The following is a 121896-nucleotide window of genomic DNA, read 5'->3' on the forward strand; positions in this document are numbered from 1 at the left end:
TGGAAGCCGGGAGAGAGGAGCCCACCTGGAGCAGGTTCGTGCAGGATTAATCATCCCGTGGCTTCCCACCAGGGTCCTGTTGCTTCCAAAAGGCCCCACAGTGTCACTGTGGCCCCTCGGTTCCACCAGGTTCCATAGCGTCACTGTGGTGCCCAGGGTTTCGTCAGCTTCGCCAGCATCCCCACAGTCTCCAGGGCTCCCCGAGCTTCTGTGGTGTCACAGTGGAGGCAGGGTTGCATCAGGTTCCATAGCATCAGCACGGTCTCCAGGGCTCCCTGAGCTTCTGTGGTGTCACAGTGGAGGCAGGGTTGCATCAGGTTCCATAGCGTCACCACGGTCTGCAGGGCTCCCTGAGCTTCTGTGGTGGTGTCACAGAGGAGGCAGGGTTGCATCAGGTTCCATAGCATCACCACGGTCTCCAGGGGTCCCTGAGCTTCTGTGGTGTCACAGAGGGGGCAGGGTTGCATCAGGTTCCATAGCATCAGCATGGTCTCCAGGGCTCCCTGAGCTTCTGTGGTGTCACAGTGGAGGCAGGGTTGCATCAGGTTCCATAGCATCAGCACGGTCTCCAGGGCTCCGCTGAGCTTCCCTGGTGGTGTCACAGAGGAACCAGGCTTCCTTGTAGTTCCCCAGCATCACAAAGGCTCTCCTGGGAGCCACGGGTCACAAAGCACCGTGGGCTCTGTGCAGCCCCGCTGTGTCACAATGGCCGCTGGCTTCCACGAGCCCCCGCAGTGTCCCAGTGGGCCCGTGGCTTTAGGAGTGGGTGGCTGGGAGTTGGTGCCAGCGGCTGGGGGAGCAGCAGCAGGGACTGTGTGCGGACAGTCATGGCCACTTGTGTGGCCACTGGTGTCTCTGTGCCAGGCACAGCCGTGGTGTGTAACACCGGCTCCGGGTCCTTTGGCTGTGCAGGTGGCAGTCACGGCCTGGAGCAGGGCTGCTCCCGGGGGACAGCCTGGGGCAGGAGGCTGCTGGAGATTCATTCCTCACACGCTGCAGCTCCTTGTCATGAGGTGCTCGGAGTGATTGGAAAGGCTGTTGGCAGCAGGCAGTTCTCTGGGTTCAAGCTGTGGAGCTGTCAGCGGGAATGCAAAGGCCAAGCTGCTGAGCCTTTTGTCCTGGTGCCTTTAGTGTGTGAGCAGTCCCTGGTGCCGTTGTCTTTGGATCCTGAGTGTGGGAGAGGCAAGGCTTAGGATGGTGCGTAGAGCTGAGAAGGAAAGTGCCGAGAGCAGCGTGTGTGCTGCTGCTTTGAGGGGTGCAGTTGAAGTTGTAGGCAGCAAGAGCTTTCTCAGCTGGCCCTTTTGTGAGCTCTGCTTTGGCCAGATGGCTTCCATCTTACCCTCTTACCATCTTAGCCTCTCATTTTTGCATATCCCAAACCCCCTTCCAAACATCCAGCAGCTGCTTGTAAAGAAGAAGTCCTAGAACAAAAAGCCAGTGCTGCCTTTCATAGCCCCTTTGCTGTCTATGAAGTAGAGGAAAGAAGCTAGTGAGACGCACTTTCTTTCTCAACTCCATAGAGCGCATCCTTCTCTCAAGGTGGCAGAGTCCTTGGCGGAAGTGAAGCATCTGCAGCTGCAGTTCAGACTGAGAGATGTGCCAGGACAGGAAACATTTGCTGACCTTCCCTGTTCCCTGTGCAACATGATTCTCGCATCACAGTCACTTTCACACACCTTCGGTATCCCTGAGTCCAAGCAGCTAAAGCTCACAGAGACAGAAGTGTCAGGAAGGAAAACGTTGCAAAAGCACCCCCTTCTCTTATCAGCATATAAATTGTGCACAACAGGCTGCGGCACCGAACCTTCCTTCTCAGATAGACATGCCATCACACTTTTCACTCTTGCAGCTCGGTTGAAAAGCTCCAGCAGCTGCTCCCGCAATAGCAAAAGGTTCTAGAAGTGAAAGCCAGTTCGGGGCTGCACCTTCTCCTTGCCGCATGTAAGCCACACCAAACTCCCTGATGCACTCTGTCCTCCCCTTCTCAAAGGAGTAGACGGTGGCATCAGGACACACCTGTGTCCCAGCAGCTGGGTGCCCAGCCGGGAGCAGGAGCAGGGCTGGGGCTACTCCCAAAGTTGCCCCGCCCCAATGCCAGAGCCGGACATATGCTGAGGGGGGGCTGGATCAGGCTTTATTGTCCAGCTGCATGCCAGGAGTGAGCACAAAATCTACCTGCATTCTCTGCAGCATGCCATCCTGGAGCAGAGCCATTGCCAAAGGAAGCCGTGAGCCCGTGCCAAGCCAGTGCCGGAGTGGGATCCTAGCAGCACCTGTGGAAGCCGGGAGAGAGGAGCCCACCTGGAGCAGGTTCGTGCAGGATTAATCATCCCGTGGCTTCCCACCAGGGTCCTGTTGCTTCCAAAAGGCCCCACAGTGTCACTGTGGCCCCTCGGTTCCACCAGGTTCCATAGCGTCACTGTGGTGCCCAGGGTTCCGTCAGCTTTGCAGCATCCCCACAGTCTCCAGGGCTCCCTGAGCTTCTGTGGTGTCACAGTGGAAGCAGGGTTGCATCAGGTTCCATAGCGTCACCACGGTCTGCAGGGCTCCCTGAGCTTCTGTGGTGTCACAGTGGAGGCAGGGTTGCATCAGGTTCCATAGCATCAGCACGGTCTCCAGGGCTCCAAGAGCTTCTGTGGTGGTGTCACAGTGGAGGCAGGGTTGCATCAGGTTCCATAGCATCAGCACGGTCTCCAGGGCTCCCCTGAGCTTCTGTGGTGGTGTCACAGAGGAGCCAGGCTTCCTTGTAGTTCCCCAGCATCACAAAGGCTCTCCTGGGAGCCACGGGTCACAAAGCACCGTGGGCTCTGTGCAGCCCCGCTGTGTCACAATGGCCGCTGGCTTCCACGAGCCCCCGCAGTGTCCCAGTGGGCCCCGTGGCTTTAGGAGTGGGTGGCTGGGAGTTGGTGCCAGCGGCTGGGGGAGCAGCAGCAGGGACTGTGTGTGGACAGTGCCATGGCCACTTGTGTGGCCACTGGTGTCTCTGTGCCAGGCACAGCCGTGGTGTGTAACACCGGCTCCGGGTCCTTTGGCTGTGCAGGTGGCAGTCACGGCCTGGAGCAGGGCTGCTCCCGGGGGACAGCCTGGGGCAGGAGGCTGCTGGAGATTCATTCCCCACACACTGCAGCTCCTTGTCATGAGGTGCTCGGAGTGATTGGAAAGGCTGTTGCCAGCAGGCAGTTCTCTGGGTTCAAGCTGTGGAGCTGTCAGCGGGAATGCAAAGGCCAAGCTGCTGAGCCTTTTGTCCTGGTGCCTTTAGTGTGTGAGCAGTCCCTGGTGCTGTTGTCTTTGGATCCTGAGTGTGGGAGAGGCAAGGCTTAGGATGGTGCGTAGAGCTGAGAAGGAAAGTGCCGAGAGCAGCGTGTGTGCTGCTGCTTTGAGGGGTGCAGTTGAAGTTGTAGGCAGCAAGAGCTTTCTCAGCTGGCCCTTTTGTGAGCTCTGCTTTGGCCAGATGGCTTCCATCTTACCCTCTTACCATCTTAGCCTCTCATTTTTGCATCTCCCAAACCCCCTTCCAAACATCCAGCAGCTGCTTGTAAAGAAGAAGTCCTAGAACAAAAAGCCAGTGCTGCCTTTCATAGCCCCTTTGCTGTCTATGAAGTAGAGGAAAGAAGCTAGTGAGACGCACTTTCTTTCTCAACTCCATAGAGCGCATCCTTCTCTCAAGGTGGCAGAGTCCTTGGCGGAAGTGAAGCATCTGCAGCTGCAGTTCAGACTGAGAGATGTGCCAGGACAGGAAACATTTGCTGACCTTCCCTGTTCCCTGTGCAACATGATTCTCGCATCACAGTCACTTTCACACACCTTCGGTATCCCTGAGTCCAAGCAGCTAAAGCTCACAGAGACAGAAGTGTCAGGAAGGAAAACGTTGCAAAAGCACCCCCTTCTCTTATCAGCATATAAATTGTGCACAACAGGCTGCGGCACCGAACCATCCTTCTCAGATAGACATGCCATCACACTTTTCACTCTTGCAGCTCGGTTGAAAAGCTCCAGCAGCTGCTCCCGCAATAGCAAAAGGTTCTAGAAGTGAAAGCCAGTTTGGGGCTGCACCTTCTCCTTGCCGCATGTAAGCCACACCAAACTCCCTGATGCACTCTGTCCTCCCCTTCTCAAAGGAGTAGACGGTGGCATCAGGAAACACCTGTGTCCCAGCAGCTGGGTGCCCAGCCGGGAGCAGGAGCAGGGCTGGGGCTGCTCCCAAAGTTGCCTCGCCCCAATGCCAGAGCCGGACATATGCTGAGGGGGGGCTGGATCAGGCTTTATTGTCCAGCTGCATGCCAGGAGTGAGCACAAAATCTACCTGCATTCTCTGCAGCATGCCATCCTGGAGCAGAGCCATTGCCAAAGGAAGCCGTGAGCCCGTGCCAAGCCAGTGCCGGAGTGGGATCCTAGCAGCACCTGTGGAAGCCGGGAGAGAGGAGCCCACCTGGAGCAGGTTCGTGCAGGATTAATCATCCCGTGGCTTCCCACCAGGGTCCTGTTGCTTCCAAAAGGCCCCACAGTGTCACTGTGGCCCCTCGGTTCCACCAGGTTCCATAGCGTCACTGTGGTGCCCAGGGTTCCGTCAGCTTTGCAGCATCCCCACAGTCTCCAGGGCTCCCCGAGCTTCTGTGGTGTCACAGTGGAGGCAGGGTTGCATCAGGTTCCATAGCATCAGCACGGTCTCCAGGGCTCCCTGAGCGTCTGTGGTGTCACAGTGGAGGCAGGGTTGCATCAGGTTCCATAGCGTCACCACGGTCTGCAGGGCTCCCTGAGCTTCTGTGGTGGTGTCACAGTGGAGGCAGGGTTGCATCAGGTTCCATAGCATCACCACGGTCTCCAGGGCTCCCCTGAGCTTCTGTGGTGGTGTCACAGAGGAACCAGGCTTCCTTGTAGTTCCCTAGCATCACAAAGGCTCTCCTGGGAGCCACGGGTCACAAAGCACCGTGGTCTCTGTGCAGCCCCTCTGTGTCACCATGGCCGCTGGCTTCCACGAGCCCCCGCAGTGTTCCAGTGGGCCCCGTGGCTTTAGGAGTGGGTGGCTGGGAGTTGGTGCCAGCAGCTGGGGGAGCAGCAGCAGGGACTTTGTGCGGACAGTCATGGCCACTTGTGTGGCCACTGGTGTCTCTGTGCCAGGCACAGCCGTGGTGTGTAACACCGGCTCCGGGTCCTTTGGCTGTGCAGGTGACAGTCACGGCCTGGAGCAGGGCTGCTCCCGGGGGACAGCCTGGGGCAGGAGGCTGCTGGAGATTCATTCCCCACACGCTGCAGCTCCTTGTCATGAGGTGCTCAGAGTGATTGGAAAGGCTGTTGGCAGCAGGCAGTTCTCTGGGTTCAAGCTGTGGAGCTGTCAGCGGGAATGCAAAGGCCAAGCTGGTGAGCCTTTTGTCCTGGTGCCTTTAGTGTGTGAGCAGTCCCTGGTGCCGTTGTCTTTGGATCCTGAGTGTGGGAGAGGCAAGGCTTAGGATGGTGCGTAGAGCTGAGAAGGAAAGTGCCGAGAGCAGCGTGTGTGCTTCTGCTTTGAGGGGTGCAGTTGAAGTTGTAGGTAGCAAGAGCTTTCTCATCTGGGCCTTTTGTGAGCTCTGCTTTTGCCAGATGACTTCCATCTTACCCTCTTACCATCTTAGCCTCTCATTTTTGCATATCCCAAACCCCCTTCCAAACATCCAGCAGCTGCTTGTAAAGAAGAAGTCCTAGAACAAAAAGCCAGTGCTGCCTTTCATAGCCCCTTTGCTGTCTATGAAGTAGAGGAAAGAAGCTAGTGAGACGCACTTTCTTTCTCAACTCCATAGAGCGCATCCTTCTCTCAAGGTGGCAGAGTCCTTGGCGGAAGTGAAGCATCTGCAGCTGCAGTTCAGACTGAGAGATGTGCCAGGACAGGAAACATTTGCTGACCTTCCCTGTTCCCTGTGCAACATGATTCTCGCATCACAGTCACTTTCACACACCTTCGGTATCCCTGAGTCCAAGCAGCTAAAGCTCACAGAGACAGAAGTGTCAGGAAGGAAAGCGTTGCAAAAGCACCCCCTTCTCTTATCAGCATATAAATTGTGCACAACAGGCTGCGGCACCGAACCTTCCTTCTCAGATAGACATGCCATCACACTTTTCACTCTTGCAGCTCGGTTGAAAAGCTCCAGCAGCTGCTCCCGCAATAGCAAAAGGTTCTAGAAGTGAAAGCCAGTTCGGGGCTGCACCTTCTCCTTGCCGCATGTAAGCCACACCAAACTCCCTGATGCACTCTGTCCTCCCCTTCTCAAAGGAGTAGACGGTGGCATCAGGACACACCTGTGTCCCAGCAGCTGGGTGCCCAGCCGGGAGCAGGAGCAGGGCTGGGGCTACTCCCAAAGTTGCCCCGCCCCAATGCCAGAGCCGGACATATGCTGAGGGGGGGCTGGATCAGGCTTTATTGTCCAGCTGCATGCCAGGAGTGAGCACAAAATCTACCTGCATTCTCTGCAGCATGCCATCCTGGAGCAGAGCCATTGCCAAAGGAAGCCGTGAGCCCGTGCCAAGCCAGTGCCGGAGTGGGATCCTAGCAGCACCTGTGGAAGCCGGGAGAGAGGAGCCCACCTGGAGCAGGTTCGTGCAGGATTAATCATCCCGTGGCTTCCCACCAGGGTCCTGTTGCTTCCAAAAGGCCCCACAGTGTCACTGTGGCCCCTCGGTTCCACCAGGTTCCATAGCGTCACTGTGGTGCCCAGGGTTCCGTCAGCTTTGCAGCATCCCCACAGTCTCCAGGGCTCCCTGAGCTTCTGTGGTGTCACAGTGGAAGCAGGGTTGCATCAGGTTCCATAGCGTCACCACGGTCTGCAGGGCTCCCTGAGCTTCTGTGGTGTCACAGTGGAGGCAGGGTTGCATCAGGTTCCATAGCATCAGCACGGTCTCCAGGGCTCCAAGAGCTTCTGTGGTGGTGTCACAGTGGAGGCAGGGTTGCATCAGGTTCCATAGCATCAGCACGGTCTCCAGGGCTCCCCTGAGCTTCTGTGGTGGTGTCACAGAGGAGCCAGGCTTCCTTGTAGTTCCCCAGCATCACAAAGGCTCTCCTGGGAGCCACGGGTCACAAAGCACCGTGGGCTCTGTGCAGCCCCGCTGTGTCACAATGGCCGCTGGCTTCCACGAGCCCCCGCAGTGTCCCAGTGGGCCCCGTGGCTTTAGGAGTGGGTGGCTGGGAGTTGGTGCCAGCGGCTGGGGGAGCAGCAGCAGGGACTGTGTGTGGACAGTGCCATGGCCACTTGTGTGGCCACTGGTGTCTCTGTGCCAGGCACAGCCGTGGTGTGTAACACCGGCTCCGGGTCCTTTGGCTGTGCAGGTGGCAGTCACGGCCTGGAGCAGGGCTGCTCCCGGGGGACAGCCTGGGGCAGGAGGCTGCTGGAGATTCATTCCCCACACACTGCAGCTCCTTGTCATGAGGTGCTCGGAGTGATTGGAAAGGCTGTTGCCAGCAGGCAGTTCTCTGGGTTCGAGCTGTGGAGCTGTCAGCGGGAATGCAAAGGCCAAGCTGCTGAGCCTTTTGTCCTGGTGCCTTTAGTGTGTGAGCAGTCCCTGGTGCCGTTGTCTTTGGATCCTGAGTGTGGGAGAGGCAAGGCTTAGGATGGTGCGTAGAGCTGAGAAGGAAAGTGCCGAGAGCAGCGTGTGTGCTGCTGCTTTGAGGGGTGCAGTTGAAGTTGTAGGCAGCAAGAGCTTTCTCAGCTGGCCCTTTTGTGAGCTCTGCTTTGGCCAGATGGCTTCCATCTTACCCTCTTACCATCTTAGCCTCTCATTTTTGCATCTCCCAAACCCCCTTCCAAACATCCAGCAGCTGCTTGTAAAGAAGAAGTCCTAGAACAAAAAGCCAGTGCTGCCTTTCATAGCCCCTTTGCTGTCTATGAAGTAGAGGAAAGAAGCTAGTGAGACGCACTTTCTTTCTCAACTCCATAGAGCGCATCCTTCTCTCAAGGTGGCAGAGTCCTTGGCGGAAGTGAAGCATCTGCAGCTGCAGTTCAGACTGAGAGATGTGCCAGGACAGGAAACATTTGCTGACCTTCCCTGTTCCCTGTGCAACATGATTCTCGCATCACAGTCACTTTCACACACCTTCGGTATCCCTGAGTCCAAGCAGCTAAAGCTCACAGAGACAGAAGTGTCAGGAAGGAAAGCGTTGCAAAAGCACCCCCTTCTCTTATCAGCATATAAATTGTGCACAACAGGCTGCGGCACCGAACCATCCTTCTCAGATAGACATGCCATCACACTTTTCACTCTTGCAGCTCGGTTGAAAAGCTCCAGCAGCTGCTCCCGCAATAGCAAAAGGTTCTAGAAGTGAAAGCCAGTTTGGGGCTGCACCTTCTCCTTGCCGCATGTAAGCCACACCAAACTCCCTGATGCACTCTGTCCTCCCCTTCTCAAAGGAGTAGACGGTGGCATCAGGAAACACCTGTGTCCCAGCAGCTGGGTGCCCAGCCGGGAGCAGGAGCAGGGCTGGGGCTGCTCCCAAAGTTGCCTCGCCCCAATGCCAGAGCCGGACATATGCTGAGGGGGGGCTGGATCAGGCTTTATTGTCCAGCTGCATGCCAGGAGTGAGCACAAAATCTACCTGCATTCTCTGCAGCATGCCATCCTGGAGCAGAGCCATTGCCAAAGGAAGCCGTGAGCCCGTGCCAAGCCAGTGCCGGAGTGGGATCCTAGCAGCACCTGTGGAAGCCGGGAGAGAGGAGCCCACCTGGAGCAGGTTCGTGCAGGATTAATCATCCCGTGGCTTCCCACCAGGGTCCTGTTGCTTCCAAAAGGCCCCACAGTGTCACTGTGGCCCCTCGGTTCCACCAGGTTCCATAGCGTCACTGTGGTGCCCAGGGTTCCGTCAGCTTCGCCAGCATCCCCACAGTCTCCAGGGCTCCCCGAGCTTCTGTGGTGTCACAGTGGAGGCAGGGTTGCATCAGGTTCCATAGCATCAGCACGGTCTCCAGGGCTCCCAGAGGTTCTGTGGTGTCACAGTGGAGGCAGGGTTGCATCAGGTTCCATAGCGTCACCACGGTCTGCAGGGCTCCCTGAGCTTCTGTGGTGGTGTCACAGAGGAGGCAGGGTTGCATCAGGTTCCATAGCATCACCACGGTCTCCAGGGGTCCCTGAGCTTCTGTGGTGTCACAGAGGGGGCAGGGTTGCATCAGGTTCCATAGCATCAGCACGGTCTCCAGGGCTCCCTGAGCTTCTGTGGTGTCACAGTGGAGGCAGGGTTGCATCAGGTTCCATAGCATCAGCACGGTCTCCAGGGCTCCCCTGAGCTTCTGTGGTGGTGTCACAGAGGAACCAGGCTTCCTTGTAGTTCCCTAGCATCACAAAGGCTCTCCTGGGAGCCACGGGTCACAAAGCACCGTGGGCTCTGTGCAGCCCCGCTGTGTCACAATGGCCGCTGGCTTCCACGAGCCCCCGCAGTGTCCCAGTGGGCCTGTGGCTTTAGGAGTGGGTGGCTGGGAGTTGGTGCCAGCGGCTGGGGGAGCAGCAGCAGGGACTTTTTGCGGACAGTGCCATGGCCACTTGTGTGGCCACTGGTGTCTCTGTGCCAGGCACAGCCGTGGTGTGTAACACCGGCTCCGGGTCCTTTGGCTGTGCAGGTGGCAGTCACGGCCTGGAGCAGGGCTGCTCCCGGGGGACAGCCTGGGGCAGGAGGCTGCTGGAGATTCATTCCCCACACACTGCAGCTCCTTGTCATGAGGTGCTCGGAGTGATTGGAAAGGCTGTTGCCAGCAGGCAGTTCTCTGGGTTCGAGCTGTGGAGCTGTCAGCGGGAATGCAAAGGCCAAGCTGCTGAGCCTTTTGTCCTGGTGCCTTTAGTGTGTGAGCAGTCCCTGGTGCCGTTGTCTTTGGATCCTGAGTGTGGGAGAGGCAAGGCTTAGGATGGTGCGTAGAGCTGAGAAGGAAAGTGCCGAGAGCAGCGTGTGTGCTGCTGCTTTGAGGGGTGCAGTTGAAGTTGTAGGCAGCAAGAGCTTTCTCAGCTGGCCCTTTTGTGAGCTCTGCTTTGGCCAGATGGCTTCCATCTTACCCTCTTACCATCTTAGCCTCTCATTTTTGCATCTCCCAAACCCCCTTCCAAACATCCAGCAGCTGCTTGTAAAGAAGAAGTCCTAGAACAAAAAGCCAGTGCTGCCTTTCATAGCCCCTTTGCTGTCTATGAAGTAGAGGAAAGAAGCTAGTGAGACGCACTTTCTTTCTCAACTCCATAGAGCGCATCCTTCTCTCAAGGTGGCAGAGTCCTTGGCGGAAGTGAAGCATCTGCAGCTGCAGTTCAGACTGAGAGATGTGCCAGGACAGGAAACATTTGCTGACCTTCCCTGTTCCCTGTGCAACATGATTCTCGCATCCCAGTCACTTTCACACACCTTCGGTATCCCTGAGTCCAAGCAGCTAAAGCTCACAGAGACAGAAGTGTCAGGAAGGAAAGCGTTGCAAAAGCACCCCCTTCTCTTATCAGCATATAAATTGTGCACAACAGGCTGCGGCACCGAACCTTCCTTCTCAGATAGACATGCCATCACACTTTTCACTCTTGCAGCTCGGTTGAAAAGCTCCAGCAGCTGCTCCCGCAATAGCAAAAGGTTCTAGAAGTGAAAGCCAGTTTGGGGCTGCACCTTCTCCTTGCCGCATGTAAGCCACACCAAACTCCCTGATGCACTCTGTCCTCCCCTTCTCAAAGGAGTAGACGGTGGCATCAGGACACACCTGTGTCCCAGCAGCTGGGTGCCCAGCCGGGAGCAGGAGCATGGCTGGGGCTGCTCCCAAAGTTGCCCCGCCCCAATGCCAGAGCCGGACATATGCTGAGGGGGGGCTGGATCAGGCTTTATTGTCCAGCTGCATGCCAGGAGTGAGCACAAAATCTACCTGCATTCTCTGCAGCATGCCATCCTGGAGCAGAGCCATTGCCAAAGGAAGCCGTGAGCCCGTGCCAAGCCAGTGCCGGAGTGGGATCCTAGCAGCACCTGTGGAAGCCGGGAGAGAGGAGCCCACCTGGAGCAGGTTCGTGCAGGATTAATCATCCCGTGGCTTCCCACCAGGGTCCTGTTGCTTCCAAAAGGCCCCACAGTGTCACTGTGGCCCCTCGGTTCCACCAGGTTCCATAGCGTCACTGTGGTGCCCAGGGTTCCATCAGCTTTGCCAGCATCCCCACAGTCTCCAGGGCTCCCTGAGCTTCTGTGGTGTCACAGTGGAGGCAGGGTTGCATCAGGTTCCATAGCGTCACCACGGTCTGCAGGGCTCCCTGAGCTTCTGTGGTGGTGTCAAAGTGGAGGCAGGGTTGCATCAGGTTCCATAGCATCACCACGGTCTCCAGGGGTCCCTGAGCTTCTGTGGTGTCACAGAGGGGGCAGGGTTGCATCAGGTTCCATAGCATCAGCACGGTCTCCAGGGCTCCCTGAGCTTCTGTGGTGTCACAGTGGAGGCAGGGTTGCATCAGGTTCCATAGCATCAGCACGGTCTCCAGGGCTCCCCTGAGCTTCTGTGGTGGTGTCACAGAGGAGCCAGGCTTCCTTGTAGTTCCCCAGCATCACAAAGGCTCTCCTGGGAGCCACGGGTCACAAAGCACCGTGGGCTCTGTGCAGCCCCGCTGTGTCACAATGGCCGCTGGCTTCCACGAGCCCCCGCAGTGTCCCAGTGGGCCCGTGGCTTTAGGAGTGGGTGGCTGGGAGTTGGTGCCAGCGGCTGGGGGAGCAGCAGCAGGGACTGTGTGCGGACAGTCATGGCCACTTGTGTGGCCACTGGTGTCTCTGTGCCAGGCACAGCCGTGGTGTGTAACACCGGCTCCGGGTCCTTTGGCTGTGCAGGTGGCAGTCACGGCCTGGAGCAGGGCTGCTCCCGGGGGACAGCCTGGGGCAGGAGGCTGCTGGAGATTCATTCCTCACACGCTGCAGCTCCTTGTCATGAGGTGCTCGGAGTGATTGGAAAGGCTGTTGCCAGCAGGCAGTTCTCTGGGTTCAAGCTGTGGAGCTGTCAGCGGGAATGCAAAGGCCAAGCTGCTGAGCCTTTTGTCCTGGTGCCTTTAGTGTGTGAGCAGTCCCTGGTGCCGTTGTCTTTGGATCCTGAGTGTGGGAGAGGCAAGGCTTAGGATGGTGCGTAGAGCTGAGAAGGAAAGTGCCGAGAGCAGCGTGTGTGCTGCTGCTTTGAGGGGTGCAGTTGAAGTTGTAGGCAGCAAGAGCTTTCTCAGCTGGCCCTTTTGTGAGCTCTGCTTTTGCCAGATGACTTCCATCTTACCCTCTTACCATCTTAGCCTCTCATTTTTGCATATCCCAAACCCCCTTCCAAACATCCAGCAGCTGCTTGTAAAGAAGAAGTCCTAGAACAAAAAGCCAGTGCTGCCTTTCATAGCCCCTTTGCTGTCTATGAAGTAGAAGAAAGAAGCTAGTGAGACGCACTTTCTTTCTCAACTCCATAGAGCGCATCCTTCTCTCAAGGTGGCAGCGTCCTTGGCGGAAGTGAAGCATCTGCAGCTGCAGTTCAGACTGAGAGATGTGCCAGGACAGGAAACATTTGCTGACCTTCCCTGTTCCCTGTGCAACATGATTCTCGCATCACAGTCACTTTCACACACCTTCGGTATCCCTGAGTCCAAGCAGCTAAAGCTCACAGAGACAGAAGTGTCAGGAAGGAAAGCGTTGCAAAAGCACCCCCTTCTCTTATCAGCATATAAATTGTGCACAACAGGCTGCGGCACCGAACCATCCTTCTCAGATAGACATGCCATCACACTTTTCACTCTTGCAGCTCGGTTGAAAAGCTCCAGCAGCTGCTCCCGCAATAGCAAAAGGTTCTAGAAGTGAAAGCCAGTTTGGGGCTGCACCTTCTCCTTGCCGCATGTAAGCCACACCAAACTCCCTGATGCACTCTGTCCTCCCCTTCTCAAAGGAGTAGACGGTGGCATCAGGAAACACCTGTGTCCCAGCAGCTGGGTGCCCAGCCGGGAGCAGGAGCAGGGCTGGGGCTGCTCCCAAAGTTGCCTCGCCCCAATGCCAGAGCCGGACATATGCTGAGGGGGGGCTGGATCAGGCTTTATTGTCCAGCTGCATGCCAGGAGTGAGCACAAAATCTACCTGCATTCTCTGCAGCATGCCATCCTGGAGCAGAGCCATTGCCAAAGGAAGCCGTGAGCCCGTGCCAAGCCAGTGCTGGAGTGGGATCCTAGCAGCACCTGTGGAAGCCGGGAGAGAGGAGCCCACCTGGAGCAGGTTCATGCAGGATTAATCATCCCGTGGCTTCCCACCAGGGTCCTGTTGCTTCCAAAAGGCCCCACAGTGTCACTGTGGCCCCTCGGTTCCACCAGGTTCCATAGCGTCACTGTGGTGCCCAGGGTTCCGTCAGCTTCGCCAGCATCCCCACAGTCTCCAGGGCTCCCCGAGCTTCTGTGGTGTCACAGTGGAGGCAGGGTTGCATCAGGTTCCATAGCATCAGCACGGTCTCCAGGGCTCCCTGAGCTTCTGTGGTGTCACAGTGGAGGCAGGGTTGCATCAGGTTCCATAGCGTCACCACGGTCTGCAGGGCTCCCTGAGCTTCTGTGGTGGTGTCACAGTGGAGGCAGGGTTGCATCAGGTTCCATAGCATCACCACGGTCTCCAGGGCTCCCCTGAGCTTCTGTGGTGGTGTCACAGAGGAACCAGGCTTCCTTGTAGTTCCCTAGCATCACAAAGGCTCTCCTGGGAGCCACGGGTCACAAAGCACCGTGGGCTCTGTGCAGCCCCTCTGTGTCACTATGGCCGCTGGCTTCCACGAGCCCCCGCAGTGTTCCAGTGGGCCCCGTGGCTTTAGGAGTGGGTGGCTGGGAGTTGGTGCCAGCAGCTGGGGGAGCAGCAGCAGGGACTTTGTGCGGACAGTCATGGCCACTTGTGTGGCCACTGGTGTCTCTGTGCCAGGCACAGCCGTGGTGTGTAACACCGGCTCCGGGTCCTTTGGCTGTGCAGGTGACAGTCACGGCCTGGAGCAGGGCTGCTCCCGGGGGACAGCCTGGGGCAGGAGGCTGCTGGAGATTCATTCCCCACACGCTGCAGCTCCTTGTCATGAGGTGCTCAGAGTGATTGGAAAGGCTGTTGGCAGCAGGCAGTTCTCTGGGTTCAAGCTGTGGAGCTGTCAGCGGGAATGCAAAGGCCAAGCTGGTGAGCCTTTTGTCCTGGTGCCTTTAGTGTGTGAGCAGTCCCTGGTGCCGTTGTCTTTGGATCCTGAGTGTGGGAGAGGCAAGGCTTAGGATGGTGCGTAGAGCTGAGAAGGAAAGTGCCGAGAGCAGCGTGTGTGCTTCTGCTTTGAGGGGTGCAGTTGAAGTTGTAGGTAGCAAGAGCTTTCTCATCTGGGCCTTTTGTGAGCTCTGCTTTTGCCAGATGACTTCCATCTTACCCTCTTACCATCTTAGCCTCTCATTTTTGCATATCCCAAACCCCCTTCCAAACATCCAGCAGCTGCTTGTAAAGAAGAAGTCCTAGAACAAAAAGCCAGTGCTGCCTTTCATAGCCCCTTTGCTGTCTATGAAGTAGAGGAAAGAAGCTAGTGAGACGCACTTTCTTTCTCAACTCCATAGAGCGCATCCTTCTCTCAAGGTGGCAGAGTCCTTGGCGGAAGTGAAGCATCTGCAGCTGCAGTTCAGACTGAGAGATGTGCCAGGACAGGAAACATTTGCTGACCTTCCCTGTTCCCTGTGCAACATGATTCTCGCATCACAGTCACTTTCACACACCTTCGGTATCCCTGAGTCCAAGCAGCTAAAGCTCACAGAGACAGAAGTGTCAGGAAGGAAAACGTTGCAAAAGCACCCCCTTCTCTTATCAGCATATAAATTGTGCACAACAGGCTGCGGCACCGAACCATCCTTCTCAGATAGACATGCCATCACACTTTTCACTCTTGCAGCTCGGTTGAAAAGCTCCAGCAGCTGCTCCCGCAATAGCAAAAGGTTCTAGAAGTGAAAGCCAGTTTGGGGCTGCACCTTCTCCTTGCCGCATGTAAGCCACACCAAACTCCCTGATGCACTCTGTCCTCCCCTTCTCAAAGGAGTAGACGGTGGCATCAGGAAACACCTGTGTCCCAGCAGCTGGGTGCCCAGCCGGGAGCAGGAGCAGGGCTGGGGCTGCTCCCAAAGTTGCCTCGCCCCAATGCCAGAGCCGGACATATGCTGAGGGGGGGCTGGATCAGGCTTTATTGTCCAGCTGCATGCCAGGAGTGAGCACAAAATCTACCTGCATTCTCTGCAGCATGCCATCCTGGAGCAGAGCCATTGCCAAAGGAAGCCGTGAGCCCGTGCCAAGCCAGTGCCGGAGTGGGATCCTAGCAGCACCTGTGGAAGCCGGGAGAGAGGAGCCCACCTGGAGCAGGTTCGTGCAGGATTAATCATCCCGTGGCTTCCCACCAGGGTCCTGTTGCTTCCAAAAGGCCCCACAGTGTCACTGTGGCCCCTCGGTTCCACCAGGTTCCATAGCGTCACTGTGGTGCCCAGGGTTCCGTCAGCTTCGCCAGCATCCCCACAGTCTCCAGGGCTCCCCGAGCTTCTGTGGTGTCACAGTGGAGGCAGGGTTGCATCAGGTTCCATAGCATCAGCACGGTCTCCAGGGCTCCCAGAGGTTCTGTGGTGTCACAGTGGAGGCAGGGTTGCATCAGGTTCCATAGCGTCACCACGGTCTGCAGGGCTCCCTGAGCTTCTGTGGTGGTGTCACAGAGGAGGCAGGGTTGCATCAGGTTCCATAGCATCACCACGGTCTCCAGGGGTCCCTGAGCTTCTGTGGTGTCACAGAGGGGGCAGGGTTGCATCAGGTTCCATAGCATCAGCACGGTCTCCAGGGCTCCCTGAGCTTCTGTGGTGTCACAGTGGAGGCAGGGTTGCATCAGGTTCCATAGCATCAGCACGGTCTCCAGGGCTCCGCTGAGCTTCCCTGGTGGTGTCACAGAGGAACCAGGCTTCCTTGTAGTTCCCCAGCATCACAAAGGCTCTCCTGGGAGCCACGGGTCACAAAGCACCGTGGGCTCTGTGCAGCCCCGCTGTGTCACAATGGCCGCTGGCTTCCACGAGCCCCCGCAGTGTCCCAGTGGGCCCGTGGCTTTAGGAGTGGGTGGCTGGGAGTTGGTGCCAGCGGCTGGGGGAGCAGCAGCAGGGACTGTGTGCGGACAGTCATGGCCACTTGTGTGGCCACTGGTGTCTCTGTGCCAGGCACAGCCGTGGTGTGTAACACCGGCTCCGGGTCCTTTGGCTGTGCAGGTGGCAGTCACGGCCTGGAGCAGGGCTGCTCCCGGGGGACAGCCTGGGGCAGGAGGCTGCTGGAGATTCATTCCTCACACGCTGCAGCTCCTTGTCATGAGGTGCTTGGAGTGATTGGAAAGGCTGTTGGCAGCAGGCAGTTCTCTGGGTTCAAGCTGTGGAGCTGTCAGCGGGAATGCAAAGGCCAAGCTGCTGAGCCTTTTGTCCTGGTGCCTTTAGTGTGTGAGCAGTCCCTGGTGCCGTTGTCTTTGGATCCTGAGTGTGGGAGAGGCAAGGCTTAGGATGGTGCGTAGAGCTGAGAAGGAAAGTGCCGAGAGCAGCGTGTGTGCTGCTGCTTTGAGGGGTGCAGTTGAAGTTGTAGGCAGCAAGAGCTTTCTCAGCTGGCCCTTTTGTGAGCTCTGCTTTGGCCAGATGGCTTCCATCTTACCCTCTTACCATCTTAGCCTCTCATTTTTGCATATCCCAAACCCCCTTCCAAACATCCAGCAGCTGCTTGTAAAGAAGAAGTCCTAGAACAAAAAGCCAGTGCTGCCTTTCATAGCCCCTTTGCTGTCTATGAAGTAGAGGAAAGAAGCTAGTGAGACGCACTTTCTTTCTCAACTCCATAGAGCGCATCCTTCTCTCAAGGTGGCAGAGTCCTTGGCGGAAGTGAAGCATCTGCAGCTGCAGTTCAGACTGAGAGATGTGCCAGGAAAGGAAACATTTGCTGACCTTCCCTGTTCCCTGTGCAACATGATTCTCGCATCACAGTCGCTTTCACACACCTTCGGTATCCCTGAGTCCAAGCAGCTAAAGCTCACAGAGACAGAAGTGTCAGGAAGGAAAACGTTGCAAAAGCACCCCCTTCTCTTATCAGCATATAAATTGTGCACAACAGGCTGCGGCACCGAACCATCCTTCTCAGATAGACATGCCATCACACTTTTCACTCTTGCAGCTCGGTTGAAAAGCTCCAGCAGCTGCTCCCGCAATAGCAAAAGGTTCTAGAAGTGAAAGCCAGTTTGGGGCTGCACCTTCTCCTTGCCGCATGTAAGCCACACCAAACTCCCTGATGCACTCTGTCCTCCCCTTCTCAAAGGAGTAGACGGTGGCATCAGGAAACACCTGTGTCCCAGCAGCTGGGTGCCCAGCCGGGAGCAGGAGCAGGGCTGGGGCTGCTCCCAAAGTTGCCTCGCCCCAATGCCAGAGCCGGACATATGCTGAGGGGGGGCTGGATCAGGCTTTATTGTCCAGCTGCATGCCAGGAGTGAGCACAAAATCTACCTGCATTCTCTGCAGCATGCCATCCTGGAGCAGAGCCATTGCCAAAGGGAGCCGTGAGCCCGTGCCAAGCCAGTGCCGGAGTGGGATCCTAGCAGCACCTGTGGAAGCCGGGAGAGAGGAGCCCACCTGGAGCAGGTTCGTGCAGGATTAATCATCCCGTGGCTTCCCACCAGGGTCCTGTTGCTTCCAAAAGGCCCCACAGTGTCACTGTGGCCCCTCGGTTCCACCAGGTTCCATAGCGTCACTGTGGTGCCCAGGGTTCCGTCAGCTTCGCCAGCATCCCCACAGTCTCCAGGGCTCCCCGAGCTTCTGTGGTGTCACAGTGGAGGCAGGGTTGCATCAGGTTCCATAGCATCAGCACGGTCTCCAGGGCTCTCAGAGGTTCTGTGGTGTCACAGTGGAGGCAGGGTTGCATCAGGTTCCATAGCATCAGCACGGTCTCCAGGGCTCCCCTGAGCTTCTGTGGTGGTGTCACAGAGGAACCAGGCTTCCTTGTAGTTCCCTAGCATCACAAAGGCTCTCCTGGGAGCCACGGGTCACAAAGCACCGTGGGCTCTGTGCAGCCCCGCTGTGTCACAATGGCCGCTGGCTTCCACGAGCCCCCGCAGTGTCCCAGTGGGCCTGTGGCTTTAGGAGTGGGTGGCTGGGAGTTGGTGCCAGCGGCTGGGGGAGCAGCAGCAGGGACTTTTTGCGGACAGTGCCATGGCCACTTGTGTGGCCACTGGTGTCTCTGTGCCAGGCACAGCCGTGGTGTGTAACACCGGCTCCGGGTCCTTTGGCTGTGCAGGTGGCAGTCACGGCCTGGAGCAGGGCTGCTCCCGGGGGACAGCCTGGGGCAGGAGGCTGCTGGAGATTCATTCCCCACACACTGCAGCTCCTTGTCATGAGGTGCTCGGAGTGATTGGAAAGGCTGTTGCCAGCAGGCAGTTCTCTGGGTTCGAGCTGTGGAGCTGTCAGCGGGAATGCAAAGGCCAAGCTGGTGAGCCTTTTGTCCTGGTGCCTTTAGTGTGTGAGCAGTCCCTGGTGCCGTTGTCTTTGGATCCTGAGTGTGGGAGAGGCAAGGCTTAGGATGGTGCGTAGAGCTGAGAAGGAAAGTGCCGAGAGCAGCGTGTGTGCTGCTGCTTTGAGGGGTGCAGTTGAAGTTGTAGGCAGCAAGAGCTTTCTCAGCTGGCCCTTTTGTGAGCTCTGCTTTGGCCAGATGGCTTCCATCTTACCCTCTTACCATCTTAGCCTCTCATTTTTGCATCTCCCAAACCCCCTTCCAAACATCCAGCAGCTGCTTGTAAAGAAGAAGTCCTAGAACAAAAAGCCAGTGCTGCCTTTCATAGCCCCTTTGCTGTCTATGAAGTAGAGGAAAGAAGCTAGTGAGACGCACTTTCTTTCTCAACTCCATAGAGCGCATCCTTCTCTCAAGGTGGCAGAGTCCTTGGCGGAAGTGAAGCATCTGCAGCTGCAGTTCAGACTGAGAGATGTGCCAGGACAGGAAACATTTGCTGACCTTCCCTGTTCCCTGTGCAACATGATTCTCGCATCCCAGTCACTTTCACACACCTTCGGTATCCCTGAGTCCAAGCAGCTAAAGCTCACAGAGACAGAAGTGTCAGGAAGGAAAGCGTTGCAAAAGCACCCCCTTCTCTTATCAGCATATAAATTGTGCACAACAGGCTGCGGCACCGAACCTTCCTTCTCAGATAGACATGCCATCACACTTTTCACTCTTGCAGCTCGGTTGAAAAGCTCCAGCAGCTGCTCCCGCAATAGCAAAAGGTTCTAGAAGTGAAAGCCAGTTTGGGGCTGCACCTTCTCCTTGCCGCATGTAAGCCACACCAAACTCCCTGATGCACTCTGTCCTCCCCTTCTCAAAGGAGTAGACGGTGGCATCAGGACACACCTGTGTCCCAGCAGCTGGGTGCCCAGCCGGGAGCAGGAGCATGGCTGGGGCTGCTCCCAAAGTTGCCCCGCCCCAATGCCAGAGCCGGACATATGCTGAGGGGGGGCTGGATCAGGCTTTATTGTCCAGCTGCATGCCAGGAGTGAGCACAAAATCTACCTGCATTCTCTGCAGCATGCCATCCTGGAGCAGAGCCATTGCCAAAGGAAGCCGTGAGCCCGTGCCAAGCCAGTGCCGGAGTGGGATCCTAGCAGCACCTGTGGAAGCCGGGAGAGAGGAGCCCACCTGGAGCAGGTTCGTGCAGGATTAATCATCCCGTGGCTTCCCACCAGGGTCCTGTTGCTTCCAAAAGGCCCCACAGTGTCACTGTGGCCCCTCGGTTCCACCAGGTTCCATAGCGTCACTGTGGTGCCCAGGGTTCCATCAGCTTTGCCAGCATCCCCACAGTCTCCAGGGCTCCCTGAGCTTCTGTGGTGTCACAGTGGAGGCAGGGTTGCATCAGGTTCCATAGCGTCACCACGGTCTGCAGGGCTCCCTGAGCTTCTGTGGTGGTGTCAAAGTGGAGGCAGGGTTGCATCAGGTTCCATAGCATCACCACGGTCTCCAGGGGTCCCTGAGCTTCTGTGGTGTCACAGAGGGGGCAGGGTTGCATCAGGTTCCATAGCATCACCACGGTCTCCAGGGCTCCAAGAGCTTCTGTGGTGTCACAGTGGAGGCAGGGTTGCATCAGGTTCCATAGCATCAGCACGGTCTCCAGGGCTCCCCTGAGCTTCTGTGGTGGTGTCACAGAGGAGCCAGGCTTCCTTGTAGTTCCCCAGCATCACAAAGGCTCTCCTGGGAGCCACGGGTCACAAAGCACCGTGGGCTCTGTGCAGCCCCGCTGTGTCACAATGGCCGCTGGCTTCCACGAGCCCCCGCAGTGTCCCAGTGGGCCCGTGGCTTTAGGAGTGGGTGGCTGGGAGTTGGTGCCAGCGGCTGGGGGAGCAGCAGCAGGGACTGTGTGCGGACAGTCATGGCCACTTGTGTGGCCACTGGTGTCTCTGTGCCAGGCACAGCCGTGGTGTGTAACACCGGCTCCGGGTCCTTTGGCTGTGCAGGTGGCAGTCACGGCCTGGAGCAGGGCTGCTCCCGGGGGACAGCCTGGGGCAGGAGGCTGCTGGAGATTCATTCCTCACACGCTGCAGCTCCTTGTCATGAGGTGCTTGGAGTGATTGGAAAGGCTGTTGGCAGCAGGCAGTTCTCTGGGTTCAAGCTGTGGAGCTGTCAGCGGGAATGCAAAGGCCAAGCTGCTGAGCCTTTTGTCCTGGTGCCTTTAGTGTGTGAGCAGTCCCTGGTGCCGTTGTCTTTGGATCCTGAGTGTGGGAGAGGCAAGGCTTAGGATGGTGCGTAGAGCTGAGAAGGAAAGTGCCGAGAGCAGCGTGTGTGCTGCTGCTTTGAGGGGTGCAGTTGAAGTTGTAGGCAGCAAGAGCTTTCTCAGCTGGCCCTTTTGTGAGCTCTGCTTTTGCCAGATGACTTCCATCTTACCCTCTTACCATCTTAGCCTCTCATTTTTGCATATCCCAAACCCCCTTCCAAACATCCAGCAGCTGCTTGTAAAGAAGAAGTCCTAGAACAAAAAGCCAGTGCTGCCTTTCATAGCCCCTTTGCTGTCTATGAAGTAGAGGAAAGAAGCTAGTGAGACGCACTTTCTTTCTCAACTCCATAGAGCGCATCCTTCTCTCAAGGTGGCAGCGTCCTTGGCGGAAGTGAAGCATCTGCAGCTGCAGTTCAGACTGAGAGATGTGCCAGGACAGGAAACATTTGCTGACCTTCCCTGTTCCCTGTGCAACATGATTCTCGCATCACAGTCACTTTCACACACCTTCGGTATCCCTGAGTCCAAGCAGCTAAAGCTCACAGAGACAGAAGTGTCAGGAAGGAAAGCGTTGCAAAAGCACCCCCTTCTCTTATCAGCATATAAATTGTGCACAACAGGCTGCGGCACCGAACCATCCTTCTCAGATAGACATGCCATCACACTTTTCACTCTTGCAGCTCGGTTGAAAAGCTCCAGCAGCTGCTCCCGCAATAGCAAAAGGTTCTAGAAGTGAAAGCCAGTTTGGGGCTGCACCTTCTCCTTGCCGCATGTAAGCCACACCAAACTCCCTGATGCACTCTGTCCTCCCCTTCTCAAAGGAGTAGACGGTGGCATCAGGAAACACCTGTGTCCCAGCAGCTGGGTGCCCAGCCGGGAGCAGGAGCAGGGCTGGGGCTGCTCCCAAAGTTGCCTCGCCCCAATGCCAGAGCCGGACATATGCTGAGGGGGGGCTGGATCAGGCTTTATTGTCCAGCTGCATGCCAGGAGTGAGCACAAAATCTACCTGCATTCTCTGCAGCATGCCATCCTGGAGCAGAGCCATTGCCAAAGGGAGCCGTGAGCCCGTGCCAAGCCAGTGCCGGAGTGGGATCCTAGCAGCACCTGTGGAAGCCGGGAGAGAGGAGCCCACCTGGAGCAGGTTCGTGCAGGATTAATCATCCCGTGGCTTCCCACCAGGGTCCTGTTGCTTCCAAAAGGCCCCACAGTGTCACTGTGGCCCCTCGGTTCCACCAGGTTCCATAGCGTCACTGTGGTGCCCAGGGTTCCGTCAGCTTCGCCAGCATCCCCACAGTCTCCAGGGCTCCCCGAGCTTCTGTGGTGTCACAGTGGAGGCAGGGTTGCATCAGGTTCCATAGCATCAGCACGGTCTCCAGGGCTCTCAGAGGTTCTGTGGTGTCACAGTGGAGGCAGGGTTGCATCAGGTTCCATAGCATCAGCACGGTCTCCAGGGCTCCCCTGAGCTTCTGTGGTGGTGTCACAGAGGAACCAGGCTTCCTTGTAGTTCCCTAGCATCACAAAGGCTCTCCTGGGAGCCACGGGTCACAAAGCACCGTGGGCTCTGTGCAGCCCCGCTGTGTCACAATGGCCGCTGGCTTCCACGAGCCCCCGCAGTGTCCCAGTGGGCCTGTGGCTTTAGGAGTGGGTGGCTGGGAGTTGGTGCCAGCGGCTGGGGGAGCAGCAGCAGGGACTTTTTGCGGACAGTGCCATGGCCACTTGTGTGGCCACTGGTGTCTCTGTGCCAGGCACAGCCGTGGTGTGTAACACCGGCTCCGGGTCCTTTGGCTGTGCAGGTGGCAGTCACGGCCTGGAGCAGGGCTGCTCCCGGGGGACAGCCTGGGGCAGGAGGCTGCTGGAGATTCATTCCCCACACACTGCAGCTCCTTGTCATGAGGTGCTCGGAGTGATTGGAAAGGCTGTTGCCAGCAGGCAGTTCTCTGGGTTCGAGCTGTGGAGCTGTCAGCGGGAATGCAAAGGCCAAGCTGGTGAGCCTTTTGTCCTGGTGCCTTTAGTGTGTGAGCAGTCCCTGGTGCCGTTGTCTTTGGATCCTGAGTGTGGGAGAGGCAAGGCTTAGGATGGTGCGTAGAGCTGAGAAGGAAAGTGCCGAGAGCAGCGTGTGTGCTGCTGCTTTGAGGGGTGCAGTTGAAGTTGTAGGCAGCAAGAGCTTTCTCAGCTGGCCCTTTTGTGAGCTCTGCTTTGGCCAGATGGCTTCCATCTTACCCTCTTACCATCTTAGCCTCTCATTTTTGCATCTCCCAAACCCCCTTCCAAACATCCAGCAGCTGCTTGTAAAGAAGAAGTCCTAGAACAAAAAGCCAGTGCTGCCTTTCATAGCCCCTTTGCTGTCTATGAAGTAGAGGAAAGAAGCTAGTGAGACGCACTTTCTTTCTCAACTCCATAGAGCGCATCCTTCTCTCAAGGTGGCAGAGTCCTTGGCGGAAGTGAAGCATCTGCAGCTGCAGTTCAGACTGAGAGATGTGCCAGGACAGGAAACATTTGCTGACCTTCCCTGTTCCCTGTGCAACATGATTCTCGCATCCCAGTCACTTTCACACACCTTCGGTATCCCTGAGTCCAAGCAGCTAAAGCTCACAGAGACAGAAGTGTCAGGAAGGAAAGCGTTGCAAAAGCACCCCCTTCTCTTATCAGCATATAAATTGTGCACAACAGGCTGCGGCACCGAACCTTCCTTCTCAGATAGACATGCCATCACACTTTTCACTCTTGCAGCTCGGTTGAAAAGCTCCAGCAGCTGCTCCCGCAATAGCAAAAGGTTCTAGAAGTGAAAGCCAGTTTGGGGCTGCACCTTCTCCTTGCCGCATGTAAGCCACACCAAACTCCCTGATGCACTCTGTCCTCCCCTTCTCAAAGGAGTAGACGGTGGCATCAGGACACACCTGTGTCCCAGCAGCTGGGTGCCCAGCCGGGAGCAGGAGCATGGCTGGGGCTGCTCCCAAAGTTGCCCCGCCCCAATGCCAGAGCCGGACATATGCTGAGGGGGGGCTGGATCAGGCTTTATTGTCCAGCTGCATGCCAGGAGTGAGCACAAAATCTACCTGCATTCTCTGCAGCATGCCATCCTGGAGCAGAGCCATTGCCAAAGGAAGCCGTGAGCCCGTGCCAAGCCAGTGCCGGAGTGGGATCCTAGCAGCACCTGTGGAAGCCGGGAGAGAGGAGCCCACCTGGAGCAGGTTCGTGCAGGATTAATCATCCCGTGGCTTCCCACCAGGGTCCTGTTGCTTCCAAAAGGCCCCACAGTGTCACTGTGGCCCCTCGGTTCCACCAGGTTCCATAGCGTCACTGTGGTGCCCAGGGTTCCATCAGCTTTGCCAGCATCCCCACAGTCTCCAGGGCTCCCTGAGCTTCTGTGGTGTCACAGTGGAGGCAGGGTTGCATCAGGTTCCATAGCGTCACCACGGTCTGCAGGGCTCCCTGAGCTTCTGTGGTGGTGTCAAAGTGGAGGCAGGGTTGCATCAGGTTCCATAGCATCACCACGGTCTCCAGGGGTCCCTGAGCTTCTGTGGTGTCACAGAGGGGGCAGGGTTGCATCAGGTTCCATAGCATCACCACGGTCTCCAGGGCTCCAAGAGCTTCTGTGGTGTCACAGTGGAGGCAGGGTTGCATCAGGTTCCATAGCATCAGCACGGTCTCCAGGGCTCCCCTGAGCTTCTGTGGTGGTGTCACAGAGGAGCCAGGCTTCCTTGTAGTTCCCCAGCATCACAAAGGCTCTCCTGGGAGCCACGGGTCACAAAGCACCGTGGGCTCTGTGCAGCCCCGCTGTGTCACAATGGCCGCTGGCTTCCACGAGCCCCCGCAGTGTCCCAGTGGGCCCGTGGCTTTAGGAGTGGGTGGCTGGGAGTTGGTGCCAGCGGCTGGGGGAGCAGCAGCAGGGACTGTGTGCGGACAGTCATGGCCACTTGTGTGGCCACTGGTGTCTCTGTGCCAGGCACAGCCGTGGTGTGTAACACCGGCTCCGGGTCCTTTGGCTGTGCAGGTGGCAGTCACGGCCTGGAGCAGGGCTGCTCCCGGGGGACAGCCTGGGGCAGGAGGCTGCTGGAGATTCATTCCTCACACGCTGCAGCTCCTTGTCATGAGGTGCTTGGAGTGATTGGAAAGGCTGTTGGCAGCAGGCAGTTCTCTGGGTTCAAGCTGTGGAGCTGTCAGCGGGAATGCAAAGGCCAAGCTGCTGAGCCTTTTGTCCTGGTGCCTTTAGTGTGTGAGCAGTCCCTGGTGCCGTTGTCTTTGGATCCTGAGTGTGGGAGAGGCAAGGCTTAGGATGGTGCGTAGAGCTGAGAAGGAAAGTGCCGAGAGCAGCGTGTGTGCTGCTGCTTTGAGGGGTGCAGTTGAAGTTGTAGGCAGCAAGAGCTTTCTCAGCTGGCCCTTTTGTGAGCTCTGCTTTTGCCAGATGACTTCCATCTTACCCTCTTACCATCTTAGCCTCTCATTTTTGCATATCCCAAACCCCCTTCCAAACATCCAGCAGCTGCTTGTAAAGAAGAAGTCCTAGAACAAAAAGCCAGTGCTGCCTTTCATAGCCCCTTTGCTGTCTATGAAGTAGAGGAAAGAAGCTAGTGAGACGCACTTTCTTTCTCAACTCCATAGAGCGCATCCTTCTCTCAAGGTGGCAGCGTCCTTGGCGGAAGTGAAGCATCTGCAGCTGCAGTTCAGACTGAGAGATGTGCCAGGACAGGAAACATTTGCTGACCTTCCCTGTTCCCTGTGCAACATGATTCTCGCATCACAGTCACTTTCACACACCTTCGGTATCCCTGAGTCCAAGCAGCTAAAGCTCACAGAGACAGAAGTGTCAGGAAGGAAAGCGTTGCAAAAGCACCCCCTTCTCTTATCAGCATATAAATTGTGCACAACAGGCTGCGGCACCGAACCATCCTTCTCAGATAGACATGCCATCACACTTTTCACTCTTGCAGCTCGGTTGAAAAGCTCCAGCAGCTGCTCCCGCAATAGCAAAAGGTTCTAGAAGTGAAAGCCAGTTTGGGGCTGCACCTTCTCCTTGCCGCATGTAAGCCACACCAAACTCCCTGATGCACTCTGTCCTCCCCTTCTCAAAGGAGTAGACGGTGGCATCAGGAAACACCTGTGTCCCAGCAGCTGGGTGCCCAGCCGGGAGCAGGAGCAGGGCTGGGGCTGCTCCCAAAGTTGCCTCGCCCCAATGCCAGAGCCGGACATATGCTGAGGGGGGGCTGGATCAGGCTTTATTGTCCAGCTGCATGCCAGGAGTGAGCACAAAATCTACCTGCATTCTCTGCAGCATGCCATCCTGGAGCAGAGCCATTGCCAAAGGAAGCCGTGAGCCCGTGCCAAGCCAGTGCCGGAGTGGGATCCTAGCAGCACCTGTGGAAGCCGGGAGAGAGGAGCCCACCTGGAGCAGGTTCATGCAGGATTAATCATCCCGTGGCTTCCCACCAGGGTCCTGTTGCTTCCAAAAGGCCCCACAGTGTCACTGTGGCCCCTCGGTTCCACCAGGTTCCATAGCGTCACTGTGGTGCCCAGGGTTCCGTCAGCTTCGCCAGCATCCCCACAGTCTCCAGGGCTCCCCGAGCTTCTGTGGTGTCACAGTGGAGGCAGGGTTGCATCAGGTTCCATAGCATCAGCACGGTCTCCAGGGCTCCCAGAGGTTCTGTGGTGTCACAGTGGAGGCAGGGTTGCATCAGGTTCCATAGCGTCACCACGGTCTGCAGGGCTCCCTGATCTTCTGTGGTGGTGTCACAGTGGAGGCAGGGTTGCATCAGGTTCCATAGCATCACCACGGTCTCCAGGGCTCCCCTGAGCTTCTGTGGTGGTGTCACAGAGGAACCAGGCTTCCTTGTAGTTCCCTAGCATCACAAAGGCTCTCCTGGGAGCCACGGGTCACAAAGCACCGTGGGCTCTGTGCAGCCCCTCTGTGTCACCATGGCCGCTGGCTTCCACGAGCCCCCGCAGTGTTCCAGTGGGCCCCGTGGCTTTAGGAGTGGGTGGCTGGGAGTTGGTGCCAGCAGCTGGGGGAGCAGCAGCAGGGACTTTGTGCGGACAGTCATGGCCACTTGTGTGGCCACTGGTGTCTCTGTGCCAGGCACAGCCGTGGTGTGTAACACCGGCTCCGGGTCCTTTGGCTGTGCAGGTGACAGTCACGGCCTGGAGCAGGGCTGCTCCCGGGGGACAGCCTGGGGCAGGAGGCTGCTGGAGATTCATTCCCCACACGCTGCAGCTCCTTGTCATGAGGTGCTCAGAGTGATTGGAAAGGCTGTTGGCAGCAGGCAGTTCTCTGGGTTCAAGCTGTGGAGCTGTCAGCGGGAATGCAAAGGCCAAGCTGGTGAGCCTTTTGTCCTGGTGCCTTTAGTGTGTGAGCAGTCCCTGGTGCCGTTGTCTTTGGATCCTGAGTGTGGGAGAGACAAGGCTTAGGATGGTGCGTAGAGCTGAGAAGGAAAGTGCCGAGAGCAGCGTGTGTGCTTCTGCTTTGAGGGGTGCAGTTGAAGTTGTAGGTAGCAAGAGCTTTCTCATCTGGGCCTTTTGTGAGCTCTGCTTTTGCCAGATGACTTCCATCTTACCCTCTTACCATCTTAGCCTCTCATTTTTGCATATCCCAAACCCCCTTCCAAACATCCAGCAGCTGCTTGTAAAGAAGAAGTCCTAGAACAAAAAGCCAGTGCTGCCTTTCATAGCCCCTTTGCTGTCTATGAAGTAGAGGAAAGAAGCTAGTGAGACGCACTTTCTTTCTCAACTCCATAGAGCGCATCCTTCTCTCAAGGTGGCAGAGTCCTTGGCGGAAGTGAAGCATCTGCAGCTGCAGTTCAGACTGAGAGATGTGCCAGGACAGGAAACATTTGCTGACCTTCCCTGTTCCCTGTGCAACATGATTCTCGCATCACAGTCACTTTCACACACCTTCGGTATCCCTGAGTCCAAGCAGCTAAAGCTCACAGAGACAGAAGTGTCAGGAAGGAAAGCGTTGCAAAAGCACCCCCTTCTCTTATCAGCATATAAATTGTGCACAACAGGCTGCGGCACCGAACCTTCCTTCTCAGATAGACATGCCATCACACTTTTCACTCTTGCAGCTCGGTTGAAAAGCTCCAGCAGCTGCTCCCGCAATAGCAAAAGGTTCTAGAAGTGAAAGCCAGTTCGGGGCTGCACCTTCTCCTTGCCGCATGTAAGCCACACCAAACTCCCTGATGCACTCTGTCCTCCCCTTCTCAAAGGAGTAGACGGTGGCATCAGGACACACCTGTGTCCCAGCAGCTGGGTGCCCAGCCGGGAGCAGGAGCAGGGCTGGGGCTACTCCCAAAGTTGCCCCGCCCCAATGCCAGAGCCGGACATATGCTGAGGGGGGGCTGGATCAGGCTTTATTGTCCAGCTGCATGCCAGGAGTGAGCACAAAATCTACCTGCATTCTCTGCAGCATGCCATCCTGGAGCAGAGCCATTGCCAAAGGAAGCCGTGAGCCCGTGCCAAGCCAGTGCCGGAGTGGGATCCTAGCAGCACCTGTGGAAGCCGGGAGAGAGGAGCCCACCTGGAGCAGGTTCGTGCAGGATTAATCATCCCGTGGCTTCCCACCAGGGTCCTGTTGCTTCCAAAAGGCCCCACAGTGTCACTGTGGCCCCTCGGTTCCACCAGGTTCCATAGCGTCACTGTGGTGCCCAGGGTTCCGTCAGCTTTGCAGCATCCCCACAGTCTCCAGGGCTCCCTGAGCTTCTGTGGTGTCACAGTGGAAGCAGGGTTGCATCAGGTTCCATAGCGTCACCACGGTCTGCAGGGCTCCCTGAGCTTCTGTGGTGTCACAGTGGAGGCAGGGTTGCATCAGGTTCCATAGCATCAGCACGGTCTCCAGGGCTCCAAGAGCTTCTGTGGTGGTGTCACAGTGGAGGCAGGGTTGCATCAGGTTCCATAGCATCAGCACGGTCTCCAGGGCTCCCCTGAGCTTCTGTGGTGGTGTCACAGAGGAGCCAGGCTTCCTTGTAGTTCCCCAGCATCACAAAGGCTCTCCTGGGAGCCACGGGTCACAAAGCACCGTGGGCTCTGTGCAGCCCCGCTGTGTCACAATGGCCGCTGGCTTCCACGAGCCCCCGCAGTGTCCCAGTGGGCCCCGTGGCTTTAGGAGTGGGTGGCTGGGAGTTGGTGCCAGCGGCTGGGGGAGCAGCAGCAGGGACTGTGTGTGGACAGTGCCATGGCCACTTGTGTGGCCACTGGTGTCTCTGTGCCAGGCACAGCCGTGGTGTGTAACACCGGCTCCGGGTCCTTTGGCTGTGCAGGTGGCAGTCACGGCCTGGAGCAGGGCTGCTCCCGGGGGACAGCCTGGGGCAGGAGGCTGCTGGAGATTCATTCCCCACACACTGCAGCTCCTTGTCATGAGGTGCTCGGAGTGATTGGAAAGGCTGTTGCCAGCAGGCAGTTCTCTGGGTTCGAGCTGTGGAGCTGTCAGCGGGAATGCAAAGGCCAAGCTGCTGAGCCTTTTGTCCTGGTGCCTTTAGTGTGTGAGCAGTCCCTGGTGCCGTTGTCTTTGGATCCTGAGTGTGGGAGAGGCAAGGCTTAGGATGGTGCGTAGAGCTGAGAAGGAAAGTGCCGAGAGCAGCGTGTGTGCTGCTGCTTTGAGGGGTGCAGTTGAAGTTGTAGGCAGCAAGAGCTTTCTCAGCTGGCCCTTTTGTGAGCTCTGCTTTGGCCAGATGGCTTCCATCTTACCCTCTTACCATCTTAGCCTCTCATTTTTGCATATCCCAAACCCCCTTCCAAACATCCAGCAGCTGCTTGTAAAGAAGAAGTCCTAGAACAAAAAGCCAGTGCTGCCTTTCATAGCCCCTTTGCTGTCTATGAAGTAGAGGAAAGAAGCTAGTGAGACGCACTTTCTTTCTCAACTCCATAGAGCGCATCCTTCTCTCAAGGTGGCAGAGTCCTTGGCGGAAGTGAAGCATCTGCAGCTGCAGTTCAGACTGAGAGATGTGCCAGGACAGGAAACATTTGCTGACCTTCCCTGTTCCCTGTGCAACATGATTCTCGCATCCCAGTCACTTTCACACACCTTCGGTATCCCTGAGTCCAAGCAGCTAAAGCTCACAGAGACAGAAGTGTCAGGAAGGAAAGCGTTGCAAAAGCACCCCCTTCTCTTATCAGCATATAAATTGTGCACAACAGGCTGCGGCACCGAACCTTCCTTCTCAGATAGACATGCCATCACACTTTTCACTCTTGCAGCTCGGTTGAAAAGCTCCAGCAGCTGCTCCCGCAATAGCAAAAGGTTCTAGAAGTGAAAGCCAGTTCGGGGCTGCACCTTCTCCTTGCCGCATGTAAGCCACACCAAACTCCCTGATGCACTCTGTCCTCCCCTTCTCAAAGGAGTAGACGGTGGCATCAGGACACACCTGTGTCCCAGCAGCTGGGTGCCCAGCCGGGAGCAGGAGCAGGGCTGGGGCTGCTCCCAAAGTTGCCCCGCCCCAATGCCAGAGCCGGACATATGCTGAGGGGGGGCTGGATCAGGCTTTATTGTCCAGCTGCATGCCAGGAGTGAGCACAAAATCTACCTGCATTCTCTGTAGCATGCCATCCTGGAGCAGAGCCATTGCCAAAGGAAGCCGTGAGCCCGTGCCAAGCCAGTGCCGGAGTGGGATCCTAGCAGCACCTGTGGAAGCCGGGAGAGAGGAGCCCACCTGGAGCAGGTTCGTGCAGGATTAATCATCCCGTGGCTTCCCACCAGGGTCCTGTTGCTTCCAAAAGGCCCCACAGTGTCACTGTGGCCCCTCGGTTCCACCAGGTTCCATAGCGTCACTGTGGTGCCCAGGGTTCCGTCAGCTTCGCCAGCATCCCCACGGTCTGCAGGGCTCCCCGAGCTTCTGTGGTGTCACAGTGGAGGCAGGGTTGCATCAGGTTCCATAGCATCAGCACGGTCTCCAGGGCTCCCCTGAGCTTCTGTGGTGGTGTCACAGAGGAGCCAGGCTTCCTTGTAGTTCCCCAGCATCACAAAGGCTCTCCTGGGAGCCACGGGTCACGGGCTGGATCAGGCTTTATTGTCCAGCTGCATGGCAGGAGTGTGCACAAAATCTACCTGCATTCTCTGCAGCATGCCATCCTGGAGCAGAGCCATTCCCAAAGGAGTCTGCTGGGATGTGCGGGAATGCTGAGGGCAGGACAGGGGGCTGACAGTGCCCAGACTTGCTGGGGCTATTCGCAGGAGGCCCCAGGGCCTGAGGACAAGGTGTGTCCTCTAAGCCCTTGGTGGAAGAGACGCTGCCATGACCCTGGGCACCAAGTCTTGGCTTCTCCTGGACACTGCCAGCCCTGCCAGGGCCCTTGGCCATGTCCAGCCCAGCTTGTCCTGCGCTGTCCCACCGCTGCTGCTGTGTCCCTGCAGGCTGCACACTCCCATCTCGCTGCCCCACCACCAGCTCTGCCCTGCCACCTCCAGCCCTGGCCTGAGCTGTGCCCAGCCTCACCCTCTGTGCCTTGGGCACACACACATGCCCTGAGCTCATCCTCCCTCTGGGTGCTTCTGCCCCCACGCTGCCCTGGGAGGGACATTTCCTCCTCCTCATGCCCAGTGTCCCCCTTCCCAGCTGCTCTGTGGGGCAGTGCGTGTCTCTCCTGCTGTTCCCTGCCTCCCAGGAAAGCTGTACCATGTGGGGCACGGCCCTTCCAGCAGCCTCCCAGCCCCTCAGCCTTGTTGGACCCTTTCCCCTGAGCAGACAGCAGCAGCATCTCCGTGCTCTGCCCAGCGTGCTCCTTTCGTCACCAAACTGCGGGAAAATAGAAACTGTCCTACACCATCTCTGAAGTGTTAGAGAATCAGGCCCTGTGGAACCAACGAGCCCTTGGGACACAGGAGGATCTCGTGTAACCAAGGGTCAGTTCTGACACTGTAGATCCAAGGAGATCCTTGTGACACTCTGGGGCCTTGTGGAACCCTTCTGCCCTGGTCTCTGCACCAAGGAGACCCTTGTGCCACTACGGGACCTTGTGCAGCCAAGGAGAGCATTGTGAGAGTGCGGGGCCATGGAACCAAGGGACCATTGTGACCTTGTGGGACCTCATGGACTCAAGGGACCATTGCCACACTGTGGGGCCTCATGGAATGAAGGGTCCATTGTGACACTGCAGAACCAAGGACACCATGGTTACACTGTGGGGCCCATGGAACCAAGGCACCATTGGGACACCCCGTGGCCTCATCCTCTTGAATTTCAACAGATCTGAGGGATGGCAGGACCTGCAGGCAGCACTGAAGGATTCTGGGGAGAACCTTTGATCCCTGCTCCAAAGGAAATCAGAGAAAGACCCCTGGTAAGATAAAGGCACCTTTTCCTTTCCCGCTGTAAACTGTTGACCTGCCTGTAAGGTGCAGCAAAAGCTTTGCAGGGTTTGGTTCAAGGTACCCAAGGTTGGAACAGGGAAGTGTTCGAGTCCCTTCTAAGAGAAGGGTTGGAGTCTTTGTGCTATGGCTGCCTGGGATCCATGGATCAAGTGTGTTCTGGCAGACTCTGGGACCTCGAGAGCAATCCCATCCAGGAGCCAGCACTGGACCTGCACCCTGGTGGGAGCAGCGTGGTACGGATGGAAAACGGGCAGCTGGGTGTGCAGTGGGAACCTCAACCCAGGTCATAGAAGCCCAGGCTTTAGCTTTGAACACATCAGCACAAAAAGCAGAATGAATGACCTTTCCTAGAAATCACTGAAGGAAAAAAGGTGAACATATGGACTGATTTGAACTATGGGCTTGGAATAATAGACGCCCAGGGAGCCACATGGAAGGAAAGGGCACAGAGGTCTCCAGTGAGTACAAAAAGAAATCAGTCACCTACTGCAGAGTGTGCCAAAACCAAAAGAAGTGGCCCTGATGCCCTTGTAAAGCCCATGGGTTTGGAGACTCCCCAGTTAATCCAGGGACTCCACTGGCTGACCAAACAGCTCAAGAGGGTGCTGAAAAAGCTCTCCTTGCACTAATACCTAGCAAAAACTTGAATGTTCTGCAACAAAAAGCCAGATTCCAGTGATCAGGACAGGCAGTCAGCCCCATCAGCAGCAGCTACGGAAAATCCCAGCAGGTGATTGGTAACCCCGTGTGGGCAGGTAATTGGAGCTCCACAATTAATGTATAATGGAACTAAAACATCAGGAAACACATTAGGAAATGGAGAATATGGTGGCCAGTTTACAAAGGCATCTAGTAAGCACAAAAATGGCAAAAAATAATAGATCAGTTGTTGAGAAAGATGGGATTGGTTTTGAAGGAAGAAGGCTGCCTCCAGGGCTCGTTACATGGGAATCACCAGGTGATTTTGGCCAACTGATTTTGCAGAACTGCCCAGGCAGAAGGGGGACTGGCACATTTTGGTATTGGTGGATACTTTTTCTGGATGGCCAGAAGCTTTCCCATGTGGCACCAACAAGACAAGGGAAGGCTCAGAAGTTTTGCTGCAATGAATATTTAATAGCACTGGGACTAACTCTTGTAAGCCTTAAAAGGTGCATGGTTCTCAACAGATCATTGGGGCTGGACTCGCCTGTACATCCTTTCCAACCAGGAGATGCGGTGTGCATCAGAACCTGGAATTTTGGAACAATCCAGCCAAAGTGGAAGGGACCATCTCAAGTCCTCCTGGTAACCTAGCCTGCACTCAAGGTAGAAGGAATCAAACTCAGGGTTCATCACATGCGGGTAAAACCAGCAAGCACACATTAAACACAGCAGAAACAAGACTGTCTGACACCATGGAGTTTGGGGCTTTACATCAATCCTATTGTTTTAGGTATTGAATAGGATTTTCTAAGGGGATACTCTTTATTGGATCTAGATGATCAATTATTGTGTAACTATAATAAAAATAGAAATGATGCTCCTGACTTCTGGGAAGGGAAATGCGGTTTTCAAAGTCAGTGCAAGATGTTGGCAGATGACAGAATGTGACCCCTGTAACAGCTTGTTTGCCAACACCAACCTGTGCAGAAAATCCAGTTCCGTGGGGAGCTTCAGTCAGCAATTTAACAAAAATCTGGGAACACTTGTGGAAGGAAATAGCACCCAGGGCACCTGGACAGGGATGGAAGGAGAATATTCCTTACCATGGACACATAAGAACAATACTGCTGAGAATTGTAACATTTCCAAACTGGATCTGGAAATTACCTCAGGAAATATTGATCAGCTGACAGATTGCACTGATAGCCCCTGGAGCTGTCAAATTCCAGCAGTATGGAATCACCCTCAGACAGGACAATGGGAATGTTTCCAGCCAGTTCAGGGGTGTCTGGGCTGGGAAGGGAGCCCAGGCCTTCCACGGGATCCCTTACAGGTGGGTATAAAATATCCTGATTTAACAAGGTCAAGGCCAAAGGATCTCAGGACAAAGGAAAAGTGGGATTGCCCTGGGACAGACACTTGAGCTGTTTGGAATCCTGAGGTGCAGCAGCTCCTGGCTGTGGCCCAGGCTCTGAGGCTAGGCTGTGTTTGTAGAAATGATTCTGCCTTTCTCAGTGACACCTGGGCTCAGCCAACAAACAGCGAGCCTTGGAGAGGCACAGAGTGTCAGCAGGATGCGGTCAGATCCTTAGGAGCCCCAGGATGGGTGGGAAGTGATGGAATTTGGAGCACACGTTTGGCCCTGGGAGAATCAGGAGCACCATGGACACTGGGGGTATTAACGTTCCGTCCCTCGTGCAAGGAGTCACCACCGGGAACCCGACTGTGGGGAAAGGTTAAAGGGGATGGAACTTGGAAACATCCCAGTGCGGGAACTACAGCGGGATGGATTTTAGAATTCATCTCTGCTCCGCAAAGATCTGCCTTTAGGAACAGAGCAGCCACACACCATTGGGCTCTGCAGATGGAAACTTGAGTGAATGCAGCTCCTTTGGGGCTTGCTGAAATAAAGGAACAATTGCCAGCCACAGCTAAAATGACTTTACAGAGCAGATTGGCTTTAGCCCTATTGCTGTTACATGGACAGGGAGTATGTGGATTCTTGAACTGAAACAGCAACACTTGTTGTGTGCACATTCCAAATGTGATGCTGGATTGGATGATCGGGTAGAGAGGATAAAATCAGTTGCTGCATCCAGCAGGGAATTAAGGGGAGGATTAGACAGTAACTGGATAAAATATTTCAAGGACTTGGATTTTCTCTGACTGATGGTTGGCCTGACTTTTGCAAAGTCTAACTGGGATCCCAGCAATACTTGTGCTTGTGACACTTGCTTTGAGCTGTGTAAAGAACATGGTTGTGAAAGCAGCTGAGGAACTCGTGGGATGTGAGTAAAGGAGCAGAGTGAGGCTTACGAAGGCTTGAAGGGAAGAGAAGCTTCCCAACCCTCCAAGGGGGGGAAATTTGCCAGATGAAAAACCGTTTGCACCTGGTGGGTTCATACAATGCTTCTTCTCCAAAAGCCACTGGCCATGGAACCGCACAAGGCTGATTCTGTAGGCAGCAACCAGCCCAGGTGTGCCAACTTTCACCAGTTCACTGGGCAGTCAGGGCTGGCTTTGGGGTCACCGACCACCAGGGACCCCCAAAGAGAGCCCCAGGGCAGAAGAACGGATGTGCAAAGGGGTGGGGGAAATATGCAATGATTTTGGGGAAATGATTGTCGTGTGTGTGTTTATTGTGGGACAGTCTGGGAATGAGTCTGTGAAACAGTCTGCAAACAGGAACATTCCTGACCTCGGCACACATGACTTTGGGAGGGGCTCTCCCCTCGTGCATCCGGCCCAATAAAGAATGCTGCTGCTTCGTGCTGCGCTGATGCTGAGGAGGTTTTGTTTCCCTGAAGTTTTGGTAACACCTCTGTGCCTGTGTCACAGAGCCACAGAGCAGCTGTGATGTCAGAAAGGGGCTGTGTGACATCACAGGGTGGCTGTATGACATCATAGAGTCTACGGCGACATCATGGAGCAGCTCTGTGACATCAGAGAGTGGTGCTGTGACATCATAGAGTTGGCTGTGACATCACAGATTGGGCTCTGACATCACAGGGCAGACTATGACATCACAGATACGGCTGTGACATCACAGGGTGCTGGTGTGACATCACAGTGCAGAGTTGTGACATCACAGATAGGACTGTGACATCACAGGGTGCTTGTGTGACATCACAGAGTGGTTGTGTGACATCACAGGGGAGCTGTATGACATCATAGAGTCTGCTGTGACATCACAGAGCTATCACAGTGATATCACAGAGAGGACTGTGACATCACAGATGGGTGGCATGACATCACAGAGTGTCTATGACATCACAGAGTGTCTATGACATCACAGGGTGTCTATGACATCACAGGGTGGCTATGTGACATCACAGAATGAGTTTTGACATCACAGGTTGGCTGTGGGACATCTCAGGGTGGCTGTGTGACATCCCAGGGGGTTGGATGCCATGGCAACCCTCATCAGTTCCAGTTCCCTTGGAAACCCCCCCAGGACCCATTGCTGCACTCAGGGTCCGTGGCCACTTGCCCGCAGACCTGTGGCTGCCCTCGGCTGCCATGGCAGCCCTCAGGACAGAGCGGTGCCGGGGCTGGGGCCAGCTACAATTGCACTGACACTCACAGCGAGTGAGGGGCTCTATCTGCGGTTCCGTACCCCGGCGACGGGCTCGGCCAGAGAAAAGCGAAGCGTTTGGCAAAGAGTGAATGAGGATAAATCATATAAACCGTTGGTTTGGAATTCAACCTTACTGTCCGAAGGGGGGGCAGATTTTAGAGGAGAAAAGATTTTAGCTATTGAATTGAAAACATCCAGACCCCCAACACCTTTCTAATGTAGCTCCATCTGATTTCCCTTTTGAAATCCTGTGTTTAGTGTATGAAAACAGTTGTGAAGCTTGTATTTCTGTGCATGTATTAATTGTGAGAGAAAGTGGTATTGTACTTCTACTAAATGGAGTGGGTGGTGTCCAAGCTGCGAGAGGAGAGAGCTTGGTGTCAGACTAGAAAGAGCAAGAATAAAAAAAAATGGAAGTGCAGATAATTAGAGTAAGGGGAGCGTGGCAGAGAATAGTGAGAAATTTGAGAGAAACTGGTTAGAAAAGTACAGCAAGTGTATGTGTATGTAAGAAGAGATGAGGAAAAGGCAAAAGCGATGGCAAAGGTGATGGCAGAAGTTGTAAGAATTGCGGACGTGATTAACAGGTTTGGGTGTGCAGAGCTGAAAGGCTCCTGTTATGTGGTGCTTGTGCAGAGCTGAAAGGCTCCTGTTTGCAGGGGACCCGTGCCCCTGTGCCTTTTGTGTTTTGTTGTGAAAAGCCAGAATTGGCAGGTTTCAGACCTGAGGCGAATCCGGAGCTCCTATCTTGTGGGGAACCCCGCCACCAGTCTGTGGTTTATTGTGGAAAACTAGAATTGGCAGATTCTAATCCTGCAGCCAATTCTGCAGCTGCTGCCTTGTGGGGATGGTGCTGTCCCTGTGCAGGCCCAGGTATTTGTCATGCAGCCTCATCTGCGGGGGCTGTAGAGAAACCTATGGAGAAACTGTTTTGCTATTCTTCCGTGGTTAATTTGTTAATCACCTCTCTACTCCTGGGGTGGACTTGGTAATTAAAAAGAAAAAAGAAAAAAAAAAAGAAAAAAAAAAGGGGTTTTAGGCAGTAGCATTGCTTGCTGCCGAACTTGATCTTGTCCAAAGGGAAAATCACTAGAACAAAGGGAGCAAACTGATAAGGCAAACTGCTCCAGGGCGAAAAGCAGAAGCCTACTAAAACCCTGAGGAAAAAAAAAAAAAGAAAAAAAAGAAAAAAAAAAAAAAAGAAAAAAAAAAGGCAATCCAAATGCCTGATTCACAGACTGCAACTCTTGCAAAACTTTTAAAAGCAGTCTCACTCCCTCCACTGAAGAATCAGTTGGAAGAAACCCCACCGAAAACCTGTGGGAGACAATAAAAGTGGTGCAACAAGCACTTCATAGAATAAATACTAAAACTCCACTTGAATAAGTTAATGCAATTAAACTCTTGTTTCACTCAGACATATTTTTCATTTTTTTAGGGGGGGGAAGTTTGTTTCTTTTCTCTTCTCTAGGAATGTCAAATGTCCCAACATCAAAGATAAAGAAAGCAGTTTGAGAGCAAGGAAACTGCAAGCAGCAAAATCACACCTAAATGTGATAACCATTGCTTCACTGTCACTTTGTGTTAGCCCCAAAACGTTTTACTTCTTTTTAATAATTGGTCTAGTGGGCCAAATTTTCACTTTTCTTTTATAGGAATCTACCAACACATGAGATGGAGCTGTGTGAAAACCAATGAAATGTAAAGTGTCACCATAATTGCTCGCATTGTCAGTTGGTTAATGTTTGTAATTTGTTTGTGTTTTCATTGCAAGTGACTTGGTGAGAGATCAAATAGAAGTTAAAGCATTCTACATATTCTTGAGTTTAATTTTTGTCTAACTTGTTTTGTCTTTTTACTGAAAAATGGTGTGGTTAAAGTCTTACAGATGTATAATTTGTCTCAACCAATATTATCCTGAGAGTTGGTATAAGAATTTATACATATTTGAAATCCTACAAATGTGAACTAACCTTCCTGGTTCTGCCTCAGAAGGCTTCAAAATTATTATAATCTAGCTAAATTTTTGGATTTTCTAATTAGTGAATTAAAGAATCTTGACAAAACACAAGCAAATGCTACATGAGAAATGATTGAATCCCCCTTCCTAAACCAAGAGGGATACAGAAAAGCCTTCTACCAGCTCTCAAACTAAAGTGCTGTTCAATCTCATGCCATATGTCTTAAGAGGATTTATAGCACATTCTGCAATCTCAGTTGCAGGTGCAGAAGGAGATGAAGGCAAAAAAAAAACAACAACAACAAAAAAAAAAAAAAAAAAAAAAAAAAAAGCCCCTAGGTTTGAAAGAGAATTCATTTCATTTTTAACCCCACCAAAATAAAGCCACAGTTTGTAGTTTGTGTCAAGATTAAATGACAAGAGTGCTATAATCTGTCTCCTGGAAAACAGAGCATAGCCCTAATGTAAAGATATGTTTGCATGAGAACATTTTGTATGAAAATGTTTTGTGTGTTCGTTTTGTATCATAAAAACTAATCCTTCATAATGTATAGAATTATACAGCAGAGTAAGAATATTATTATAACAAAAACTGTATAAAGAAGCTACAACCAAAGAAGCCTCCTGAAGATACCTGACTAAAACTTTAAAGTGTAAGTTAAACCACTAAGATTAGATAAAGGAAAGAGAAATACCCATAGATAGTAAAATAACAAATCAAGTGATCCCATTAGTAGGAGATGTTGAAATTCCAGAGATCAAAACGGGCTCCCCCAGTGATTATTGAACTACTGGAAGGGGCACAACCAGTGTCAATTAAACAATATACACTAAGGCATGAAACATGAGTAAGAATAGAACCAATAATTACTACATTTATTAATCAGAGGTCGTTGAGAGAGTGTAGACCTTCCTGCAATACCCCAATTCTACCAGTACAGAAGCCAAATAAAAGTTATTGATTAGTTCAGGACCTAAGGACACTTTACTCACAAAATTACAAAGTGACTGAGTGTGGTTTTCAGTTTTAGATTTAAAAGATGCTCTCTTTTGTCTGCCATTAGCTGAAAGCAGTCAGGAAATTTTTGCCTTTGAATGGGAAAACCCCAGAACAGGGAGAAAAAGTCAGCTCACATGGACTGTATTGCCACAAGGATTCAAAAATAGCCCCACGATATTTGGAGGTCAATTAGCCAAGGAACTGGAAGCCTAGACACCGCCACTTGGAGAAGGTACACTCCTGCAGTACATCGATGATCTACTGATAGCAACAAGGACCCGTGAAGACTGCAAGAACTGGACTGTAAGTCTTTTAAATTTTCTGGGACTAAGTGGATATAGAGTCTCCCCTGAAAAGGCTCAGCTAGTCCTGCAGAAAGTTACATATCTGGGGTATGAACTGGCAGGAGGGGAAAGAGCCTTGGGAGACAACAGGAAAGAGGCAATTTGTCAAATGCCCAGGCCATCTTTATACCAACTCCTAAAAGAGACTGGGGGACCTCACCTATGCTAGACACCAGAAACTAATAATGCATTTGTAACTCTGAAGCGTGAGTTAATGCAAGCTCCAGCACTGGGCATACTGGATGTCACTAAACCTTTTCTGTTGTTCTCACATGAGAGACAAGGACTGGTGCTGGGACTTTTGGCACAGAAGCTGGGACCCTACAAAAGGCCGGTGGCTTATTTCTCCAAGCAGCTGGACATGGTCAGCCAAGGATGGCCCCCCTGCCTGCGTGCAGTGGCAGCTGTGATCCTGAACATAGAAGAAGCTCGCAAGTTCACACTGGGCCAGCAGATAACTGTTTTTGTCTCTCACACAGTGTCAGCAGTGCTCACACAGAAAGGAAATCACTGGTTAACCCCATCTCGCTTTCTCAAATACCAGGCTGTCCTGGCAGAATCGGAGGATGTGAGTATCCAAGTAACTAACATTTTAAACCCAGCAGCTTACCTCCAGGGCAAGGCTACTGAGGAGCCTGTATGGCATGACTGCATCGAAACCGTGGAGGCAGTTTACTCCGGCCGCCCGGACCTAAAGGACTCTCCGCTAGAAAATGCGGCAAACTGGTTCACTGATGGGAGCAGTTATGTCAGGAATGGTAAGCGGCTCGCTGGGTATGCAGTTATAACCACAGACTCGTCATTGAGGCAAAACCGTTACCTGTGGGGTCATCAGCTCAAAAGGCTGAAATAACAGCCTAACTGGAGCCTTGGTGTTGGCCAAAGGAAAACCTCTCAACATTTGGACTGATTCAAGGTATGCTTTTGGGGTGGTACACGCTCACAGGGCTATCTAGAAAGAAAGAGGTTTATTAACCTCACAGAAGAAAGAAATCAAGCACGCTACTGAAATCATGCAGTTACTGGAAGCAGTGGTAAAACCTTCAAAAGTGGCTATAATGCATTGTAGGGGACACTCCCAGGGTAACACTATCCATGAACTGAGAAATGCTATGGCAGACAAAACAGCAAAGGCAGTGGCCAGTAGAGTTCAGATCCAAGCCCTAACTCTAATTATGATTTAAATTAGGTACAAAAAAATTAGCACAGATAGGTGGGCTAAGATAAAAAGGTCTCATAGTCATATCCAGAAAACTGTTAAAATCATTTATCCAAAGTGAACATTGCATCAAATCACTTTAGATGACACTTCTTGAAGGCTTAAAAAGGTATGAAACAAACTTACATCATGGTTACCCAACTTATCCTGGCTTAAACAATTGTTTGTAATAGCTATTTGTGTGATTGCATTCTTACTTATTGTTTGTATTAGTAGTTACCGTTGTATGATATTATGTACTTGAAACTGCAATGCTTATGCTCAATATAAACAAGTATAAACTTAGAAATAAGATAGAGAAGGGTTCTTACTTTAAAGACATACAAGATTTGTAAAGAATTACAAATAACCAAAGAAAAGGGGGGATTGAAGAAGGGGCAGTCAATAACTAACTCATGTAAGCACAAGTTAACTATTGGGAGACAGCAAATATTAGTTCAGACAGCAGATGTTAATTACAAAGCCTGAGAAGCCGAATTCACCCTAATCTTGTCAAGATAGAGGGGACAAGGATCATCTCAGAGATTGCTGAATCATCCCTCAAAGGACTACGCATGCCCAGGGAGAAAGGTGAAAAAGTTCACTGCGAGGATGACTACTGGCCTTCATCAGAAAGACCCCCAAGGAAGAGGAGAGGCCTTCCTCAGCACGACCACCAGGACACACAGCGCATGTGTGGCCCATATGCTAATGACTTCCGAGAAATAATTTGTGTAACCACACCTGTCCCAAGGAATGTGATGAATATTCATAATTTAACCCTTAATACTGTGTTGTAGAGAGCACCAGGTGTGTGTTTGGAGGAGCGATCCCCACACACCCGGCGCGCTGAATAAAGCAAATACCCGCTTCTCTGACTCTGTCTCTGAAGTGTCTCCTGGCCCGGTTGCGGCACGATTCAAGTGGCACATACAGCTACAGAGCTCTGCCCGGAGCTGGCAGGGAACGTTCATTCAACATAAAAACCACCAAGAAAAAGAGAACTCCCCCCAGCAGAGCTGTTCCCTCCTGCAGTGGTTACACCTGCACACGCACAGCACCTGAGACTGCAAGCAATGAGCATTCCCTGGGCACATGTGCAGCCCAAGCAGCTCGAGGACAGCCTTGCAGCAGGACTGCTCTCAGCTGAGCCAAAAAGGCCCCTCTGGCAGCTGCAGGGCCATTGCAAAGGGCAAGGGCCAGAGCCTCGGCCCACGGGGGAGGAAAGGGCTCTGAATTCCCCTGCCCTGGCACCTAAACCCTGTTCCCAGGCTGCTTCCCACACAGGATTCCTCTGGAGGACTGTGGAAAGCTGAGAAGCAGCTCTGGCTTCTCCACTTTCCATGTCCTAGAGCTGCCTGGCAGAAGAAATGGAGGGACAGCTCTGGTGGCACAATCCCTCCCGGACCAGGGCACAGCGCTGAGAAGGTCTTTCCATGCTGAGGCTTTGCTGCGGCCAAGGAAAGCTCCTGGCTCAGGGTCACCTTTCCTGCTGGGCCAGACCCCCCGAGTGGCCCAGCAGCAGCAGAGAATTCCAGCACAGCCCCGGCACGGGCAGGGCGGCCCTGGGCGGGCTGCGGGAGCCGGCAGCGGCTGAGCTCAGAGCAGCTGAGCCCGGGGGCTCTTGGCCAAGGCTGAGGCCCAGCGAGCATTTCTCAGGTCACAGGGCGGCCTGGAAAGGTGCTGGGGGGGATAATTCACCCCCCAGTGCGGTCCCAGTGGCTCCCAGGATTTCCATGTCCCTGGTCCCAGTGCTGCTCCCAGCCCTGATCCGTGGGGATGGGAATGTCCCGCTCCCTTCCCGGGGCAGGCTCACACCTGAGCCAGGTGTGCAGGGCAGAACCTTGCCCTGAGCCCAAGCCCTGTCTCCCCTGCAGGATCTGCTTCCCATCGGCCTCTTCCTCCTGCGGCCCCAAGCCCAGCTCGGTGCTGAACGAAGGGCGCTGGGCCGGGGTCATCCCCCGGCAGGGGCTGCGCACCCCCTCTGCCCCCTCCCCAAATTCCCTCCCGGGGCAGCAGGGGATGGCTCAGGAGCCCTGTGGACAGGAAAAAGGGGTGACACCGGGATGGGAGGTCACACACGCTCTGGAATCCTTCCTGGAATCTGGGGGGATACACATGGCCCCTGGGGACCCCCCCTCACCTTCTCCTGCAGCGCCAGCAGGATGAACCCCAACATGGAGCCCCCAACCCCTGGTAGCATCTTGGGGGATGGCGTCTGGTGGCAGCTTTGGGGTCTGGGGAAGAGGTCACAACTTCCCTAAAACCCCCTCCCAGCCCCACAGCCACTCCCAGGCCCCTCAAACTACCCCACAGCTCCTGGCCAGGAACCCCCCCAACCACTCCCTGCATCATAAATGACCCCAAGAAACAGCAAAATTCTCTCCAAGACACACGGCCATGCCAAGATCCCCAAAACTCTCTCAGAGATCACCCCAAAAGGCTCCCCCAAGCACCACAAATGCCTTCAAGAGACACAAAAGACCCTCCCAGTCCCCCAAGGAGCCCCCAGACCCCCTCCCACCCCCCATGGCACTGACCAGGACAGGCTGAGGGACAGGAGCATCCCCAGCCGGGAGCAGCTCGGGCACTTCAGCAGCAATTTGGGTACTTTGAGGGGCACACCCCAAACGGGGAGACCTAGGGCAGGGACTGGGACAGACAACCGGAATTCCTGGAGAACAGATGGGCTCAGGTGGACACGTTCTGCCAGCACAACTACGAGATCGTGGCCCCATCTGCTCAACCCATGGCCTCACAACACCCAAATCCTCCCAAATATTCCCCTGAACCAGCCCCAAATTCACCCCCAAATCCCCATAAAATGGTGCAGCTTTAGATACCTTTAATTTCTTTATTTCTACCCCAATTCTGCTTGTTTTGACAGGATGAAGGAGGAAACTATTTAGGTTGAAAAAGACCTCCAGATCATCCAGGATTGCTTGATGGCACCAAAAGAAACAATTGGACAGAGCAGGTGAGATTTTTTGGGCTGTGAAGTCAATAAATCAGCTCTTCCCAATGAATTTCTGATTTCGATCAGAGTCCCGACAGATGTTCCTGCCCCTGCATTCACCCAAGGTGCCTACAGGGATCCAGGAGAACATGGAGAGCACTAACCAGGGGTCTTCCCAACCTGGATCACAGGGAATGTGGGTCACCAGGGCTCTGCCAAACGTGGGTCCTCTGATGGGGGATGAAGCTGGAGCAGAGGACAAAGCTCTTGCCACAGTCAGGGCACTCGCAGGGCTTCCCTTACCGGTGCCTCCGTTGGTGTTGGGTCAAGTGAGAGCTCCTGGAGAAGCTCTTCCCACACTGGGGACACTCGTAGGGCCTCTCCCCGGTGTGGATGCGCCGGTGGGTGACGAGGTTGGAGTTGTACCTGAAGCCCCTCCGGCACTCAGAGCAGCGGAAGGGCCTCTCATCTGTGTGAATTCGCTGGTGCAGGAGGAGACTGGAGCTGGTGTGAAACCTCTTCCCACACTCGGAACACTTGTAGGGCCTCTGTCCTGTGTGGATGCGCTGGTGGACAATCAGGTTGGAGCTGTCTGTGAAGCTCTTCCCACATTCCCCACACTCATAGGGCCGTTCCCCAGTGTGGATAATCTGGTGGCGGATCAGGCTGGAGCTCCGGCTGAAGTTCTTCCCACATTCCCCACACTCGTAGGGCCTCTCCCCGGTGTGGATCCTCTGGTGGTCGATCAGGTGGGAGCTCCGGTTGAAGCTCTTCCCACATTCCCCACACTCGTAGGGCTTCTTCCCATCATGAAGCTGCTCATGGACCACCAGGTCTGACCTCTGGCTGGATCTCCAGCTGCCTTCCTGGCACAGGGTGGGTCTTTCCTCCTCAGAGCACCCTGGGCTGTGTTTGCAGCCCCTCCTCCTGCAGGATCTCCGGGGCTTTTCCTCCCCGTTGGATTCCTGTGCCATGGAGCCGCTCAAAACGGCCTCTTCCACCAGGTTCTGCCATGGGGATTTGTCCTCCCTGGGCTCTGTGCTCAGCTCCTTGTCTGGGGAGGAAGGACAAGGAGAGGATGGGATTTGCCTCCGTGCCACAGGGAAGGGGAAGGAGATCCCCCCAGTCCGTCCCCGGCAGGACGGTGTCGGCAGCGGGGTTGTCCTGCAGCCGGGGGCGATGCTGGGCTGGGAGATGGAGCAGGAGAGAGGGGGAAAGGGGCACTGACTTCCTCCTCACCTGCCTGGGTGTCCCAGGACATCTTCCTCTTCCTCGCAGCCTCCTCCTCCATCCGGCCAAGGGCTGGGAATGGGAAATCCTGGTTTGGAGGGAAAACAAGGTGTGGGCACGTTGGCTTTGAAATTCCCTCTGCCCACGTCCATGTCTAGAAGTCCCTGCGTATCTGGGGTCCATAAAAACCTCCCAAACACCAAGATTCAGCCCTGAAAAAGCCTCCAGGAGTTCCCTGTCTCTGGTCTCTCCCCTTTGTTGTTCGGGGGTTCCCCCTCGTCCCAGGTGCTGGGGGTCACACTTGTATTGGGGGTCGCCCGTCTACTTGGTTCCCGCCCTCCCCAGGCTGCTGGAAGTCCCAGGAATCCAAAAGCTCCCTGCTTTGGTCTCCTCACTTAGGGATGCTGGGGGTTATGGGGTCCCCAGGTCCCTTTTCCCCTTATTCTCTGCTTCGGGGTGCAGGGGGTCCAAGGAGTCTCCCCTCCCGCCCCTCCAGGCTGTTGAGGGTCCCGCGAATGGCGGTGCTCCCCCCTCTCTGGGCTCCCCACTTTGGGGTCCTGGGGGGTCACAGGGGTTCGCTCCTCCAGACTGCCGGGGCTCCCCTGGTCCTGGTACTGCCCCTCTCTGCTCTCCTCACTCTGGGGGTCCCGAGGTTCCCCCCTCCGGCTCTCCCAAGGGGTCCCGCATCCCCCTGGCTCCGGGCTGGAGGTGCCCGTGCCTGACCCGGGCAGGCCCAACCCCCACTGCGGGGGGGACCCCACATCCCCCTGCCTGCTGCCAGGGCTCTGCTGGCACCGCCACCGGGACCCCCAAAAACACCTCCTGGGGACCCCCAATGTCCTCACAAGGGGCATTTTCTGCTCAGCTTTGGAGTTCTTAATTCTCCAAACATCGTCCCCCAAAAACCCAACCCAGGGACCCACCCGGGATATCTGGGCTGAGCTCCCCCTCCCCCGGCACCTGCGGGATGGGGGGGGCGATGATCCCACGGGTGGGGGGCTGCGAATTCAGGGCGCGCTTGACCTCATATGGGGAGTGACTGGGTCTGAACTGGGGGAAACTGGGTTAACTGGAACCACACTGGAAGATAATGGGAGCAGCTGTGCCCATGCTGGGGTCATACTGGGATCCTACTGGAACTGACTGGGATCATACTGGGAGTGACTGGAATTGTACTGGGGGTATCTGAAAATGACCGCGATCATACCGGAGTCAGACTGGGAGGAACTGGAAAGGTGCTGGCTGGGACTGGAACCATACTGGCGGTGACTGGGAGCAACAGAGACCATGCTGGGAGCAAATGGGATCATATCTGGAGTGACTGGGAGTGACTGGATTCATACTGGGAGTGACTGGGCCCACACTGGGAGTGACAGAGAGGCACTCTGGGCATGACTGGAATAAGTATCTGGGAGTGACTGGGATCATATTGGGGGTGACTGTAACCATGATGGAGGTGACTGGGTGCAACTGGAATCATACTGGAAGTGGCGGAAAGTGACTGGGATCATACTGGCATTGAGAGGGAGCAGTTGGGATCATATCTGGGGCAACTGGGACCATACTGGAAGTGACTGGAACCATACTGGCAGTGAGTATGGGTGCTACTGGGATCATCCTGGGAGCCACTGGGATTATAGTGGGTGTGAATGGAACCTGACTGGGGTTACTGGGAGCTGCTAGGCCCATGTTGGGAGGAAAATGTGGACACACTGGGAACAGCTGGGATCAACTGGAAGGTACTGGAACCCTGCTGAGGGGACTGAGACCACAACTGGGGCAACTGGGATCATACTGGCAGCAACTGGGACCACACTTTGGGCAACTGCCATAAACTGGGATCATGCTGGAGGCAACTGGGAGTAACTGGGAAAGACTGGGATCATTCTGAGGTAACTGGAACCTGACTGGGGCAACTAGGAGTGCCTGGGAATGACTACAAGCATGCTGAGGGCAACTGGGACATACTGGGAGTGTCTGTAACCATACTGGGATTGACTGGAACCACACTGGGAACAGCTGGGATCACACTGGGGGGAAATGGGACCATACTGGGGGCACCTGGATCTATGCCGGGGGCAACTGGGCATGACTGGGACTATTGTAGGGGCAACTGGGATCATACTGGGAGGAACCAGGAACAACTGGAACTATGCTGGGGGCAACTGGGATCATACCGGAATCACAGTGGGAGCAGCTGGGTCCATGCTGGGTGAGACTGGAATCATACTGGGATTGACTGGAGTGACTGTGAGCAACTGGAATTGTGCTGAAAGCAACTGGGAAGAAGTGGGAGTGACTGGGAGTATGCTGGGGGTGACTGGGATGTACTGGAGGCTACTGGGCTCATGCTGGCATTGACAGGGAGCAACGGGGAACACCCTGGGGGCCACTGGCATGATACTGGAAGTGACTGGGATCATACTGGGATTATAGTGGGTGTCAATGGACCCTGACTGAGGGTTACTGGGAGCTACCAGGCCCATGCTGAGAGCCTACTGGGGATACACTGGGATCAGACTGGGAGCAACTGGGAATGATAGGATGCATGCTGGTGACAACTGGGATGTACTGGCAGCGACTGGAATAAATCTGGGGGCAACTGAACCATGCTGAGGTAACTGGGAGTGCCTGGGAATGACCACGAGAATGTTCAGGGCAACTGGGATATACTGGGAGTGTCTGAGACCATGCGGGCGGTGACCAGGACCAGACTGGGAGTGACTGGGAATGTGCTGGGGGGAACTGAGACCATGCTGGGGGCAACTGGGGGCAAGTGTGAGTGACTGGGGCCCTGCTGGGAGAGGCTGGCATCACACTGGGAGTGACTGGGGCAACTGGGAGAACTGGGAACACACTGGACAAAAGTGGGAGGAACTGGGAGCAACTGGGACCGTGCTGGGAGCAAATTGCATCATAATGGAGAATGACTGGGAGTAACTGGGCTCATACTGGGAACAACAGGGATTCTGCAGGGAGTGAAGGGAAGTGACCAGGATCATACTGGGACTGACTGGGCACATACTGGGAGTGATGAGGAAACTAGCACCACTCGGGGGGGAGGGCAAACTGGGAGCAGCCATTTCTGGCCCCGGGACCCCCGAGCCCCTTTCCCGGCCGTGCCGCCCTTCCAGCCCCCAGACCCCCCCGCCGGGGTCCCGGCAATCCCAGGGGTCCCTCCTCTCGGGGTCCCCGCTTTGGGGTTCTGGGGCTCTCCTCTCTCTGGCGTCCCGCTTAGGGAAGCCGCGGCTCTCCCGGGGGTCCCCAAAACCGGTGTCCCCCCGCCCCCGCCGGCCCCGCGCCGCCCCCACGGGGCCCCGGCAGAGCTCGGAGGGCCCGGCCCGGGAAGCCCAACCCCCACCGCGGGGGGACCCGCATCCCCCCGCCGGGGCTCTGCCGGCACCGCCACCGGGACCCCCCAAACACACCTCCCGGGACCCCCCAAACACACCTCCCGGGACCCCCGATATCCGCCCGAGGGGCATCTGTGGCTCGGCTTTGCAGTCCCGCAAGCTCCAAACATCGCGCCGCCCGCCCCGACAGAGAGGATGAAACAGCGAGCCCCAAATATATTTCGTGGGAGCTCCAGATATCCCTCCCCCCTCCAAAAGCACCGCCCGGGATGTTTGGGGCGAGCTCCCCCTCCCCGGGCACCTGCGGGATGCGGGGCGCGCGATGCTCCGGGCCCGAGCGGCTGCGGATGCAGAGAGCGCTGCCCGCACGTGGAGCCTCCTCCGCCTGCTCCGGCTCCTCCTTCTTCCCCCTGCCCCTCCTCTTCTTCCTCTTCCTCCTCCTCTGTCCCGCCTCCTCCTCCTCCTGCCCTTCGTCCCCGCGGCCGCGCTCCGGGAGCCCTCGGGGCAGCGGGGCCGGGCCGGGCCACGATGGGAAAGGGCTGGGTCAGCCCAGGGCGAGCTGGGGCAGCGGAGGTTTGGGGCAACAACGGGAAAGGGGTGGGAGAGGGGGGATCCGGGGAGGTGGGGCAGCGGGAAAGGGGTTCCAGTGGGGTCCCCCAGTTAACCCCAGCACCCCCAAACCCCGTCCCAGCCCTCCCCACCCCCGGCTGAGTGGGGGGCTTAGCCCAGGACCCGTCGTCGTTCGGGGCTCCCCCGAGTGCAGCAAACGGGAGAGTGCCCCCCGGGTGAATTTTTGGGGTTCTCTCTACCATCGCCGTTTTAAGACCCCCCGGTAAAGTCGGTCCCCACTATTAACTCCCGTTAAAAGGGCAACACCACTCCCGTTGATTCCGGCAGCGGAGCCCCGGAGGGGGGGGTCGGGGGTCCCGGGAGGGTTTGAGGGTCCCGGCGGGGTTTGGGGGTACCTGGGTGGTGCCGATGATGGCGATGGGGACCCCGTGCTGGGTATGAACATTCGCGAGAGACTCCTGGGGGGGTTTTGTGGGTCCCGGGGGTTTTTGGGGTCACGGTGGTTTTTGGGGATTCCCGAGGGGGGTTTTCAGGGGTCCCAAAGCGGGGGTTTGGGCGATCCCGGGGGGGATATTTGGGGGTCCCAAGGCTGCTTTGAGGTACCTGCCGGTGATGGAGATGGGGACCCCGTGCCAGGTATAAACCTTCTCAAGGGGATCCGGGGGACGTTGGGAGGTCCCGTGGGAATTTTGGTGTCCTGAGAGGGTTTGGGGGGGTCTGTATGGGGCTTTGCGGTCCTGGGGAGTTTTTGGAAGGTCCTGGGGATATTTTTGGGGTCCCAGGAGAGGTTGGGGTTCCCTGGGGGGGGTGTTGGGGATTCCCGGGAGGTTTTGGGGTACCTGGGCGATGCCAATGACAGAGCTGGGGACCCCGTGCCGGGTATGAACCTTCTCGCTGCGCACGGGCAGCGTCAGCGTCTTCAGGGAGATCCTGGGGGGCCCGGGGGGTTCACCCCAAATCCCGGGGGACCCCAAATGCTGAGGGACCCCCCGAACTCCCCTCACCGTTGGATCTGCTGCAGGCAGAGGGGCACCAGCACTCGGCCCCCACCCCCCACTCTCACGGGGGGGCTGCAGAAGAAATCTGGGGGGCACAGACGGGTGGATGGGAACACCTGGGACCATGGTGGGATCATAGTGGGATCACACTGGGAGTGACTGGGATCCTACTGGGATTATACTGAGTGTAACTGAAAGTGACTGGGATCATACTGGGAGTGACTGGGATCCTACTGAATGTAACTGAAAGTGACTGGGATCATACTGGGGGTGACTGGGAGCCCCAGGGCCCATGATGGGAGTGACCTGGGCCCCCCCCGGGTGGAACTGGGGGAACTGGCCCAGCTGAGGCTCAGGGTTGTTCTCCCCCAGGGCTGCCCCGGGTCCTGCTGCCATCCCTGGCCCCAAAGAGCCGAGGGACATGGAACGGTCGAGGGACACGGGACAGCTGAGGGACAGGGGACAGGCAGGGAGCATGGCCTGGCCCAGGGACACTGTGCTCCAGCACTCTGGGCTGTTGTGCCCGGGGCGTTGCCCTTGGGCTCCCAGGACAGGCAGAGGGGGCAGAATCCCCTCCAGGAGCTGTTGTTGGCTTTAAGATTTGGTGTTGGACATTCCCACAGAGCCACCTGCAGTGGCCGGAGCCCGGGCAGTGCCCGGTGCCACCAAAGCCGCTCCGTCAGTGCCCTCCTGCCCCAGGCAGGGCAGAGAACACCGAAGGAAAGGCCCGAGCTCGGCTCGGGGCAGGGAGAGGGCACTCCCCTGGTGCTGCCACGGGCACCACAGACCCGGCCTGGGGAAAGGATTGGGATTTATGTCCCAGCGAGTCGCAGCAGGGATTGCTTCTCATTTCACCGCTGTCATTTGGCCATAAATTCCAATCATTTCCCCATGGAATTCCCATGGCAATGGGCTGGGGGGGAGATCCATCCATGGAATTCTCACCTGACTGGGATGAGAGTGAAATCCGCCCATGGAAATTCCATGGGAATTCCTGCATTCCCAAGTCTCCCATTCCTGAATCCCACATTCCCATAGGAATTCCCCTCCCCCTCCCACACCCACCTTTGTGCTCCAGAGCCTCCCGACCACATCTGATGTATTTTGGGAGCTCTTCCACACAGGTGTGTCCCAGGTAATGCTTCATCTGCTCTGCCAGGATCCCTTTGGATTCCCAGCACCTCTGGGGGATCTGGGTGGCACCGTCAGACACCGCAAAGCTCCTGGATCCCAGCTGGAAGGAGATGAAATCCCACCCATCGTAGCCGTGCTGGTGGGATCCATGGACGCTCCATTGAACAGGAGGTCACAGCTGGAAACCACCTGCACCGTGGGGAGACCTGGGAACAAGGAGAGAATGGACCCATGGAGTCGTGTCCCAGCCCCATGAAGCCACTTGCAGCCCCCTGGATTCCTATGCCAGGCATGCAGATCCCATCCCACTCCCACAGATCCCATTCCCACTGATCCCAGCCCAGCCCCTGGCTCCCCCCACTCCCCCCGCTCTGGTTGTACCGGCCCCGTCTCCAGGTCACTGTCGGCCATGTGCTGGTTCCTCTCCTTGAGCTGGGTCTGGCTATCCCAGTATCCCGGGTCTGGCCATCCCAATGTCCTGGGTCTGGCCATCCCAATGTCCCTGGTCAAGGAAAAGGGTGGGTCTGGGGACTGGGAGGGGGGGTGGCCAGGAAAAGGTTGTGTTGGTGTGCACAGGGGGTGCAGGGGGGTCTCAGTGCTGGGCAAAGGCGTCTCAGTTCTCAGGAATGGAGGTCCAGGGGGGTCTCAGGGCCGAGGAAATGGGGGGGCAGGGGGGTCTCAGGGCTGAAGAAATGGGGGGCAGGGACTTGGAGAGGTAGAAGGGAGTTCCAGGGGCTCCCTGTGCCCAGGGAAGGGGGGTAACAGGGTGGGGGCACCCGGGAAGGGGGAGTTCAGGGGGCTCTGGTTTTGCAGAAAGGTGGGGCTGGGGGCTGGGAAAGGCAAGGAATGGGAGTCCGAGGCGTTCCAGGGCGTCCTAGGGTCAAGCACACGGGAAGTCTGGAGGGTGGGAGACGTGGGATGGCTGGGAAAAGGGGAGCAGGGGGGTCCTGATGTCCAGCAGTAGGGGATTCAGGGGGGTCCCTGTGCAGGATGAGGGAATTCAGGGGGGTCCCTGTGCAGGATGAGGGGTTCAGGGGGGTCCCAGGGGGTGCTGGGGTCCCACTCCCCCCTCACTGCCCCAGGAGCCCCCAGCCCCAGCGCTGGAGCCATCGCGCTGCTCCGGGCAGATCCCAGCGGCACAGGCTGGGAGATGCGGCAGTGCCCGAGGGAGGGCCCGAGGGAACGGGGGGATCACTTCCAGCTGTCCCCAGGGAAGGCTCTGTAAATCCCAGTTTGATGAGCGGGAAAGACTCCACTACTGGAATAAGCAGTAAAGTAGGTGTGTTTATTCCAGCGCTGGGACGCATGGGGGATAATTCCTCCAAAGCCATGCCTGCCGACAGCTGCATTCAGCTTGGTATTTATCGGGTTACAAGCTCCATATTCATTAAGTTTCCCAATACACCTATACATATTCATCTCCTAACCCTGCCTAGCCTCACTTCGTATTAAAATGAGCCCAAAAGTCATTTACATCTTGGTTGCGCTTGCGCAGTGTCGCTTGCGCAGTGTTGTCTGGTGGTCATGGGCAAGATGAAATAAGAGTCTTCCTCAGATGAAGTAAAGGGTCTTCCTGAACTTTTCACCTTTCCTCCCTGCGCATGCTCTTTATGCCCCTGGGCTAAGTCCAAACTTCAAGACTGGTTTGAGTTAGTTTTAGGTTAAAAACAGGATCTTCGGTCAAGATTCCTTCCCCTTAATCAATAATCTCGTATCTTTTCATCCTGCTTTGGTAGGCACAATAGGTGTTGGGCAAGCTGTATGCATTGCTTCTAACAAACCAATTCTTAGTAAATCATTTAATCTCTGCTTCCCCATCCCCCTGATTCAAGTTAGTCCCAGTTGCTCTCCGTGTGTTCCCAGTCACCCCCAGTATGGTTACAGACACTCCCAGTCCATCCCAGTTCCTGTCAGCATGCGCCCCGTCACCCCCAGCATGTTCCCAGTCACTCCCACCTCTTCCCAGTTGCTCTCAGCACGATTCCAGTTGCTCACCGTCAATCCCAGTATGATTCCAGTCACCCTCAGTGTGATCCCAGTCTCACCCAGCATGGTCCTGGTTGTTCCCAGTGTGGTTCCAGTCACCCCCAGTATGGTTACAGACACTCCCAGTATATCCCAGTTACCCTCAGCATGTCCGTAGTCATTCCCAGACACTCCTGGCGGCCCCAGTGAGGTGTTAGTTTTCCCAGTATGACCCCAGTCATGCCCAGAATATCCCAGTTGCCTCCAGCATGCATCCAGTCATTCCCAGTTACTCCCAGTTGCTTGCAGCATCATTCCAGTTTCTCTCAGTTGCTCCCAGTAGCCCAAGGTGTGATCCCAGTTGCTCCCTTTCAACACCAATATGATCCCAGTCACCTCCAGTATGATCCCGGGTCACATGCCAGCACTCCCAGTATAGTCCCATTATCATCCCAGTTGCTTCCAATCACTCCCAGTATGGTCCCAATTGCCTCCAGCATGGTTCCAGTTGCTTTCTAAATCAACCCAGTCAGTCCCAGTATGATGCCATTTGCTCCCAGCATGCTCCTAGTTGCTCCCAGTCACCCCCAGTATGGGGGATGATATGCATGGTGTGTTCCCAGTCACTCTCAGATACTCCCAGTATTATTCCAGTCGCTCTCAGTATGATCCAAATGTGACCCCAGTGTGCTCCCACTCACTGCCAGTATGAACCAGTTGCACCCCACATGGTTCCAGCTGCTTTCACCCTCACTTTTGTCCCAGTCATTCCCAGTCTCTCCCAGCATACCCCAGTTCCCTCCAGCATATTCCCAGTTCCTCCCAGTTGCTTCCAGCATGATCCCATTTGCTCATAACCACTCCCAGTCAGCCTCAGTGTAGTTGCACTTACTGCCAGTATGATCCCAGCCACCTCCAACATGATCCCAGTTATCCCAGTTCATCGCAGTATAAGCCCAGTTGCTTCTAATCACCCCCAGCATGCATCCAGTCACTCCCAGTTGCTCCTAGCATGATCCCAGTTACTCCCAGCTGCTCCTGGTCACCCTCAGCATGATCTAGTCACCCCCAGTGTATCCCATTTGCCCCCAACATGGTCTCAATTGCCCCCTGCAGGCTCCTACTCACTCCCAGTATGATCCCAGTACAAACCAGTCACTGCCAGTGATGCCACTCCTGGGATTCCCCGGCCCTCTCTGCGTTCCCCCCTCCCGGCTCTCCAGGCTCCGAGAGGAGCCCCAAGGGCTGCAAGTCCCCACCCAGGGTCCCCAGCAAGGTCCAGTTTGTATCTGCAGCCCCCAGTTTCCCTCTCCTTTCCCCGGGCCGGGTTCCCCCGCCCCCAGCGGGTGGGAGCAGCCGAGAGCCCCGCGCTGCCCATCCCGACCTGTCCCGGCTCCATCCCCAGTGCTCCCGCGGGCTGCGAGGGGCTCAGGAACGGGGGAGGGGGGCCTGGGGGAGGGGGAGGAGGAGGAGTGAGGAAGAGGCGGAGCGGCAGCGGGAAGCTGGAAGAGGGGAGGAGAGGCGTAACCGCGTGGCTCCAGCGCTCCCTGAACTCGCAGCCCCCCGGGACCATCGCCCCCCATCCCGCAGGTGCCCGGGGAGGGGGAGCTCGCCCCAAATGTCCCGGGGGGTCCCTGGGTTTGGGGTTTTTTGGGTGAGATGTTTGGAGCTTGCGGGACTGCAAAGCCGAGCCGCAGATGCCCCTCGGGCGGATATCGGGGGTCCCGGGAGGTGTGTTTGGGGGGTCCCGGGAGGTGTGTTTGGGGGGTCCCGGTGGCGGTGCCGGCAGAGCCCCGGCGGGGGGATGCGGGTCCCCCCGCGGTGGGGGTTGGGCTTCCCGGGCCGGGCCCTCCGAGCTCTGCCGGGGCCCCGTGGGGGCGGCGCGGGGCCGGCGGGGGCGGGGGGACACCGGTTTTGGGGACCCCCGGGAGAGCCGCGGCTTCCCTAAGCGGGACGCCAGAGAGAGGAGAGCCCCAGAACCCCAAAGCGGGGACCCCGAGAGGAGGGACCCCTGGGATTGCCGGGACCCCGGCGGGGGGGTCTGGGGGCTGGAAGGGCGGCACGGCCGGGAAAGGGGCTCGGGGGTCCCGGGGCCAGAAATGGCTGCTCCCAGTTTGCCCTCCCCCCCGAGTGGTGCTAGTTTCCTCATCACTCCCAGTATGTGCCCAGTCAGTCCCAGTATGATCCTGGTCACTTCCCTTCACTCCCTGCAGAATCCCTGTTGTTCCCAGTATGAGCCCAGTTACTCCCAGTCATTCTCCATTATGATGCAATTTGCTCCCAGCACGGTCCCAGTTGCTCCCAGTTCCTCCCACTTTTGTCCAGTGTGTTCCCAGTTCTCCCAGTTGCCCCAGTCACTCCCAGTGTGATGCCAGCCTCTCCCAGCAGGGCCCCAGTCACTCACACTTGCCCCCAGTTGCCCCCAGCATGGTCTCAGTTCCCCCCAGCACATTCCCAGTCACTCCCAGTCTGGTCCTGGTCACCGCCCGCATGGTCTCAGACACTCCCAGTATATCCCAGTTGCCCTGAACATTCTCGTGGTCATTCCCAGGCACTCCCAGTTACCTCAGCATGGTTCAGTTGCCCCCAGATTTATTCCAGTCGCTGCCAGTACATCCCAGTTGTCACCAGCATGCATCCTATCATTCCCAGTTGCTCCCAGTCTGATCCCAGTGTATCCCCAGTAGGCTCTCAGCATGGGCCTGGTAGCTCCCAGTAACCCTCAGTCAGGGTCCATTGACACCCACTATAATCCCAGTATGATCCCAGTCACTTCCAGTATCATGCCAGTGGCCCCCAGGGTGTTCCCCGTTGCTCCCTGTCAATGCCAGCATGAGCCCAGTAGCCTCCAGTATATCCCAGTCACCCCCAGCATACTCCCAGTCACTCCCACTTCTTCCCAGTTGCTTTCAGCACAATTCCAGTTGCTCACAGTCACTCCAGTCAATCCCAGTATGATTCCAGTCTCACCCAGCATGGACCCAGCTGCTCCCACTGTGATTCCGGTATGATCCCAGTTGCCCCCAGCATAGTTCCAGTTGTTCCTGGTTCCTCCCAGTATGATCCCAGTTGCCCCTACAATAGTCCCAGTCATGCCCAGTTGCCCCCGGCATAGATCCAGGTGCCCCCAGTATGGTCCCATTTCCCCCCAGTGTGATCCCAGCTGTTCCCAGTGTGGTTCCAGTCAATCCCAGTATGGTTACAGACACTCCCAGTATGTCCCAGTTGCCCTCAGCATGCTTGTAGTCATTCCCAGGCACTCCTAGTTGCCCCAGTCAGGTTCCAGTTACCTCAGAATGATCCCAGTCTTTCCCAGTTACTCCCAGTTGCCTCCAGCATGATCCCAGTTTATGGCAGTTGCCCAAAGTGTGGTCCCAGTTGCTGCCAGTATGATCCCAGTTGCCCCAGTTGTGGTCTCAGTCCCCTCAGCAGGGTTCCAGTACCTTCCAGTTGATCCCAGCTGTTCCCAGTGTGTCCACATTTTCCTCCCAACATGGGCCTAGCAGCTCCCAGTAACCCCAGTCAGGTTCCATTCACACCCACTATAATCCCAGTGGCTCCCAGGATGATCCCAGTAGCACCCATACTCACTGCCAGTATGGTTCCAGTCACTTCCAGTATGGTCCCAGTTGCCCCAGATATGATCCCAACTGCTCCCTCTCAATGCCAGTATGATCCCAGTCACTTTCCGCCACTTCCAGTATGATTCCAGTTGCACCCAGTCACCTCCATCATGGTTACAGTCACCCCCAATATGATCCCAGTCACTCCCAGATACTTATTCCAGTCATGCCCAGAGTGCCTCTCTGTCACTCCCAGTGTGGGCCCAGTCACTCCCAGTATGAATCCAGTCACTCCCAGTCACTCCAGATATGATCCCATTTGCTCCCAGCATGGTCTCTGTTGCTCCCAGTCACCGCCAGTATGGTTCCAGTCCCAGCCAGCACCTTTCCAGTTCCTCCCAGTCTGACTCCGGTATGATCGCGGTCATTTTCAGATACCCCCAGTACAATTCCAGTCACTCCCAGTATGATCCCAGTCAGTTCCAGTAGGATCCCAGTATGACCCCAGCATGGGCACAGCTGCTCCCATTATCTTCCAGTGTGGTTCCAGTTAACCCAGTTTCCCCCAGTTCAGACCCAGTCACTCCCCATATGAGGTCAAGCGCGCCCTGAATTCGCAGCCCCCCACCCGTGGGATCATCGCCCCCCCCATCCCGCAGGTGCCGGGGGAGGGGGAGCTCAGCCCAGATATCCCGGGTGGGTCCCTGGGTTGGGTTTTTGGGGGACGATGTTTGGAGAATTAAGAACTCCAAAGCTGAGCAGAAAATGCCCCTTGTGAGGACATTGGGGGTCCCCAGGAGGTGTTTTTGGGGGTCCCGGTGGCGGTGCCAGCAGAGCCCTGGCAGCAGGCAGGGGGATGTGGGGTCCCCCCCGCAGTGGGGGTTGGGCCTGCCCGGGTCAGGCACGGGCACCTCCAGCCCGGAGCCAGGGGGATGCGGGACCCCTTGGGAGAGCCGGAGGGGGGAACCTCGGGACCCCCAGAGTGAGGAGAGCAGAGAGGGGCAGTACCAGGACCAGGGGAGCCCCGGCAGTCTGGAGGAGCGAACCCCTGTGACCCCCCAGGACCCCAAAGTGGGGAGCCCAGAGAGGGGGGAGCACCGCCATTCGCGGGACCCTCAACAGCCTGGAGGGGCGGGAGGGGAGACTCCTTGGACCCCCTGCACCCTGAAGCAGAGAATAAGGGGAAAAGGGACCTGGGGACCCCATAACCCCCAGCATCCCTAAGTGAGGAGACCAAAGCAGGGAGCTTTTGGATTCCTGGGACTTCCAGCAGCCTGGGGAGGGCGGGAACCAAGTAGACGGGCGACCCCCAATACAAGTGTGACCCCCAGCACCTGGGACGAGGGGGAACCCCCGAACAACAAAGGGGAGAGACCAGAGACAGGGAACTCCTGGAGGCTTTTTCAGGGCTGAATCTTGGTGTTTGGGAGGTTTTTATGGACCCCAGATACGCAGGGACTTCTAGACATGGACGTGGGCAGAGGGAATTTCAAAGCCAACGTGCCCACACCTTGTTTTCCCTCCAAACCAGGATTTCCCATTCCCAGCCCTTGGCCGGATGGAGGAGGAGGCTGCGAGGAAGAGGAAGATGTCCTGGGACACCCAGGCAGGTGAGGAGGAAGTCAGTGCCCCTTTCCCCCTCTCTCCTGCTCCATCTCCCAGCCCAGCATCGCCCCCGGCTGCAGGACAACCCCGCTGCCGACGCCGTCCTGCCGGGGACGGACTGGGGGGATCTCCTTCCCCTTCCCTGTGGCACGGAGGCAAATCCCATCCTCTCCTTGTCCTTCCTCCCCAGACAAGGAGCTGAGCACAGAGCCCAGGGAGGACAAATCCCCATGGCAGAACCTGGTGGAAGAGGCCGTTTTGAGCGGCTCCATGGCACAGGAATCCAACGGGGAGGAAAAGCCCCGGAGATCCTGCAGGAGGAGGGGCTGCAAACACAGCCCAGGGTGCTCTGAGGAGGAAAGACCCACCCTGTGCCAGGAAGGCAGCTGGAGATCCAGCCAGAGGTCAGACCTGGTGGTCCATGAGCAGCTTCATGATGGGAAGAAGCCCTACGAGTGTGGGGAATGTGGGAAGAGCTTCAACCGGAGCTCCCACCTGATCGACCACCAGAGGATCCACACCGGGGAGAGGCCCTACAAGTGTGGGGAATGTGGGAAGAACTTCAGCCGGAGCTCCAGCCTGATCCGCCACCAGATTATCCACACTGGGGAACGGCCCTATGAGTGTGGGGAATGTGGGAAGAGCTTCACAGACAGCTCCAACCTGATCGTCCACCAGCGCATCCACACAGGACAGAGGCCCTACAAGTGTTCCGAGTGTGGGAAGAGGTTTCACACCAGCTCCAGTCTCCTCCTGCACCAGCGAATTCACACAGATGAGAGGCCCTTCCGCTGCTCTGAGTGCCGGAGGCGCTTCAGGTACAACTCCAACCTCGTCACCCACCGGCGCATCCACACCGGGGAGAGGCCCTACGAGTGTCCCCAGTGTGGGAAGAGCTTCTCCAGGAGCTCTCACTTGACCCAACACCAACGGAGGCACCGGTAAGGGAAGCCCTGCGAGTGCCCTGACTGTGGCAAGAGCTTTGTCCTCTGCTCCAGCTTCATCCCCCATCAGAGGACCCACGTTTGGCAGAGCCCTGGTGACCCACATTCCCTGTGATCCAGGTTGGGAAGACCCCTGGTTAGTGCTCTCCATGTTCTCCTGGATCCCTGTAGGCACCTTGGGTGAATGCAGGGGCAGGAACATCTGTCGGGACTCTGATCGAAATCAGAAATTCATTGGGAAGAGCTGATTTATTGACTTCACAGCCCAAAAAATCTCACCTGCTCTGTCCAATTGTTTCTTTTGGTGCCATCAAGCAATCCTGGATGATCTGGAGGTCTTTTTCAACCTAAATAGTTTCCTCCTTCATCCTGTCAAAACAAGCAAAATTGGGGTAGAAATAAAGAAATTAAAGGTATCTAAAGCTGCACCATTTTATGGGGATTTGGAGGTGAATTTGGGGCTGGTTCAGGGGAATATTTGGGAGGATTTGGGTGTTGTGAGGCCATGGGTTGAGCAGATGGGGCCACGATCTCGTAGTTGTGCTGGCAGAACGTGTCCACCTGAGCCCATCTGTTCTCCAGGAATTCCGGTTGTCTGTCCCAGTCCCTGCCCTAGGTCTCCCCGTTTGGGGTGTGCCCCTCAAAGTACCCAAATTGCTGCTGAAGTGCCCGGCTGCTCCCGGCTGGGGATGCTCCTGTCCCCCAGCCTGTCCTGGTCAGTGCCATGGGGGGTGGGAGGGGGTCTGGGGGCTCCTTGGGGGACTGGGAGGGTCTTTTGTGTCTCTTGAAGGCATTTGTGGTGCTTGGGGGAGCCTTTTGGGGTGATCTCTGAGAGAGTTTTGGGGATCTTGGCATGGCCGTGTGTCTTGGAGAGAATTTTGCTGTTTCTTGGGGTCATTTATGATGCAGGGAGTGGTTGGGGGGGTTCCTGGCCAGGAGCTGTGGGGTAGTTTGAGGGGCCTGGGAGTGGCTGTGGGGCTGGGAGGGGGTTTTAGGGAAGTTGTGACCTCTTCCCCAGACCCCAAAGCTGCCACCAGACGCCATCCCCCAAGATGCTACCAGGGGTTGGGGGCTCCATGTTGGGGTTCATCCTGCTGGCGCTGCAGGAGAAGGTGAGGGAGGGTCCCCAGGGGCCATGTGTATCCCCCCAGATTCCAGGAAGGATTCCAGAGCGTGTGTGACCTCCCATCCCGGTGTCACCCCTTTTTCCTGTCCACAGGGCTCCTGAGCCATCCCCTGCTGCCCCGGGAGGGAATTTGGGGAGGGGGCAGAGGGGGTGCGCAGCCCCCGCCGGGGGATGACCCCGGCCCAGCGCCCTTCGTTCAGCACCGAGCTGGGCTTGGGGCTGCAGGAGGAAGAGGCCGATGGGAAGCAGATCCTGCAGGGGAGACAGGGCTTGGGCTCAGGGCAAGGTCCTGCCCTGCACACCTGGCTCAGGTGTGACCCTAACCCAGGAAGGGAGCGGGACATTCCCATCCCCACGGATCAGGGCTGGGAGCAGCGCAGGGACCACGGACATGGAAATCCTGGGAGCCACTGGGACCGCACTGGGGGGTGAATTATCCCCCCCAGCACCTTTCCAGGCCGCCCTGTGACCTGAGAAATGCTCGCTGGGCCTCAGCCTTGGCCAAGAGCCCCCGGGCTCAGCTGCTCTGAGCTCAGCCGCTGCCGGCTCCCGCAGCCCGCCCAGGGCCGCCCTGCCCGTGCCGGGGCTGTGCTGGAATTCTCTGCTGCTGCTGGGCCACTCGGGGGGTCTGGCCCAGCAGGAAAGGTGACCCTGAGCCAGGAGCTTTCCTTGGCCGCAGCAAAGCCTCAGCATGGAAAGACCTTCCCAGCGCTGTGCCCTGGGCCAGGAGGGATTGTGCCACCAGAGCTGTCCCTCCATTTCTTCTGCCAGGCAGCTCTAGGACATGGAAAGTGGAGAAGCCAGAGCTGCTTCTCAGCTTTCCACAGTCCTCCAGAGGAATCCTGTGTGGGAAGCAGCCTGGGAACAGGGTTTAGGTGCCAGGGCAGGGGAATTCAGAGCCCTTTCCTCCCCCGTGGGCCGAGGCTCTGGCCCTTGCCCTTTGCAATGGCCCTGCAGCTGCCAGAGGGGCCTTTTTGGCTCAGCTGAGAGCAGTCCTGCTGCAAGGCTGTCCTCGAGCTGCTTGGGCTGCACATGTGCCCAGGGAATGCTCATTGCTTGCAGTCTCAGGTGCTGTGCGTGTGCAGGTGTAACCACTGCAGGAGGGAACAGCTCTGCTGGGGGGAGTTCTCTTTTTCTTGGTGGTTTTTATGTTGATGAACGTTCCCTGCCAGCTCCGGGCAGAGCTCTGTAGCTGTATGTGCCACTTGTCTGTGGCACTGTGGCTCAGGAGGTGGCCAAGGGGAGCTTGGCCGAGGTGTGGGCAGAGGAATGGCCATCAGGCCAGGCTGGGGGGTCAGCGGCCGGTCAGTTGCGTTGCGTGGCCGCGGCTCTGGACGCTTGTGTGGGAGCGTGTGCAGGGCTGGAAGGCTGGGGCTGCCGCCGCTGTGTCGCAGAGCCGGGAAGGCCGGGGCTGGCCCGGCCCTGGCCCGGCCCCGCCAGCTCTGCCAGCTGCCGGCGGGGACACAAAGGGCAGCTCCGAGCTGCGGCCGCTGCGCTGCGGCCGCACAAACGCAGCGCCCGCAGAGCTCCAGGGCAAGGTGCTGGCCCTGGCTCGGGGCTGGGCCGGGGCCAGCGGCAGAAAATCAACTTGCAGCTCGGGCCCCGCAGCAGGGAGGAGCAGCAATTGCTGGGGGAGAGAGACTCTTGCCAAGGGCCTGCGGGGCCGGGCCCCAGGGAACGGCTTCCCGCTGCCCGAGGGCAGGCTGAGATGGGATGTGGGGCAGCAATGGTTCCCTGGCAGGGCGCTCAGGGCCTGGCACAGGCTGTCCCGAGAAGCTGCGGCTGCCCCCGCATCCCTGCAAGTGTCCCAGGCCGGCTCGGCCATTGGGGCTTCCTGCCCAGGAGGGCTGGGCTGGGCTGGGGCTGCTGAGGGCGGGATGGGCTCTGGCTGAGCCAGCTGAAGGCTGCGCATGATGAGGCCAGGGGGACCCCGTTGCTGAGTGGGTTCTGGGGTATCCCACATTCCTGAAGGGATTTTAGGGTATGTCCCATTCCTGAGGCAGTTTTGGGGTCCCCCCAATGCTTAGGGAGGGGTTCTGAGAGGGGGGCTCTGGTGCTTGGAAGGGGGACTTATTGTCAGGGAGCCGGGGAGCCCATTTTGGGAAGGATGCTGCTGTTTCTGGCAATGTTGAGAGGTTCTGAATGGGCTGTGGGGCCCTGGCTCTCATTTTGGGACTTGAGGTGAGCCCATGGGCACAGCAAGGGCTGAGGAGAGGTTCCAAGCTCCCATTTGGGATGGAGGGATTGAGCGGGTGCCTCCAATAAACTCAATCCCAGCCCAAATGTGTCGATGGCAGCCCCAAATGGCTCGATCCGTCAGCCCCAAGGCCTGGCTGTGGGGAGTCAGGAGCCACAGAAGGGGAATTGGTGTCCAGGAGGGATGGGATGGGATGGGATGGGATGGGATGGGATGGGATGGGATGGGATGGGATGGGATGGGATGGGATGGGATGGGATGGGATGGGATGGGATGGGATGGGAGTGGCATCGTGGGGGTGGGATGAAGTTTGGGGAGGGATGGGGTGGTTTGGCCACTTGGAGTGAGGCACTCCAGGGAGGAAAACCAGGAGCCACTTTTGGGGATGCTGCTGCTGCTTTTTGACAATTTTGGGGCCTCTAAGTGGCTTCTGGGAGGTTGCACTGAATTTAGGGAAGGTGCCGTAAACCCCCCGCAATTTGGGCGGCTGAGATGAAGTCCCCACATTTTGGGAGGGTGAAGGGACCCCAACTGGCAGGGGATCCCACTGCTTTGCACCCCTTCAATGGGGTGAGAAGTGGCTTGTGAGGGAAGGAAGGAAGGAAGGAAGGAAGGAAGGAAGGAAGGAAGGAAGGAAGGAAGGAAGGAAGGAAGGAAGGAAGGAAGGAAGGAAGGAAGGAAGGAAGGAAGGAAGGAAGGAAGGAAGGAAGGAAGGAAGGAAGGAAGGAAGGAAGGAAGGAAGGAAGGAAGGAAGGAAGGAAGGAAGGAAGGAAGGAAGGAAGGAAGGAAGGAAGGAAGGAAGGAAGGAAGGAAGGAAGGAAGGAGTGAAAACAATGTAAGTACTGAATGAAACAAAAAAAAGCTAAATAACTGAGTTCTCTTTTGAAAAATATCAATTCCCTCTGAATCCAAAGTTGCAGAAGACTTTTCTTTCCACATTTGGGTTTTGTTTTTATCTCTCATACTTCTTCTGGTTCTTTTTTTTTTTTTCTCTTTTTTTTTTAATAGATAAGACCTGCTAGGAAAGGAATGCAGAGCAAAATGAGACCCATTTCTGGCAGGCAATGAAAGTGTCAGCTCCTGGTGTGGTTCCTTTTGTGTGGATCCCTCATCTCTGCGGCACGGGGGGAATAGCAGTGCTGGGAGCCAGCAGCGGGCTCAGGAGCATCCCGCTCTGTCAGCTCTGAGCAGGTGGCACATGTCCTGCTCTCCTGCTGCCCTCCAAAGCACAGAATCCATGGGCAAGTTTAGGCCCATGCTCTGGGCATGGCCTGGGCACTGCGGGCGGCTGGGACAAGGGGGACAGGAGGCTTCAGCTGACGGGTGGGTTCTGGTTTCTCTCCTTGCAGCCGGGCTCTGTGGATGCTGAGGCTGCTCCGGGCTCTGCCAGGGCTCTGCTGGGGCTCAGCCCTGGACACAGCTGGGCCCGCTCTCCCCTCACAGGGCTCTGACAGCTTTGCATCAGACGAGCCCCTTGCGAGCACAGCGACGGAGCTTTCTGCTTTTGCAGGTGAGGGAGACTGTCATGCAGGCCAAGAGATTGCAGTCAGGGACACACATCCCACTGGCAAGAACCCAAACTCTCCACAGTCCCAGCTGAACACCTGGATCTGCATAGGATGTTCTGTCTGTCCCACTCTTCCTTCGTTTTGGGCTGGAATTGTGCCATTGCACTTTCTTCCTCCTCCAGAAGTGCCACGAGTGGGCCCAACCTGGCGAGTAGGCCGTGTTCCTGAGGCAGTGCAGTCTGGAGCTGATGGATGAAGAATTGCCCTTCTCCACTGCCAAACCAGAGCAAAAAGCCCTAAGTGGGACTTTGTGTCTTTAAGAACCCCCTGACAATTTCCAAGGGAATGTGCAGCTCATTGGCAGGGTGAGAAGGAAGGGCATCTTCTCAGTGAGTTGGGGTGGGACAGAGTTTAGATTGCCAGTCCTGCTCAGAGCTGGCAGGGCACAATCAATTTCTTGTTGCTTCAACCACAGTTTAAAATAACAATGTTGGAAACAAAGCCCCAAATCTTTAAAAAAGGGCTGCTGAGGTCAGTAAGATGGATCAATGCCATCAGCATATTCACGAATACCTGAGTTGTCTTTTTGAAAAGATCAGTTACCTCTTAATCCAGAGTTACAAAAGATTTTTCACTCCACATTTGGGTTTTGGTTTTATGTTTCATAATATTTTCTGGGTTTTTTCTTTTTTGTTTTTCAATTAATTTAAACAGAAAACACATCCTAAATGATGGAGCAGCACTGCTGAACACGGGGACACGCAGAGGGACCAGAAGCAGCTGCCTTTGTCCCCCTGCAGCTCCAAGGCCCAATCTCAGAGCAGACAGGGCTGGCAGAGACTGGCAGGCTCCCTGTTTGCTGTGCTGCCCCACTCGTGAGCGGCCCAGCTTTGCGTGAGGCACAGGGAGAACAAGGGGCAGCTCCCTGCCAGCCCCGCAGCCCAGGGACCCCTCGGGCCCCGGGGCTTGGGGCACTGTCAGCACCCGCTGCTCCAGCACCCACTCCTGCTGGCACTGGCAGCAACCCCCAAACTGTGGCTGATCCCGAGGGAGCAGCAGCAGGGCCTGGATCTGATCCCTGACTCTGGGGCAGGGCTGGACAAATGGCCCACACAGCAGCAGCAGCAGCAGCAGCAGCAAATGGAGCTGACTTTCAGCACAGCCCCTGCCGCTGTTCCCTCCCGTTGGCAGCGGTGTCACAGCAGCCTGGGGCACCTGGGAGCCCTCAGTGCCAGCAGGGACTGGAGATGGCAACCCTGGGCTCCTGGAGGGTGTGCAAGGAGCAGAGGTGGGCACTCCCTGTCCATGTGGAGCTTGCAGATGGAAAAGGCTGCTGTGAGCAGGCAGCTCCAAGGGCAGAGAAAGGAGGGTCTCGAGCACTTGATCTGTGCCAGTTCCAGAGCCCTGGGCAGCAGCCACCGAGCCCCGGGGGCACAGAGGGCACAGCAAGAGGGACAAAAGCAGTCAAGGGCAGAGACTGGGAAGGGCGAGAGCTGGGAGCAGGAACAGCTGCTTCATTGCACTCTTGGAGAAAACTCTTGGCTGTTTCAAAGCACTGAAAGGCGTGAAGGGCACAGAGGAGGCCACAGCAAACAATGCTCCTGTTTTCACAGCCTCCCCTCTCTGTGTGCCAGAAGGAATTGGATGAACTGTATTGTTCTCTCCGAGTTGTCTCGTTCAGCATGAGCAGCTCAGCACCAGGAGCTGAAGGAGCTGAAGCCTTAGGCCACAAGAACTGAGCAAGAGGAGACTTTTGGGCAAAGTAATGCTGCTAACATGGACCTGGCTGAATGCAGCAGACAGAATCCTGGAATTACAGAATCCTTTCTGTTGGAAAAGACCTCTGAGTTCATCGAGTCCAACCATTAACCCAGCACAGTCAAGCCCAGCACTAAACCACATCCCTGAAGTGCCAAGGCCTGAACAAGAGGCCCTGAGCCAAAGGTGACCTCTGGATGAACCTTCCAGCCAAAGGTTATCTTTTATCTGCTCATTACCGAAATTTGCATGATCATTAGCGTTGTGATAGAGGTATCCCCTCATTAGTGAAACGTGTATTGACCTTTCTGTGTTTAGAAGCCAGACAAGGCCATGAAATCCAACATCTGGCCTTGTTTGGGGCTGTATGGTCAAAGTCAGCTCCCTTGGCTCCTCCTTGAGCCCTGGCCAGGCTTAGGAGGAAGCCAAGAGGAGGATGAAAGCAGATGTTCCTGCACTAGAAGTGCTGTCAGTTTGTTTCTCCAGCACTGTCAAAGCTGGGCCCTCTCCCAGCGGGGTTGGAGCCTCAGCTGTGGCTGGAGGCAGCTGCAGGAATTCCCAGTGTCCGGGAGTGGCTCTCCAGTCCTTGGCTGGGACAGCTTCCCCCAGCTGATGGGTGGCTCTGGGTGATGGTAAAGTCTGAGGGTCACTGGGGCTGGATCTTGGTTAATCACTGCAGGCAACCTTTGGCACTGATGATTGGGGGCATTGCTGAGCTGCTCCTGCTGTGATTCTTTGCTAATGATTATGTGCTTTGCTGAGCTTATGCTTTTGTAATTCTTTGCAGATTTGCATTTTATAAATTGCACAATCCCTTCAGTAGGGTCTGTGTCTTTGGTGCTGACCCTGCCCACCAGCAAAACAGGGCCCCATCCTGCCTGAGTGTTACCTGGGAAGACAAAAACCCTCACTCCAAATGTCCCCCCCTTCCTCCTTGTTCCCCCCACTTTATACACTGGCCATGATGTCCTGTGGTCTGGGATATCCCTGGGGTCAGTTGGGGTCACCTGTCCTGGCTATGACCCCTGCCAAGCTCCCCCTCACCCCCAGCCCCTCCCCAGCGTGGCCGGACGAGGGGCAGGAAAGGCCTTGGCTCTGTGCAAGCTCAGCAAGAACAAAACCATCTCCGTGTGAGCAACGCTGTGCTCAGCACAGAGCCAAACACAGCCCCAGAGAAAGGCCTGGCAAGGAAATTCCCTCTGCCCCAGCCCACAGCAGCACCCCATGGCCATCCACCATCACCACGGCTCCACGGGTTCCTTTCCATGGCCCCGGCCCTGGCCACGGGACCTTGGGCTGGTGGCCATGGCAGCCGACTGTGGCCCAGGGCTCAGTGCCCGTGTCCATGGCAGCAGTGCCCGGCCACGGGCCCTGAGTGCAGGTGACCGTGCCAATCCCCATGGCAGCAGGGCCAAGCGTTGGTGTCCATGGCACCAAAGTGAGGAACGGGTCCCTGTGGCCGCTGCCGTGGCATCAGCGAGTGTCAGTGCAATTGTAGCTGGCCCCAGCCCCGGCACCGCTCTGTCCTGAGGGCTGCCATGGCAGCCGAGGGCAGCCACAGGTCTGCGGGCAAGTGGCCACGGACCCTGAGTGCAGCAATGGGTCCTGGGGGGGTTTCCAAGGGAACTGGAACTGATGAGGGTTGCCATGGCATCCAACCCCCTGGGATGTCACACAGCCACCCTGGGATGTCCCACAGCCAACCTGTGATGTCACAACTCATTCTGTGATGTCACACAACCATCAATGATGTCATAGTCCACTCTATTATGTCAGACCTCTGCCCTGTGATATCACAGCCTTATCTGCAATGTCACAGCTCACTCTGTGATGTCACATAGCAACCCTGTGATGTCACACCACCCATCTGTGATGTCACACCACCCATCTGTGATGTCACAGTCCTCTCTGTAATGTCACACAGCTGCTCTGTGATGCCACAGATGAGTCTATGATGTCATATGGCCACCTTCTGATGTCAAAACCCAGTCTGTGATGTCACAGCCTGTTTTGGGATGTCACATGACCACTCTGTAATGTCACACAAGTGTCTTGTGATGTCACAACCCACTCTGTGATGTCACAGCCCTATCTGTGATGTCACAACTCTGCACTGTGCTGTCACACCAGCACCCTGTGATGTCACAGCCTGCTCTATGATGTCACTATTTCTCTGTGATGTCATAGTCTGCTGGATGATGTCTGACCTTTGCCCTGTAATGTCAGAGCCCAAGCTGTGATGTCACAGCCAACTCTATGATGTCACAGCACCACTCTCTGATGTCACAGAGCTGCTCCATGATGTCGCCGTAGACTCTATGATGTCATACAGCCACCCTGTGATGTCACACAGCCCCTTTCTGACATCACAGCTGCTCTGTGGCTCTGTGACACAGGCACAGAGGTGTTACCAAAACTTCAGGGAAACAAAACCTCCTCAGCATCAGCGCAGCACGAAGCAGCAGCATTCTTTATTGGGCCGGATGCACGAGGGGAGAGCCCCTCCCAAAGTCATGTGTGCCGAGGTCAGGAATGTTCCTGTTTGCAGACTGTGTTTCACAGACTCATTCCCAGACTGTCCCACAATAAACACACACACGACAATCATTTCCCCAAAATCATTGCATATTTCCCCCACCCCTTTGCACATCCGTTCTTCTGCCCTGGGGCTCTCTTTGGGGGTCCCTGGTGGTCGGTGACCCCAAAGCCAGCCCTGACTGCCCAGTGAACTGGTGAAAGTTGGCACACCTGGGCTGGTTGCTGCCTACAGAATCAGCCTTGTGCGGTTCCATGGCCAGTGGCTTTTGGAGAAGAAGCATTGTATGAACCCACCAGGTGCAAACGGTTTTTCATCTGGCAAATTTCCCCCCCTTGGAGGGTTGGGAAGCTTCTCTTCCCTTCAAGCCTTCGTAAGCCTCACTCTGCTCCTTTACTCACATCCCACGAGTTCCTCAGCTGCTTTCACAACCATGTTCTTTACACAGCTCAAAGCAAGTGTCACAAGCACAAGTATTGCTGGGATCCCAGTTAGACTTTGCAAAAGTCAGGCCAACCATCAGTCAGAGAAAATCCAAGTCCTTGAAATATTTTATCCAGTTACTGTCTAATCCTCCCCTTAATTCCCTGCTGGATGCAGCAACTGATTTTATCCTCTCTACCCGATCATCCAATCCAGCATCACATTTGGAATGTGCACACAACAAGTGTTGCTGTTTCAGTTCAAGAATCCACATACTCCCTGTCCGTGTAACAGCAATAGGGCTAAAGCCAATCTGCTCTGTAAAGTCATTTTAGCTGTGGCTGGCAATTGTTCCTTTATTTCAGCAAGCCCCAAAGGAGCTGCATTCACTCAAGTTTCCATCTGCAGAGCCCAATGGTGTGTGGCTGCTCTGTTCCTAAAGGCAGATCTTTGCGGAGCAGAGATGAATTCTAAAATCCATCCCGCTGTAGTTCCCGCACTGGGATGTTTCCAAGTTCCATCCCCTTTAACCTTTCCCCACAGTCGGGTTCCCGGTGGTGACTCCTTGCACGAGGGACGGAACGTTAATACCCCCAGTGTCCATGGTGCTCCTGATTCTCCCAGGGCCAAACGTGTGCTCCAAATTCCATCACTTCCCACCCATCCTGGGGCTCCTAAGGATCTGACCGCATCCTGCTGACACTCTGTGCCTCTCCAAGGCTCGCTGTTTGTTGGCTGAGCCCAGGTGTCACTGAGAAAGGCAGAATCATTTCTACAAACACAGCCTAGCCTCAGAGCCTGGGCCACAGCCAGGAGCTGCTGCACCTCAGGATTCCAAACAGCTCAAGTGTCTGTCCCAGGGCAATCCCACTTTTCCTTTGTCCTGGGATCCTTTGGCCTTGACCTTGTTAAATCAGGATATTTTATACACTTGTAAGAGGTCCTGTGGGAGTTCTGGGCTCCCAGCCCAGACACCACTGAACCGGCTGGAAACATTCCCATTGTCCTGTCTGAGGGTGATTCCATACTGCTGGAATTTGACAGCCCCAGGGGCTATCAGTGCAATCTGTCAGCTGATCAATATTTCCTGAGGTAATTTCCAGATCTGGTCTGGAAATGTTACAATTCTCAGCAGTATCGTTCTTATGTGTCCATGATAAGGAATATTCTCCTTCCATCCCTGTCCAGGTGCCCTGGGTGCTATTTCCTTCCCACAAGTGTTCCCAGATTTTTGTTAAATTGCTGACTGAAGCTCCCCACGGAACTGGATTTTTTGCACAGGTTGGTGTTGGCAAACAAGCTGTTACAGGGGTCACATTCTGTCATCTGCCAACATCTTGCACTGACTTTGAAAACCGCATTTCCCTTCCCAGAAGTCAGGAACATCGTTTCTATTTTTATTATAGTTATACAATAATTGATCATCTAGATCCAATAAAGAGTATCCCCTTAGAAAATCCTATTCAATACCTAAAACAATAGGATTGATGTAAAGCCCCAAACTCCATGGTGTCAGACAGTCTTGTTTCTGCTGTGTTTAATGTGTGCTTGCTGGTTTTACCCGCATGTGATGAACCCTGAGTTTGATTCCTTCTACCTTGAGTGCAGGCTAGGTTACCAGGAGGACTTGAGATGGTCCCTTCCACTTTGGCTGGATTGTTCCAAAATTCCAGGTTCTGATGCACACCGCATCTCCTGGTTGGAAAGGATGTACAGGCGAGTCCAGCCCCAATGATCTGTTGAGAACCATGCACCTTTTAAGGCTTACAAGAGTTAGTCCCAGTGCTATTAAATATTCATTGCAGCAAAACTTCTGAGACTTCCCTTGTCTTGTTGGTGCCACATGGGAAAGCTTCTGGCCATCCAGAAAAAGGATCCACCAATACCAAAATGTGCCAGTCCCCCTTCTGTCTGGGCAGTTCTGCAAAATCAGTTGGCCAAAATCACCTGGTGATTCCCATGTAACGAGCCCTGGAGGCAGCCTTCTTCCTTCAAAACCAATCCCATCTTTCTCAACAACTGATCTATTATTTTTTGCCATTTTTGTGCTTACTAGATGCCTTTGTAAACTGGCCACCATATTCTCCATTTCCTAATGTGTTTCCTGATGTTTTAGTTCCATTATACATTAATTGTGGAGCTCCAATTACCTGCCCACACGGGGTTACCAATCACCTGCTGGGATTTTCCGTAGCTGCTGCTGATGGGGCTGACTGCCTGTCCTGATCACTGGAATCTGGCTCTCACTTCTTCTATTTCATCTCCTCCCACAAGGATATCATCAATGCATTGATAAACAGCCATACTGTCAGCTTTGGGTACTTTTTCTGACTCTTGGGCTGAAGCATGATGAGCCAGGGTGGGGGAATGTTTGTACCCTTGGGGAAGCCTAGTGAAAGTGTATTGCTGTCCTTCCCATGTGAAAGCAGAACGGTCCATATCTTCTGGCTGTAAAGGTATCATAAAAAACATGTCTTGGACATCTATAGGTGCCATGATTGAATGAGCCTTTTCTTGAATCAATGTTATGATTTCTGCCAGATTTGGGACGGCTGCTGTAAGAGGGTCTGCGTTGGCATTTAGCCTGCGAAAATCTATTGTCAGCCTCCACTTCCCATTAGGCTTTGGCACTGGCCACACCGGAGAATTGAAAGGAGAATGAGTATGAACTATTCCTCCTTGTTCTCGCAGCTCCTGTATCACTGGCTTGATGCCCTCTTTGGCACCCAGGGGAGGGGGTATTGTTTCACATCAGTTACTTTGCTGAATGGTAGGGAGGGTGCGGCTTGGAACAGTCTGACGTTAAAACGTGGTGTGCCAAAAGACCACAGGAGACCCTCTGAGTCCTCCCACTGCCTCCCAGCAAGGGCATTCATCCCTAATAAATTGGTTGGAATATCTCCAATCGCCATATGAATAGAGAGTTGGTTTTCCTCTCCAGGCAAAGTGAGCTTGACTAAGGCCACATCCATAGATTCTGTCGTTCCCAAGGCATTTAAAACACAATATGGGTTCTTTGTTGGAACAATTCCACACCTCTGGGCATCTTTCTTTGTCAGCACAGAAATTTGTGCTCGAGTGTCAATCAGAAAAGTTACAGGTGCCCGTTTAGGGCCTGTAATAGCTGTGACCATTATATCTCCTGTTTTATTTTCAGTGAGCATTCTCAGGTATACCCATGCTCCGTCTCTTCGCCCACTAACAAGAGACGGAGAGTCTAGTTTCCCTGGTTTTGAGGAAGAAGTTACTTTGGCTCACTTCATGGACTTTGAGGGAGAGGTAGCTTTGACTCACTGCCCAGATTCTGAGGGAGGAGGGGTGCACTGGATTGAATTGACGGATTTGGTAGAATGGGTTTTCGGCAGTGCCAGTTAGACACTACCTTACTCAATTTATCAAGGGGTAAGCCATCCATCACATTTCTGGGGACCCTCTTTTTGATGCCTAATAACCACCAATGCTGACGGTTAGGGATCTGTTTTACATTCTCTGGCTTTTTGCTATGAGGAGCCCTAATGTACCTGACACCTTTTGTTTTTTCTGATTTTTCCTCTGGGATTTTTATAGGTCCATATTTTCTACTGCAATTAATCAGATCCTCTGCAACCTCACTCCATGTCCAAACTTTGCGATCACCAGCAGGTGAACTTGATTGTGAACCTGGCGGCTGAGAGGGGGTTGAGTTTGGAGTAAACCCAGGATTGGCAGATCCAGTTCGGTTGCTCAGGTTTCCAAGGAATCTATCCAACCTCTCTACAGGACCTACAGCAGCTATGGTTTTTTGAAGGACAATTGCTGTAGGTTTGAGTGCTTCTGAAAGGCCTCGAATTAAAGGGGTCATCAGTTCAGGTTTAACAGGTAATTGCATGGGGGATTCATATCCAGGAGTTAATTTCCTTTCATGGATCATTTGCAGACAGGTGGCTTTGTGGACGCTTTCTAGGAATTGATCAGGGGTACCAACTATAGCGAAAGGGTCTCCCGTTTCTAAAGGATTGAGTCCCCTGGCCCAGAAAGCTGCACGCTGAGTCAGGGACCATGTGTTACGTTTGTCTCCTGTTGTTAAGAAAACTCCGTGTCCCCAGTATCCACTGGCCTCCTGTTCAGTTAATTGAATTTGGTCTCCTCCAGTGAGAGACACGCGGAAGACATATTCTGTCTCAGATTCGTGGGGGAGCCGCCTGTGCTCCTTTTTTAACTTAGCCAATTCAGTAGCAGTGTATGGTATTTGTTTAGTGGTGATATGTGGTTCAAAATCTCCATCATTGATATAACTATATTCTGTTTTAATCAGAGGTCTCATACGAGGGCAGCAGTTTTCCCCACAATTTTTCACTAGCACTAGTTCTTTCTGGGGGTATATTTGGTTAATGTGAGGAGTTTCCTTTTCCTCTGTCTCTTTTGGTGAGTCAGCATTCTTTGAATTCTTAAAATATTCCTCTTTTAAAGCAGCCCACAGCAAATGATTTTCATTCCTTTCTTCATCTAATTGTTTCTGTAAAATTTCCACTAGGCTTTGAAGGGAATCTATGATTGCTTTCTCTTCACTACATGGCTTAAAGCGGTGATCTATAGCTGCTGTAAGGCATGCTCCCAAAACAGAGCAGATTATGGTTTTATTTCGGCCAAATTTAAGCTTTGTCTCATGTTGTAATGAACATATTCTATCAGTCACACTCTCCAAATTAAACTAGTTATTTTGAGCCCATTCCTCCCCTCCCAGAGAGGGCCGGGCATTATGTTTTGCTAACAGAGCATAAAACGCAGCTTTAACTTTTGCACTGGGGTTTTCAGTCATTTTATGAAGGGATCAAAACCACCACAGGGAGGTAAAACTTAATTACACACTGCGACACAAACAGCTTCACTGTGTCTCCCTTCGCTTCCCTGGGTGGGTGAAGAGACCAAATCTGCCTGGGAGGTCCTCCTTCAGTTACTTATGGTTGTCTCTTCGCTACATCAAGCAGTCCAAATTCACACACACCCACCAAAACAGTTCCCCCTTTTACACTAAGAGATCTTTTTTAAAAATCTGAAGGCAGAGCCCTCAACTGAGTATGGGGTGCTTTTTACCTAGGCGTGTGCAGTTTGCGGGAAATTCGAGTCACCCCCCTTGCTTTCTAGACACCGCTCACCCTTTTTGGGGTGTCGGGCTAGGTGCGGCTGGAGTGAAACGTCCTTCCCCTATTACAGACTACACACAACCTTGCAACCCCTTCTGTCTGTCAGATCCTGTCCGTGACGCCAGTTTAATGTCACGATCTGCTAATACGAGCAGGGGTTGTGATGGTTCGTTTATAGATCTCAGAGTGCAAAAGGACACAAGAGATTTCAGTTTTAATCAGAACAGTGAACCTTTATTAAGTGCCCACAACACGGTAATGTGATAGAGGAGAGAGAGAGATAAAGAAAACCAAAGTAAAAGAGTAGAGAGGAATAAAGGGGGGTATAGCTACCAACGGATGAGACTAAGTCCTCATGGTCTTCTGCCAATAGATTAGCCTTCTTTCCGTGGGGAGATCTCATCTCAGTTATTTCAGAAAGTCCCTTTATAACCCTTTTTAGAAATGAGGGGCAACTGGCCAAGAGGTGGGGGAAATCTACAGCCATTGTTATGGGGTCCGTTGCTTTGGGAAACAGGTACAGGACAGACGTACAAGACAGGTGTGCAGGACAGGTGTACAGGACAGGTCATTCCGCTTCAGCGCGGTCCTTGCCACCTGGGCAGCAAGAACGGCGCAGTCCATTGTGACCTGCACAAATTTCCTCAGGAATGCGTACCAGTTCCCAGCAGGCACACCTGCAGGCAACACTTGGCAGACATCCCACCTCAGCCAGGCCAGGACTCCTGTGTTCAGCCTGTCCTCGGCAATGATTGTGAGGCAGATGAGGGATCTTTGGACTGTCTCTTACAGATACCTGGTGAAGGATACCTGGTGAAAGCCACCTGGCAAGTGGTAGCTGAGATACTAGGCTGCTTTAACAAGGTGGTGGGGAAGGCACAGAGTATGAAGGACTGAGAGAGCCAAACACCCACATAAAAAATGATGACTGAGGAGGAACAAGGAGAGGACGCTGGGAATGTGCACAGAAAAGCTGCTATGGGTGACAGGGAAGCATAAATCTATTCTGCTGATAGAAAAATTGTGCCAGCCCTCTTTGGCCACAGAATGACAGATGCGGAAGCAAACCCCACCCACCCCCCTAGCATGCACGGCAGGAAAAAGGGGTTAGCATGAGCAAGTTTCCTGCTGCTCCTGCTGCTGTTGTGAGATGGTGGCCTCCCACAACAGAAGGGAGAAAGGCTCTCATATTTCTACATCCAAACATGGCCATAAGGAGCCTGGCGGACAAGTGCCATTAGATGCTACACACGGAGAAATGTAACTAATGGCAATCAGCATGTTCAAACAAAAGGAGCATGAGGTGAAGGTGACCTGCTCCATCTCTGCCACTCTTACTTGGGGAGCTCCTGGTGTCTGGCAAAAATGTGTGTGACCATCACCTCCTGCCTTTTTGTTCAGTGTCCCTTCTTCTCTCAACTGTCCTGCTGTCCTGGTCAACATTTATTAATGAGCGATATCCAGCACTTCCCTTAATGAGGCCATACTGGTTGCTTGATGACACTCAGCGTAAGTAGCCCTTTGCCAGTGCTAACCTGCGTTGGAGTCAGGCCATCAGTCCACTTGTTCCAATATTCACCCCTTCAGGTACATTAGGGAGTTGCTCACTGGGGAATGATTTAAGTAAGTTATGCCTGTGCAATTCAGGATACTAGTGAGGAAGTTTGATTAAAATTCCAGCAAGGATGAATTTACCTAAGAGTGATAGTGACAACTATCAACTAATATGAGTAAAAAATTTGAGTCTTAGCGAAATATCCAGAGGTCCAGAGAGAAATATCAAAGCCAGAGTGAGCAGGCAAGATACTGATGAAGTAGAGCTTCACTACTATACATCCTTTGCAGGAAAGGAAGAAATTTGACTTACAGGACAGTGGAGTGGTTCTCTGGTAGCTCTGGCAGGATTGGATGGTCATCAGTTTCACTTACTTCAGGCTTGGCTGTGGGGGACACAGATTCCCTGACTCCTGTGTAGAAAAGAAGCAGTAATGGGGAACGCCATCCCCCCCACCAGCTCCACTCACCCCAGAAAACAGCTGTTCCAGTGTGACCTGCCATGGCAGGAACAGGCTGTAGCCATGTGTCTTGGTTTTGAAAGACAGGTGTCTGCTAAGGAAGGCAGAAGCCTCCCTTGAAGTGGCAGATATAACCCCTTTTTCCTCCGAGTTATTATAACTTTGAAATCAAGGGCCTTTAGGCAAAGATGTGGGAAATAGGAATAACAGTTCTTTACTATGTATATACATATATATATATATATATATATATAAAACCAGTCAAACAAAACAACAACAACTATGGCAGTAACAGCAAACACAAACCCAGTCCCAGCCTTCTCGGCTGTCAGGCTACTCCCCCTCGGGTGCAGTTCCGCTCGCAGCCAGCAGGGATCGCTGGAGGCTCCCGGTGAGCAGGGCAGGTGCGATGGCTCCCCCGCGGCTGCAGGGGGCGCTCCGGAGCGAGCTCGGGGAACACGGGGCACTGGTGCCCTGGGATCCCGGGGAAGGATGGGACAAAGGCTTCCCAAACCCCTGGGCAGGCGATCCTGGACTCCCGGGACAGCAGGCTGGAATGGCAGGCCGGAGCAGCAGGCACAAGCACAAATCCTGGGTGGCAGATGAGATGTATCCAAAAGGGGAACCCCCGGCGGTCCAGGCAGGCAGGGCCAGCACGGCTACAACGCAGCGAAGGCTCGAAGCAGCAGCGGGGCAGGGCGGCCACAGCCCAGCCTCCAGCAGGGCAGGGAAAGCGGCTTTGGGATCCCGGCGTTGTTTCCAGCAGAAAGAAAAATGGCTGAAAAAAAAAAAGGAACCAGTAGCTCCTTTCTCTGCAACTTCTCTCTCTGGACGCTGAGAGCGAACTGAACTCACACCAAAATGAAAGCAAAAAGCGTAGCCAGGTCTTTTGTCTTCTCTTAAGTATGGCCATTTGTCCCCTAGCAACATGCAGATGGGAAAAAATTCCTTTAACAGGAAAAAAAAACTAGGACTAAACTAAAACCCCAACACCATGTGAGGGACACAAACTGACCACAGGGTTGCCAGATCCAGACTTTGTTCTCATACAGCAGATTATACTTCAGAGGATCCCCCACTGCACCTTGGTAGTAGGGTCTCATGATAGACTCTATGGCAGAGATGTGGGTCAAGCCAATGGCATGGCCAAACTCATGGACAGCTACATCAAATAGGTCCATCCCATGAGCATCTGGAGATAAGGACAAAACTGAAATAAAAGCCACTAAGTGCTGATAGTAATTGGGGGATTTGGGTGGGCTGCAAAGGCTGTAAGTGGAAGTGTAGGTTTATGTTGGATAAACATGAAAGAAGAGCTTTGGAATAGGTAAAGTTTGAAAAAGACATTTTTTTCTAGTTGGAGACTGGAGTGTATCATCTGAAAATGGAAAGCAAGCCAGACTTCAGCCCACACCAGCCTGGGTATCACCCCTCTTATTTCCAGATCACTGTTGGCACCTGAGAAAAAGCTGGACAAAAGGCTGAGACAGCAACCACATCACAACCATCTGCTGACAGGCACTGCAGAAGCTGGGCCAGAGCAGTCACTCTCTGCATCTCATGTCTGCTGCAGCTGCTGACACAGCCTTTGCATTCCCCAGAATACCAGCTTTTTGCAGCCACCAGCCAGGAGCTCGTCACGTTGTGACAATGACCCAAGCCATGTGCCAAGGAGCCAGGGAGTGCCGGCAGTGCCCACCTGCCCACGGCGCTCTGCGGGGCTTTCCCTGCCTGGCCTCGCACGCTGCTGCCCTGGCCAAATTCATCCGTCAGCCTTCCTGTATGCACACAAACGTAGGAATGTTCATCTGCTCATTGACCACCAACCTGCTCATCTCACTGCTGCCCTGACATGGGTAGATGACTGTGTCCAGCTTGTTTTTAGAGGATTTACCATCTTCTCCTGTTACACACCTTGTGCTGGCAGGGCTGCAGCTCTGGTGTCTGCTCCCTTGGACAAACACTTTGATCCTCACACACCACAATGGGCATTAGGGAGACATTGTTGAACGTCAGTACCTCCTTTGATGACTTTTTTCCTTCAGTCTGGGCTCTCTACTATATTCTCTTTCCCCAGATTTCCTTATTTGAAATCCAACTCCCAGTGCCTCACACCACACCCACATGCAGACCCATCCTATCCTCTCCAGAGCCTGAGACACTCATGTAAGGGGTTAATGTTCACTTCCAAACATACACCACTGCTACCAAAGCAAAGGAGGAGCTGCTCCCAGGAGCTGTATGGGACTGAGCCTGCTTGGTGCATTCCCACCACCCAGCTCCAGACAGGCTGGGCCACATGTCTGTGCAATTTCTGCCCCTCTCTGCGCAGCAATGTCCTGCAGAGCAGTACCAGAGGGCAGCAATGATTTTAAGTGTGGTTGTTATGAAGATCATGATGCCAAGTATTGTAATAAAGAGACAGTGAGGTTGCAAAGGTCCCTGTGGAGCTCAGGGGACTGCCACATTCCCTGGGAATGGTTGGAGATGAAGGAGATGGCTTCTCTGCCATCTGAGATGGCTACATTTTTGCACACAAAAAAGTGAGATCCTGCACAGTCCTTAGTGCTTCTCACCAGGCTTGGAGTGTTGAAGCAGGGAGATATCCTTTGCTGAATTTTGCCTTTTCCTTCATGACTATTATTTACAGTGTCTGTAACCAGCCAAGATTTTTATAACCTGTGCTTTTTTCCCCGGCAAGACAGAACAAGGCGCATGCTCTCTGACATTTTAATGCCAGTCTGACAATCTTGGGGATATTTTTATATCACCTACCAAGCTGTTGTTTTTGAATCGGTAGGGAGAACAAAATAAATAAAAGATGAAGCTCAGATAGCTCCAAGATCTTCAAAACAGAGGGCAGCTTTTCACTGTCAGGCTCATCCCCTCATCCTTCAGTGGTGCTTGGAGGGACACTCCCTGTGGGAATGCCAGCCCTGAGCTCACTCCTTCACACGAGCTTGTTTCACAATGAGCATTTCCAACCACCAGCTGCAAAACTGATTCCATCACTAACACATCCGCTGTGGCAAGCTACGGACCACAGCACTTGTCTCTGCCCTGTATGTCTGCAGATCAAAACTGCTGCTTTTTTTTTCCTTCCTGATAAGAGACATCAGTTGGGGCTGCACAGCAGCATGAAACAAGGAGCAGGTATAATCCTGAAGGATCAGCCTGTCCAGACCTTTAACCTTCACCTCAAGACCTCCTTCAGCACCCCTGATGAACACTCCTGCTCACAAACACTCAGGGGGATGGATGGAGGTCAACTGGTGGGCAGGAAGAAGGTATTAGCTTGTTTCAGAGAAGACATTTAGGTTTAAACAAAGTCATTAAGCCGAGGTAGCAGGATCCCCCTAGGAGGCTGGTGGAGGAGATGGCATGACAGGTAAATTAGCAGCTGGTAGCTACAGAGAAGACTTTCTGTTAAAACGCCTGACACAAAGGCTGAAGACCTGATCCCCACTGATGGTTTTGCAGCTGAGGAGCACTCACTTCTGATACTCCCTCTGCTTATTAAAACTCTGCATTAGCTAGATGAGATTAAGATAAAAAAGAACAGAACTGCAACTTACAACAATCTGTCGTGGTTTGACACTGGCCCAATGCCAGGCACCCACGAGAGCCACTTGCTCACCCTCCCCTGCCACAGCTGGGCAGAGGAGAAAAAGAAAAAACCACAAAGGCTTCATGAGTTGAGATAAGCACTAGAAGAAAACACTTCAAGGGAAAAACAGTCTTAATTTAAAAGTTACAAAGTGTATTTATTGCTAACAGAATCAGAGGAGGATAATGAGAAATAAAAAACGCCCTTAAAAACACCTTTTCCCCCCCAGCCCCTCCCTCCTTCCCACCGACAGCGCAGGGAGACTGGGCATGGGGATTTGTGGTCAGTCCATCACCGCAATTTTCTTCTACTGCTCCAGGAGAGGAGTCCTTTCCCTGTGGTATCGTGGGCTCCCTCCCACGGGAGACAGTTCTCCGTGAACCTCTCCGACGTGAGTCCACTCTCACGAGCAGCAGTCCTACCGCACCCACTGCAGCGTGAGTCCCTCCCACGGGCACACAGTCCTCCCAAAACTGCTGCGCCATGGGTCTCTTTCCACGGGGTGCAGCCCTCCAAGGACAGGCTGCTCCAGCCTGGAATCAAGGGCCCTCTCTCTGCACCGGGTCTTCCACTGCATCACAGCCTCCTCCAGGCACCCACCCAGCCCAGTGTGAGCACCTCTCCCATTGGCTGCGGGGGGATCTCTGCATCCCCTGTGGACCCATGGGCTGCAGGGGCACAGCTGCTTCCCCATGGTCTTCACCACGGCCTGCAGAGGAACCTTGCCTTTGGCACCTGGAGCACCTCCTCCCCCTCCTTCTTCACTGACCTTGGTCTCACCATGTTGTTTTCCCTCACATGTTCTCACCTTCTCCTCTTCTCTGATGTTGGGGTTTTAGTTTAGTCCTAAGTTTTTTTCTGTTAAAGGAATTTTTCCCTATGCATGCTGCTACGGGAACAAATAGCTAGGTGCTTAAGAAAGACAAAAGACCTGGCTACTCCTTTTGTTTCACCTGGGGGTGTGGGCAGTTGGGGCATTCAGACAGAAAGGAGTCTGCTTGCTTCGGCTGCTTTTCCTTGTGCTGGAAAGCCCAGGATCCCAAAGCCGCCTTCCCTGCCCCGCTGGAGGCTGGGCTGTGGCCACCCTGCCCTGCTGCTGCTTCAAGCTTTTTGCTACGTTGTAGCCGTGCTCGACCAGCCTGCCCAGACCTCCGGGGGCTTCCCCACTTGGATACATCATGTCTGCCACCCAGGATTTGTGCTTGGCCCTGCCGTTCCAGCCTGCTGTTCCAGCCTGCTGTTCCCGAGGGTCCGGCCGGACACCGGGGCCAGCTGCCCAGGGGTTTGTGAAGCCTTTGTTCCATCCCTTCCCGGGATCCCAGGGCACCGGTGCCGCGTGCTCCCCGAGCTCGCTCCGGAGCGCCCCCTGCAGCCGCGGGGGAACCATCGCACCTGCCCTGCTCACCAGGAGCCGCCAGCGCCACTGCTGGCTGAGAGCGGAACTGCACCCAAGAGGAAACGGCCTGACAGCCAAGAAGGCTGGGACTGGGTTTGTGATTGTTTGCTGTTACTGCCATAGCTATTGCTGTTTGTTTGACTGGTTATATATATAATAGTAAAGAACTGTTATTCCTATTTCCCACATCTTTGCCTAAAGGCCCTTGATTTCAAAGTTATAATAACTGGGAGGGAAAGGGGTTACATCTGTCATTCCAAGGGAGGCTTCTGCCTTCCTTAGCAGACACCTGTCTTTCAAACCAAGACATCTGACTAGAATCCAAAATCTCTTGTGACATTGTTTTGATTTTCTTCTTAAATATGTCATCACAGAGGGGTTGCCAACCTCTCTCATTGGCTCCGTTTTGGCCAGCAGCATGTCCATCTTTCAGAGTGTCCTGGGTTGAGGTGTATTCTATTACCATCCTCATGAGCTGTTGAAATCAGGTGGGGCAGTGTTTCCTTGCCTCCTCCCCCCAGACCATCTTTCTGTTAATGGCCCATCATTGTCCTGCTGCATGACTCAGAGATAACTCCCTCCGGACTATCTTCTGTTAACGAGCCTAATCAACACTTGGCCTCATGACTCATTACCCCATTGTGAGATGCTCCACCCAGAGGGAGGAACCAAGCATCCCATCGTGGATATAATCTGGGACTCTGAGCACCAAAGACACTGGCTCCACTGGATTTCCAGAGGATAGGAGCTACACAGCCACCGCTGGACTTTCTGAGGAAGAGCAGACCCCTTCTACTACAGGATCACCACTTCAGAGGACTGCAGCCACCATTCCACCAGACTGCTACCATGTAGTGGTTTGGGCTAAAATACTCCTTACTGTTTATCTTCTGTGAGATAAGAATTAGGAGAAATGCAAAGCAGGCACCAACTTGAATGAATATAAAGAAGTTTATTAACAGACCTAAAAGAAGAAAAGGAAAAAAAAAATTATAATTATACCACCTTCAGAACTCTCCTCCTCCCCCCCACCTTCCTCCCGTCTCCCACTGACAATGTAAAGACAACCCTTAAGATGTTCAGTCTGTTTACCACTTCCATAATAACCTTGTTCAGTCCATTTAGAAAGAGAAGTCTCTTTTTGCTCATGCTATGAAAACAGTATCACACCGAGACAGCCACCCACTTCCAAATATTGTTCAGTCCATTCAGGAAGAGGAGTCTCTCTGCTTGCGATGTGAGTCCCTTCCCCCGACTTGCAGCTTTTCCCGCAACTGCTTTCGAGGGTCCACTCTTGAAAGTTTTCTGGGGTACAATTTTAAGGTTGAGCTGTTCAGAAACAAAGAAACAGAGGCCCTTCTCCTTCCCTGGGAGCAAAGGGTCTTTCTTATCTTCAAGACTATCTCTGGGAGCATCTCTAGGAATTGAGGTTTTTCTCCTTTCCTCTTTGGAGCAAAAGTCCTCATCTGGTTCATCTGGTTCATCTCTCTCTGTCCAAACTTCTCATGAAATTACAGCTGCGGCAGCATCTGCCTATTGCTTATGAGTTGAACACTCCACCCCCCATACCTTCATGAAATTACAACAGGATACTCTGATATATCATAGCTTCACAACAGACTTTCAGCTTTAAGCATCTCCTCTCTCTCTTCCCTCAGGTTTTCAGCTCTTCACAGCACTAAAAGGGTTAATCTCACCTCGGCCTTGCAGCTGGAATGTGGCTTATCGCTGTTGGTCACCTGACCTCTGCCGGACAGAGGTGCCGCTTTGCTGAATCTCGGCCGCAGTGGAGGGGGGGGTTCCGAGCCTCTCTGGCCGCCCACGGCAAGGCAGTGTGGGGGGGGGGGGTTCCATGGCTGGAACAGGCCCATGGCTCCAGGCTGGCCGTGGCCCGGCCCAGCCTGGCCCAAGCAGGGCCTGGCCGGGCCTGCTGGCCCCCGCACGGGGCCTGCAGCCACCTGTCCCAGTGCCGGAAACGAGAGAGAGCTTGGGGGGGGAATTTGTCTATTCTTAAGTGTGTATCACAGAGGCGGTCACAACTTTAAGTGGCTTAAAGAATTGTCCATATTCAAACTGGCCAGCTGATAGGTTCTATCAGGTCCCAGAGGAAGCTGTAAGCACCCCTTAGCAAGGATATCCCTTCTGGGACTATGCTTGCTAACCTATGACATTCTCCACCCCTAGTGGAGAGGGGGGGTTCCCTAAATTGGTGTTTCCGCCCTGTTACAAACCCAACCCGCGACAAAATGGTGGAGGATGCGGGAATTGATGAGATCTGTGAGATAAAGCTTAATTAGGAGGAATACTGGGCAAAGCAAGTATTAGGTCATAAGTTAAGTAGCATGATAGTGAGAAACTTATATTGTAATTGTACTGAACTATCTAGGGGTGGAATATAGCAGAAGTTGAATGTAATTTTGATAATAATTCTTAAATGTGTCTTCACAGAGGCGAGGGGTGGAGAATGTCATAGGTTAGCAAGCATAGTCCCAGAAGGGATATCCTTGCTAAGGGGTGCTTACAGCTTCCTCTGGGACCTGATAGAACCTATCAGCTGGCCAGTTTGAATATGGACAATTCTTTAAGCCACTTAAAGTTGTGACCGCCTCTGTGATACACACTTAAGAATAGACAAATTCCCCCCCCAAGCTCTCTCTCGTTTCCGGCGCTGGGACAGGTGGCTGCAGGCCCCGTGCGGGGGCCAGCAGGCCCGGCCAGGCCCTGCTTGGGCCAGGCTGGGCCGGGCCACGGCCAGCCTGGAGCCATGGGCCTGTTCCAGCCATGGAACCCCCCCCCCCCACACTGCCTTGCCGTGGGCGGCCAGAGAGGCTCGGAACCCCCCCCTCCACTGCGGCCGAGATTCAGCAAAGCGGCACCTCTGTCCGGCAGAGGTCAGGTGACCAACAGCGATAAGCCACATTCCAGCTGCAAGGCCGAGGTGAGATTAACCCTTTTAGTGCTGTGAAGAGCTGAAAACCTGAGGGAAGAGAGAGAGGAGATGCTTAAAGCTGATAGTCTGTTGTGAAGCTATGATATATCAGAGTATCCTGTTGTAATTTCATGAAGGTATGGGGGGTGGAGTGTTCAACTCATAAGCAATAGGCAGATGCTGCCGCAGCTGTAATTTCATGAGAAGTTTGGACAGAGAGAGATGAACCAGATGAACCAGATGAGGACTTTTGCTCCAAAGAGGAAAGGAGAAAAACCTCAATTCCTAGAGATGCTCCCAGAGATAGTCTTGAAGATAAGAAAGACCCTTTGCTCCCAGGGAAGGAGAAGGGCCTCTGTTTCTTTGTTTCTGAACAGCTCAACCTTAAAATTGTACCCCAGAAAACTTTCAAGAGTGGACCCTCGAAAGCAGTTGCGGGAAAAGCTGCAAGTCGGGGGAAGGGACTCACATCGCAAGCAGAGAGACTCCTCTTCCTGAATGGACTGAACAATATTTGGAAGTGGGTGGCTGTCTCGGTGTGATACTGTTTTCATAGCATGAGCAAAAAGAGACTTCTCTTTCTAAATGGACTGAACAAGGTTATTATGGAAGTGGTAAACAGACTGAACATCTTAAGGGTTGTCTTTACATTGTCAGTGGGAGACGGGAGGAAGGTGGGGGGGAGGAGGAGAGTTCTGAAGGTGGTATAATTATAATTTTTTTTTTCCTTTTCTTCTTTTAGGTCTGTTAATAAACTTCTTTATGTTCATTCAAGTTGGTGCCTGCTTTGCATTTCTCCTAATTCTTATCTCACAGAAGATAAACAGTAAGGAGTATTTTAGCCCAAACCACTACACTAAATTGGTGTTTCCGCCCGGTTACAAACCCAACCCGCGACATACCACTACCCTGCCTAATAGGGACTCAGGTTGTATCTTGACTCTGTCAGTGTTTTCTTTTACTTTCTGTTCCTTTTCTTTAATTTCCATTAAATTGTTATTCTGACTTGGTGCCTCTCACTGGTTTGTTTTCAAACTAGTACACAGAGCCATCAGGGATTGGCGCTGCTGGACATGGTGGAAACTTCCAGGAGCTTCTCACAGGAGCCACCTCTGTGGCCCCCCTGCTACCAAAAACCAGGCCAAGCAAAACCAGTGCACCATCCTGATTTCAGGTAAAAGACAGGAGATGGCAGGAAAAAACTAGGCCGTTTTCCCAGCAGAACACAGAGCCCTTTACAGGTAGGTCAAATAATAATATACTTAAAAAATAGGAAACTGAGACATGTGGCAGTGAAGCCACCCAAAAGCTGCCAAAGTCAGAGAATGCAGTCCCCATCCAAGAGCTCCAGCAGCCACATACCCAACCTGCACCTTCCAGGTCCCAGAAGAAATGGGGACTTGGGTTGGGTGACAGTGAGTTCTGCAGTTGCTGGCAGGATAGAGAGAAACATGGAGATGCCACTGGGGCTTCCAGGAACTGTAAGTGTTGAGTGTCCTCAGCACTGCCTGGATTGATTTTGCTAGCAAGGCTGAGAGGGGAATCAGAAGAAGAAGACGGGGTCCTGAAGCCTAGTCTGAGGGTGTGGCAGAAGCTAAACCACTCCAGCCACCAGCGAAGAAGAGGGAAATTGTGAGCCCTTGTGTTTGGCTGCAGCTCTCCCACCCTGATGTACCCGATAATTGGAGGGTCCAATATTCATCATCATCAAAATGAGTGTCCCCTGCTGTGTGATGGTCTCCAGGGAAGAAAGCAGGTGCCACTGTCCCACCAGGCCTGTCAAAGGGATAGCCATCATTGTGATCTGCCTTGGAGAAGTCTGTCTGCATGTCAGCATTGTTTCTTGCCACTTCATGGAAATTCAGCGGGGTGATGTCACTCCAGACCTTCAGGGCATAGAACATCAGGCCTCGGACAGTGTTGTGGCCCAGGTGGGACTCTTTTGGGAATGTGAAAACTGTGAAATAAAGAGGGCAGAAAAGAGGATGGGTCAGTAGCATGAAAGATCTCCAAGAACCACAAGGACTGGCTCTGTAGGTGCTTGTGCATCAGCATCTCAGTGAGGCCTTCAGACCTTTTGCAGTTTTGGGCTGAGCTGGAATGGAAGAAAAGTCAGTGTTTTCTGTATAACCCAGCTTTGAAAAAGAATTCCTAATATTGTTGATTTAATAGAGGAGATGAAAAGACAAAGATGCAACAAGGCACCTTGGCTTCTAAAGGAGTATATTTAGATAATCTTTTGTTGACAATATTGACAAAAATATACACACTTTCCAGGAAAATGTACTGTTGACTGAATAATTATTTACAAAAGCCAATTCTGATGGATAACTTCTGGGCAGCTCTACCCCAGTAATAACAGATACTTTATTTTTTGTGCACCAGCACACCAGCCACAGTGTTCATGAAATATTCCTGGGTTTTTAAAAGCTGAAGCAACAATTATGATCACCTCATTTGCCCTCCTGCATAATACAGCTGTGGCAGCATTGCTGTCACCAACAGGCAGTGATGACCTGACTAAACTTCAGTTGGTAATTACAGGTGTCAAAAGGAAATGTCACACCACTCAAGCTCTTCCCAAGTAGCGATTTGAGTGCTGGAGACACCTTGGATCAGAAAAGGAGAGGAGGAACGACTTCCTTGCTGAGGTTGGGAGCTTTTGCTTTCACAAATATTCACATACATCCCACGCCCTCAAGAGACAGGCAGCCCAAAGTAGGCACCACCTTCGGGCCAGGACAAAACTAGTCGGGGTTAAATCTAGGATAGTCCAAAAACAGACTAGTGAGAATAAGCAGAAATCTCACTAACAGTTCCTCTGAAGTGCTTGGGAAGCTCATCCTAGAGATGGTGGGAATGAGTGGGTGAATCAGGGAAAACACATCACAGCCAAATAAGCAAAAATCATTCATATCTTTGCCTTTGCTATCCCTTAACTCTTTGGGCAAAGAAAAACCTTATTGACTAACCTAAATGAATTAACTTATATGTAACACCGGATGATTGTAGGACTTCAAAGAAAACACATTTGTAAAGGAGACAGCACAGAGGTACACACAGTATGAGTATGGGATTAGAAAAGACAAATTTCAGGCAATTTTTAATTTAAAGAAGAGACTGTGTCATGTAATCCTCTACAGTACAGAGACAAAGGCTACCTGGATTCCAGATATTCATTAACTAGCTGTCTTCATCTTTCATAACACTCGTTGGGACTTAGGTAAACCCTTTTTTACCTAAAGCAAACCCTTTGCTGCTTTAATTTCTACTGTGTAAGTTATTATACGTGTAAAACACACCATGTTTAGCCCAGGAATTATGTCCTTTCTCCAAGATCATGGTGCCTAAGGTACAGAGTCACATTTGGGGACACTATCTGCTCTTTCCTCCTCAAGCCCCACTCACTACGTGAGCTGTTTTCCTTTCCTTCCCTTTCCAGCTGTAGAATGAGGATAATAAATCAGATCTCCCTTGTACAAGGATGGTGGCTAAAAAACCCTGTCTAAAGAAACAAATATTATCAATATTCATCCCGAGACTTCCCTCCAGAAACAGTAGATTAAGGCAGAAAAAGTAACAATATATATTTTACCTCGTATAAAAAGTCCTGCACCTCGGGGCTGACCCACTTTATTAATATGCTACAGGTGTAAGGTGAAAAGTCCCTTATCCTTTATTCAATATCACTGTCATTTTTCAAGAGAATCCCATCAGAGTTTTTCAATTCAGCATCTGATTTGATTGCTGGAGATCTGCTAATTGTTTTCAATGAGATTAGGAAAAGAATATTATGCTGATAGGATGTTTGTTGGCCTTGCATCACCCAATTCCACTGAAAGGGAGGCACATTTCTAACAGCATGCAGATAAATAAGCTTCCTCCTACCTTGATTTATTATTATTATTTGTAGTAAATGGTGCTTAGGTTCCCAGTGGATAGAAGCACTCCTTCTTGGATGCAAATCCCTTCTGAGAGTCCTCTTACAGAGCTCGGATCTTGGGCAAAAGCCTGATGTGAGTAATTGGAGAGAAGGCTCTCTGCTCCAGACAGCCTCTGCCAAACCAGAGGGAGGCTGATGATGGCTGGGCTGCTCAGTCCCTCCAGCCACTCCACCAACACTGCCCTGAGCTGTAGGGTCAGTCACATCCCTCTGAAAATCACATTCTGGGACATCCTGAGGAGTGTCTATTGCTGTGGTGGATGGGGCTGCAGGGGAAGCACCAGCCACAACATGGAACTGGCAGGTGCCAAGTAGGATGTGGTGCTGAGGGGCACAATTGGATGCCAAGGAGAAAATCTCCCCTCTGTGTTTAGAGCTCAGCCAGGCAGCAGCACTGCTGTGCAGACAAATGAATGCTGACTCACACAGTGCTGCCAGTCCTGCTCGTGTCCCCTGAGTCACTTCCTTTGCTTGACCCCCCCAAACAGACTTTGTGTCTGGGGTAGTTCATAAGGAGAGACCAGAGAGGACTGATCTGCCTCTGCCGTTGAGGGGCACCCACACCTATTTTGATTTCTGGGTTCCTTACTGGTTTTTGTCCTCCCAAAGACCAAAGAGGGAGAGTATCAGTGATGGACGAGAAATCACTAGCTCGTTAATGAAAGCACTCCTTCACTTTCCCAGCCCTGAAACTACAGACAAATAAAATAAATGCAGAGAATTACCAAACACAGCAGGCTTGATAAACCCACACTGAATTTTCTTGGGAGGGGAGGGAAGAGGGGATAGTTGAAAGGGTGGAGGCTTGCCGCCTTGGCAAAGGTGCTTTTCCAGCTTCTCAGAGCCATCCATGGCACAGCAGCCCTGATCCAGTGCTACTCTGGCAGTGCTGCAACACCCCACTGTCACAGGAGGAAAGCAATGGGTGATTGAACCCTCCATCACCTCTCTCCCAGCACTTAGACTATCACCCAAAAATGTTCAGTTTTTTCATTCTCCTGCCCTTTATCACACACAGAATGCCAGTCACCACCAAGCCACTGTGGCTTCACACGCCTGCCTGCTCTCTGCTTCAGCTGCTTGGGGATTTTCCTATGAGGGTCCCAGCTGCCTGTGATGGAGGCATTACAACAACCCTAAGGCAGCTTGACACTGAGATGTGACAGAGGTGACGGTCTGAGCATCTTGTCACACCCCGACATGGGAGACAAGGCAGTCTGGGCTTGGGATGGGAGGTCCCCATGGCAGGATGCCTCTGATTAAAGGAGGAAAGCCGGAGGATCAGGATCGTTGCAGGGATGGGAGCGCAGAACTGGGGGTTGCACACCCTTCCTCTTGACTGCCACCCCTCCGTGCCTGAGTAAACCCACACCTAGGCTCAGGCACCTCCCCTCAGGAGATGGCTGAGGTCACTCACAGCAAGGGTGGGCACGGACTGACAGGTGTCACTGCTCCTCTGCCAGCAGGGTCTGGTCCCGCTCTGGCACCCCATGGCCTGAGCATCACAATGTTCAAGACTGCAGCTCTGATGAGGTGGCACAAGGGAGTAGTCCTTAACTACAGACAGATGAAAGCCAGTTCAGCACTGAAAGAAAAAACCTGGGAAATTTAAAAAGCTGAGCTTCCAGGTTTTTCTTCAACTTTGAAATCCATGTCATAGTAGCATTTAGTTTTGTTTTCCTCTTTTAAAATTTTCAATCAATGTGTAAAAGGTAAGTGAGTAAAACTTTGTCTCTATTGGCCAATTTTCATGGTAGTTTCCAAAAAGCCAGTTTAATCTCGCGTGCTGGATGTAAACACTACATTGGAGTTTCTGTAATGCTATAGCTTTCTGCTGGCTACAACCTGCAGTTGTAAAATACAGCCCTTTCTTGGACAAAAGCCAAGATCTTGGAAAGGATCAAAGAATAAAAAGCAGAAATTACTTTATCAGGAGATGGATTTTTTTTTATGCCTTACATATAAAATTGTCTCACACCTAAACCCCTTTTTGTGGCAATCCTTGCTGCAGCATCACAGTTTCCAAGAGAGTTGGGAGGCAGGGGATATTCCAGGGCTGCATCCACCAGAACCGGACCCCATTTCACCTCCACACTTCTCTTCCGCCTGGAACTGAGGATACTGTGTCAGCACATCCGAAGTCCTGGTGGTACCTGCAGTGCCAGTCCCCTAACTGTGCTGCCCAGCCACCACACCTGCCCTGCCATGGGATGTCACTCAGGTTTGTCAGGAGCTGCTGGGGTCAGGCTGTGCACAAGCCACGCCCCTGCACTGACTCTGACAGCTCCCAGAACAACAGGCCAGGTTTTCTTTTTTTCTCCCTGTACTAGTTTGAAAACAAACCAGTGGGAGATCACGAGTCAGAATTATAATTTAATAGGAAAATTAAAATAATGCAATAGTACAAGAACGCTGACAGAGTCAGGATACAACCTGACACCCTCTTACTCAGGGTGGTGGTAGCAGTCCAGATGAAGTGGAGTCCCATAGGTAAGGGCTGCTCGTGCTCTTCCAAACCCCAGATTATATCCAGGTGGGAATGCTTGGCTCCTCCCCCAGGGCAGAGCATCTCACAATGGGATGATGTAATTCTATGAGTCATGCGGTTGGTCCTTGGTTGCCCATTAAACAGAAACAGTCTCCTGAGGGAGTGATCAGGGATGAGTCATGGTAGGAGATAACAATCATTGCTTTAACAGCTTGTGAAGATGATAATAGAATACATACTATTGGTTACACTTTCTATTGTAACCTAGGACAATGCTGCACCTCCATCTGCATGCCAAGATGATACAGCCCTGAGGGAAAACTTGCAGGATTTTTCATCTCCAGTGGGCCACAGTGTAAGACCAGAAGAAGTATATGCTACTCCTCCTCCCACCACCAGAGCAACTGGAAAAGAACTTAAAAGATTTTCTCCTGTGAGCCTGTTATTGCCAGGTGGAATGCTACTGACACAGAGTGTTTATGACATCCTTATGAACCATCAAAACCATTTTCTTGGACAGCAAATTGCACCTGAAAAAGATGTTTATGTTAGCCCAAGGGGAATTGCATTCCCAGGACAGCAGACAGGACTCAGTAAATCGCAGAAGGTGGTGATGATGTGCCACTACCAGTCCTCCAAGACAATAAAGGCTTACAGGATATGACTGCTGGGATGAATAGGTTGTCTTTCTCCAGCACAGGAAGCACAAGGAGTAACATGTCCACATCTTCAACGACATCAAAAGACTTTCTCTTCTCGTTCAGCATCAACTGCACAGGACAAAAGACTAATCCTTGGTCCAGACACTGCTACAGAGAGGCTTTATCGCCTTGAGCAGATGGTGGGGACAGCTGTCAATCACAGCCTTCATTACACCAGACTGGCAGTCCTGTGGATATATGGAGAAAAACATCAATGAAATTCACACTGCTGTGGATAAGGTAGAGCAGTCACTGTTGGATTACTTCCAGTTTGCCAAAGTATTGGCAGCCAATGCTTCCTCTCTGAGTTCAGCATCCTCAACAAAATGAGGAGGGAGATGCAAAAGCTCTTACCAGATCTTTACCCAAAGAAGTCATGACTTGAACTGCTACAGCTGGTCTTTGAATGTCCTGGCTGTTAACAGAGGGCAGAACAAGTGTGATTGTAGAGGAATTCCTCGTGGGACAGGGGCATATGATACCCCAGGAGAGCTTGGTTGTTGCAGAAGTACCCCTGACGGGGCCTCAGGCTGAAGATAGGCTTGCAAGGCACCTGCTAGCCAGCAGCCTTGAACAGCCTTGGGAAAAGGTATACACACTGGTCAGCTCCCTCACTGCTTAGAAGCTTTCTCGTGGGAAGGGGGTATGAACTTTGCAAAGTATAACTTGGTGTAAGTAAGCAATAAAACGGGAGCATGATGCTCAAATTGTATCGGTGTTCATGTCGTGACTCTGGCTGGTTCCTCTGCACCCAGGATCCACTCCCCCTCACTAAACCTGGCACCCGAATGGCAGGGACCTGAATGAGTTTTGCTACATGCAGGTTCGTTAAATGCGGTAAGACTCCAATTCATCGTATCAGTGCTGGAGCCTGGGGAATCAGAGTGGGTGGCCCCAAAGCCGAGTAAAGCCAGGGTCCCGGTCTCAAAGCCAATTAAAAGGCTGGAGGATAAGCCCCAAAGCCAAGTAAAGCTGGGGGCTAAGCCTCAAAGCCAAGTGGCCACAGACCATAGTTCATATGGCCGAGTGAGCGCCTGCAGGTGGGAAGCTATGGATTATGAGGCAGGGGCTCGACTCCTAGCTAGTATCCTCTCTAAGAGAGGCAAGATTGTGAAAGACCGAGATCTTAATGCCCTCGTTATGTGGGCCCGGGAACATGGATTACTGAGATACACTTCGCTTTTGTTTTCAACCGAAGCATGGTGGGAAGTAGGGAACGAATTGCGGCTGTCCACAATTGAGGGTGGAAAGGAAGCTAAAGAAGCTAAAGCTCTCAGCTTAACATGGAGAGCAGTAACTAACACTCTCGCAGAGATGAAAGCAGAAATGACAATGGCCACAGTGGCCATTGAAGGTTTAGGGCGCAGTGGCTCCGGGAAGGAAACGGACGGGGGTCTTACAAAGCGGCAGCTGGGGACCAGGGTGGAGTCCAGGGTTGTGCGGTTCTTCAGGCTGACCATGGGCAGACCAATTAAGGGCACAGCAGCACCCGTACGTTTGTTGTGGGAGTTGCTGGACGTGGCAGGGAAGGAAGTTACCCCTCCAACGTCTGAGGGAGAAATGGCTGCAAAGGTGGAAGCAGAGCCGCCCGACTCAGGAGGGGGCGCAGGTGGGTGAAGGAGAAACGAGCGGTCCTAGCTTCCGGTCGACAGCGGCGGTGCAAACGAGCCGTCCTAGCGCTCGGCCGAAAGCAGCGGCACGCCACACTCTTCTGCCAGACAGTGGAGCAACGTCTGACGGCGAAGCAGCCTCTGTGGTTTCGTTGCCTGCAGAGCCAGAGCCAGAGCCAGCCAGGGCTGCCGGGGATCAGTCCCAAGAGGAGGAGAACTACCAAGAGATGATGCATGAAGTAATCAAAAGGCTTGCTGACTTATCTACACGGCAGGATGTGCTGGAGTCCAAAGCTTGCGATATTACACCATCAGCACCGTGGCGTCCCGTGGCCCCACCAGTCAAGATAGCCACCAGAACTCCTACATTCCCATCGGGAGAATTGGGCACAGTGCCTACAGCCCCTCCCTTCCTGCGAAGGGAGGTGCAGCTGTCGTTTCCATCAGCCCTGACGGGGAGGACTGACCCATTGCGAAGGAGATGGAATGGAGTTATCCGTGATGCAATCATTGAGGGTCATTGGCATGCAGTGGATGTCCTTGCATGTCCTGTACAGATACAACGGGACACTGCAAAGTGGGAACCCCATGACTGGAAGCTCTTGCAGCAAGCCAAGCAAATGGTCACCACGCATGGCTTGCGATCTGAAGATGCACAAAGCATTCTGCAGTTTATCTTTACAGCAGATGTCCTGTGTCCAAATGATTGCATCGGCATTGCACAATTGTTGTTAGCCCCTTCACAGTTCCTGCTCTGAGAGTGAACATGGAAGCAGCTAGCACAAGAAGAAGCTAGCAAGCACCAAGGTGACACACAAGACCCACTGTATGCGCTCCAAGCTGACATGCTAACTGGGAGCCGGGCTTACGAAGCGCCGGTGACACAACTGACTATGCCCATAGTCATTCATGAGTTGCCACAGACTCTTGCCTACAAAGCCTTGTTGTCAGTACCTGAAAAGAAGAAGTCTCCCCCGTGTGCAGCAATCCGACAGGGGCTGTCGGAGCCATATGGTCAGTTCATCGACCGTTTGTCAGCAGCCTTGAAGGATGCAACTGAGCTCTCTGAAGAGCTCCAAGAGCAAATGTTCCAGACCCTTGCCTTTGAAAATTCTAATAAGCAAACTAAGACAATTCTTGCCACACTGCCCCAGGAAGCAGGAGCAGACAAGATGCTCGTGCATGCTACCCGTGTGGAACAGTCATCTCAAACAGCTGCATTTACCGCAACGCTGCAGAATGTCCTGCAACAACAGGGACAAGTTATCGCCACAGCACTGACCAGAGGGGTGCAAGGACAGAAGGGGATGAAGGCTGCTGGCACAGCTCCTGGTCCCCGAACGGGCAGAATAACCTGTTTCCAATGCAGTGAAGAGGGGCACCTGAGGTGCACTTGCTAGAAACCGGTGTGGTGCCACAACTGCAATTCTGGCAACCATGCCACTATAGCATGCCGCTATGCTGGAAACGGCCAGAGCAGCACGGTAGAGTCTCACGCCAGGACACAGGTGAGCTCCCCAAAGAGCCACAAGTCAAGTGCAACCCCGGTGGTTTCCTTCACCAGAACCAGCCAGCCACCCGAGGGAGCCTCGGAGTGGATGTGGCAACCTCAATAGAAGTCACACTGATGGACCGCCAGATCACCCTGATCCCAACCACAGCCAAGGGCCCCCTGTCATCAGACGGTCCTCGTTTGGGTGGTCTACTCGTGGGGTGGTCATCAACCAGCCGGCAGGCAGTAGTGGTGCTCCCTGGAGTCATCAATGCTGACTACACCGGTGAAATTAAGATCATGGCTTACACGCTGCAGCCACTCGTGACTATCCCGCAGGGCAGTCACATTGCCCAAATCGTTCCTATTCCCCTAATGACCAACGGGGAAACCAGCAACAGCAGTGTCCGCGGAGACCACACCTTTGGGTCCTCTGGTTTCAACATGTTTTGGACATTGAACCTGGCCCAGAGACCTCAGCGGCAAGTGATCCTGTGAAGGGGGGCAGAAGCCATCAAAATACAGCCGCTTTTCGACACAGGTGCGGACGTTACCATAATCAACCAGGCAGTATGGTCATCTGTTTGGGTACTGGAAAAACCAGCGACCACGCTAGTAGGGGTGGGAGGAACACAAATCCCCCAAGTAAGTGCAACCCCAATTACCCTAGAATTTGAGGACAATCAAATCATTGTGTATCGCCCCTATGTTATGAAGCTGCCTCAGACCCTGCAAGGCCTGATTGGATGTGACATCCTTGCACAGTTAGGCCTTGTGCTCACCACAGACCAGCATTTATGCTGATGGCCGCTGCCGATCAGCTGTCTATACGGGCTCTCACCTGGTTAACAGATGATCCTGTCTGGGTCGAGCAGTGGCTGGTAACAGACGAAAGGCTGAAGATAATAGAACAACTTGTTGCAGAACACATAGTGGCAGGACACATCAAGCCGTTGGTCAGCCCATGGAACACCCCCATCTTTGTGATTCCAAAGAAGTCAGGAAAATGGCACCTCCTTCATGACCTTTGCCAAGTGAATGTGCGCATGCAAGCTATGGGGGCACTGCAACCTAGGCTACCGGCTCCTACAATGATTCCAGTGGGATGGCAAATCACTGTAATTGACTTAAAAGACTGCTTTTTCACAATCCCACTGCATCCAAAGGACACAGAACGTTTTGCTTTTACAGTGCCCACAAAGAATCACAGTGAGCCGCTAAGTGCTACGAGTGGGTTGTCCTACCCCAGGGAATGAAAAATTCTCCCATGCTGTGTCAGCTGTATGTTGACTGGGCGCTATGTCTGATTCGACGACGCCACGCTGAAGCACTCATCTACCATTACATGGATGACATCCTGATAGCTACTGCCACAGAGTTCTCAGACCAAGAGATGCAATGGGTCAGAGAACACCTGCATGAGATTGGATTCGAGATTGCCCCCCAGAAAATCCAGCAGACTGCACCATGGAAGTACCTGGGCTGGCTAATATCAGACTCGCAAATTAGGCCCCAAAAGATCGAGCTACATACAGAAATCTCCATGCTCCATGATGCGCAATGTCTGCTAGGAGATCTGCAATGGGTCCGTGGAGTCACGGGAATCACGAATGCCAACCTCGCCCCCTTCCTGCCATGGCTGCACAGGACGAATGCTGCCAAACCTCGAGAATGCTCCCCGGACCAAGCAGCAGCTCTTGCCAAGGTCGCAGATAAGATGTGGCACGCATGGGTATCACACAGAGAAGGAGTCCCACTCCCCATCCTCATGACCCTGATCGGTGCAGCGGGTTCACATGCCATCATCCACCAATGGCAAAAGAAAAGTGGGGAGGACATCCGGATTCCTGAATGGATCTTCCCACTGACTCAGCCACGCTTCAGACTGCAGTCCAGGGTAGAGATGGTAGCGTTTTTAATCCAAAAGAGTCGTGACCAAGTGGTGGAGTTGGACGACAGAGAGGCAGAGGACATCAATATACCAGTCCAAACAGGGGACTTGGAGTGGATGCTATGCCATGCGGAGGCACTGCAAGAAGCTCTGCTCGGATTCACCAGCATGGTCCATAACAAGTGCGCACAGGGAAGGCTGGCGCAGTTGCTGGGGCGCTATGAGTGGCTGGACCACCCACTGAACGTAGAACGGCCAGTACTAGGGCGCACGGTGTTCACGGATGTGGGGAGGAAGATGAAATGGGCCGCCTGTGTGTGGAAAGAGAATGACGACTGGAAGACTCATAGCTGGAGAACCGGCCGACAGCTTGCAAACACTCAAAGGGCATGCCGTGATATGGGCCTTACAACAGTGGTCGAAAGAACCGGTGAATGTAGTCAGCAATTCCCTATATGTCGTTGGAGTAGCCCAACGGATCCACGATGCAGAAATCCGGCGTACCAACAACAAACATCTGGACAGACTGCTCATTACATTGAGGCACACCCTGCAACAACAGACACACCCCTACGGTATCCTGCACATTCGAAGCCACCAGTGGAACATCGGGCTGGGAGAGGGCAATGCCCATGCAGAATGAGGCAGTGACCTGTGCCCCCATAGTGCATCTCCCGCCTGTGAACACTTTTGAGCAAGCCAGATGTAGCCATGATGTGTTCCATCAAAACGCAAAATCCCTGCAGAGACAGTTTAGGATCCCACTGATAGAAGCAAAAGGCATAGTGCAGGCTTGTCCCCGCTGTAGCCATCATGGCCTGGGGTTGGGTGTGGAAGTTAACCCCAAGGGTTTGAAAGCCCTCAAACTCTGGCAAATGGACGTCACTCACATCCCTGAGTTCGGTCAACAGAGCTATGTCCATGTAACAATTGACACCTTTTCACACTTCCTGTGGGCTACCGCTCAGACAGGAGAGAAGGCATTGCATGTGGAACTGCATCTGTTCTCTTGCTTCGCAGTAATGGGGGTACCCAAAAAGATCAAAATGGACAATGGGCCAGCGTACACTAGTGGTCGCCTAGCCAGATTTATGCAGCAGTGGGGGTTAGAACATATCACAGGGATCCCACACTTGCCCACCGGTCAGGCAGTGGTAGAGAGAGCCCATCGTACACTAAAAGAATATCTAGGCTGACAGAAAGGGGAAGAGATGGAACCAAGTAAGCGGCTAAGCAAGGTGCTGTTTACATTGAACTTCGTCTCTCTGGCCGGGGATAGGGAGGAGTCTCCAGTGGCAATCCATCATCAGACAGTTCATAGGGGAATTGAGCGGGCCCTTCCAGAAATAAGTGTGTCGTACCGTAACCCTTGAACGGGTTTGTGGGAGGGTCCCAGCCCAGTGCTATTTAACTGTCAAGGATATATGTGTGTTTCCTCCCCAGAAGGACTGCTGTGGGTGCCCAGCAAGTGGTGCCGTGCTACGCATGCAGGACCCCGAAGCAAGAAGGCACCGTCGGCATTGGCTCCTGAGGAAAGTAACGCCACTACTTCAACAGCTGGAACTCCGGGACCCTCATCCTGAGAAGCCTTGGATGAGGCTGCAGATGTGGCTGAGTGAGGGGGCTGAGAACTTGCCAGATCCACCACTCTCTGTAGTAGGAAAAATAGCAAGACTCTGTGGCGAATGTAACAGCTGCCCTGGGTGGTTGCTAGTGACTTGTGGTGGGCTTCAGGGAACCCTCTCTGAAGGCAGAACCAAGAAGGGGAGTTGCATAGATTCTTGTGTATAGCACCAGACACAGAGGTAGAGTGAGGAATCGTTTTGACTGTCTTGAGACAAGGGCATTGACGGACATCTTCAATCAGCTGTCCACCCATTTAGATCGAGTGAGGACAGTACGGACGGTGGCAGTGTTAGGGTGAGAGAGTAGCACACAGGTTTGTGTCCTTTGGCAGCGTGTGGTGGCCCCTGAGCGCTGGGAAGCAACAAAGTAGAGCTGGACCCGTAAACATTCTGAGAGGTTTGCTACTTGTAAGCATCCTAACCGGGTCCCACGCAATGTTAACAGCAATCCAAAAGAGACAAAACATGTGGGTCACCCTAGCTGAACTAACGGGGCAAGACTCCATGTGTCTGAGCCTGACCATGCCAGGGGACCCATTTCTCACCTGTTTAATCGGGGTCCCATATTTTAACCCGCAAGACTTCTGAGGGATGCTAGACAACAGTTCCCTGATTAGGAACGCCACAAACAATGGCAATTGATCAGGGCTGATTGGACTCAAGCCTGAGCAGCAGTGTGCCTGCTGGCAAGCTGCATTCTTGAAAAGCATCAGTGTCACCATGGGAACACCAGAAGAGTTACATCTACTGGGTTCCACAAACCAAACTGGGGATGGTTACATGACATTCAAGCCTCCCACTACCTGTCAATTAAATGTTAATAGGTGCCTTTGGGCCACTGATGACTCTCTTGCAGACTGGTTTCTGAGAAAGCACTAGTCCGAAGCAATTTACTACCGAATCAACCTCACGGGTCAAGCCCCAAAACGCCTCCCCAGTGGTACGTTCTTAATATGCGGGGACCGCACGTGGAATGGGCTTCCTGCTAACCCACATGGGGGACCGTGCTACTTAGGGAAACTCACCCTGTTTCATCCAAACCTGCATCAACTCTTAAATATCATCCACCGCACTGAAACCAGGGTGCGGCGTTCAATCCATGAGCTCAAATGTAAAAGAAATGAAGAGCCCGTCTTTTGGAGTCGTGGTATAATTTGGCAAGCATCTATGTTTGTACCTGGTGCTTCAGCAGCCAGGGTTCATGCAATTTTGCATAAACTTGCTTGCTGGGCGAGGGATGAGGTAAACATAACTTCACAGTTGTTTGACGAGCTAAGCGCAGATGTTACTAGTGTTAGGCATGCAGTATTACAAAATTGTGCAGCCATTGATCTTCTACCACTAGCTCACTGCCACCGCTGTGAAGAGTTCCAGGGTATGCGCTGTATGAATCTTTCTGACCACTCTGTCTCAATTCACAAGCACCTCTCTGACCTCCACAGGGGCCTACACAGCCTTCGGGAGACAGACGACCCTATTGGAGATTGGCTTAAGGGTCTAGATATCACCAGATGGCTGCGTATCTTGGTAGTAGAAGGCTGCTGATTGCTATTTGTAGTTATATTAGGCTTAATAGTACTTGGGTGTATTTTTTCTTGCCTTTAAAGCAGGGCTGCAAAAGATCATCGACCAGGCCTGGGTTGCCCAGAAAGAAAGCAGAGGATATGTAGAGGAATTCCTTGTGGAACAGGGGCATATGATACCCCAGGAGAGCTTGGGCACCCCGGGGTTGTTGCAGAAGTACCCCTGACGGGGCCTCAGGCTGAAGATAGGCTTGCAAGGAACCTGCTAGCCAGCAGCCTTGAACAGCCTTGGGAAAAGGTATACACTCTCCCCCGCTGCTTAGAAGCTTTCTAGTGGGAAGGGGCGTGAACTTTGCAAAGTATAACTTGGTGCAAATAAACAATAAAACGGGAGCATGATGCTCAAATCGTATTGGTGTTCGTGTCGTGACTCTGGCTGGTTCCCCTGCACCCGGGATCCACCCCCTGCTAAATGCGATGACCTGGATTGGTTTGTTATGGTGGCAAGGACAGTCCCAGATGATACCAAGCAGCTGACCACTACTATCAGTGTCAATGCAGAGCTGCTCTTCAAACAGGCACTGGGCAGCTCCCGTTTCAAAAACATACCACAGAATATAATGAATGCTCCTGACTGTGTCTATGACAATCCTCAGATGCAGCATCATGGAGAAAAAGCAAAGAATCACTGCAGCTCCCTTTCCCTGTTCTTGAGTAAAAGCCAGCACCCTTACAATGCCACCAGTGAAGGCTCGGAAAAGAGCTGGATGGATGACTACGATTGTGTTCACCTGCAGATGGGTAAACCCAACATCTTGTTCTGCACAAGGCCATGTAGGAATTTTCTGTGGCTTTTGCAGAAGCTTCTTGCACAGAAGCAGCAATTGACTGCCACACTAATGCATATTCAAGAGTAATTTCACCAGTGATTACTTCCTCCAATAGGACTGTTGCATGTATTATAGTGATAGCCTTTTGCTCTGCCACACTATCCTTTCATTTTCTGTACTCTTGGTAGTGCACTACCAGTGAAAAAGCCAATACAAAGCAGCCTCTTTCTTGACATGCAAGTTGTCATTTAGCTCAGGAGCAATTTTTATTTAACATAGTCCCTTATGTTATGCAAAACATAAAGGGGAAAGAAGAGTTTAAAAGGCAACAGAAGGAGCTTCTGGAGAAAGAAAATATCTTCAAGCAGAGCAAAATGGAGCTAGAGCACCATCAGGTATGTTCTCCCAGGTGCTATAATCACCCTGAAATGCAGTGTTCCTCACACATAAGGAGCACTGGTCAAATAGAGCAGGAGGCGCCCTTCCCTTAGCAGTGTGATGCCTTTTCCTGGTCTTAAAATCAAGAGTCATACACAGTTAGAAGGGGAAAAGGGATTTTTCCTTGGTATTTATTTTAAGGATCCTTAGGTGCACATGTCCAGGTCATATGCATCGAAATGCACCCTGCAAAAAAAATTCCCTCCCCAAAAGATCTGGTATAACATTATAGGTCTTACTAATTAGCATATCTATCAAAAATTCCCCAATGAGAGGCTTGAATGAGCCCCCCTCCCCAAGGAGCCTTCCCCTGGATGGTTCTATCTTAGTTTACAGAATGTGTTCTGGAAAGGACCTTGGGGTCTGGGGCTTTCTGATCCCTACCTATAAAGCTTCTAAAATGTTTAGTCTCTCAGCTTGACAAAGAAGTCCAAGAATGTAGGCAAAAAGCACTAAGAATACAGAAGTTGTAAAAAGGTATAACAGAGGTATAAAAGAAAAGGCAAAAATCTTCATGGCATCATTTCCCCCCTTTTAGAGACCAACAAAACTCCACCTTGTCTAGTCTCTACTCTGCTCTATTTTTTGCCCGCAGAACCGGTTTACACAACTGGCTGCTCCACAGGCTATTACACAGACAATAACTACAATAACAGCTATTATAAATATTTCTTTTACCCAGGCCCAGTTTGGTAACTATGAGGTGAGGGTATCAAAAATATGATCAAAATTTAAGGTTTTATAAACCACACATCCCAGGGGAAATTCATATGAGAGGTAAAAATGATTTGCAGAAGTATTTAATGGCTCTGAGTTCCACTTCGCAGAAGCTCCAGAGATTCTTAATAAAATTAAGAAATTTTATTTCTAGAAGCTACTTCATGTAGAACTTGAGTTCCCTTCCAATTTTCATCCAAATCTTTCTTAATTCTTCCATTTGGTCCACATAAGAACAACAAGTGGTATTGACAATAGCACATACACCTCCTTCTGCAGCAAGTATGAAATTGAGAGCTATCTTGTTTTGCATAACTGCACGGGACAGACTGTCAGCTTCCTCCTGTAAGGCTGAAATTGCATCTGCAGTATGCTGCTCAATACATTCAGTGACAGCTGAGATGTTTACAATTGCTCTCTCCAGTTCAACCACTCCCTAAGTGGGTACAAGGGCTCTGATTATGCTATGGAAAAGTGTAGGACGTTCAGTGAGGGAGTTAAGAGATCATTTTCTCTTCTCATTTGGTTTTTCAAGATGGTTAAATATTTGGGACCACAGCCCCAGTGGCACAAGCCTGGTCTTTGTTCACGGGCATAACTTTCCAGGCCTTATCACCACATATCCAATACAACCCCGTCCCAACCCTGAGCCAGTCTCCACCCTGTCAATTTCATCTTTGCCGCAATTCTTGGGTCTGTTATTTCCCTGAAATGGGTCTTATGACAGTATGAAGGAAGAACAGCTTTTCCTGTGGCATTTACAATTGCACAAGGAACCTTATAGTTTGCACGCTCTACCAGGCTGCTCAGGGGTATGGGGGGCAGAAGGGTGCTATTAATTGGTTCCCACATTTCAGTGTGGTTCTCTTCCATTAAAATGCCAATCAATGGCCAGTGACCCCTCCCATCTAGGAGTGGTAACTGAGTACAGATCCAACAATCACTCTTATTAAGAATTTTGGACACATTTGGACCACGGTCTTATGCAAATCATGGGGTGAACCCTGAACCATGGTTGCCAGTTGGGCAAACAGCAAACATGTAAAAAACAGTTTAAACTGCATCTTTCTGATTTGTATCAGTCTCTGTCTTCTTGGTGATTTTGGGAGCAGAAGCTTTCTTCACCCTGGAGTAGTGAATCCACAGTCCCTTGCCAGCAACCTTGACCACAGTAAAAGTGGTCAGCAAAACTTGGAATGGTCCCTTCCACTTGGCTTGCAAGGAGTCACTGTCCCATCACTTGATGTAGACCCAGTCTCCAGGCTGGAATGGATGAGCAGGTGTGTCCTGTCACGGCGGAGGGAAAGCCCGGACGCTCAATATGAGTGATCAGCAGGATTCCGTTCCTTGATCATACTAAAGTTTCTTATATACTATCTATAATAGGCTTATGAATATTTGTAAAGGCGCATTCTAAGTGGTTCACATAGTCTTAGCTGACTTCTTAACTCCTCCTAGCTCCTCTTCTGTGGTCAGCAATTCTCTTTTTCTTTGTCTTTTCTAACCAACAGTATTTTATTGTTTTACTGCCAAAGACTAACCTTGCTAACTCTGCAATAAAACACTTAGCTCAGCAATAAGAACTCAATGGTGTCTCAGTTGTTAGGCAGGCTAAGTGCAGCCTTTTGCAACTTCAATTGTTACACAAGATGTGTGCAATGCTGAGCAAGCTGCAGGGGTCTTATGTGCCCTTTTTCACGTAGCCAATCTTCCACAATATTCCCTTTCTCACAATCTTCCTCAATAGTGTCCAATCCTATTGGTTTGGATAACACGACTAATCTCTGGAGCTTCTGCAAAGTGTAACTCAGAGCCATTAAATACTTCTGCAAATCATTTTTACCTCTGTGCCGGTTTGGCCAAATCTAGAAATATATCCTCTGAGAGAAGGCAGACTATAACCACCCCTCCCCCACCAGGTTTGGGAAAAAGAAATTTTCCTCGAAGGAAAGTGAAAGAGATAAAAACTATTTATTTAACAAACACACAGGAAAAGGGATAATGATGCTGAATGATAAAACCTCTCGATCTGCTGAGAGAAACTTGGGGAAAAATTTCAGAGTCCTTCCATAGTCTCTCTCTCCCCTTCCTTGGAGCTGGGAGGGGCTGGTGGGCCCACCTCCAGGGCCAAGGCCTCGGTGGAAATTCCTCCTGATGTATTCTGATGTTGAAACAGTTCAGCAGAGAGAAAAGGAAAAAAAAAATCAAAGTCCCAGGAAAACAAAAGTTCAACTGTCCGAAGGAAAAGGAGCTGAGAAAAAAAACTGCCAAAAGCTAGCTGGAAAGAAAAGCAAGCTGGGTGCCTCCCTTCTCTCTCCCTCCCCTGCTGCAGGTGGAAAAAAATTGCTATCTCTGTGTGACCTTGAACAAGCTGCCAACTGCTTTGAAAAAGTTTTGCTCAGTTTTTTCCTCCCCCCTCTCAGGCTCAGTTTAAAGGCATAGAAAGGCACAAAAATTAATTCCTGGGCATGGGGCAGTGATATGGGATACACATCATAAAGTCACCCCAAGACATATGAATTTCCCCTGGGATATGTGGAACCTGCTATGGCCTGCCATATAATATTTCATAGGGACTGATGTTGTCCCTTCTCCTTGGCTGTATGCGGACTCTCAGCAAGACTACAGGCAGGGCTTGTACCCATGTCACAGATGTCTCTTGACAAATCTTGCACATCAGGGTTTTGAGGGTCCCGTTCATGCGTTCAACTTTGCCACTTGCCTGGGGCCTGTATGGTGTGTGCAGGTCCCGGGTAAGTCTCAAAATCCTGCTAACTTCCCCAACCACTGTTGCAACAAAATGTGGTCCCCTATCTGATGACATTCCCAAAGGAACCCCAAATCTTGGTATTATATGATTGAGCAAAGCCCTCACTACTTCTTTTGCTGTGTTGGTGTGACAGGGGAACGCCTCAGGCCATCCACTGAAGGTGTCAGCCAGTACCAGTATATACGTGCATCCCTCTTTGCGTGGCATCTCAGAAAAATCGATTTGCCAATAATCTCCCGACAGATCTCCTGTCTTTGTCACTCCTAACACAACTCTCTTGCTTGTGTCAGGGTTGTTTTTACAGCAGGTTTAACACTTGCTTGTTCCAGATTGTACAATATCAGTCATTTCTCTCCCTATCACTACTTTCCTCAAATGTTTTAAAAGATTTTCTGTTCCCCAATGGGTACTTTCATGCTCTCGTTGGGCTATTTCCCGAAGGATCAGAGGTAGAACTACAGCTTGTCCTACCAGGGTGACAGCCCACGCACGTTCTTTGATTTCAGCCTTAAGGAACTTAATTAATTTGTGATCCCTCTGATCATATTTTGGGGTAAATGATGACAAATCTACCTCTTTCTGTGGTACCACTGCAAAAATGCCTTTTTCTGTAATCCCCCTGGCTGTTTTGTCAGCAAAACGATTTTCCAGTTCAGGGGCTGTTTTCCCTTTTTGATGACCCTTGCAATGCATGATAGCCACTTTTGTAGGCTTCCAAATGCTCTGTAAAAGTGCAGGGATTTGTTTAGCATGCTTGACCTCATTACCTTGAGCAGTCAGCAGGCTACATTCCTTCCAAATAGCTTCGTGGGCATGAACAACACTGAAGGCATATTTGGAATCAGTCCATATGTTCACCTTCTTCCCCTCGCTCAGTTCTAGTGCAATGAGTTCAGCTTTCTGTGATGATACATCTGGAGGCAAGGCTTTTGCCTCAATGATTTTATCTGAGGTGGTTACAGCGTAATCAGTCATCCTCCTACCATTTTACATGAAGCTGCTCCCATCAGTGTACAATTCCCAGTCTGGATCTTTCAAAGGAACATTATTACAGCTGGTGATGGGGGGGTCAGCGGCTCTGACCCAGGAAGAGGTGACCGGTCCGGGGAGATGGTCCCGAAAGGAATCACCTTCCCGAGGTCCGGTGTCTTCCCTCAGCTGCTGGCAGGAGGGCCCTTGCAGAGGCTGTCAGCTCTTTAGTGATTATCAGCTTGTGATTCCAGCTCAGCTCTGCAGGGCAGCCTCCAGGCCAAGCCAGACCAGAGAGAGAGACGAGAGGCTCGTGTGGCTGGTTCAGCACAGAAGGTAGCTTTATTGTGGGTCCCCTCCAGCGAAGGGGAGAGCCAGGGACAAGAGCCCTCTCTGTGAGCCACAGGGGCCCATAGGGCTTGCTCTTATAGGGATACAGGGGATCAGTAAAGGACCAATGGATTACAGAGGATCTGGGATGGTTACAGGCCAATGGGTTACGAAGAAATCTGCATAGTGTCTCCCAAAGTATTGTGGGTCTGTCTTTTCTTGCCATGACCAAAGAAGTGGTTGCCTTTCCAGGGAGTCCTGCTGGGTGATTGCAAAATCTCTTATCTCAGCAGAGATCCCTCCAAGGCAGGGGCTGGGCATACCCCACAGAACATCTTTCAGGTCTGGTCTGCTGGAATAAGTTTCCTCTATTGTCTGCAAACAATCATGCTCAGGCACACTATCAAGTAATGTGGATGATAAAAACATCCCAGGGCTTACCACAGAAGTTGTCTTTAGAGTAACATCATTGTGTTTTAACAACACAGATTGATATTTAAGCATCCTGCTAGGGGAGAGCCAGTGTCCCCCCTTTTGCTCTAGCACATTTATCATTGCATGAGGTACATACACGACAATGTGCTGCCCAAAGGTGAATTTACGGGCCTCCTGTATCAGAAGGACTGTTGCTGCCACAGCTTTCAAGCATCCTGGCCAACCCTGGGCTACACTGTCTAGTTGTTTTGAAAAATAGGCCACAGCTCTTCGCTGGTCTCCAAGGTGCTGTGCCAGTATCCCCAAGCAACATTCAGTCACTCATGTGTAAAGAGTTCAAAAGGTTTAATCAAGTCTGGCAGCCCCAGAGCTGGGGCTGACATCAGGGAATGTTTCAGCTGTTTAAATGCAGCCCTGGCATTCTCTGTCCACAGGATTGTCCCCTTTTCAGCTGCTTTAAGGACCTCATATAAAGGTCTCACCAGTAGACCGTAGTTTGATATCCACAGGCGACACCAACCTACCATTCCCAGGAAGGCCTGCTTCTCCCTTACAGTATGGGGCTCTGGAAGTTGACAGATGGCTTCCTTCCGCTCTCTGCTGAATTGTTGATGTCCACGGAAAATTTCCAGGACCAGGTATACTACTGTTTCCCTGGCAACCTGTGCCTTCTCTCTCTCGACCTGATACCCACTTTGGCCTTAAAAGTTCAACAGACTTACAGTGAGCTCGATGCAGTCATCTTGTGTCTTGGCCGCTATCAAGATCTCATCAATATACTGGAAAACCGCTCCTCCTGGTTCTTGTTTCCTCCAGTCCTCAAGCTCCTTTGACAGCTGGTTTCCGAATATGGTTGGGCTGTTTTTGAATCCTTGTGGTAAAAGTGTCCAGGTGAGCTGGGTCTTTCTCCCTGTTTCACGGTTCTCCCACTTAAAAGCAAAGAATTCTTGGCTATTCTTATGCACAGGAATGCAGAAAAAGGCATCCTTGAGATCTAAAACAGTGAATCACTCTAATTCATTTGTTAGTGTTGTCAATAGTGTGTAAGGATTCACTACCCCTGGGTGTATGTCCTCTGTTATCTTGTTAATTTTCCTCAAATCCTGTACCAACCTGTAGCTTTTACCATCAGCTTTCTTTACTGGCAAGATTAGTGTGTTGTACCTGGATTCTCATTCCACTAACAACCTAAATTTGAGAAACTTTTCAATCACAGGTACCAATCCCTTACGAGCTTCTAATTTCAGAGGATATTGTCTTTGCCTTACTGGTGTAGCCCCTGCTTTGAGTGTGATACTCACAGGTTCATCTCTTTTGGATCTCCCAGGAGAATCATTGGCCCACACTATTTGAATGACAGCCTCTTCAACTTCTTTGGGAATTTTTCCATGGCATTCCGGCACAAGTATAGCAGCTGCTTTGATAATTTTAGATTCTGGGATTATAACTTTCACTCCCCCCTCCTTGGAAAACTTAATTTCTGCTTCCAATTTTTCCAATAAATCTCTGCCCAATAATGGCATTGGGGAATTTGGCATATACAGGAACTGGTGAGTGACCCAGTGTTTTCTCAATTTAAATTTTTAAGGTTGAAAAAAAGGCTTTGTTTCACTTATCCCTGTAGCTCCGATCACATCCACAGTGTCTTGACTCACTTTACATTTTAAAGTGTTTAACACAGAATATGTTATTAACTCAATAACCACCCATTTCTGGTATAGCTTCAGCTTTTCCATCTGTTCTGGGACATTGGGATCCCAGCCAGGGTTTGCTAGGGGATAGATGTCATTAACTGACCCTTGGAGACTCCCAGTTGCAATTTGAGTTTCTATAGCAGATACAGCAGCTTTGTTGACCATTTCTCTCTCTGTTTTATCCAATAATTCATCTAGCATAACATTTAGATCACCCCAATCTGGGTTTGGGGATTTTATGGCCATTTCTACACACATAGCTACTCTCTCTGGGTTGTCCCTGTACTTCTGTCTTGGTTTGAAAGACAGGTGTCTGCCAAGGAAGGCAGGAGTCTCCCTTAAAATGGAAGAAAAAAAATTGCAACCCCCTTCCCTCAGAATTATTATAATTTTGAAATTAAGGGGCTTTCAGGAAAAGATATGAGGAACAGGAATAACAGTTCTTTACTATTATATATATAACCAGTCAAACAAACAGCAATAGCTAAGGCAGTAACAGCAAACAATCACAAACCCAGTCCCAGCCTTCTTGGCTGTCAGGCCGTTTCCCCTTGGGTGCAGTTCTGCTCTCAGCCAGCAGTGGCGCTGGCGGCTCCTGGTGAGCAGGGCAGGTGCGATGGTTCCCCCACGGCTGCAGGGGGCGCTCCGGAGCGAGCTCGGGGAGCACGCGGCACCGGTGCCCTGGGATCCCGGGAAGGGATGGAACAAAGGCTTCACAAACCCCTGGGCAGCTGGCCCCGGTGTCCGGCCGGACCCTCGGGAACAGCAGGCTGGAATGGCAGGCTGGAACGGCAGGGACAAGCACAAATGCCGGGTGGCAGACGCGATGTATTGAACTCTGGAGCTGCGGTGGGAACCCCCAGAGGTCTGGGCAGGCAGGGTGCGGTGGGGCTACAGAGTAGCAAAGGCTTGAAGCGGGGCTAGGGCGGCTACAGCCCAGCTCCCAGCGGGGCAGGGAAGGCGGGCTTGGGATCCTGGGGTTTCTCTGGTAGAAGGAAGGAAGGCAGCTGAAGAAGCAGAAGTCTCCAGTGCTGACTAACTCCTTCCTGCCTCCCTCTCCATCCAAACACTGGGAACTCACAGCCCACAAGCCCAGGTGAAAGAGAGTAGCCAGCTGGACCCCTCGCTCTATGGCCAGGTCTTTTGTTTTTCATTAACACCCAGTAATTTGTCCCCCTGGCAACATGTAGGGAGAAAATTCTTTAAGAGAAAAAGAATACAGAAGGGGAACTTCTAAAACCACAGAGTTTGCTTTGCTGGTTTTTGGGACATCAGAGACTCCCCCAAGGTGGCTGGCAAAGCTCCTGTTTCCACAACCTCTGCTTCCCAAAGCTCTGCTGGGGCCAGAAAGAGCAAAGGAAACATCATAGTTCCATGCTGGAAATTTCTTCTTGTGCCCAAAACCCCAGAGAAATCATGTCTACCCTATCCTTGGAAGTGTCCAAGGCTGCACAAGGCTTGGAGCATCCTCAGCTAGTGGATGGAATGGCAGGGGATGGAATGAGGTGCTCTAACGCAGTTCTTGTGCTCGAGGCACGAGCTCTGGTGTGCCCCAGGTCATAGAGAGTCCAACTGCATTACTTCTGTGCATCGCTGAAGCGACTTCAACATCAGGAAGAGGTGCTGCTGGCTGAGCTAGCTCACTGGCTTCTTTGCAGAGGGAACACAGCAGGCTCATGTTAGCTTGGAGACAAAGGAAGAGAGAGGCTTCTCTGTAACAATAAAACAGGTTTATTGTTAGAAGTTTCACAACCAGAACAAGCTTGGAAGGGATGGAATGCGATGGGATCCTTCCCCAAGGCTTGTCCTCAGTTTTATAGGGAGTTTGAAAACCACGGGGAAAGGGGAGAACAACCAATGAGTTACAAGCCAGGGGGAGGATACAATTTAACAAGAACCACTGGGGGAAACCGAGAGGCAGGAGTTATAACAGAGAACCAGTGAACAACTGAGTAACCGAGAATTTTCCCGAACCGGGGGAGGCAGCTCGTATCCGGGCGCCGCCCAGGGGGGTGCAGTTTATGCTTCTGAGCCACCCATCGACCCACCCTCTGAGTCTGCCTCTTCAGGAAACTCGGTCCAGGGGATGGGCTGGGATTGATTGGCACCTCGCTGTCCCAGCCCCACAGTGGGCTGGGTCACCGCAACATCTCCTTTTTTATTACCTTGAAATGAGGGGGAAGGCTTAAGGGATTTCAAAACCAAACACCTAAAAATAGGAAGGGCTAATAAAATTAACAACTCCATAAAGAAACCCCATGCAGTGTCCTTGACAATGGAAGGAATCCAGCTGCTGGAGCTCCCAGTGCAGAGGAGGAGCTGCAGCAGCAGGTGGAACAGCAGCAGGTAGGATGTCATCACGCAGTTAAGGGTGGTAACTTTAGAGACAGTGTAACACAAATATGGTTAACACAAATACAATTAACTTACATAACAATGGCTCCCTTGGACTCCCCCTCTTTCAAAACAAAACTGAGGGGTCATTTTGGGAAGGGAGACACATTTTAAGGAGACTGAGAGGTGGAAGGTTTGTTTTTTAGGCCTGGAGGAGGAGTCTTTTCCAGGTGGCTTGGTTTTTCTTCTTTTCCAGGCTGTGGCAGCTTCTTTCCTTTGTTTGGCATCTGCAGGTGGTCTCAAAAAGGGTTTGATCCACTTCTCAGGGATCCATCTTGGACCTTCTGGGGTAGAAACACACCCATAGCCTCTCCCCTGGGTGACTAGGGGGTATGGGCCATGTATTTGTAAAGTATGAGGGTCTTTGATTAGGACCTCAGGTGTCTCAGTCAGTTTATGTTTGGCAGAGTTTGTGAAGTGTCTCATGATGGGAGGATCAGGCTCCTCATAGGAACAGTTTAAAAAGTTCAAAGTAAACAACGCTTTGGACAGTCTTATGATGGGGGCAGAGATCTTGCTGCCACCTTTTTGTTGTTCTAGCAGTCTTTTTAGTGTTTGATGCTTTCTTTCTACGACGGCTTGGCCTGTGGGTGAGTGAGGGACGCCAGTGATGTGATCCACACCCCACTCCCTCGTGAATCTGTTTAACTCTGCAGAGGTGTACGCTGGTCCATTGTCAGTTTTTAATTTATTTGGTGTCCCCAACACAGCAAAGGCCTGTACTAGGTGGTTGATGACATCTTTGGCCCTCTCTCCACAGTGGGCTGAGGCAAAGGTTGCACCAGAAAAGGTATCCACAGATACATGAATATATTTTTGGCAACCAAACTGGGGGAAGTCAGTGACATCTGTTTGCCATACCTCACAACTGCCTAGGCCTTGGGGGTTAACCCCTTGACCTAATGATGTAAGCTGATGTTTTTGGCAGTTGGGGCATATTGCCACAATGGCTTTTGCCTGGTCTCTAGTGAGGTGGAACATTCGAATGAGAGCTGGAGCATTCTGATGGAACATTGCATGGCTCACCTGGGCTTGCTGGAATCTGTTAGGCAGATTCGCTAATTCGATGGGCATAGCTAGGGCATCTGCTCTCCTGTTCCCTTTGGCAATAAATCCTGGCAGGTCAGTGTATGATCTCACATGCATGACATAGAATGGGTGCTTTTGGTGGGACATCAGTTGAATCAATTTCGAAAGCAAGTTATGAATTTTTGGGTTTGCAACCTCTTTTAGTAAGGCTCTCTCTGCCCTGGAAACTACACCTGCTACATAGGCCGAATCAGTTATCAAATTGAATGGTTCACTGAACGGCTCAAATGCTCTGACCATGGCTGCAAGTTCTGCCACTTGTGGGGATCCTTCAACTACCTGCACATCAGACTCCCACGTCTGAGTGCAGGGATCCTTCCATGTGACGACAGATTTACAGGAACGTCCGGAGCCATCTGAAAAGATTGTCAAGGCATTTAATGGTTTTCTGCTTTGAATTTGTTTTTGAATCAGTTTGAAGACTGAAGTAAACAGTCTGTGTTTTGGGTGGTTATAGAAATTTGGCCTGTGTAGCTGTCTAGGTCATATTGGAGGTGCTCATTGTTTTGAAGGAGGTTATCAAGTGAATCGGTTGCCAATGGTAAGTAGATGCATGTAAAGTCAGACCCTGCAAGGGTGCGGAGGTGGGATCTAGCTTTCATCACCAGCTGAGCCATGAGCTCCTGTGGTGTTGTTATACTTTTTGACGGCTGGTGCGAGAGGAAAACCCACTCGATGATTAACGGGATCACTCTGCACCTCGTCCCACTGAAATATCAGCCTATGGAGGTATGGCATTTCCCCTAATACAATAAATTGAAAAGGCAGACCTGGGGTGCAGTGGTGTGCCTGCCGGGACAACAGCACTTCCTGTACCTTACAGATGGACTGTCTTGCCTCCTCTGTTAGATGCCTAGGTGATGTGAGGTCATCTTTCCCTCTCAGGAGGTTGAACAGAGGAGCGAGATCTTCTGTTGTCAGCCCTAGAAGAGGCCTCACCCAATTTATGGACCTGCAGAGTTGGTGGAGTTCCTGCAAGGTCTTAGGGTTATCATTAATTTTGACTTGTTGGGGAGCCACAGTTTGTTCATGGATTTTCAGTCCAAGGTATTTAAATGGAGAGGTTTTCTGGACCCTTTCAGCCTGGATTTCAAATCCATTTGCCTCTAAGGCCTCGATTACCTTCCCCAATGTCCAGTCTAAATAGGATTGGTTAGGAGCACACACCAAAACATCGTCCATATAGTGGAGCACTACTGCCTTTGCTGCTAACTTTCTGATGGGGGACAGAATGAAGGCAACATACCACTGGCAGATGGTGGGTGAGTTTTTCATGCCTTGAGGCAAAACTCGCCACTGGTAGCGCTCCATGGGAGCCTTTCAGTTGATGGAAGGTACCAAGAAGGCAAACTGGGGTGCATCGTCTGGGTGTAGAGGGATCTGGAAGAAACAGTCTTTAATATCAGTGACTGCTACCTTCCACTGCCTGGGGAGCATGGAGGGTGAAGGCATTCCGGGCTGCAGGGGTCCCATGTCCTCAATAACTGCATTTATTTTCTGCAAGTCCTGTAGGAGGTGCCACTTGTCTTTCCCTGGCTTTTTGATTACAAATACTGGGGAATTCCAAGGTCTATTAGAGAGTTCCAGATTACCCTTTCTCAACTGCTCCTCCACAAGTGCAGTGAGTGCCTTTAATTTGTCTTTTTTCAAAGGCCACTGATCGATCCAGACGTGTTCGTCAGAGATCCAATTTAATTACTGGAAGGGGTACTCCTCAGTGGCCTTTACTAAAAATTTTGGGGTTGAGATGGAATTTCAACTCAAGCCCTCCACTGGGACATGAGATCTCTGCCCCACAATGTAAATCCAGAGTCAATTACAAAAGGACAGACTGATGCTATCTGTCCCTCTGGACCCTCGATTTGGACAACTGCCTTGCTTCTCTGGGCAGATATAGATCCCCTCACACCCCTCACAATACCTTCTGCCAGCTGCAGCTCCCAGTGTGACAGCCAATTGTGGGAAGAAATGACTGTCACATCTGCTCCCGTGTCCATCCTTCCTGCCAGGCTGATGTCCAAGCCTTGGCAAGACAGTTTGCAGTTAAGCATGGGCTTGTCATTCCCAGCTGCCTCAGCCCAGAAGACAGAGGGGTTGTAGTCCTGTGGTGGACTACTGGGCATGAGAATAGCTTGGGCCACAACCTGGTTAGCAGCAAGAAAAAGGGGAGGGTTAACACACTGGATATTGACAGTAAAGAACCCTTGTGGCCCCACGAACAATTTCTAGGGTAACACAAATATCAGCTGGTGAATGTACAACATCTTTTAACACAAACAATATACAGTCTCTCAGATTCTCACAACTCAGGACTCTTTGGGGTGTCACCGAGTCCATTTGAGTTGCAGAGGTCGTGGTGACCATTTTCCTGGTGGCAGTTCTTGATTCATTCCCCCGCATGGCCCTGCCAATCCACATGGTCTGGTCAGTTTTTTGGCTGCATCCCATCGGCAGAAGGCGATGTCATTTGCCTTGGTGAGACAGCTCAGGAACCCTGATTAGTTGAAGCCGGAGCTCTGCAGTTTCAGGCCAAGTGCCCTGGTTTGCCACACCTGGGACAGACCCAATTAGCATTTTTATCGCCCTGAGATGCTGTTGCATCAGCAGCGGCTGCAGTTCCTATTAAATTTTCCCCTGTTTTAAAATTTGGCTTATTAATAGGCACTAAAGTCGTGCAAGCATGAATCATTTGACTTAATGTCGGCGGAGGTTCAAATGGAAGACCCAAAATCACTCATTTACAAGCATCATTGGCATTAGCTTTTGCGATTTGCGTTATGATATGCTCTCTTTTTTTCTGATCTTCCACTTGTCTTTCCACTATAAGCCTCAGTTTATCCACAAAATCAACAAATGGCTCATTTTGCAGTTGCCGAATCTCTGTATAATTCAATTGAGGTCCTAATTTAGGGGGCATCATTAAGAACGCTTGCTGTGCTGCTTGCTTTACAGCATTCAGGACCGGCTCTGGTGTATTTTGAGCCTGGTTCTGGGGCTTGGACAATAACCCCTCACCAGTAAGGTGGACCATAGAAACTCCCACGTTGTTTGGATCCTGCAGTAAAATAGGGAGGACCTCTCCCAGTGCTTTCTCCAACCTTCTTCCCACATTTGAAACTTGGATGGGGAAAGCAAGCAGGAGAAAATGCTTTTGAGGTCATGTGGCACAAGAACTGTACTGGTGAGAGTTACCTTAAGAAGGTTCTTAAAATACTGACTCTCCCTTCCAAATTCTTTCTGGGCTTTGCAAAGCTCTTTCAGCCCTGCAGAATCAAAAGGTTTCCATGTAGGATTATTTCCAGTTCGATCATATGTTACAGGAGCAGCAAAGGCGTAGGAGGGGGCTGAGGGGACTCCCGGACCCGATTTCAAGAAGGCATCGGTTCTGGTTTCTACCCCGTGGGAACCAGAAGGGGGGGGAGGGGTGGGGGGGGGGGGGGAACCAGGAAGTCTCCTCCACAGGGGGTGGGGTTGGAGGACCAGGAGGCATGGTCACAGGATGGGCGGGGATTCCCAATGCAGGGGGCGGTACCCAATGTGTGGGAGGAATCCAATGGCATCACGTCTGGGGGGGGGGGAGTAGGAAAGCATTGGGGGTAGGAGGGCGAAAGGGCCTGTGGGAAGAAGAAGAGGGGGGAGGGGTGAACTGTGCCACGTGGTCAGCGCCATTGTTCAGACACATGGAGTGGGGGGGGGGACAATGGCAAACAGCATTTAGAACAGTTTTCTGGGCTTACAACTGGAGAAGAGGGCGAGGGATACGAGGTTTGGGAAGGGGTCGAGGCAGCTTGACCAGAGCTACCCCAACAGGGTGGCTGAAAAGACCGAGAGGGGTCAGAGAGAAGGTAGCACCTCTGAGCCTCTTGGCATATCACCCCATTCGGTTTTTCCAACAAAGGGGAAGTGGGATGAGGAGCAAGAGGGGAGGAAGGAAGGATATGGGAAGAACTGCGAGGGAATTTGTGCTTTTCTTTTACTTTCTGATCCATTTTATGCAAGTCCCAAAGGACTAGAACTAGAGGAAAAAAATTTTCTCCAGAGGAGTCCCCTTTTTGCTTTAAATCAGTAATCTTATCCCCCACAGCCTGCCAGAAGGCAGGAGATTTTAAATTTGCAGGAGACACTTGAGGAAGGTAAAAGAAAAGCCAGCGAATAAACTGTTTTAACAAACCCTTTGAAAATTTAAACCCACTAACTTCAAAGAATTTTGCAATTTGCAGAAAAATCTCTCTTTGGGGCGGAGAGAGTTTTGATCCCATCTCTCTCTCAGCACTTCTTCCATCCGCCACCCACAAAATGAAAAAAGAAACAAAATATCAGGGACCGGGGATACTCACACAAGTTTCAGAAATCAGTTAAAAGGCATCCGGTCCCAAACTAAAAAGCACAGGTGGGGTTCTCCGAGGCACAGCTGCTCTCCAAAGTCAGTTCAGTGCAGAATCAGTGGGAGTTAGCAGCCTTCTCTCAGGGCAGCACTCCTTAAACAGAGTGGACTGCACCGAGAGGCGTCGGCAAGTCCAAAGTCACTTCTTCTTGCTGTCCACCAACAGCCACGACGTCACAGGGATCCACTCACATGAGCCCCATGCTTGGTGCGACAACCTGAGGAGGTATTTGTGCTCGAGGCACGAGCTCTGGCGTGCCCCAGGTCATAGAGAGTCCAGGTGCATTCTTCTGTGTGTCGCTGAAGTGACTTCAGCATCAGGAAAAGAGCTGCTGGCTGAATTAGCTAGCTGGCTTCTTTGCAGAAGGAACACGGCAGGAGCCGATGGTATTGGCTCACGTTAGCTTGGAGACAAAGGAAGAGAGAGGCTGTTCTGGTCTGACTCCTAACAGGTTTACTGTTAGAAGTTTCACAACCAGAACAAGCTCGGAAGGGATGGAATGCGATGGGATGTGATGGGATCCTTTCCCGAGGCTTGTCCTCAGTTTTATAGGGAGTTTGAAAACCATGGGGAAAGGGGAAAACAACCAATGAGTTACACGCCAGGGGGAGGATACAATTTAACAACCACTGGGGGAAACCGAGAGGCAGGAGTTATAACAGAGAACCAGTGAACAACTGAGTAACCGAGAATTTTCCCAAACCAGGGGAGGCGGCTTGGACCCGGGCACTGCCCAGGGGGGTGCAGCTTAGGCTTCTGAGCCACCCATCGACCTCTGAGTCTGCCTCTTCAGGAAACTCGATCAAGGGAATGGGCTGGGATTGATTGGCATCATGCTGCCCCAGCCCCACAGTGGGCTGGGTCACCACAACAGTGCTCCTTAAAGTCTCTTCCCACCCAAAACATTCTGGGATTCCATGATGATTCTATGATATCTCTCTGCATTTATTTTGCATCGTTTCCTCTCAAATTTAGATGACTTGTTAAAGGAATCATTTTTAAATTATTCCAGGAATAAAAAGGGGAGCGTCAACCAGAAAAGAATGATTCTTAAGTCCATCAAATCATTACAAATTGGAAGCCTATTCCCTCATGTCTGTCCTTGTTTTGTTTTCCAGAAAATCTTATGATCCCACAGTTTCTCAGAGACATCTGCTGGGATTGCAGAAAGGCTCTCTCTGTCAGAGAGGCAGGGGATTGCAGAAGAGGCTCTCTCTGTCAGAGAGGCAGGGGGGTTTAGAACACTTGTTCCTCTGCATCTCTACTCCATAATCAGGTTTCCCCCAGACCAGTGTTCTGGGAGAAGTTCGGAATTACTATAAATGGATCAGGTTCACATTTTTTTCCCACTGTTTTTCAACTATTTTCAAATTCTTGGAATTACCCTCAAATGAGCCCTAGAAAACTACTGTGGAAACATCAACCAGAGGAACATCTTGAAAAGAGAAAACCACATCCAGCAGCAGCAAAAACAATCCCATTACTATTTTTACCTGATCTTTAGGTGCTCCACCAGAATTCCCAACAGGCATTCCCATTCCCAAAAAAGTGCTATGGAAGACACCATGTCCATGAGGGTGAGGAGGCAGTTTTGGACATGTTCTTTGCCATGGAATGGGATGACAGAGTCCAGATGGTCTTTGTGGTCCCTTCCAAGCCAAACTGCCCCATGATTCCATGATAGGATCAGCACCTATCCCAATTCCATTCCAGAAACATCCTCCCACTAACTCAGAACTTCCCCCTCCTCTTTTCGCTCCACATCAGGGATGTGGTTCCGAGTGCCACAGATATGGGATGCTTCAGAATTCCCTGGGGATGCCATTCAAAGCTGAACTTGTGGCTTCAGTGATCCAAAACACCCAGTCAGCCCCAGTTCCAGTTGGGAATATCTCAAACAGCAGTGTGGGGTGTTCCCGCTCACATCCCACCACTGGGATAGCTCACATGGAATGTGACTGACTTACTGCATTTGGAATTCCTAGCTGAAAAAGCAGCTGTTGGAATATCCTCTCCTGGGAATATCCAGAACACCGAGAGGCTCCCTGGAAGCCACACATCAGGCGCAGAGTCAGATAAACAATCCTGAACTGGTTTTCAGGGGATGCATCCACAGCATGTGGCCTGCAACAACTCCAAAGCTGTTCCTTCCCCTTGGGACATCCAGGCAAAACATCCTTATGGAATTCTGACACAAAAAAACCTCACAGCTTCAACCTACTTGGCTCCTCCCAAATCTAGGCCAGCACTCCAAGAGGCTCTAAGTAATAAACAACAGGAAAGACCATCTCACAGTGCACACCATAAGCTGGGCAGGACATTTCTCACTGGAACCAGGCTGTTCCCACAAGTCTGTGACATTTGGGAGCATCCCTGTTCCCCCACTCTTCCATTCAGGAGAAAAAGACAACACAGCCTTTAAACACCCAGTGTGTAATCCCAACAATCAAGGAAAACCATCTCACTCTGGGAAGAAACGTAATGCTCAGTTTTGGCCAAGACTGAAAAAAACCCAAATAGCAGTGCTGGAAACATTTCCAGGCATGGAGCCTCCCAGCTCTGAAAGTGCAGCTTGCAGGCTCCTTCCCACAGAAACCCCAAAAATGCCCCTGACTGGGCTCAGGGAGAAAACCCTGCCATTCCACCAGCCTGGCATGGAGCATATTCCATGGGACACCCCAGGAAGGCGTCCCTGACCATGGCAGGGGGCTGGAATACAATACGGTCCTTTCCAACCCAGATCATTCCAGGAATTTAAGGCTGATTTGAGCTGCTTCTCAGCTCACAATTCCTTCCCAAGCCTCATCCTCTGGGCTGTCTTTTCCCTGCCTTGCTGGGAAGGGAAGCAGTGGCTCCTCTCCCTAAACATCTGTCATAGGTTAGCAAGCATAGTCCCGGAAGGGATATCCTTGCTAAGGGGTGCTTACAGCTTCCTCTGGGACCTGATAGAACCTATCAGCTGGCCAGTTTGAATATGGACAATTCTTTAAGCCACTTAAAGTTGTGACCGCCTCTGTGATACACACTTAAGAATAGACAAATTCCCCCCCCAAGCTCTCTCTCGTTTCCGGCCCTGGGACAGGTGGCTGCAGGCCCCGTGCGGGGGCCAGCGGGCCCGGCCAGGCCCTGCTTGGGCCAGGCTGGGCCGGGCCACAGCCATCCTGAAGCCATGGGCCTGTTCCAGCCGTGGAACCCCCCCCCACTGCCTTGCCATGGGCGGCCAGAGAGGCTCGGAACCCCCCCCTCCACTGCGGCCGAGATTCAGCAAAGCGGCACCTCTGTCCGGCAGAGGTCAGGTGACCAACAGCGATAAGCCACATTCCAGCTGCAAGGCCGAGGTGAGATTAACCCTTTTAGTGCTGTGAAGAGCTGAAAACCTGAGGGAAGAGAGAGAGGAGATGCTTAAAGCTGATAGTCTGTTGTGAAGCTATGATATATCAGAGTATCCTGTTGTAATTTCATGAAGATATGGGGGGTGGAGTGTTCAACTCATAAGCAATAGGCAGATGCTGCCGCAGCTGTAATTTCATGAGAAGTTTGGACAGAGAGAGATGAACCAGATGAACCAGATGAGGACTTTTGCTCCAAAGAGGAAAGGAGAAAAACCTCAATTCCTAGAGATGCTCCCAGAGATAGTCTTAAAGATGAAGATGACCCTTTGCTCCCAGGGAAGGAGAAGGGCCTCTGTTTTTTTTGTTTCTGAACAGCTCAACCTTAAAATTGTACCCCAGAAAACTTTCAAGAGTGGACCCTCGAAAGCAGTTGCGGGAAAAGCTGCAAGTCGGGGGAAGGGACTCACATCGCAAGCAGAGAGACTCCTCTTCCTGAATGGACTGAACAATATTTGGAAGTGGGTGGCTGTCTCGGTGTGATACTGTTTTCATAGCATGAGCAAAAAGAGACTTCTCTTTCTAAATGGACTGAACAAGGTTATTATGGAAGTGGTAACAGACTGAACATCTTAAGGGTTGTCTTTACATTGTCAGTGGGAGAAGGGAGGAAGGTGGGGGGAGGAGGAGAGTTCTAAAGGTGGTATAATTTTTTTTCTTTTCTTCTTTTAGGTCTGTTAATAAACTTCTTTATATTCATTCAAGTTGGTGCCTGCTTTGCATTTCTCCTAACTTTTATCTCACAGAAGATAAACAGTAATGAGTATTTTAGACCAAACCACTACAACATCCCCACTGCAAATTGCTGAGCCCTGCCCAAAAATCACCAGGTGACATAAATGATTGATCCACTATCTTGTCTGTTTTCCGTAATCCAGCACGTCAGTGACTTTAGAGTCAAAAAATCAGGATCAATCCCAGGTTATAGGTACTGGTACAAACCAGCTACCATCCTGGAAGGGGCAGTTTCAAAGGCTCCTGTCCCATTACTTGGGAATTCAGTGCTGTCAAGAGTCCAGCAGTGATCATGGATTTAACCCTTCCAATGGATTAAACCCCAGCACTCACTGCCAAGTGCTGCTGGAGCATCTCTCCAGGAAAGTAGCTGTGCCCAGTCCAGATGGTATTTAGGAGGGTCCCTATCTGCCGACTTTCAGGTGGGGGAAATGTGATTGGTAGAGCAAGCTTCTTTTATTAGCAATACAGAGGCACTTATATAGTATTGAATACAAGCTTATCAGTTCTTTAATTAGTTTAAGCTTACAAAGGCGCATTCTTACTTCTACATAATTGGGTTAGATAAAAACTACATTTGGCAAGCTTTATGTTTTGTCTTGACAGATCAAACTCTTTCCTCCCTTCTCATGGTCAGTATATCTTATCAGCACAGGACTGTACCTCCTTAAAACTCCCTTTTTGTTCTCAGGCTTGTTTCTCACACAGGCATTTCTCATGGAGGCTTTTTCTCATGCAGGCCTTTGCTTGCAGGCTTTTGCTTGTACAGTTATGTTATTAATTTGTTCCCTTTATCAATAATCCATGTCCCTGATCCTCTATCATTCTGCAACACCTATCCAGTTTCCCAGGAAGTATGGGAAGCTACTACTGACAGACTGGATCTCAGGAGAGCTTAAGTACTTCACTGAAAGCTTCTAAAGCAGGGACTTGTTTCCAACTGTAAGGCAGCTCAAATGCTATGGTTCGCCAGCCTTCCTAATAAATTGCTGCATAAGTGTGTCTGTGTGTGGGAATATTCCTTTGGCCCAATTTCAGGGTAGACTTGCCTAGGATTACAGTTAAAATTTAAAACACAGGCAGGAGTCTGGCATAGAGAAAAGCCCAGCCCAGATCAAGGCCAGGATGGAGAATGAGGGAAAATCCAGACTGAATTGCACCCGGAGTCTGGCATGGGGAGTGGGGGGGAAACTTGGGTGGGCTTGCACAGAGGCAAGGGGCAGGGCAGGGCAAAACCCCATTTTGAATCAAGGCTGGAATATAGAATAATGAAAAATCCAGGTGGAATTGCACAGGGAGTCCAGCATGGGGAGGAAAACCCAAGAAGGATCATGCCAGAAATCTGTCACAGGGGAGAAAACCCATTCAAGATTGTGCATGCAGTCCAGCAAAAAGAAAAAACTTGTGCTGGAATCACAAGGCTGGAATACAGAATAGCAGTAAACACAGGTGGGGCCACACGCAGAGCCCACCCACCCAGGTGGGAGGGAAAAACACCTGGGATCATACCTGGAGTCCAGCACGAGGAAAAGCCTGGGTTGGAACACACATGGAATCTGGCACTGGGGGGAAATCCAGGGGGATTAAGGCCAGAGTGCAGAACGGGGGAAAACCCAGGTGGATAATGCATGGAGCCTGCCACAGAGAGGGGAACACCCAGGCAGGATTGTGTGCAAAGCCTCTCACGGAGGGGAAAATCCAGGCACAATCACCCGTGGAGCCTGGCACAGGAGAAACCACTGAAGGAATAGTGCTCATATCCTGGGAGATGGAGTAAACCCAGGCAGGACCATGCAGAGAGTCCAGCACAGAGGAAAACCAGGACAGGTCAGAATGCAGAATGGGGAAAACCCAACTGCATGCGGTTCAACTTCCACAAAACCCAGGACTGTGTGCAGAGTCCAGCACAGGGAGTGGGGGTATGGAAACCCAGGCAAGAACATGGACATAATCCAACACAGGGGAAAAGCTAGAGAGAATCGCACATGGCGTCCAGTATGTGTGACAACAGGGGAGGATCACACACAGAATTCAATGCACAGGACAACACAGGGAGGACCACAGGGGATCCAAGACGCAGGACAATGCAGGGAGGATCGCGTGCGGAATCCAATGCATGGGACAACACAGAGAGGCTTGTGCGTGGAATTCACTGTGTGGGACAATGCGGGGAGGCTCTCACACAGAATCCAAGACGCGGGACAGTGCTGAGAGTATCGCGTGCAAAATTCAATGCACGGGACAATGCAGGGAGGATCACATGTAGAATTCAATGCACGGGACAACATGGAGAAGATCGGGTGGAGCCTCCCACACATGAGACAACCCATAGATGCTTGTGCACAGCCTCCAAAACATGGAACAACACAGAGAGGATAGTGTGTGGCATCCAGTACTCCAGAGAACATGGAGAAGTGCACACAGAGCCTCCAGTATGCCAGAAAAGAGGGAGAGGATTGCATACGGAATTCAATGCATGGGACAATGAGGAGAGGATTGTGCACAGCAGTGAAGATGCAGGACAAGCCAAAGGGGATCACATGTGGAAACAAACGCGTGTGTGGGACAACCCACTTTTCTCTTGGCTCTGTCTGCATGGACTGTTCCTCTTAGGACACCCATTGTGTTGCTTACCCCTCCCTTGCCTTGCCTTTCCTCGCATGCCCAACCTCCCCCTTGACGTGCCTACTTCTTTCTTCTCTCATTGCCAGGCCTTTGCATTTCCTTGCCATTCCTGACTACCCCCTTCCTTTGCCTTTCTGACCCATCCACGTCCTTCCCTTGCGCTTTCTACCACTCCATTGCCTT

At 52.7% G+C, this 121896-nt stretch overlaps 2 protein-coding genes and 1 pseudogene across 4 annotated transcripts; 2 read left to right on the forward strand and 1 right to left on the reverse strand.

Annotated features, from left to right (window-relative positions):
- Nucleotides 1-43959: 43959 nt before the first annotated feature.
- LOC138102197 (zinc finger protein 391-like) lies at nucleotides 43960-48372 on the reverse strand. The gene is made up of 3 exons (XM_068999949.1): nucleotides 48342-48372; nucleotides 44900-44978; nucleotides 43960-44714 (listed from the first exon to the last, which is right to left on the reverse strand). The coding sequence occupies exons 2-3, from the start codon at nucleotides 44949-44951 to the stop codon at nucleotides 43960-43962; spliced, it is 807 nt and encodes a 268-aa protein (XP_068856050.1). The 5' UTR covers nucleotides 44952-44978; nucleotides 48342-48372.
- A 6048-nt stretch (nucleotides 48373-54420) lies between these two features.
- Nucleotides 54421-59429, forward strand: LOC138102180 (zinc finger protein 391-like). Of its 3 annotated transcripts, none has more exons than XM_068999936.1 (3): nucleotides 54421-54500; nucleotides 58005-58083; nucleotides 58269-59429. In XM_068999936.1, the coding sequence occupies exons 2-3, from the start codon at nucleotides 58032-58034 to the stop codon at nucleotides 59021-59023; spliced, it is 807 nt and encodes a 268-aa protein (XP_068856037.1). In that variant the 5' UTR covers nucleotides 54421-54500; nucleotides 58005-58031; the 3' UTR covers nucleotides 59024-59429. The 3 variants fall into 3 exon arrangements, with proteins under 3 accessions (XP_068856037.1, XP_068856035.1, XP_068856036.1); XM_068999934.1 differs by having other exon boundaries at nucleotides 54445-54641; XM_068999935.1 differs by having other exon boundaries at nucleotides 54445-54564.
- A 669-nt stretch (nucleotides 59430-60098) lies between these two features.
- LOC138102151 (enhancer of filamentation 1-like) lies at nucleotides 60099-106678 on the forward strand (annotated as a pseudogene).
- Nucleotides 106679-121896: the final 15218 nt, after the last annotated feature.

Source organism: Aphelocoma coerulescens, unplaced genomic scaffold (genome assembly GCF_041296385.1).
Source record: "Aphelocoma coerulescens isolate FSJ_1873_10779 unplaced genomic scaffold, UR_Acoe_1.0 HiC_scaffold_63, whole genome shotgun sequence".
NCBI classification, from domain to species: Eukaryota; Metazoa; Chordata; class Aves; order Passeriformes; family Corvidae; genus Aphelocoma; species Aphelocoma coerulescens.

Coding starts and splice junctions, on each gene's coding strand:
- LOC138102197 (XM_068999949.1), bottom strand. CDS start 44,951: ATGGAGGAGGAGGCTGCGAGGAAGAGGAAGATGTCCTGGGACACCCAG. Junction 44,715..44,899: donor GTCCTGGGACACCCAGGCAG/GTGAGGAGGAAG, acceptor CTTCCTCCCCAG/ACAAGGAGCTGAGCACAGAG.
- LOC138102180 (XM_068999934.1), top strand. CDS start 54,570: ATGTTTGGAGCTTGCGGGACTGCAAAGCCGAGCCGCAGATGCCCCTCG. Junction 54,642..58,004: donor GATATCGGGGGTCCCGGGAG/GTGTGTTTGGGG, acceptor CCTCCAAACCAG/GATTTCCCATTCCCAGCCCT. Junction 58,084..58,268: donor GTCCTGGGACACCCAGGCAG/GTGAGGAGGAAG, acceptor CTTCCTCCCCAG/ACAAGGAGCTGAGCACAGAG.